General features: G+C 42.2%; 11 protein-coding genes and 1 pseudogene across 12 annotated transcripts in view; 7 read left to right on the plus strand and 5 right to left on the minus strand.

Moving 5' to 3' along the window:
* The first annotated feature begins 3,147 nt into the window (after nt 1-3,147).
* rftn2 (raftlin family member 2) lies at nt 3,148-19,194 on the plus strand. The gene is made up of 9 exons (XM_042084239.1): nt 3,148-3,789; nt 8,391-8,571; nt 12,326-12,434; nt 12,782-12,956; nt 14,457-14,675; nt 15,875-15,981; nt 16,602-16,705; nt 16,920-16,998; nt 17,310-19,194. The coding sequence occupies exons 1-9, from the start codon at nt 3,651-3,653 to the stop codon at nt 17,508-17,510; spliced, it is 1,314 nt and encodes a 437-aa protein (XP_041940173.1). The 5' UTR covers nt 3,148-3,650; the 3' UTR covers nt 17,511-19,194.
* A 425-nt stretch (nt 19,195-19,619) lies between these two features.
* On the minus strand, nt 19,620-27,600 carry mob4 (MOB family member 4, phocein). Its single transcript, XM_042084241.1, has 8 exons — nt 27,450-27,600; nt 26,371-26,433; nt 25,548-25,648; nt 25,195-25,237; nt 24,737-24,823; nt 24,476-24,555; nt 20,504-20,615; nt 19,620-20,228 (listed from the first exon to the last, which is right to left on the minus strand). Exons 1-8 carry the CDS (start codon nt 27,507-27,509, stop codon nt 20,091-20,093), a joined length of 684 nt encoding a protein of 227 aa, XP_041940175.1. The 5' UTR covers nt 27,510-27,600; the 3' UTR covers nt 19,620-20,090.
* A 945-nt stretch (nt 27,601-28,545) lies between these two features.
* Nucleotides 28,546-36,212, minus strand: dnajb11 (DnaJ heat shock protein family (Hsp40) member B11). Its single transcript, XM_042080689.1, has 10 exons — nt 36,006-36,212; nt 35,235-35,391; nt 34,221-34,318; nt 32,702-32,834; nt 31,757-31,899; nt 31,576-31,658; nt 31,300-31,357; nt 31,056-31,167; nt 30,737-30,896; nt 28,546-29,622 (listed from the first exon to the last, which is right to left on the minus strand). The coding sequence occupies exons 1-10, from the start codon at nt 36,062-36,064 to the stop codon at nt 29,558-29,560; spliced, it is 1,068 nt and encodes a 355-aa protein (XP_041936623.1). The 5' UTR covers nt 36,065-36,212; the 3' UTR covers nt 28,546-29,557.
* Nucleotides 36,213-36,388: 176 nt separating this feature from the next.
* Nucleotides 36,389-42,113, plus strand: tbccd1 (TBCC domain containing 1). Its single transcript, XM_042080675.1, has 7 exons — nt 36,389-36,626; nt 37,335-37,666; nt 38,093-38,251; nt 38,475-38,841; nt 39,161-39,347; nt 39,708-40,211; nt 40,789-42,113. The coding sequence occupies exons 2-7, from the start codon at nt 37,337-37,339 to the stop codon at nt 41,024-41,026; spliced, it is 1,785 nt and encodes a 594-aa protein (XP_041936609.1). The 5' UTR covers nt 36,389-36,626; nt 37,335-37,336; the 3' UTR covers nt 41,027-42,113.
* Nucleotides 42,114-42,890: 777 nt separating this feature from the next.
* Nucleotides 42,891-45,388, plus strand: LOC121703947 (gamma-crystallin S-like). The gene is made up of 3 exons (XM_042084423.1): nt 42,891-42,899; nt 43,887-44,136; nt 45,126-45,388. Exons 1-3 carry the CDS (start codon nt 42,891-42,893, stop codon nt 45,386-45,388), a joined length of 522 nt encoding a protein of 173 aa, XP_041940357.1.
* Nucleotides 44,307-50,699, minus strand: lcmt2 (leucine carboxyl methyltransferase 2). The gene is made up of 14 exons (XM_042084422.1): nt 50,473-50,699; nt 50,259-50,383; nt 49,995-50,076; nt 49,553-49,730; nt 49,171-49,327; nt 48,534-48,723; nt 48,232-48,339; nt 47,963-48,050; nt 47,564-47,797; nt 47,034-47,273; nt 46,815-46,912; nt 46,431-46,618; nt 46,162-46,297; nt 44,307-45,826 (listed from the first exon to the last, which is right to left on the minus strand). Exons 1-14 carry the CDS (start codon nt 50,515-50,517, stop codon nt 45,611-45,613), a joined length of 2,085 nt encoding a protein of 694 aa, XP_041940356.1. The 5' UTR covers nt 50,518-50,699; the 3' UTR covers nt 44,307-45,610.
* A 9,373-nt stretch (nt 50,700-60,072) lies between these two features.
* Nucleotides 60,073-68,271, plus strand: LOC121702886 (rho-related GTP-binding protein RhoE-like). The gene is made up of 5 exons (XM_042084225.1): nt 60,073-60,566; nt 60,718-60,805; nt 65,357-65,466; nt 66,546-66,680; nt 67,235-68,271. The coding sequence occupies exons 1-5, from the start codon at nt 60,462-60,464 to the stop codon at nt 67,472-67,474; spliced, it is 678 nt and encodes a 225-aa protein (XP_041940159.1). The 5' UTR covers nt 60,073-60,461; the 3' UTR covers nt 67,475-68,271.
* A 16,993-nt stretch (nt 68,272-85,264) lies between these two features.
* Nucleotides 85,265-90,376, minus strand: LOC121702535 (rho-related GTP-binding protein RhoE-like). Its single transcript, XM_042084201.1, has 5 exons — nt 89,959-90,376; nt 89,547-89,634; nt 87,832-87,941; nt 87,306-87,440; nt 85,265-86,852 (listed from the first exon to the last, which is right to left on the minus strand). Exons 1-5 carry the CDS (start codon nt 90,190-90,192, stop codon nt 86,604-86,606), a joined length of 816 nt encoding a protein of 271 aa, XP_041940135.1. The 5' UTR covers nt 90,193-90,376; the 3' UTR covers nt 85,265-86,603.
* A 15,052-nt stretch (nt 90,377-105,428) lies between these two features.
* Nucleotides 105,429-106,953, plus strand: LOC121688622 (annotated as a pseudogene).
* Nucleotides 106,954-122,558: 15,605 nt separating this feature from the next.
* Nucleotides 122,559-124,166, plus strand: LOC121685014 (glucose-6-phosphatase 2-like). The gene is made up of 5 exons (XM_042065246.1): nt 122,559-122,776; nt 122,938-123,047; nt 123,207-123,312; nt 123,421-123,542; nt 123,655-124,166. Exons 1-5 carry the CDS (start codon nt 122,559-122,561, stop codon nt 124,164-124,166), a joined length of 1,068 nt encoding a protein of 355 aa, XP_041921180.1.
* A 2,318-nt stretch (nt 124,167-126,484) lies between these two features.
* The window catches only part of abcb11a (ATP-binding cassette, sub-family B (MDR/TAP), member 11a), a 28,799-nt gene continuing 12,201 nt past the window's right edge, over nt 126,485-143,082 (minus strand). Inside the window, exons 2-28 of one of the 2 annotated variants that reach the window (XM_042065191.1) lie at nt 138,781-138,907; nt 137,225-137,237; nt 137,058-137,112; nt 136,515-136,756; nt 136,299-136,383; nt 136,025-136,158; nt 135,635-135,806; nt 135,240-135,364; nt 134,932-135,106; nt 134,653-134,766; nt 134,411-134,521; nt 134,196-134,321; nt 133,879-134,082; nt 133,545-133,715; nt 133,127-133,322; nt 132,953-133,028; nt 132,594-132,702; nt 132,344-132,511; nt 132,008-132,112; nt 131,675-131,836; nt 131,258-131,461; nt 130,427-130,668; nt 130,138-130,294; nt 129,178-129,375; nt 128,566-128,772; nt 128,207-128,353; nt 126,485-127,429 (exon numbers count right to left, since the gene is read on the minus strand). In XM_042065191.1, the coding sequence (XP_041921125.1) occupies nt 127,229-127,429; nt 128,207-128,353; nt 128,566-128,772; nt 129,178-129,375; nt 130,138-130,294; nt 130,427-130,668; nt 131,258-131,461; nt 131,675-131,836; nt 132,008-132,112; nt 132,344-132,511; nt 132,594-132,702; nt 132,953-133,028; nt 133,127-133,322; nt 133,545-133,715; nt 133,879-134,082; nt 134,196-134,321; nt 134,411-134,521; nt 134,653-134,766; nt 134,932-135,106; nt 135,240-135,364; nt 135,635-135,806; nt 136,025-136,158; nt 136,299-136,383; nt 136,515-136,756; nt 137,058-137,112; nt 137,225-137,229 (3,891 nt within the window). In that variant the 5' untranslated portion in view covers nt 137,230-137,237; nt 138,781-138,907 and the 3' untranslated portion in view covers nt 126,485-127,228. Of the gene's footprint in view, nt 127,430-128,206; nt 128,354-128,561; nt 128,773-129,177; nt 129,376-130,137; nt 130,295-130,426; nt 130,669-131,257; nt 131,462-131,674; nt 131,837-132,007; nt 132,113-132,343; nt 132,512-132,593; nt 132,703-132,952; nt 133,029-133,126; nt 133,323-133,544; nt 133,716-133,878; nt 134,083-134,195; nt 134,322-134,410; nt 134,522-134,652; nt 134,767-134,931; nt 135,107-135,239; nt 135,365-135,634; nt 135,807-136,024; nt 136,159-136,298; nt 136,384-136,514; nt 136,757-137,057; nt 137,113-137,224; nt 137,238-138,780; nt 138,941-143,082 lie in introns of those variants that run through there. The other variant, XM_042065199.1, reaches the window with a different exon arrangement.
* Nucleotides 142,400-143,082, plus strand: part of rdh1 (retinol dehydrogenase 1) — a 16,873-nt gene continuing 16,190 nt past the window's right edge. The window contains exon 1 of the mRNA XM_042065226.1: nt 142,400-142,409. The gene's annotated coding sequence lies outside the window, so the exon portion shown is untranslated. The remainder of the gene's footprint in view (nt 142,410-143,082) is intronic.

Genomic DNA, 143,082 nt, shown 5'->3' on the forward strand with positions numbered 1-143,082 from the left:
TTTAACAAAAACTGACCCAGAGTTAAAGTCTCTAGCTTGACAGTCAGAGCCATATATCCTCATTTTTAAAATGCTTTTTGAAGCCAGCAGGCCTATTAGCAGAGCCTTACATAACATCATTGTGGTCATTATTATTTGAAGGCCACTAGTCTTTAACCCCTCTGGACACAGGCCAAGTCTTTCTCCTTGAAAGCAACCCTTTAACCCTCCAGGTCCAACACCCTGAGCACCGTGGGTTCCCCTCCCTGCCAGCCAAAGGTGTTAGAACAAACACACAAAGAGGAGAAAGAAACAATTGCTTTACAAAAAAACAATATCTGACCTGGAGTCTCCGTTGGTGTTGACAAAAGCCAGCTGTTTCGTCAGTGGTCTATCCGGTGGGGCCAAGGATCTATGGTGACATTTTCACAATGTTTCAGTCAAAAAACCCAATAACAACATTGTTTTGCACACCCGAGACTAGCATTATGCTTAAGTATGTTTTTAAGGGTGCGTTTGTAGCTGGTTCCTGTCATGTGTTTCCAAGGGCTCAGCAGGTGGCTATTGTTTTCCTTCTATGTGTTTGACAGGTGGTACAGTTGAGGCCCTGAAAACCATGTCAGATTTCTGGCCAGTTACCATGCCACTGTGGTCTCTCACACTACAGGTTATAAATAGATCTACACATGCTGAAAGATTTTTGGAGCAGGAAAATGTTTTTTCCCCTGTCAGCTCTTCTCTCATTACCTCCATTATAGCCTTCCTTCCCTTTCTTTTCCATGTCTCTTGCTTTTCACTTCAGTGATCATGACTGCTGAGATGTTGCACCTGTCCCTCACTCCTCTGCCCAATTTTGTACAGATACATAACACTCCTATCCTCTAGTAATTGACAGATGCAGTAGTAATTCCTGGCTAATTCTTCTCTGCACTGTAGCTTGAGTGTTATTCTCTTGCTGTAAGTCGTCGCTTTGGATAAAAGCTTCTGCTAAATGAATAAATGTAAATGTACATTTCTCTTGCAGAACAGTGCACATCTACCCTTTGACCACCAATGCGTTCAATGCACTCAGTGCACATCCACCCTCTGACCACCAATGCATTCAGTGCACATCCACCCTCTGACCACCAATGCGCTCAGTGTAGCACCTACTTCATTGAAATTCAACCTCAACAATGATGCCTACCGCAATCTCTGTACTGCACCAATTTTGGGCATGTCTACACACACCCAGACAGCCACAACACTGCATAGCACATAATCAACCTCATCAATCATGACACCTGCATTTCCTGATACCTGAGTGTTTTTAACCATCATACCACCATTACACACAAACACTCTGGAGGTCTGTATATCATTAACATTTGCATCTGACAAACAACAAGCTGCCACAACACCACCATTGCTACCATTAAGTGCCTGAAAAGCACTTACTTTTAACACATGATCAATACAACCTCCCCCAGCAGTGTGATGAAAAGGGCAGAAATGAAACTGAAGCTTTTCCCAGTGACCCAACAGATGTTTGAATTTTTCCTTTGCCCTGATGGTCTGTTTGAGGTGGTTAAAATAACATGTTGGAAGTTATTTCCATTTTACCGCCAGTCAAAAAAACACCCACCAAAGTGACTCAAGTGGCTATCTTTGCCCAACTACCCACATTTGGAAACCCATTTCGACTGGGGAGGTTTTCTGTTCATTTACACCAATGTCTAGAAATAAGAGGCTGATCTCTGTCACGTACAGCAGGAAAGGCAGTGTGGATGGACACCTGGCAGGGCTCCGTACTTACAGCTTTGCAGCTGGCGCTCTGAATCTACTTCAGCTGCCTCTGGGTCTGCATTCACCATTCCTCACTCAACACATGCATCTGCTTGCTCACTACTGTGTGTGTGTGTGTGTGTCTGTGTGTGTGTGTGTATGTGAGTGTGTACTGTATATGTTTGTGTATATTGTGTGTGTGTATATGTATGTGTGTGTGTGTCTGTGTGTGTGTGTGTGTGGCTACAAGCCCACTGAGATCATGCAGTTATTTTCTTTATAGATGTAGGAAAAAGACACTGGTTACCAATAAGCCCACATGTTGTGCAGAGGTTTAATAGAAGGCAGTTTCTGTACGTCTGGATTCAGGATTCTGATGACTTCAGAATAAAAGGTTTTGGTAACAAGCTAGATGAAAAATGCCATCCTGGCATGTATTAACTGAAGCAACACATTCTAGGAACTAGAGTGCACATAAACACCTAAAGTGGTAAAGTTAGATAACCCTGTGATCTGTGAGAAATGGCCTTATACGGCTGACCAGCAGTGTAGTGACCATACCACAAACCAACACACTCTGACAATAAAGATGGCTGTCGATAATTTGTAGTTACCAAAGTACCATATTGCATCAGAGTGTGTGGATATACTTGTATGTATTGTGTATGTATGTATGTATGTATGTATGTTTGTATGTATGTATAAAGACAGTAACATTTATATCATAGAGTTGTTGGTTCCAGAGATCTAGAGCCTGTAAAATATTTTCCTGGATTGTGTTGGACTCGAGGAATACGGTTTTATTTTAAACTTCTGAGGAGGGGACAGGAAGAAGTTCAGATGGCTTTCCTTAAAAATAAAGTCATTTAATCCCACAATTTCACAGTTGTGTCACGCAGCACATCTAAGAAATAAACCCATGGGCTAACAACCTTTGATCTGGCTTAAAGTGGAAAATGCAGGCCCTATCTCATAAAGCACTTTGATCTGTAAGCTGTAATTGCTATAGTGTAACAATTTCGGGTACACTGTACTACCAGTAGCCTACTTCACAGTTTAGATAGCCTTTGCCAGCAATGACATGTTCAGGTTAAAACAGTATCTAAAGACATTGACATCAAATAGGTCCAGTTATAAAATGTTAAAACATACCAGACTAAATACACCAAATAGACTTTATTTGGCATGAACGATTTAGTGTAGCTTTTTATTTTTGCCACTATCAGGGTTTATTGATGGATTCTATAATGGTTGGAATAGTCACAAAAAATCCTGGGAAACCTATCTGCCAGCACCCTAAAGCCACCGTAAAGTAGCATTGCAGACCCAGACCAGGGGTGATGGGCACTGATGTTATTCTCCCTAAATTGCCCTCCCACGTCCCTCCCATTTCACTTCACTTCCACTGCGAGCGCCACGCTTTCCCCTCCTAGACAGCAGCCCGAATTTGGCTTCTTTTCTAACATTCGGAGGTTCCGGCTGTTGTGGGGGGAACGAAATTCGTATTTATTTCTACGACTATTCATAACCACTCAATGAAGAAGAAAGGGTCTCATAGTCTTCTTTGTAGTCAAGAGGAAATTCACAGTATAGTTCACTGGTAACTTTCCCCGTTTGGAAGCCCGCATTATCAGTTTTGAGTGGGTCGCCCTTTCTTTTCTTTACGCGCTCTCAGAAATTAGTGTTCTTTTGTCGTATTTATTTAACGTTTGGTAGGAACAACCATTTGCCTCTATCAAAGTTGTGGCAGCTGTCTGGTGTCGTGCTACTACCCCCACGGATTAAGTCGCCACAGCCAGGGATGGAGAAACTCTATCGTTAGCCTCACACAAGAGAGAAGTGTGTGTATGTGTGGCGGAGCGGGTCTCCCGGTGTTCGGCCTTCAGTGAGCTGGCTATACCGCCACAATGGGTTGCGGCTTACGGAAACTGGAGGACCCGGAGGACAGCAGCCCAGGGAAAATTTACTCCACTTTAAAACGACCGCAAGTGGAGACTAAAACTGACACAGTTTACGAGTATGTATTGCTGGACTTCAGTTTAGAAGGTATGTAGCCTACTACGAACACATGTTAAACTCGCACCAAAGTTGCCTGACCGTTGTAACAATGTAACGTTATTTTCACATGCAAAGCGCGCACACACATTTCCATTCACAATTTAGTGGATTGTCCGTCTGTCGTAGCCTTGTGACAGGCTTTCCTATCTCTGCGAACAAAAATGGGTCAGGAAGGTTTTCCCCTCGCTTGCCTGCTTTATGTGAACGTCCGCACGGAAAACGAGTTGCAGACTTGAGGACGCCTTGCTTCTACACGATATGTCTTTTCTGCTCCATCAACTCCAGACTTGCTTGACTGCTCTATTTATTTTCTAGTTTTGAATGTAAAGACAGAACCTAGTGTTCGTACCCCCCAGTAGACCATGTCCATAGTGGCCGTAAATCTCTTCATGGGCTTGACCTATTTTGAAATTAAATTATAATTTTGTATGTAGGAATAAAGCAGCTCATTCTCATTGGGTCAGCCCACTGCATGAACTGTTGCCATTGGCAGAATCCAAACCAAGAGTTTGTCATCATGTGGATAAACTAGGATTACACTTTCACGTAGTGTCAGAATGGGTGAACATGTAGGCTATGTTTCCATGGGATCTGATAATGTTTTTTTACTGTAGCAGTTGGAGCAGAGGTGAACCCATGACGCTGATTTGGTGGTGTACACTGATCTCCTTTCCACTGACACAAAAATCAAATGTTCTGTAACGGTGCTTGTGATGTACATTATGCAGATTAACTCAAATCAGTTGAAAGTGTTTTCCCCTTGCACTGCCCCTGGTGTCCTGCTGTCTTTTGGTTATTTATTGCTACTGTCTGGATACTATTTCAGCCTTTTTTTAGCTTGCTTTTTATAAGTATTATGACAGAACTGATCTTGAGAGATAATTGGTGTCCAAAATAGTTTCTCTCTCAGAATTCTACTGTATTTTTTGCAGGAAATATACCTTTTATCACACACTTCTGTCTGAGTTTTTTCTAAGACAGAAGACGATGCTTCCCAGTCAAAGTTAAATCATTTTAGACCCATCCTATCTTGTCATTTTTGTTTGGTAAATGAAGGTGAACTCAAGCCCAGTGCAGAGAGAGCGAGAGAGAGAGAGATTCCAGAGCACATGGTTCTCAGGGCATGAATCAACAGCCTTGCCAGTGTAGTCCATTACCCATTCCGTTAGAGCACCTGGGCTGCACATGTCTGATCAACATGCTTAGCATACCCTAGGGGAGTCTGTAATAAAACATAGTTCTCTTACAGATAGTCCAGATAGGAAGACTTTCATGCAGGCATTAAAGTATTAGGCCCAGCTTAGTGTGTGTTAACATGGGTATAACTTTAAGTAGTTTCTAAACTTGAGGTAGTATGATTTAAATTCAATAAGTGTATATGAGGTTGTCTGACAGAAATAGTTGGATATGTGAGTTTTTTCACAAGTCTTACATGATTAAGAATGTATAAGCAAACACTGTTGATCAGCACAGCATGCATATCAGACAGTTGAAGTCTTGGTCACTGGAAAACCATATGTTTTATGAGAGCGTTGGCCAGCCAAGATGACAGATTATAGACAGATTAGTTTTAATCACCCACCTTGGATCAGCCTGTCCACTTTTCCCTTTTGCTCTAAATCTGGGGAGTCTCAGTGGTGGACTCTGGATGCTTGGCTCTGATTCAGCATCTTAGCCACCACCGGCTCCATCTTGAAGGCAGTGGCGCTTTCTGAGCCCCCACTCAAGTAGTACTGATGCACGCCATCAATTGGAAACAGAGGCCAAAGGCAGCAGATCAAAGAGCCTAATGGCTAATGCTGCCCACATCCAATTAGCTGGGCACCCAATCTCCAGTGTTGAGGAGAGAGACCCAGGCCCTGGTGCGGCTCCCTGACACATGGAATGTGGAGAGGGAGTAAAAGAAAGGGCCAGGGGGATGTGGAGGAATGGTGGATGCTCGTTGTTTCTCCTCAGAGACCACCTCTCTTTCAGGTAGCCCACCAAACTTCACAGAGATTACCAGACTGCTTACAAGTAGTAGCCACTGAGTCAACAAAGAGATTAGTCTGACTACACAAATACAGCAACGAAAGAATTGGTAGTGCATTCAGGACTCTCTATTTTCTTTTTTATTATTATTTTACTTTCGTGTTGTACAACATGGCATAATTACTTTGGCTATCTCAAAGTGGGTCAACTCAACTGTTGGAATTGTGGCCCACCTATCTGGCGATGGAAAAATCCTCTCAGACCACATAGGGGGCATTCCAGTTCACAGTCTCACAATCTAGCATAATCTCTCTCCCTGTTAATCTAGGACCCCCGGAAATGGTGGATTAACTCAGATTATGGCAATGTTTTTATATTAAATTTTGAGGAGAATAGAAGGTCGTCACAGCCAGGCCTGATTTTTGTCCATGTCCAATCAGTTTCACTTGACTCTGAGACATTCAAAGGAAGTTCATCTGAGGACATGGACATGGACATTGACAAAGACACAGATCTGTTTAACTGATGTGATGGCATTCCAGTTAAATAGTTTTCAAGACAACTGTTTACATAGTTGTGGTCATAACCCACATGACTCGGTCTGAAGTGAGGGGTCAAGATTTTCTTTCCTTTTTTTACCTCTGTCTTTTGAAGTGTTCCTTCTTCTCTTATACAATGAAAATGTGTGTTCTTTCATACGTTCCTCTTTTTCACTCTCCAGCATTCAGAATGAATCGTCTTTCGCTCCTGCAAACTCTTTGCCCCATAAAATCCACCCCATAACATTCTTTCTCTCGCTCTCTTTTTCTCCTTTCCTTTCTCTCTCTCATTCCCCCTTTTCACCCTCTCTCTGAGAAGCCTGTTACCCCATAACCCCTCTTCCCCCAACTGTCCTTACCCCCCAACTCTTTCTTTCTCTCTCTCCATCAGTTTGCCTCATGCTCTGTCTCACTCCTGTTGATCTCTCTTTATTTACCTCCCTCCACAGATCATTCCCAACCCCTCGTTTCCTCTCCACCTCCCCCCCCCTCTCCATCTATTCCTTTTGCTCAGTGTTTTGTGCTCACTCTTTCCCTTTTCTTCCTCCCCTCTCTCTCTCATGGTAGCTGTCTTTCCCTACGCTCTCTCTTTTTTCTCTCTGTCTCTGCCCTAGCTATCTCTCCCTTTTCCCCCTGTGTGTTCTCTCTCTCTCTCTTTACCCCTCTTTCTTTTTTCCCTCACACGTAGTTGAGAACAGAGGCCTCAGTGTGTGAGCTAACGGAGGGAGGGAGGAGTGCTGTGTGTGTGTGTGTGTGCTGGACAAAAGCACAGGCCTCTCAGTGGCCCGTGTCACGTCTGAGACTGTGTGACTGAATGCCGCCACCACCACCAGGGCTGTCGCTCACACTCCCAGATTCCCCCAGGAGCCGTGGGGCAGATGCCCCAGAGACCCATCCCTGGCTCAGGTGTGGTGTGGCACACTGCTGGGTGTCATTCTGTGGCTCTCCTGTCTCAGATATCCGTGACTTACAGACCCCCCCCCTCCCCCCAATCCCCTTCCACACCCGCTGGGATTGCTGCTTGCCAAAATGTGTTGTGTGTTTTTTTTCTCCCTGCACTAATTCCAAGTTGCTGTTGTTGTTGCCAGATTCACATGAAAGTTTGCTGTGCCTGTTCGGCAAATTGTTTATGTTTAAGTGGTGTCAGACTGTGGGAATTTGCTTCTGGGAAAAGGGTTGTGAGGGACATTTGCGCAGGAATGTGTAAAGTTTTTTTTCTTTCTCTTAGAGGGTAAACATGTCCAGTTTTCTAGATTTGTGCTCGAGAGGGACTGTTTGTGAGTGTAAGTGTGTGCGTATTTGTGTGTTTGTGTGGGTGGTGAGTGTGTGCATGTTTTTATTGTGCGTTGCGGAATGTTGTGTCTAGCGTGTATGTGTTTCTTTTGGGGGGTGCGGGGTAAGGGTCTCTATATATGAACAGCAGCTCTTTGTGGCCACAGGAAGTGGTGTTGGAGGGGAGTGGGGGTTGCTTTCTGAAAACGCTTTAAAAAGGGACAAGACGTGAATGAGACATGCATTTAAACCACTCCCACACCACACGTACACATCCCACTGAAACGAAAGCACCACTCCCACTGGACTTTTGATGCAGTGAGACACAAAACACATCCAGGAGACAGCAGCTGTTCTTAAGCTGTCTCCAGTCTACATCTTTACCATAACACTGCATCACCCTGAGAAAGAAAAGGCAGCAATTCTACTTGTATTACTTGGATTGTACTTGTTTTGACCAGAGGTCTCCAACCTTTTTTTCCTCTGAGAGCTACTTTGACAAAGTAAACGTGGCTGAGAGCTACTAATGTTTTGTATCAGTCATAGTAACATTTATTCATACAGCTGATATCCACCCAAAACAGCTCAATAAGCGTTATATGCATTTCTTTTATCTCCTTCACCATCTCTCTGTGATATCTTTTGGAGAGCTTTTCAAAAACAGGTGGAAGGCTACTGGTAGCTTGCAAGCTAGGTTACCTGTTGGAGATCCCCTGACTTAGACTGTTCCAAAGCTTTTCAGATGTAATCTTTGGAATAAGGGAGGCCTTTCAATAATAACCAATACATCCTTCTTCATGCCTCCAGGCAGCCGCCCCACGGTGCAGTACCTGTCCTCCCTGTGTGAGCTGCCCCAGGCCCTGCTGCCCTACTACACCCAGGGCTACGTGCTGGCGGCGCTCCATCCCATCATCCTCTCCGTCGGCCGCACCAGGGCTCTGCCCCTCAGCCTGCTATACAGAGCCATCATGACACGGCCCAGACCAAGGTAGGTACTAGCCACCACACTACTGCATTAAGGCAGAAGGTATCTTTAAGTCAGCATTGGTCATTGGTCAGGTTATCATTAGTGCTGCCACTAACGACTAATTTTCTAACGACTAATCTTTCGACTAATTTTTCGATTAGTCGACTAATCTAAACGACTATTTTTTTTTTTTTAAATCAAGTGTTTGTTATTTCGTTGTGTCCATTTTATTTTGAACTCAACTGAAGGGGAAACGTAAAATATAGATAACTCTACTTTTGTTAGAAGCTTATTAAGTGAACTGTTCAAAAACATTATGTGTAAAAAAAAAAAAACCCATTTAAAATGCTACCATCAGATCTAATTTCAGATCTTTGATATACTTTATTTGTATGCCAGTGTTGCAATGGACATAGACAATGTTCAATGTTTGTCAAACTTCTTTGACCTGAGGGCCGATCATGGCACCTACATGAACCCACCCCCCATCAAATTATCATTATATCACATCACAATTATTATTGTTATGCTATGTTGTTATACATGCACTTCAAAGCAGCCAATGTTTAAAGTGCAAAAAGTTTGTGAAAAAAGAGGACTGCTTTACCAATGTAAAATATAATTACAATAGTTTCATTGCTTTTGCATGGTTACATGATAAATACTTCTCAAAACAACAGCAATTATATGGGTGCCATTGTTTTGGGATGTTTCCCTCATGCAAGCATCATACACTGGTAGGCAAATGGAAAGAATATTTACATGATATTTAATTATGCCACAATAGCTTTTGGCCATGTTATTCAAATTTGACTATACAATACAATGCTAGATAGTGTATTAGTCTGTGCTCTGTTTTTATGGAAGTTGCATAAATCCACATTGTTCTATTAAATGTTGTTTCATAATTAAATAGCCTTCCAATAGGTGAATCGGAGCTTTGCTATCAACGTTATCGAGTGGTTTCAGTTTCGCTCGCGCACACGCATGCATTGAATGAACGCTCATACCACCATTTAATTGTATGCCTCTATGTTTGATGACACTGATTGCAGAAACGTTTGTTTTCTTTTTCTGTCGGTCCGCGGTTCCTTGATCAATTGCGCAGCAAATTATCAGACGAAGCCCCGGGAATAATTTCACTCCACCAGCAGTGTCCACGTCGCGGCCAGAGCTCGTCCGCGGCCCAAAGTTTGAGAAACGATGGTCTAGCCAACTTTGAAAGGCGACAGGAGTTGAGGACTTAAACAAGTAGGCTACAGGCACTTTGTGCGTCTTACCACATAGGATACCTCACTTTATCTGTTGGCTTGAACGCAAAAAAATATCCTATGCATCGTGACTTATTGAACATGGGAAATAACGCGCATCTTGATTGTTGGTATCACGGGCAGCGCATATTCATTTTAACGTTTTTTTTAAAATAATGAATAAATGACACGCCGTTGCGTTGTCAACGTGAACCACTCTCTTCACTTCATTTATTGCAATTTCCACAATACTAGGCCTATATTAGTCAGAGTGTGGACTAGCGTACTAGCTTAAGGTCCCCCGCTTAACTGCCTAATAATGAATCGCGCTGAAAGCAGGCAGGCACGCAGCTTTGCTACATGCGTTTCCACTTGCGACCTTAGCAGGGTTTAAAACATGACTGCCAAAGTCTAAGTAGCCTGTTTAACATCCAAAGACAGTCGTCCTTTTCAAGAGTTAATAACATTACAGTGAGCCATTTGAGACGGGAGACCAAAATAAATAGGTGGTCAATAGTAAAACGACTCTTCGACTAAAAAAAATGCCGTCGACTAATTTTCATGGTCGATTAAGTCGACTAATCGCGGCAGCACTAGTTATCATTCAAGTCACTACCAGGGATACTGTACTCAGGCTATCATTGGTCAAGTTGTCCATAGGCCATCATTGGTTATGTTGTCCTCAGATCGTCATTGGCTCTCCTCAGGTCATTGCTGGTCTTGTTGTCCTGAGGTCATTGCTGGTAATCTCATCCTCAGGTCATTGGTCATGTAGTCCTGAAATCATCACCAGTCAGGGATCCTGGGAGGAGAATAATTCAGGGCCTAAATTTCAGCGCGGGATTGCGGGTATTGCGCATAATTTATTCAAGTCCCGCAATTCTAGCCATCATAATGGGAGGAATTCCCGCGCTGTCTGAACCGGCGTGAATGCGGGACTACTGACTGGACGGACCAACTTTTGACTTGAATTGAGCGTAGCCCCATGCAGAGACACACTCACAGAACCACTTTGCAGGTGCTTCTCTCTATCTCTCTCGCTCAGCAGGATTTGTCACCGCTGAAGTCAAATAAGTTATTGTGCTTCTACATCAACTGCTAACCAACTTGGAATGAAAACAAAATTTTAGGTAATTGTAGTGTAATTGTAGGCTATACTCTGGCCACAAAGAAAATTCTGAGAGTTGTAAGCCAAGAACTGCTATAAGATGAGGGACCTTCATAGAGCGTTTTTCCTGAAAGCACACAGGGGTGAAGTGGGATATCCCCCTCCCCTACGAGCCTTTCCCCCTGGACCCAAGACAGGGTGGTCCAGACATGCCCACCTTCTGTAGTAAATATTAAATCATGCATGTGAGTGGTCTGCATATTTAATGAGACTGCATGGGGTGGGCTCAGACAGTTTGCTGAAGAGTTGGGTGGGGAGGGGGAGGCGGTTGCCCCCTCGAGGTCATAGGTTCATACTGTAGATAAAAATGAGGGCTTCTGATTGGACAAGTCTTGCTCTTGACAACAGTAAAGGAGCCAATGAAGTTCTAGAATCCAACCAGGGTCGCTGGCCTCTCATTGGAGTTTCCATTCCTTCTCTGATGCTGTTACTACCATTATATTATTGAAAAGGGAATTCCTGGCAGCAGTTCCCACATCTAGTGCAGCCCTAGCCTTGTGTGTGCACATACACACTTCCTGTTATGCTTGGAGGGGGGAAAAGCCTTAGCTTGTGTCATGCAAAGCCATCTGAAATTTTCATGAGAAATGTCTGCAGAGTGGCCCACCAGAACCAATTGAGTATGAACCCTCCAGCTGGACAGGGGGCCTTATCCCACAGGGTCCACACATGACTTGTGACCCACCAACAAGTAAACATTGCAAAGCAAGCTCAGCACGTAAACAACAGTTTCCCTCTTTTTACTGCAATTTTCTCAAAGTAACGAGGAAACTGGGAATACCCAGACAAATCTTTGGCAAATTGGCTCTGCAGGTCAATTTCAATTGATATACGGTCTGGTGCTAACCAGGCTAGTCAATTATTGTAATTTCCCGTCTAGTAACCGAGGTTTATACATTGATTTTGCAATATTTCTTCAGCTATAAGGTTAACACATGGGGCAGGCTATACATGGGGATGCATTCCTTTTGCATTTCTGTTCTTGATATATGAGGTGGAAAGTTTTACTAGTTGGAAGCACATAAATCATTCAGACCTGTGTCTTGTGCCAATAGCACCTGTACCAATCTGATACAATAGTGGACTACCCACATAATTCGCCCATACATTAATGGTGACCACTAATTGTTTTCAGGATAAAGTACATATAACTGCTGGAAATATGCCTAATTCTGCCAATGTGTATATGACCCAATGGCCAGGCTAATATGACCCTACTCTTCAATGTTTTTTAGACAGCACATTTAGCTCTTCAGAAATACATGACTAAACAATATTGATGTTGAGGTTTTGTGCATTTTGTAAATGTATATCTGACCTTTGTGTGTGTGTGTGTGTGTGTGTGTGTGTGTTGCAGTAAGCATGCGATGCCCATGTGCCACAGTGTGCCTGTGTTGAGGGTGGAGGAGTGGCCTCTGCCCGGAGACGTCCTGACCGGCGACACTGTCAGAGCACTTATTGACAGGGTTTGTGCTATAAACTAAACTTGTTTGTGTGTGTGTGTGTGTGTGTGGGAGAGATAGATTGTGTGTGAGAAAGATAAAAAGAGATAAAGAGAGAGAAAGATATAGAGAGATGAAGAGAGAGAAAGAGTGCGATTAAGATAGAAAGAGGAGACTTTTTCTCAACTTAATCCATTGTACTCTGATTAACTATCTTGTTTTTTCCAGAAGATTCAGTACAAACAATGTACCTGTGTGTAAACCACTTGTATACTTCCCCCAGTTTAGCAGGTGTAGAACTTGTATTTATAGCAGTGAGTTTCCCTCCGACCCCAGATCTGTGAGCCCCTGTGGTCTGCTCTGCCCTCCAGGTGAACAGCAGTGCGAGAGGAGGGGTGCGCTTCGTGTGCTCGGTGATTCAGCAGGCTGGAGGTGGCAGCGGGAGCCGGATGTCCAGCCCCACGAGGGGATGCCGCTCCCCGCCACGGAGCCCCCCACGCACACTGCCTGGGGAGAGGGACCTGGAGAACGGAGGCTACAGTCCAGGTGAGACACTCCAATATGGATGAAATGATGCTGGTTTATTCATGCTTGTGACTTTTATTCAAACAAACTGTCTGAATGTTTGGCTGCTCAATCATGCAACATGTACTAATCTTCTTCTATGGAAAACAGTATTTTGATGATGGTGTGTTTTTACAATTCTGGCTAGTCATAGTGCCATAGTGCCAGTGCCTAGTCTTTCATTATGATAGTGCGGTTTTTGTTTTTTCTACCCTTGTTTCAGTCGGATTGCCAGTACAGTTCTTCACAGACAGTAGGTTGATGTACTTGCAACAAGGACACTATTTTCAGCTCTTCTTAAAACCCTGTCAGCAACATCAACAACAACAGCAATGACCGCAGGCTCCCATGTCTCTCTCTCTCTCTCTTCTTCCCTTGTCCTCTTTATCCCCCCCCCCCCCCCCATAATCCCACTCTCTTCCTCATCTCTTCCTACCCCCCTCCCCTCCTGGAGTGTCAGGTTAGCTCAGTTTAACCCTTGATTTGTGTCTCCCTAATGGGAACTGTAGTCGGTGTAGCCTAGTTGCCTCAGGGCCTTCTTTCACTGCACTGGTGGTGGTCATGTAGAGGACATGGAGTGACTTGTCAACCAGACATGCCCCTGAAACTGTTGCTAAGGAGAGTGAATATGTGTCTGTGTTGAAGTACAGGAGGCTCCTATAAGCAAAGAAATGAATCTGATCATGATGTAGTGTTTTTGATAATACTTTGAATTAATTTGTTCAGGCTATGATGGCAGTAAGCTGTTTCAGGGTATGAACCTGTAAGCAGTTGGCACAAACTTAAAGACCAAAGGACCACTAGCTTCTTATCAGAAGTTCATGCCCTCCCTTTGCCCTTAATTTGCATTCACTTCTATGCTGTGGTGTGCACAGGAAGACAGACTGACACATATATATATATATATATATGGCTTCTTGCAAGGACCCTTCCTGACAATGGTTGATATCAAGGGGGCATTATTTTTTCTAATAATGTTTTTTTTTTCCCCTCTGGCTGAGTTTCCACTTGATAGTTGATGGGAAATAAAAAAAACTGCCAAATGTTAGCAGACACTTGGCTTGGCTGTAAAAATCAGATTTACTCCCCTAAGAGTTTTAATGCACCATTATGCAAGAATTGGCAGCCCGTACCGTCACTTTCAACTTACTTCACCATCATTTTTCAACACAAAGGGTTCCTTAAAAATCTATCGGACTGCCATTAAGGTTGAAAAATGACACTAAAGTGCTGCCCAGTGTGTCAAAAAGTGATGGAAAGGGTCACTTATCTGGCCCAGTACATCAATGTTTTATAGTACAATGCTAGGTATTCTCGGCATGCAGTGACAATGACCAAGATGCCAATCTTCCCATTACCAGTCCAAATACCAACAAACTGATTTTGAAAGTAGTCATTTGAAGGTAAAAATGTTATGTATTTTTGTTTTAAGACTTAATATTTATTTAATTTCTTCCCTCTGTCTGTCTTTCTCTTGCCCAGACCTGAGGCTAATGGTGCTGTTCCACTCCTGGGCCGCTGGTTGTACCCCGCTGGACGCCCAGGGATGCTGCTACCACCAGGGGGCGCTCTCCATGCGCGTGTCCAGGAAGGGCCAGGTGGTCAGCGCCCTGGAAGCTGACTGGCTGGAGCTGACCGCTGCCTACTACCGCAAGGGCTGGTCATTGGTCGACTCGTTTGTGTACTGGGACACGCCCAAAGGTGATTATCCAATCAGTGTTAAGTCTCGACACAGAAATGAGAAATTGTGTGTGAGCCGAATGTATTATGTCTTATTTTCAGTGGCCCGAAGTTAGCACTCAGTATATGCAGTCGTTCTCTTTGTTTGTAACCTCACAGAAGTCGTATATCTCTGTCCCCTTCAACACATACATGGAAAACACACATTCCAAGTAGTGCCTCACTGGTTGAGTCACCCCAACCACATCTTCAGCAGATTAGTAGTGTGCTGTTTAGCCACGCATAGAGACTTGTGCTGGTCTTAGCTTGCACTCTTGCATAAGAGTTAAGTTTTTCTTTTTTTCCTCTTTCTTTTCCAAACAGACGTCTAGCTTCCTATCATCTTATAAAGTAGAGCATGAGCTTAACAGAAAGGAGTAGAGAGAGAAGGGGGATTAAAAACACTTTGTCCTCCGACATCTCTCGCGGATCCACATCTGCCTCTTGATCTTTTCCCCTCCATTATCTCTCCATTATCACAGATAATAACAGATTGGTGAAATCGCTCCTTATTTATACACTCCGCTCCTCACCTCCCTCCATTTTCTCTTTCTTTCTTTTTAACCCTCCAATCCTTCTTTCTCTCCCAATGGGCGACTTCCTCTTTCCCTCCTCCTCTGTCTTCACAGGGGCTATATTTAGTGCTTGCCTCTCAACCTTGCGACCTCACTTCCTGTTTCACCACAGACTGGCAGGAGCTAAATCAGACACACTCACAGACATCTGGGGCCTGTAAATGTAGAACATGGAAGAACATGCTCTAACACTTTCCACCTTAAAAAAAGACTGCCCCCATCACATGCACGCACGCGCACATACACACACACACACACACACACACACACACATATTGTGTGACTATCAGAAAGTAGTTCATTGTCACTTTATTAGGTCACCAAGTAAAGACAAATTCTAGCTTCTTGATTGAACACCTGAATTTCTCTCACTCTCTCTCTTTCACACACACACACACGCACAAACACACACACACACACACACACACACACACACACACACACACACACACACACACACACACACACACATAGGGACAACAGTTTATGTGCTGTCAGGACCTGAAATTAAACCTATGCACTGTTGTTATTATATTCTAAGCAGGTGGTTATGTCTAGTGTCCCCTTCCAGCATGTGGACTTACCTGCCGTGTTTCTCCTCCTCAGGTGAGCCTGTTCCCCGGTCTTTAGAAGGGCTATTCATATACGAGGAACGCAGCATGACCGCTCCAGCCAATGACACCATTGTGGTGGAACAGTGGACGGTGATTGAGGTGAGCTGAACTGACATATTGGTGCTTGGCATGTTGTCCAGTGCTCTGGATGTGTCGGATCCTATCGTAAACGTGTTAATTACCAACCATTTCGTTCGAAAATTCTTAAAACAACAATGTTTTTTAATACTTCAAAATAACATTTGCTAAATGAACCATACATTTTTCAGTAGCCATAGGTGTGTAGATTTGAACAAAATCTAGTTTGGTTCTTTCCGGGGCTTTTACTGCCTGAAATATCCGATTTTGTTTACCACGCTCGGAGGTTAGTGCTGGGCTGCTGGGTGCTTATTCCCAACCTTTCTCAGGCACATCAACGGTTAGCCCGAGAATTCTTGTCGGCAAATCAAAATTCCACTGGAGCTCCAAGCAGATTTGTACACGCAGCCTTACAACACTGTTTATAGCTCTTCGAGTCACGGTAAAATGTAATTTTTAGTACATAGCTAATTTAGATAAACGTATGGTGTGGGTGCTTGCATTTATTTAGGAATCCGCCGTCTTGGTTTGTATAGAAATGAATAGTAAGGGACACATTCACGCAAGAGGACGGAAACACGGGGCTGGTGGTAATCCGATAAGTGGGCGATCCGACAAGTGTCTTCTTCTGGTCCATCCAGGGCTCGAGTGTGAAGACAGACTACGGTCCGCTGCTTCACACGTTGGCTGAGTTTGGCTGGCTGCTGACCTGTGTGCTGCCCACACCTATTATACGCCATGACAGGTAGGTCACGTATAGAGACTAGTTTATAATCAGGACACAAACACACACACACACATCTACAAAATCACATATAGACCAATACATAGACACTGGACCCTTGTCTAAATCTGCACAAATCAAAGCACCTCTGACGTAAACTATACTACGTTTAGTATTTACATAATTTTTAATGAATGTTGGAAACACTAACTCTGATATTTTCCTGTTGCTATAGCGATGGGAATTTGGCCACAAAGCAAGTTGTGTTCCTGCAAAGACCAGTGAAGGGTCCCTCGGTACAGCACCAGAACCAGGTGAGCATCTGGTTAGCTCCTTATCCATAGCATGTTACTACCTCGGTATCAATACATCTCTAGACTACTTCTAAACTTCAGTTTAATCGCAGTTGCTATCTTTGGAAATGACATTATCGGTATGTTATTTTGACACAAACAACCGGAAACTCAACTTTGCTCTGGTAGCAGAAAAACCTTGGAAGAGGATGATCATATCTTTTGTGTGATCTCTCATCTCTCTTGACCTTTCTTGACCTCTCCCTTGCTCTTTCCTTCCTGCTCCTCTTCTCCTCCTTTATCTTTGGTTCTCTCTCTTTTGTCCCTCTCAGGCTGCGTCCGGGCATAGTGAGGTGTCCAGTCGGTCCGTGAGTCGTGGTGTGAGTAGCCCTCAGATGGAAGAGCTGTCGCCGTGTTCGGGGGGCATCGGTGGCTTCCCGGTGTTCGGAGGTGGCTACTCCAGTGCCCTCTCTCACCTGGAGGAGGGCGGCTTTGAACAAGACGATGGAGCGGCCGAGGTCACGTGTATGTGACCCCCCCCCCCCCCCCTGATGATGGCGGATCTGGCTGCCTGATTTCTACCATCTTCCTGATTTCTACCCTGACCCTAAATGACTTGACTGGTTGAATGCAGAAGGACACTTGTAGGTTGTGCCGTTCGGCCATGTCGTATTTTGCAAGCCAGCGTGCAGTGAAATGCCACAAAGGGGGTGGAGTACGTACCGGCCCTGGTAAAGAAATTGGGATTTGTCAAATGTGAGGTTCCTTAAAACCCTCCTAGCCAAGAGCGTATTTTAGAATCACTTCTAGCACTTTTAATTTCAAAGCCATATTTACCATTAGAAGTATTTATGCATTTTCGTGGTCATCTCAGTGAGGTTATTTTATTTTTATAGGAAAGGCCAGCATAACTAAAAACCGAGAAAAAAACTAAACAAAGCACAAGTACACAATTGTTTAATTTTAGCACCACAGTTTCACTCAGTTAAAAGCATTCGCATGCATTATCACTGACATAGTAAAAGCAGGTGTCCATTGGAAGCCAAGGAAAAAGGAGAAAATCTTACACACAACTTTATTTGCTGACAACACACCGGTGGTGGGATGCATCTTAAGAGTTTGATTCCGTCCCTTTGATTTGAGAATCTTTTTTTTACCCAACATCTTCCTGTTTTTGTGTTAATTTCACCTTTTATATTTACGTTTCCCACCACGTTGGTTTGTTCGGTTCAGTACTTCACTGTCACAAAACAGCCTGCTTCTGGCACACAGACACAGACACAGAGCAAAACAAAGGAAAAACTGATTTCTTTTGTTCATATCCTGTCAGCAGTTACAGGCAGGATGTAAACATTTATCAGGTGTGTATATCCTAAGGTGCTCCTGACGGTACTGAGAGTGTCCAGACCTCAGTCATAACACTAAACACCACCATCTTCTTTTGGAAACACTCAAGCTTCGACCGGGGATTCACAGTTCCTGCCAGGAGGTGTGTGTGTGTGTGTGTGTGTGTGTGTGTGTTTCTTTACATCTTCAGACATGTAATGGATGGTGGGACCAAGACTGAAACTACTGTAATTGTGGCAAACACTTAAAATGTTTGCAGTGTCAAAACTACACTAGCCATAGAAGATGAATGGTGCTCTCCATAAGCCAATCCACACAGCATTATCCTCAGCTTCAGTACGTGCTGTTCTGGCATCATCTTGAAAATGTAAGGTACCAATATAAACTGTTCATTGTTATAGTGACAGCAGCTGCTGTTTTCATTAGGGATTTGACATTATACCATGCCAGGAGTTCTTTATTTTGTCACATATCACACAGAAATTGTGGAGGGGTCCTATGAGATTTGTTTTTTTTTTTCTTCTAAAGCATTCTGACTTTATGGTTATATATGATGAGTGGGCTATGCCAATGGTTGAAACTATTTCAGATGACCTTCTCCTTTAGTCATGTATAGTGTCCTGTCCATTCAGGAAAACCTCTGTACGTGTTGCTTATGACCTTTGACCTTTTTAAAAATGCTTATACTAGAACCTCAAGCTGCTGTACAGGACAAGTAACCCATGAAAATATTTTAAGTCTTGTTTTATATTGACAGATTTTTTTAAGATGGTAAATGCCATCAGAATCAGTATTACAAACCTGCTGCAGTATTTCAATTTCAATATTGTAATTTCTGTAGGTGTTTATATAAAGTAAAGTAGATATTTCCCATGGGAGTCTGAGTATTCTTTGTTTTTTGATAATTGACATGATCACTGTCTTGCAGGGAGGCTACACCAGTCACGTAACCGAAGCATTCCGTTCTCGTAGCGTCTGCTGCAAGAATTAGCTTCCACTATAATCAGGGGAACTGGCTACACCATACGTGATAACAGGTCGTATGTTTGAAAAAAGTTAAGTTTTTTTTTGCGTTCCGTGAACGGAGTGCTTCAGTTGTGGACCCGGTGTAACTGGCTATTATACTGCCGACATGATAAAACCAAACAGTGGTACTGCAAGAGTGCTCTGCATCTTCTTCTGCATCACTGGAGCAAAACTGCTATCAGTGTGAATGTTTAATAGGGCTGATTATGGTGGGTGTTTCTTGTGATGCTTCTTTGTATACACGTACACTAATGATTACAAAAATCAAATTTCTGGGTACAAGTATTTTTTTTTAATTATTAAGAGACATGAAAATATCAAACTTTAGTTCATTTAAGAAAAATAAAAACAAATTGTGGGTGAGGCTTGTGTGCCTTTCCCCCACTAAATAACTTAATAATGATGGGGAGGGGGATACGGTGGGTGGGATACAACCACGCTCATGAAAAAAAAGAGAGAGAGAGGGAAAGAACCTTAAAGCTGAAGCACCCACGACACATGATTGTTAGAATAAAAGCCAAGGGGAGGACTGGGAGGGTGGTCATATATACAAGTAGCACACCAGAGTATGCATGTGTCAAGTCTAAGCTGCTCAGAAAACAACATATCCAAAAAAAAAAAAAAAAGTTTTCCTTTTTTGGAGGAGAAATGGACGTCGGAGGATATAGGAGGGAACCAGGGACGGCCTGGACAGAGCTGCAGAACACGGCGCCACTGCTGCCACCATATTGGCCGCCATCTCAGGCCTCGCTCTCCCCTGCAGCGGTGGCGGCGTTCTGCACCTCCTCCTCCAGGATGGGCACGATCAGGTTGTCCTTGGACATCAGGTTGTACTTCATGACGAAGCGGGTGAAGCGGTGGCACAGGAAGGTCTCGTTCTAGAGACAAGAAGAGTGGGAAGTGGTGATGCTGGTGGTGTGTCTAACTCACATGCATTCACAGTTTACTCATCAGAAAGGTAGATTTATTATTAGACGTTACATAAGGGATATTCATTTGGGAGTTCCTATGGACTCCCAGAGCCATCGGCATTGCCTATGTCTAGACCAGAATTTGTTCAACATTAATCAACACTGCCACCTGCTGCCTGAATGGAAAACTGCTCCTGACAAAATGAAATGCATTGCACTCATGCCTTGGAAATGGCTTTTACCTCGTATTTGTCAAATATCTGCCGGTGGTGGAAGTAAGCGTGGGAGAAAATCCTGTAGATGCGACGGCAGACTGATCCCAGTTTGGCTACGGAGGACTCCTTAATGCTGACACTGTGGAGAAAGACAGACCTAGGTTTATATCAAAACGGTCCAAGCTTAGTGCATGTAAAAAATAAAAATAATAATAATAACCTTAGGCTCCAAATTACATGCACATTCTGTGGTTTGTTATGAATTAGCACACTTCAAAGCATCCATGGCACATCAACACACCAGAATACAAATATGACTACCGGTACATTTGAATGAATACATTTTCATTGGGTAGAAAAGTACCAGAGGCACAAAATAACACTATTCACAACAGGGAAAGTAAACTTGTGAAATCATATTCTAAAAAAAACAAAGCCATTATGAATCATCAAAATACAGATGCTTTCCAGCTTAACGACCCTGTAAACCAAAAATAGTCACAGAACAGTGTCTTTAACAACGCAGGACTTTTATTTAGTTTAAAACATTTAGAAATTATCTAGAAATTTAGAATGTAGAATCAATAACAGAACGTTAGGAAACAACCATTTTGATGTACATTTGTAAAAAAAAAACGTTTGTACTCTGTCCTGTTCTGTCCAAATATCCGCTACAGTTTATCTCTGCTGTTTGGCGCATTTCTCAGATCAGAATTGAAATTGACAAAACTGCTGTTCAAACTCCGTATCATCTTATCACTTGTGCACATCATTAAAACAGTTTCTCCCCATCTTGAACAAACAGCAATGCTTTAGTACATCCAACTGATTTTGTACAAATGTCTGCTGTCTGCTTTTTACGTTTTCAATTGCTAATGTCATTGTTGGTCAAAATGCACTATACTGGTTCCATACTGAATAGTCCTACTCCATAAAACAAATTGGCCTTATTTCATCACTTGAGTCATTTCATGCAAAAGTGTGGAACTAGAGGTCATAACTATTTGCCATAGTCTGTCTAGCATATATACATATATGTGAAAATGAAAGATCAAAGTCACCGCACACTGATCACTATCAACATAGTTTTTTTTATTTGGAGCGAACAACACGCTTCACTAAGCGCTTCATCAGGTTCACCCTCATATACATATATGTGACCTGACAGACAGGAAAGTCAGGATGTATAGTGGTGCACAGCCCTTATTAATGGGTGTTTTACCGTAGATTGGTAATTTTTCATTTGCACAGTGCTGTAAAAGCCTTTGTTTTCTTTATACTGTCACAATGTCTGTCAACAGTAAAAACTTTGCAACATATCCACTGCCTTGCAATCAACCCCCTCCACACACAATAATGTGTAACTTTGTAGTTTTGAAATAGCTATGCCACATAGAAAATAGTGCTGCCTTGCGCATTGTTCATTAGAAAATACTTGTCACATTGACAAGACAAAACTGTTTCACTATCAACAAAAACAATGGCGTAGGGACTCGTCATTTTGATTGCACTAACAGTTTCAATGGTATAAATACTTTGAGACATAGACTAAGCATTTTAAGCAAGATACAAGCTTTTGCAGGTAATCCATAATGTGGTGCAGTTTGCACTAATTGTTTTGAGAGATGCACAAACTGTTGTGCAAACGTTAATGATGAGTTGAGAAATGCACACAGCGACTTAAGAAAAACTGTAACACGCAAACCAGTTAGTGCCACGCCGGCCGTCTTGTAATGCCACAATGCATCACATGTGGAACTCTATTAAATATAATGCAAATCAAAATCGTGAATAAATGACCACTGTACTCTGCTCTTAAATGCTGTGGTCAGTTCCACTGACTGAACTGAATCATTAATCCAATCATTAGCCCTTTTTACACGGACACTTTTAGTATAAGTATAAATATATATACTCTTTTGATCCCGTGAGGGAAATTTGGTCTCTGCATTCATCCCAATCAGTGAATTAGTGAAACACACTCAGCACACAGTGAACAAAAACACACAGTGAGGTGAAGCACACACTAATCCCGGCGCAGTGAGCTGCCTGCAACAACAGCTGCGCTCGGGGAGCAGTGAGGGGTTAGGTGCCTTACTCATGGGCACTTCAGCCGTGCCTACTGGTCGGGGTTCGAACTGGCAACCCTCCGGTTACAAGTCTGAAGTGCTAACCAGTAGGCCACGACTGCCTTTTAATCCGATTAGAAACGGAATAACGTCTCAATCAGAATAAAAATTCTCATATAACCACTTCAATCGGAATAAAGATGCCTGACCCGATCAGAATTTTAATCGGAATGAATAAGGTGATTTATTCCATTCTTATTGAACAGACATGTTATGGTTAATCGGACTGCCTGCTCTATCTTCTCAAGGAAAGGTAAGAAATAACGACTTTTCCAATCAAAGATTCTAAAGCGCTTGAGAGCACCTGATCAGAATAGAACGTACCTCATGTAAAGAGACAGTACGAATTTTCAATCGGAATGACAATTTAAAAAAAAAAAAAAAACTGTCCATGTAAACCCACCTATTGTTCCAACAATTATCTAAATCCACCAAATAGATGAGCTAATTAGTCAACACACCTGTGTTAAGTGCACAAAATATGCATCTAGAGCTAATCTACTGCAGAAAGCATATTTTTCACAATGCTTGTAGTTTTGGTGTTTCCAAACAAATGTCCAATTTTGGTTTTCAGGATCTTTTAAATCAGCCTGGGAACACCCAAGCATTCACAGCTGTACAATTGGGAGTGGGTCTGAAAAAGGTTCATTGACTTAATGACTTCCAGCAGAGGCATAACTAGCAAATCAATCTTAAATTGGCACATTAAGCTATTACCAAATTGTTTCAAAACTGTAGCAATCTTGTACATAAAGGTGTAAAATGCAGTTGTTTACTCAATTCCAAAGAAATACACGTCCATGCCAGTTTAGCGATTGTATTTACGTGCTTGTGTTTTAGGGACATTGGAAATGGGCTTCAATGGCTTCCTGGCCAGATGGACCTGCAGAGCAAATCCAAAATTTGCCAAAAGGTCGTATGGGTATTCCCAGGATACTTTTAAAAATTCTAACATCCCAGGAAGTTTATCTAGGATATGAAGGCATGGCAAACACTCTGAAAGTGACCCTTCTCTGTTGTCGCCTAAAACGATCCACAAATAGGTGCCGACATTGAGAGCATGGTCACTTGTCATGTACATCAGCGACAACATTTTTAACTGACAAGCATTGTATAAACAATGGATATTATTGAGCTGCACCAACAAAATAGAACCACATCGTAATCTACACGGCTGTGGTGGCAAAGTGTGATGCTAGTGTGTGCAGTTATAATTGAAAACAACGGAATCTAATGCAATCAAATATCGAAAGCAGAGTGTGCCCCACTCATCTTGGCGCCAATGTACGGAGCACTTAACCCATTTACAGAAGTGGAAAACAACAACCACCGATTTGTTCCAATGATTCACTAAACCAGCTGATTCTAATGAGCAGAACTCTTAAGCCAGCTCAGGCAGAATGCATACATATAGTAAGTATATATACTCTTTTGATCCCGTGAGGGGAATTTTGGTCTCGGCATTTATCCCAATCCGTGGATTATTGAAACACACTCAGCACACAGTGAACACACAGTGAGGTAAAGCACACACTAATCCCGGCGCAGTGAGCTGCCTGCTACAACAGCGGTGCTCGGGGAGCAGTGAGGGGTTAGGTGCCTTGCTCAAGGGCACTTGAGCCGTGCCTACTGGCCGGGGTTCGAACCGGCAACCCTCCGGTTACAAGTCCGAAGCGCTAACCAGTAGGCCACGGCTGCCCCTGGCAGAAGTTTTTCCTTTTTCAGCACAAAAAATGATTAGGTGTACTGTATGATGTTTCCACACAAATCTCTGTCAATTTTGATTTACATGGTCTTTATCATTTGTTTATTTGACTAGCAGAATCAGTATTAAGCATCTGTGATTTAAGTAAACCAGCTGTTAACTCACCGGCTAGGGAAATACTTGTTGCTGTTCAGAAGGCAGGCTGCTCCATCCAACGTGTGCCTTGTGTAGTCGATGGCTGGACACTGAAAGAGCCAAATGTTACAGAGTGCAAGCAGCAGATGGACTACTTTATAGTATATACTTCTGAGAAACAGGGAACGTTTAACAGCTTTAATAAACCACTGGAGTGGGTCTTTAAAGAGTACAAGCAACAGATGTACTCTCCTATGGACTCTGAAGTCCTGTCCTGGTCTGGCCTCTCACCTCTTTTGGGGTCTTGTGTGCTGCGCAGAGGAAGATCCACTGCTCCGTGGCAGTCATCTGGGTACATGTGTCAGGGTGACACTCACTCTGTTCAGGCAAGAGGAGGACAACAGTGTGAAGTCTTTGTACATTTTAAATGTGCACCAATATATTAAATATACACAGGAGAGATGTGACTATGCACCAATAGGAGAGATGTGAATATGCACAAATATATTAAATATACACAGGAGAGATGTAAAATTTCTTGTGGTATAGGTAGGGGATTTCACATAGCGGCCAACGTCACCCAAGCCTATTTACTGTCAAAAACAAAATCACTAACAAAGCAATCTTTGCGGACAAAAAACCCCATCACCAACAGAACAGCCTTCAAGAGCATTTCACTGGAGCGTTTAATTGAATTTGACCCACAACATTTCCAGAAGGCACAACAGTGACATAAACGTGACAGGTACCTGTAGTTTAACAGCCAGTCCATTTAGCTCCAAACAAAACTGCCTGTAATTAAAAAATAAAAAATTAAGAAGTCATTATTAGCTGCTGTCATCACAAGCTCAGAAAAAAACAACAACAAGCCATTTTTGATTGTATGAAATTGAACATTGCTAGTAGAATAATAACTCATCCAATTCTACATCAGGAACAATGTTGTACAAGGTTGCATAAAGTATAGTATTAGTAAAGTAAAGTGTATAGTAAAGTATAAAACAGAATGCATTCACTGAGAGTCTGTGAATAAGCCCAATCATGTTGACTTTAGTTGAGTAAGCCTTGGTGCTCACACAGAAGGTGTGTAGTCAGCTCTCACCTCAGGTGCTCATACTTCCACACACCCTCGTCTTGGCCCTCAGGTGGCTCCAGGATCTTATCAATGTTGGAGCAGTCAGAGCGGATGTTCTGCTGGATGTACTGGGTACAAACAAACAAATACAAATCAAGTACACAGACTCGCATTGGACACTGTGAAAGCAAAATCATCTCCAATTTTTTGAGCATGCTTTGATCATCCTGGCTGCATCCTTTGACTGCTTGACTCAATAATAATAGCAGCTGCAATTTAAACTGACTTCTGTGATTAACTCATGTGTGTGATTGTGATCCACCGTTGAAGAGTACAAAGGAGTCGGACACAATGGCATCCAATAGATAAGTAAGTATGCTGAACTACCAATTACCAGTGCACTTAATGTTAAACCCACAGAGGAGATCTTCTGGTGATAATCAGTTGCTTTGTTTTAATGCACAAACAGCTGGGGCCATGATCATACCAGTTAGCTATGCTGAATATGCTCTTGAAATTGAACTAGGAAACTACCAAAGAAAATTGAGAGCATGTTGACAGAAGATTTATGATTGGATTTTTAAAGTGTCCAAGTGATGGACTGGCACTTACAGATCACACACACACACACACACACACAGCTTTGATCTCTGAAATTCCACTTGCTTAAAACCATTCATGTTGTCATTCTGCTGCAAGTGCACGTAGCAGCTTTGAAAACTGCCATTATGAACAAGCAATTCAACAGACATGTGCAACTTGTTTCTATTCTTGGGCTGGGTGATCCTGACACAAAAAGCTATGAGACCATGAGAACGTCAATAGGGACTGTCTCCATGGCATTAATTACCTGCTGGACAGCTAACGTGCTGTCCATCTCCTCAAAGGACTCATCGGGCCAGTTGTAGAAATCCTGCCAAAGGAAGTAAGCAAGGGAGCATTGTTACACATGGACATGAATCCCCATTTACTTCTAATGCTAGTGACAAACCTGGTGACGTAAATATAATTTTCATGCACAATGATATAATTACTGGGAATGCTGGATACAAAGCTTTCATCGTAACCAGAATATTCAGTGTTTAATAGCTTCCGCGATGACAGCTGCGAATGTAACGTGAACCCAGAGTGGGTCAGCTCTGATTGAGCATGCTTGGGTTAGACTGGCTAGCAAAGTCAATCAGCTTTACCATTTTAACTAGCCTTATGGATTATGATGATGTCAAAATGCTTTACAATATCCTAGTGTCAGACTAGCATCAATGACTAGCACACATTCCGCTATTCCATACATAAAGTTATCGTATCTCTCTGACTTAAAAGCGCCAGTTTATTGATAACTTGGGTCCAACGTCAATGTTCCATAGTTAGCACACCGCTAGTTATCCCTTCTATGATAATCACATATTGTTTTTTTAAAGGACCTAGATCGTTAACGTTAGATCCTAGGCCTTGATCATAAGCAAAATCATTGCAACTTAGTCCTTGGGTTCCCAATATAAAATAATATGTTAACTCAGGCAGCGAGCAAGCGTTTGCTATTTACACTGTTGACTAACAAGATGACTAACGTTAGCTACTTAGCAGCCAGTCAGATTTAACGTTACACTTCTTTGTTGATGTTCATAAACCCATTTGCATAAAGAATATTACCCAGTTTCACTGCCTGCAAGCTAACTGAAAGCCAGACATATTATTTAGCACACATAAGTTCATCAAGGCACAATTTCGACGTTTCCTGTCTTTGCAAGCTAACTTAACTTAGCAGTCGTTAATGTTAAACGGCCCTAACTGGCTGTGAGCAACTTCTAGAGTGTGCTTACGTTGGATGGATGCTGCCACAGCTCCTTTAAATAATAACTTGGTTTTAGCTACCACTATTGAATAGTTCGTTCTTGTCTATATTGAATTCAGACAATGATAAAATACCTTCGCCTTAGTGCCTGGCCGATTCCTCCTTAGAACAGCAGTACCCTCCGCCATGACCATCTCGACAGAATTCCCGGATGCGACTGTCGATGACGCTTTCTACAGGCGGTGATGGTACTGTCAGTAAGAGAGCTGGGAGTCTACAATGATGAATTCATTCCGCTCTTCTTCTGCCAATGCCTGCCATATTGTTTAGTGTGCAGACAGTAGGTTGCAGCATTGTAAACTTGGCTAAAGAGGCGCATGCCGACATTGTTCAAGTAGGCTATTCTACATTTGCAATCTTATCTGACATATTAACAGGTTGTAAAAAGGCCTAATAGCCATATTAATGTCATTTAAATTAAGGTGTGTGTTCACTATTGAACACCTGTTGCAATCTAGGCTTCTGGAAAACTAACAGCAAGTATTAGATACGCAAAGATGAGCTAGGGCACACTGCTATGAAGATCTCTTTTTGCTATTTCACAAAGCCTATATTTATGATCATACTTCCCTTATAATGTTTTGAGGTGGCCCTACATAATGATTTGAAATGGTGAAAGAAGCTATGGACATGACCCTGTTTATCACTGGTTATTTGATTCAGATTTGAATTAAACCGTGGTCTGCCCCCTGCTGGGGGCGAAGGTAATAAAAGGTATATCCTCTTCATCAAGGAAAGTGAAACAGATTACTTTGAAAAAGCAGGCTATATCTATCTTAATGAAATTGCCTGTATTTGGATTGTTGCACCGGAAACCATTACAACAAGATAGGCTACTATAAGCACAATAAACCTTAACAGTGATCATGTGTCTCATAAAACTTCCATGAGTAGGCTACCCTTGTGAACACCCAAGATATCAGAAGACATGCAAGATAGTGTGACTCTTGCAACTTTAAAACAGCCCAGGTATATGTCATGTTAACCTCAACTGTACAACTGTATTTTCTTTTTTTGTAGTGCAGAGAAATGCCTGTTGCCCAAAAGAGAATAGCAGCAGCATACTGCAAATTATTATACAAAGCAGGATGGAAAAGCAAACAATAGAACTATGGACTTGTGTTGTTGAAATTTAGAATAACAAATTATCACCATTAGCATCCAAACAAACAAAGTTACTATAAACTTTTAATTGAATTTCTCATTTGAAAATCACCTTTCCCTTCCCACTAAAATATTCCTTTTTTTTTTTTTTAAAAACAACTTGTCACGTGGATCCCTGGTAAAGGATTCCAGGAGCACCCGAGAGAGTGCTAACCAGCCACTACAAGTAGAGGTGGACAAGATGGAGGTTTCCAGAGAATATGGAAAACATTGGGGAAGTAGACAGAGTGATGATCCTTATCCAGTCTCTGAGATTGTTAAAGTCCAGCTTCTCAGGTTTCTTCCACCCAGCACTGAGGGGGAGCAGCAAACGTTTCAAAAATGTATTCGTTGGGTCAAAACTCAAGGACTCAAAAAGCTGGGACAGTGGAATACCAACTGTAGCGAAAACTGTTAATGTGGATAAATGTGTGATTTCACCAGGCAGCGACAATATAATTATTGTGTGGAGTTCCAATCCTTCTCAATAACTTTACATTCAAAAAATGCAGGAGGATAAAACTTTGCAAGGTCCTCATACAAAATTGTTAGTCCAAAGAAAACACACAGAGATAATCCACCTTCTGCAAAAATTCATACAGAGTGCAAAGACCGACGGCTTAAAATAAACAATATGACAAGGATATGTCTGAGATGAAAAATCTCAACATCTACAGAGGGAAATTTTCATACATTATTTACAACAGGACTTTGTTTTTATGTATTGATGGTGACATTTTGGACATCACAAAATAAAATTAATATAAAGGAAAGAAAATAAATCCAATTCAATGTGGTAGGAAAACAAACATTAAAACAAACTAAAAAACAAACCCAAAGTAAAAATTAAAAAAGACACATTAAGTTAAACCATCCTGAGACCCAAAGAAAATAATAAATACACTCCGACACTTAATCCTCGGTGTGTGTTTGTATGTATGTCTGTTTTGTATGTCTGTCTGTCTGTCTGTGTCTGTGTGTGTGTGTGTTCAGAAGAGAGAGAATAGGGAAATTAGTCCAGATGCTATCTGATAAGGTGTCAGTATCCTTGTAGTCCATTGTAAACCTTCTGGAAAGGGAGCTGTTTCAACAGATGCTTCACCCCTGTACAAAGAATAAAGTAAAAAAGAAATTCAATATAAACAACAATATAAACAACACAAATGTATTTTGAGCTGTGAGAACCCAGCTAGTTCTGTCAATTCCATTCACTGGTTTAAACAGGCATAGCTGATCAAATGCCGACTGTGAATCAATCATATAAAAGTGGACACTTCTGTTACTAAAACAGGAAACATATTTTTTCTTTCTGACATCAAGACAGTCTCTGACATATCAAAACACATATAATTGTTTTCCCAATTCCCATCAATGCAAACATGTGTACAACATTGGTAAAACATGAAGAAAAACTTTACTTAAATTTACTTACAAACTTATATACCTAGCTATTTACCTTTTTCTTGAAAATGCAATCACATGTACAATTGCAATGTAGGGGTTGAAAATACATGTGTGGATAAACGAAGGTAACTTATGTAACTTTGCTTAAAGATTGTAACTTGCCTGTATTCGGATCGTTGCACCGGAAACAACAAGATAAGATTTTGAAGTATTTTTTGCCTCTATGCATGTTGGTGCACCACCACTATTTTTTACTGAATCAAAGCCTTTTGCTCCCAAAAAGGGGTATTACTGTTTTGATGACGTGACCCCCACAATAATATATGCAACTGCCTTCTCACCTTGGTTAAAGAGGCGCATGCCGACATTGTTCAAGGAGGCTATTCTACAATTGCAATCTGAAATATAAACTGTTTGCAAACTGTAATAGCCATATTAACTTAAATTAAGGTGTGTGTTCACTAGCTGAACACCTGTTGCAATTTATAGGCTTCTGGAAAACTAACAGAAAGTATTAGATACACAAGGATGAGCTACAGGGCACATTGCTATGAAGATCTCTTTTTGCTATTTTACAAAGCCTATATTTATGATCATACTTCCCTTATAATATTTTGAGGTGGCCCAACATATTGCTGCTATGGACATGACCCTGAGTTTGTCACTGTGGTTATTTGATTCAGATTCCAATCAAACCGTAAGTTTTTAAGTATTTTTTGTCTCTATGTATGTTGGTGCACCACCACTAGTTTCTATGTAATCAAAGTTTACTGTTACTGACCCCCCACAGTAATATATCCAAATGCCTTCTCACCTTCTTTCTGATTGTCATCAAGCTGTTCCTGTGGAAACGCTACATCAAAGGTCACAATTAAAGAGCCGCGGATGTTGATGTTGTCATAGTTGGGAAGTCCCTCTCCTTTCTTCCAAATTCGAGCCCCAGGCTTGGTGATCTTGTCTCTCACAATTTGGACCTTGACATATCAGAGATTTCAATGTTAAACACCAAAAAGCTACACCCACCCAAACTTATAGAGAAGGTAAAAATGTATACTGGTGGTGCCTTTAGTTACATAACATTTGACTGAGTCAGAGAAAAAAAAAGAAAAAATGGTTACAGATATCATGCATACTTTATGGCCGTCCAAGTGTGTGATGTCCATCTCAAATCCAACCAGTGCTTCCACAAGAGAGATGGTAACATTGGTGTACAAGTCATCACCTCTACGCTCAAACAATGGATGCCTGTATGGGAAGAACAATATTAGAAACATTTAGAGGGTCTGGTAATCACAGAATATATTGGTGAAACAGTTAAATTACTTTGTGGTTGTACATCAGTCAGGTCCCTCTATGTATAAAGTAAAATGTCCTTACTTCAGAACTTTGATACGAAAACGTAGGTCGCCTGGCTCTCCATCAATGTGGGGTTCACCTATATAACAGGAAATTGGTCATTCACAGAACTGCACTTTTTATTTAACATTTGATGCAGAAAAGACTTGATAAGGCAACTGCTAAACTTTCACAAATGTTTTTTTTTTTTTTTTACAGATACAGAGTCTCCTCAGACACTTTTTTTAAGGTTGTTGGTTGTCATTTGTTGGCATACCTGTTGGCTTTAAATGGCTGACAACTAAATGAATGTCTTACCTTCCCCAATGAAAGGATACTCCATTTCATCCCTAACACCTTGTTCAATCTCTACCTCCAGTGTCCTTTCCTCATTGACAAGCCTGAGAACATTAATGAAGATATTAACAAACATTATCATCCATAATCATATTTACCAGTCACATTCATAAGGTGAGAGTTAAACAAGGGGAAGACCTACTTAATGTTTGGGCACTCATCACAGACAACTTCCTGAGTCATCTGAAACCGCCCTGGTCCCAGCTGAGTGGTTCTCATTTCCTGGCGGCAGTTACACTTTCTTTTCCCTGGTGCTTCTTTGGCTACTGGCTTATTTCGCACAACCTGAGGACAACGTTTGAGACATTGAGTAATTTTATGGACAATAATATTCCGATATTAACCCAATTAAGACAATATTCTGAATAAGACGCTGCCATGTACAGTATTTTCTGCCTTAACCCGAAGATGGTTTTACGCGCACTGACAGATGAAGAATTGGTGGAAACCCCTTAAGGCGGCCTATTATAAAGCAAAAAAGCAAAACAACATTGGCTCTAATCTACTTACTTTGGGGGAGCCATGGCCTACTGGTTAGGGCTTCGGACTTGTAACCGGAGAGTTGCCGGTTCACACCCCGACCAGTAGGCACGGCTGAAGTGCCCTTGAGCAAGGCACCTAACCCCTCACTGCTCCCCGAGAGCCGCTGTTGTTGCAGGCAGCTGACTGTGCCGGGATTAGTGTGTGCTTCACCTCACTGTGTGATCACTGTGTGCTGAGTGTGTTTCACTAATTCACAGATTGGGATAAATGCAGAGACCAAATTTCCCTCACAGGATCAAAAAGGTATATACTTATACTTTAATCTGGCCAAATTCACCTATTTTGCGGTCATGAATGACATTCAGGGACAGATACCATTGAGATGTCAGGACTTAGATACTACTTCTACTACACGCCGCTGCTTTATTTAGAAGATGCTGATTAACATGTAAACGTAAACATTCCCGTTTCTGCTGCACATGGAAACAACTTATTCTGCATATGGACCGTAAGCGGAATATGGTGTGCATGGAAACAGTCATTTATAACAGCTGTTATCATTTAAATCACATCAAAAAGTATCCAACTTATCATCTCTGCTTACCTCGACAAAGTTCCCAGAATACACTTCTTCAAGGGTAACCTCAAGGTCTAGAATGATGTCATTTCCTCTTGGAATATTCCGGTCCTGTTGTTGTCTTTGTCCTCCAAACATGAACCCAAAATCACCAAAGAAACTGAAAATGTAACATCATAGAGCAATTAACTCAAAGTAAAATATAAAAAGAGAGATAAGATAATATAATTTACTTAAGGCCAACTTAAATTACTCCAATACCATAATGCAATACATGACTTCTTTTAGCAAAGTTTAAAACAAAACAAAATGTCTAAGCCATGTTTGTTGGTCTTCTTCAAGATAACTAAAACATATGTGAGAGTGCTGCACTACTGCTGTTTAGAAGACATCTTACATTGATCTTTCAGTAAGAGAGTCAGAGGTCTGTGGTTGTGTACACCATCAGTCGAAAGTTTGGACACACCTTATTTAAAGGTCTTTTTTTCTGACTATTTTTACATCGTAGGACAAAACTATTAAAGGTGCTCTAAGCAATGTTACGCTATTTCTTAGCTAACACATTTTTTGTCACATACTGTAAAGTCTCACTTTACACATTTTTTGTCTCACTGTAAAAAAAATTGTTGTCTGTCGACAGAACAGAAAAACAGCAACAAAAACAGCCTGGTCCAGCTTGGACCATGAAACATAACAAACCAGCCAATCTCCGACGAGATAAATGTTCAGGAGAGTTTAATTTACACCGGAGAGAGGGGCGAGCTTGCTCTCTGTTTTGTTTAAATGTCAACAGAAGTGACGTTACCCAACATTGCTTAGAGTACCTTTAAATACCACATGGGGTTATGTAGTAAACAACACAAAATTATATTTTAGGCTCTTCAAAGCAGACATCTTTTGCTGTGATGACTGCATTCCACTATTGAAGCTATTTTAAAAAATCTAATTCTTTGTTTTCTTCTGTTACAGAATAAATGTTTCACGTATTAGATTCTTTAAAATAGTCTCCGCTTACCGTCATGACTGTGTTCCACACTACTTGCATCGTCATAACCAGGTTCATGAAATAGTCAACTGGATAGGTTATCAATTAACACGAGTGAACAAAAAGCACCCAACAAGTACTACACATGTATACAAACTCATTCAGGACAACTCCCAGTCTCTAACTTAAGGTGGAAAGGTAAGAATGCCAAGAGTGTTAAATGCTGTCATCACAGAAAAGGTTGTCTGCTTTGAAGAGCTTAAAATATAAAACATTCTGCTTTCTTTGAAGATTTTTGTTTACTACATAACAATATGTGTTTTATTTTATAGTTTGGAGCTTTATGTTTTGTTCAACAATGTAAAAATAACCTATAAATCAGACCTATAAATGAGTACCTACCAGACCTATAAATGAGTAGGTGTGTCCAAAGTTCAGCCTGGTAGTGAGTTTTTAAGTATCCAAAATGGGGTGATTTTATATTTCTGAAAGCACTGGTTGGCTTTGGACACCTGATATGAAGTAATCACATTGCCTACTATACAAGTGCTTCCTACTGACCTAGAGAAGATATCTCCATGAGAACTGTGATGGCCCTCCTTCAGCCCCTCCTCTCCATAAGCATCATACTGTTTCCTCTTTTCTTCATCTGACAATACCTGGAATAAGCAGGTGAATCTCAATTATTTGTTTCCCTCCTTTAATGGTGCTTGTAAGAAAAACGGCACGATTAGGGGCAGTCGTGGCCTACTGGTTACTAGGGCTTCGGGCTTGTAACAGAGGGTTGCCGGTTCGATCCCCGACCAGCAGGAACGGTTGAAGTGCCCTTGGGCAAGGCACCTAACCCCTCACTGCTCCCCGAGCACCGCTGTAGTGAGGCAGCTCACTGTTCCAGGTCAGCGTGTGCTTCACCTCACTGTGTGTTTACTGTGTGCTCTGTGTGTTCACTAATTCACGGATGGGATAAATGCAGAGACCAAATTCCTTGTATACGCAAGTATACTTGGCCGAGAAACCTGATTTACATTTACATTCAACAGTACAGAGGAGAACAAGTAAACCGTATGAATAAAAAGTTATTGCAAGTTCAAATGGTACAAAGTACAAACGTTATTTTATTGTAATACAAAGTAGTTAAATTATATGAAATGTTATGTGAGGCTCTGGACGTTGATTATGGAGTTGCACTTCTCCTTTAATCAGTACATTCAACCGGAGTTTAAATAATCTGAGGTTAGTGCATAGCCTACTCTAGGTGGTTAGCTCATGCAACGAACCAATCACAATCGGCCACACTGCCTTCTAGTCCAATCAAACGCGAGTCACTTCTAACAACAATCCACATAACAAAATCTAACCCGGTAATATCAATAATATTATTGATCAATAATCAGCCATGAAACCTTCCTCGTAAGAAGAAAACATTAAGAAAAAAAGCATAGGATCCCCACGCTAAAAGAGATATGCAGTAAAACACATTTTGTACAAGGACGCATCTGTCAATGGATATGTGAATAAGAGGTCATTCCATGCCATTAAATCGACAAAGAAAGTGGGAGACAATCATAAAGATACCTCATAAGCAGCGCCGAGATCAGCAAATTTGTCCTGGGCATTTGGGTCATCTTGATTTCTGTCAGGATGAAGTTGTAGGGCCAGTTTTCTGTAGGCTTTCTTGATGTCTTTGACTGATGCAGACTTGCTGACACCCAAGATCTTATAAAAATCTCGTCTGCAAATTGGGAGATGGAGAGATAAATGACCATAATCGTGTACTCTCTTTGGCCTCTTTGGCAGTCATTGGTCCAAGCATAACTGTTAGGCTAGTTGTTGCAGTTTACAGAAGGCTAACGTTAGTTGTGACATGACCCGTCATACAGAAATCTTACAGAACATTTGGATTATATGCAAGTGAAAACACTTGACGTTACCTAACTAATATGAGGAGCACATTTATATTCGTACTACAGTGTTTTTTTGTAAATACGATGGCACCAGTCATAAGATAAAACTGGCGACACACCACGTAACGTTAATGATAGCTAGCTACTCAGTGAATATGGAACGTGGCGTTCAATCTTTGCAAGCACAATACAAATACAGTACAATCTGATGTAGGTTATATTAGCCATTGTAGTTTAAGGTAATTAATCCACTGACAAAGCACAAAGGGTTTAATATATATGTATTGAACGCAATTAAATGTAGTGAATGAAAACACATGGAGAAAGGTCTAGGCGACGTAGACCAATCACAGTAGAACATGTGTAGCTTACCACCAGGCAGCCGGTGATCGAGTTTATACATTTCAGACCTGTTAGACGAAATAACGGAATGACCACTTACCCTGCAAAGACTGCAGCAATACAATATACAAGTATACAGCAGACAATTGAAAGTTTCATTCTTGTAACAGCCGTGGGTACGCTGCTTCACTGAAATAATTCCTCAGAAATGACCGGCTTTCTGTGTCAAATCTTCTTGTCTGTCAGTACCGTCTTCCTGTTCTCTGGTAAAGTTCCGCCTTCTTTGTCTCCGGAAGAACCGCCTTAAACTTCTTAAAGTGGACGGGACACTTCTGTAAACGCTAGTGAATTGGATAATTTAATTAAAAAATGAATGAAAAATGCTTAAATGAGAATAGAAATTATTGAAGTCAATTGCGTTTTACAATTATGAGTAGTAATGCTAATTCTAGAGTGCAAATAAGTGATCTCACATGCGCGTGTCTGATAAATCAACTGGGTGCGCGTTCCCGTAGCAAATGTCCGTGCGCGCAGCACTATCTTTTGATGAATCTGAGTAACAGCGCGCCAAATGGGAAGGGAGGAAAGTTTGTAAACAGCTAACGTTGATACCGTCGGTTTTGTTAAAAAGTTATGGCTGGGTGATGAGCACCTTCTACCTCAAGAATGTGTATGTAACGTCAGTAGTGGATTTGGCGAGGGCCGACTGCTTGAAATCGAGGTAATGTTCGCATTAAATGTTAAGTTGCTGCTGGTTGCAGGTAACTTAGCTAGCAAATATGGCTAACCCTGGCAACGTTATCAGCCCCGTCATCCTCTGGGAAGTTATCGTCTCTAAAAGGTTAATAAGTTGTCATGGGAACTCAATGGCGTCCTTGTTTTTTTTTTAGCAAGTGAACTAGCTTTTTTCCCCCGTTTAAAGTCACTTATCTCTTTATAGATAGCTTGGTATTTATAACGTTAGACATCGTAGGGTGAAGTTAAACGTCTCCAGCTGGTTTTGCCTATGTATGGTGATTGACGACAGTACCAACAGTTAACGTTAACGTTGTGTGGTTAGAGCGCTTGCTTGTCATCCTATTGTTTTGACGTTAGTTGGCAGCTCAGTAGCTAACCAACGTTTAGTTATAAGCTATCAATAGCTTGCCAGTGAGCTAATTTACATCGTCGGCACCCCCCAATTTGCAGTTTCAAGCAACTTTATGGCATTTTATGTCATGTCTTGTCTGTCTCTCAAAAGTTGATTGGGTTCATGATTCCATATGGCTATCTGCAGTGTAAGCATGCCATGCATTCTCAATCACCTGTTGGAGGATCAGTTAGAAAAGACACCTAGGAGGACACAGAATCACTGTGTCCTTGGTTGATGGTTTGCAATTTCACTTCCTCTGTACCACTGCTAACCAGTTGCCCTTGTGTGCATCCTCAGCTATGGAGCTAGGAAACATCTGTGTGTGGCCAAGACTGGAGCCCTTCCTTCTAGGGGCTCTCCAGGTGGCCCCCTCCAACAAGCTGAGCATGCACTACCTGCGCAAGATGGCCGCCTATGTGCATACGCGCGATGGCTGCTACCCCAGGCTGGGCTGGTTGATGTGGCGACACATCGCCTGCGGCAAGCTGCAGCTGGTGGAGGACCTGGCCTGGCTCTACTTTGAGACCTTTGACCTCCTGGCACAGCACACGCCAGAGGAGAGGCTGGAGTGGGCAGAAGCTCTGTCCCAGTGCTCCTCCCCCAAGGAACTGGATAAGCAGAGGAGTAAGGTGAGCTGTTGCTGTCAACATGAAATACCAGGCCTGAAAAAGGGCTAAGGGTAATAGGAGGTTCGGCCAGTGAAACAACTCTATGGAGTCTCATTTCCAGGAGAAGAATGCATGTTTTGGTCTATGACGTTGGCCATTGTGCAGGATCTGTATTTTGGTCAAGTGTTGTATTCACTTTCTACCAAAGTAGGCAAGGATATTGCTTTGAGTATGCCATTTGTTTTGTTTGGTGAGCCAAATAAACTCTCTTCCTACACATATTTGGAAATCATTTGTTTGATTTACCACCTACTACAGTAACCTTTTGGACAAGGCTTCATCTTTGGCTGTTGTGTTGCACTCTACAGTCACAGCGATAAGTCAATGTGTGTGTTTGACTTTTTGAATGTTTTGTGTTTCTCTGCCATTGTGCTCGTCTTCCTGAAGCTGTCTGTGGACACCCTGCAGTTCCTGCTCTTCCTCTACATGCAGCAGCTGAACCGCGTCTCCCTGCGGACCTCTCTGATCGGCGAAGAGTGGCCAAGCCCCCGCTCACGCTCCCCCTCCTCTTCTGACCGCGAGGCCAAGTTCAACTCCCAGAATAAGGTGGAGAAACAGCCCTAAATGTTATTTTCTTTTTTTCAGCTGCCTGTAGAATTCAGCTCCAATGCTGGTCGTTCAGGGTTATTTATGGGATAGTGGCATACTAAAGTGAAGATTATATTTTACTCATTTCTAAACATCTCTTTCTATTTCTCCATTTCTCTCTCTTTCTATATCTCTCATCCATTTCCTCCTCCTCCGGTCTCCCCCCACCCCCCTCCCACAGAACTGGGATGACCAGGCGCACCTGACCTTTGTGCAGTCGCACCTGTCGGAGCTGCTGGAGCTCCTGCTGGAGCCGGGGCAGCTGAGCGGCTCGGGACAGGTGCTGCGGGACAGCCAGGTGCCCCTGGAGGCGCTGCACGGCCTCAGCCTGCTGCTGGAGGGCTCCATGAGCCGTGGACGCTCCGTCCACCCGCTCCACAGGCTGCTCTCGCGGCCCCCACTGCAGGCCCAGACCGGCTACTCCAAGCTCAGCCGCTCGTTCGGCCTGCAGCAGCTGCAGCAGTGGCTACGCCAGGCGCTCACGCTCAACCCGTTCGGCATCTCCGCCTGTCTGCGCTCGGGCAAGAAGCTGGCGTGGGCGCAGCAAGGTGCGGCGTTTTTACTTCAGGGGTTCATTTTGCACAAGGGTTTGTTCTTTTCCAGAAAAACGGAAAACATACTTGGCTGGCTGCATTTTACAAGTTTTAGTGCCACCACTGAAAAAGGGTTTCATCAGTGTGTTTTAAAATATATTTACAGGAGTCAGAGCACAGCACATGTTTTGTGAGATTCAGGGCCCTGTTTGTAGTAGTGAATTATAAAACTGAATACTGAAACTAATAGATCAAGCCATTAGATCAGGCCAACTTTGTGTGTGTGTGTGTGTACTGTACTTAACTGCATGAGTATGTGTGTTTTGCTTTGCAGTGGAGGGAGCCATCAAGAGAGCAAAGATCGCACGCAACACACACATGGCACCACCTGGCAGCAGGGTGGTCCTGATGTCTCAGATCTACAAGCAGACGCTGGCCAAGGACTCTGAGAAGCTGGCGGGGTCAAACATCAAGCTGCACCGTTGCAGCGAGGCCTTCATCTACCTGCTGTCCCCTCTCAGGTAAGGAAAGGCAGCGTTTGATTCAACACTGAGTCTGATGGTGGTGGTGTGTTGGATTAGGGCCTCTGCCAAGCTATTTCTGGTTCTCGCAGTTTAAGTTTTTAAAGATCAGAGAGTCTTTGGAGCTCAAACATAAGTATGCAGTTTAAAACACTTGGTTGTTATTCTGGATTAAAGGATGTACTGTTAGTAGAAAACCACAGCAAGAACTGCTTAGGGAAGTGGTTGTTTAATTTATGTGCCAAGCATTTGTAGTACTTCTCCAAAAGATATTTTTAAATTGAGTTGAGTTGGAACATAAACAGCATGTGTGGGGATGGTTTATCCTTAACGTTTAAAGTATCTATTCTTCTGCCGCAGGTCTGTATGTCTGGATAAGTGTCGGAACAGCACGGTGGTGCTGGGCCCGGTGGAGTGCAGCGTCCACATGCAGGGCTGCGAGAACGTCCGGCTGGTGTGCGCCACGGGCCGCCTGGCAGTGGGCTCGTCCTCGCACTGCAACATCCACCTGCTCACCCCCACCCGGCCCCTGCTCCTGCCCGGCAACGTGGCCCTCACCCTGGGGCCCTTCCACACCCACTACCCCTCCCTGGAGGATCACATGGCCAGTGCAGGCCTGGCCGTGGTGCCCAACCTCTGGGACCAGCCTCTGCTGTTGGGCGCCGAGGGCAGCTTGCTTGACGAGGGCTGCTACCGCATCCTGCCGCCGGCGGAGTTCTGCCCTTTGGTGGTGCCCTTCCAGATGGAGGGGGACACCTGCGAGGTGCCGGGGGGTCTGCCGCCCGCCTACCAGAAGGCTTTGGAGGGAAGGGAGCAGCGGGTACAGGACTGGCAGAGGACCGTGAAGGAGGCCCACCTCAACAAGTGAGTCCGCTGCCAGCAATCCGACTGACTTTTACACTTTTCGTGGAAGCTGTACAAATAACCCACAGTGTGCAGATATTAATGATAAACGATTATATCGGGAAAAGAAAAAGAAATTCCTTTGTTGTCCCTTAAATGGTGTCAATGGCTCTCAAGTGTTAGCATTTCACTGACTAATGTTATTAGATCAGTAGCAGTAGTGTAGCAGGCAGCATAGTAAAGGCCTGCACACATGGGCGCCAACATGAGGGCTTTCAAGGTTGTTGTCCAATTGTCTCCAATGCAACCCCGCACACCACCTCTACCACAACCCTTTTGCCGCCACCTTGTAGATTGCGACTCAGTTCTATTTTTGTCGGTGCCACTCAGTAAAATCCATTGTTTATTGAATGCTTGTCAGCTGAAAATTGTGTTAGCATCTCATCGACTAATGTTATTAGCTTAGTAGTACTAGTAGCTTAGTAGATGGCATAGTAGGTCTCTTTGTGTAGCTGATGGCACTGTTATAACATTGGATGAGAGTGGGTGTGAAACCCAGTCATTAATGTCCCTTGTGGCTGCTGCTGTGTGTTAACAGGGAGCAGCGGCGTCAGTTCCAGGCCCTGGTGGAGCAGAAGTTCCACGAGTGGCTCTTAGCCACTGGACAGCGTCAGGAGCTGGACAGCCTCATTCCCCCGACCGCCGCTGCCCCAGACAGTCCTGCTGGCGGCCGCACTAATGGAGACCACAGCGGCCAGAGCCTGCGGCCAAACGGGAACAAGCAGAATGGATCACTGAGGCAGGGCGCTGGAGAGAAGCCTACAACCGTGAGCTAAGAGACTAGCCGCTACAGCTAACTCAGAGCCAACCAGAGACGGAGAGGGAGAAAGAGAAAAAGACTCCTTACAAAACAAGCCCTCTCTTTCCAGGCTAGCCTGGAACATAAAACATAACCTTGCAAGCTGTACTGTATTCCTCCAGACCCAAGAGGACTGCTTTCAAACTCCGTTACGTCCGAAACAAACAGGCGTTCTGTTATTTCATGCACCTCCACGTGGCTTTGGGTTTTCTCCATGATATCTGCACAGCAGGCGCACACACATGAGTAGATACTCTAGTTTACTTACTTTAGAACCAGGGTTGCAGCTCAGCTTTTGGCAAAGAGCAGCTGAAGTATGAAAGCATTCCTCATTGTGCTATGGTCAAAGTGATTAGATAACCATATGTCTTTGAGACAGGGCCTGAGAGAATCGGTACAAAAGGAACACACAGACAGCATTCAATAGATTGTTGTGCACTTATGTGGTTCAGGTGAATAAAAGGCCATCAATTGAGCCTCAAGAGAGAGTTAATAATAATGTGCTGTCTGTCCTTAGGATCACTGCTGCACATCGCACGTTTGTTTATTTGTTCTTTTTGCCTTTATTTTTAGGGGGGGGGGGGGGGGATTTCATGAGCACAGCATGTTGTCTTAAGCAAAATTGCCAGCTCGCTTAGCAAACCACCTTCTGGGTGTACAGTACTGTTTATCTTGGGCGATAGAAGGGAACACTCAGAAGCTATTATTTGAGTTTGGGTGGTGGGGTGGGGGGAAGGGGGTGGACTGAGGCTAGTAGGTTCAAAAGATTCATCTTGTCTTTTTACTTTTCATCAGTTTGCTCACTTACGTTCAGGACGTAGTGCACTTGAAGTTTTTTGTTCTAATGTCTCTAGGCCAGTGTGTATGTGATTTGAATGTACACATCCTTAATGCTGTAGACCCTTAAAGCCCTATGATGTTTGCCTTACATTTGCAGTTGCACTATTACCTCCGCAGTGACTTGTTCTTCAATCACCATGGTTGTTGCAACATATTGTATATTTAGTTCGATAAATTTATTTTTTGTACATAACATGCCAGAATAAAAGTCATTTTTAATTTGATATCTGTGTGAGTTGTCTGTGAAGATACCAACATCTACTGTGGTCAGCTAAGATGATCTTTCTCAGGCAAGGAGCAGAATTTTTGCAGCTTGTCAGCAGACGATCTGAGCACAAAGAACTCCCATCATCCCCCAATGATCCTCAACTGCTAGACAGTTTCACCAGTCAGCATGGAGCTCAAGAATATGATGCAGTGCAGGACTGAACATTGTGATGCATCTGATGACTCCACAACTGCCCATTTCTCTAACCTCTTCATTTTTTTTATCCATTTGGTATGAAAATGTTTGAAAATGGCTGACCCAGGGAATAACCACAGCCAACTACTGGTAGAGTGCAATGAACCAGTGTATCTGGCCTCTTACAGTTGGCATTGGGCGGTGGGCTGGACCTGTGGATTGGTAGTGAGTGGGCACTATGGTGGTGCGTGGCAGAGTTGGCACATGTCGGGTGGGGGTGGGTGTAGGGGTTAGAGACGAGAGGTAGGGTGTTTCAGCAAGGGTAGGAGAGGGGGGCGTCAATAGGCGACACTCACTAGGCAACCATTATGCCGTAATCCTGCTCCACTTTTCTGGAAAACCTGAATAGCACTAGAATCACTGACTCAATTTTTGGATCTCATTTTCATGACAAAGCGGTTGGCCAGCCCTCCCCGAGGCCCTTGGTCCTGGGAGCGCAGGGGCCTGGGGTATAAAAGGCTCCGGTGCCTGTGTCCACACTCAACCAGACCTAAAACATCTCCATCTAAAACCTACCAGTGAGTGAGAGACAGCCACAATGGGCAGGGTGAGTACAGAGGTTCCTTGAGAAGGAGAATAGATCCACTTGATGACATGTTTAAGTTGCCATTGGAAGTGAGTTAATTCATCATTTAGTTCATCAACTGTAGTTCCCACAGTGTTTATAGAATTTCAGATTTATTAGTAGTTGTAACAGTAAATACTTAACTACAGTATAATTGAAATGTACTGTTTTCAACTTCAAAACCATAATGTGTAGGCTATTTATAAATAGTTAGTTTCATTGTACCATTCCACACTGTATGTATATATATACACACAGTGCAAATTATATTATTATAATGTAATGGGAATATATGGATTGTAATATGAGTATGTAAGTTGGCCAGAGGTAGCATTTGGTTGTACAGTGGCACACAGTGAGCTACAGTAGAGAAGAGCTGAAGGAATGTGCCAACGCAGGTCTGTCTAGGAAAGTGGATGTGTTAGCCCATTCCATGGCTTGTGCCAATATCCTCAACAGGTGACAGCTGGCAGGCTGGTGCCATGCCAAGGATGCCCCCATGGTCATTCACAGCGTGTCATGTTGACATCAGCTAGTAGACTTTCAGGGGCAGCCGTGGCCTACTGGTTAGCCTACTGGTTAGCGCTTCGGACTTGTAACCGGAGGGTTGCTGGTTCGAACCCCGACCAGTAGGAATGGCTGAAGTGCCCTTGAGCAAGGCACCTAACCCCTCACTGCTCCCTGAGCGCCGCTGTAGTAGCAGGCAGCTCACTGCGCCGGGATTAGTGTGTGCTTCACCTCACTGTGTGTTCACTGTGTGCTGAGTGTGTTTCACTAATTCAGGGATTGGGATAAATGCAGAGACCAAATTTCCCTCACGGGATCAAAAGAGTATATATACTTATACAATGCACATCATCAAGTGCACCAGTGTTACAGTCTTTCTGCTCACATAACAAGGCAAAGTTTGTATATTGTTGTACATTGTGAGCTGTTGTATTTCTGGCATCCCAAACCCCTCCTCTCCAGATCATCTTTTACGAGGACAAGAACTTCCAGGGTCGCCGGTATGAGTGCGACAGTGACTGCTCCGACTTCCACGCCTACCTGAACCGCTGCAACTCCATCCGGGTGGAGAGCGGGGCCTGGGTGGTGTACGAGCGCCCCAACTACATGGGCTACCAGTATGTGCTGAACCGCGGAGAGTACCCAGACTACCAGCGCTGGATGGGCCTCAACGACCGCCTCAGCTCCTGCAAGATGGTGCACTTTGTGAGTCGTACCATCCTAGAAACTCATCAGGCTTGACCTTTCGCATTAGCGCTTTGGGTGAAGCTGTTGTTATTATGCAGCAGCTGCTGTGGGTTATATACCATAGCCAGTGATGTCAGATCTCAAAAACTCATTATCTTTTGTGGGTAAGCTGCAAAAAAAACATAAACAGAGGAGTTTACGATGTGCTTTCATTTAATTGCAATGAATAGTAGTTGCGGCAAGCTGGAAAAAGCAGAACATTCGTACAGGGCAATAATTACTAATGAACTGGCAAAGCTCAATGCAGCATAGACCCCAAGGGCTCTGCCAATACATCAATAGTGCCACTCTGTTCTGCCCAGCGCAAGGACACAGTGTCGATTTGGTGGTTCATCCGCTCACATTTCCACCTCTAACGACATATAAATGTGGCTATAAATAAACAATTCAGTGAGAAAAAAAGATGTTACATTGCTGGTGCAACAAAATTAAATAAGTAAACTCAACAGATCTTTGAATAGATGTCCCAAGCAACTTACAAAACATTGCATAAAAACAGTAAAAAATAACAAGGAAAATACTGTCAAAATCCAAACAAACCGTAAACGAACAAAAAATGCCAATAAAAATCTCTTTCAGGATGTAAGATTCTGTAAAAATAGTTCATATTCTTGTTGATTTGCCCCCAGGTCAGTAGTGGCAGCTATCAATGTCATTTATGCTATAAAAATATAAAGGATATAAAGGCATAGTTTCATACCTGAGTCTTTGGTATCACTGTCATTAAAAGGGGAACAAAATACAGCAATTGGCAGCACATGGAGAATCTGTACATCTGTACATCTAAACCAATGTTATTGTTCAACAAATACAGCTAGGTACTGTACCTAAAACCACCTCACTTCCCTCTCTGATTACCATTTTATTCCTGCTACCACCACTCCACTCCTCCGCTCCTCTCCATTCCCCCTTCCCCCCATCGCACTCTCTCCTCTCGCCTGCAGACCAGCGGAGCCCAGTACAAGATCAAGTTCTACGACAAGCCCGAGTTTGCGGGCCAGGCCTACGAGGCCAGTGAGGACTGCCCATCCGTGCTGGAGCAATTCCGCCTGCGCGAGGTCCACTCCTGCAAGGTCGTGGAGGGCTTCTGGGTCTTCTACGAGCACCCCAACTTCCGCGGGCGCCAGTACTTCCTGGAGAAGGGTGACTACCGCAAGCCAGCTAATTGGGGCGCCGTCTGTGCCACCGTGCAGTCCTTCCGCCGTCTCACCGAGTGACCACAAGCCCTTTCCTCAACACTTCCCTCCAAACTATGACCAGTGCTCCAAGTGCCCCACATATCTGTGTGCCCAACGGTGCTGTACCTTAGCTTGTGACCTAGTTCATTTGGAATAAAACTCAAATTGACACACCAAACTAAAGTCTGTCTGTTTGTTTGGCTTCCTGGTTTTAAATAAGATGTACTTCTCTGTTGCAGTCTCCGACTGTAATGCTGAGTTCTAAGTTGCCATGCTCTCCCTTAGTTCTTCTGCAGCAAGTGAAGTGGTACATTCTAAGACTGCTGGACTCAGGTCCACAGTCACAGGATGGCTATTCAAGTGGGTCCCAAACGAAAAGCAGTTCCCTCCTCCGCCAATTAGTGTGACCTTTGACCTGTCCTGGTCAAGCAGCTCAGAGCAGAAGGAATGCAGCATCAGGGGCCAAGGAATGGTAGACTACAGACAGACAGAGACAAGGAAGGAATCAGATAAAAACAGAGAAAATAGAAAAATCAAGGACATTTAATGTCTACAATACATTACTGACGGTTTAAGTCTAACAGGGGGGGCACACCAAGCATGCAACTGAAGCATTCCATTCGCATACCGTCTGCTGCAACAATTATCTTCAACTATTATCAATGGAACTGGCTACACCAGACGTGATGGCGAACGTTCAAAAATACTAGACCAGTCTTCTAAATCGTTTTTACACTACGCAAACGGAGCACTTCAGTTGCGGACCCGATGTAGCCCGGTGTAATATTCAGAAACAAGAAGATGTAACTTACTGTGTCCAGATGGTACTCCACACTGGCACCTGTGCCCAGGTGGATCACTGCCACTCCAGGTACACCCTCCGTATGGAGCCAAACCCCACCCACAACAACGAGCCTCTCACCAATCACATGGGCACAGTGGGAATACCTAAAACAGACACAGGACAGTCTGTAGGGTTAGATGCTTCATTCTGCTCTTGGAGGAGAGAAAGAGGGGAAGGGTGATGTGCTGATAATCATGGGAAGATGCAGAGACTTTTTTAGATGTACAGTGGACACACCTGGGTACAACAGGAGGATGCACCTCTAATGTCTCCCAGCAGAAACCTTTAGAGGTGGGTTTTAGTAAAATGGTGTCTCCTAAAGGAATTCCTCTTCCTCCCAGACCACCGAATATGACCGCACCTTCCTGATAGGCACACGCGGCGTGCGAATGCCGAGCTTCAGGGTAGATGCCCTCCACTGGAATCTGCCAGAAGAGCCTCGGTTAGGAAACACTCTCTGAAACTTTCAACACCTACATACTACTAATACTTTAGAAAAATTGACACCAATATTAGTTTTGCTAATCAAAATCAATGTACAGTACAGTATATAGTAAGCAACAGAATGCTCAGTGTCTACATGCTAATTTGCTGACATGTCTCTGCCACTACATACTGTACCTCTGTCCAGTGCTTGGTCTCCAAATCAAGAAAGTGGACATCACCCATGACTGGCTCCACCACTGAGCGTCCTCCAAATACACATAATAATTTTTGGTCTGAAAAAAAATAAAAATATATAGAAGTCAGAAATTACTCACACTTAAATAAAGGCAAATACATACCCTTCCTCCCTTCAACGCTCTAACCAGAATGTAATTTCAGAGTCACCACCCTTACCATTATATTTTAGCAAAGTAGCAGTATGCCGCCATCTTGCTTGTGGGTGACAGCCACTGCATTCCATTTCCTCTAATGACACATTCATTGATAAAGATGATGCACTGGATTCTGTGTGTTCCCTGAGGTCATAGGTCACGCTGAGAACATCCCCAAAAGGCTTCAGCGGGGACGACCTCCCACCAAACACCAGCGATTCCCGTCCTGACACTGCAGTCATGCTGTGGTACAGCCGGGCATCTGACGGACAACAAACCCATCATGATAACAGTTCTTCTCTGCATATCTACAGAGAAAAGATTAGTTGACCACTGAGAACCAGTGGACTTGAGTATTGATTAAGAGCAACACTTCCATTTATTCCTTTTACCGGGCAGCTCTACAGGTAACATATGTCTGTATGTGGGCATTCAAGTATGTGGGTGCAGAACCGGAGACTACTTTGTAGGCCAGCATTAGTGATTTGAATTTAACGCGGGCAGCTTGTACCAGGCAGCCCTCTCCTGCTTTGGTAGCTAAGAGCTCCTCACCCCAGTCCACAGAGGTCTCCACACAGGCCCAGCTCCAGCTGACCTGGCCTCTGATAAGGACCCTGACGGCTGTTTCTCTGCCACTTCTCCCGTACCCTCCGGTCAGCATGAGGAGGCGAGGCTCCAGCAGGGCCGAGGCCATCCCCAGACCCTCCACGCACGGGTCACCCGATAGGCGACTCGCTCTCAGGGGCTCAGGCTCCAGCCGAGGACTTAGATCAGGAACTGGGGACACTGGAGAAGATCAAATCACGGTGACTATTATGTTTTCACTACCTGCTCAAGCTAGCGTTTCAGATAGAAAAATTGATAGCACCCTTAAGCTCAGCTGCTAAGTGTGACTGTGGCACTGTGCTTGCTGACACATGGGTGCTCATGGTGAGGTGAGGTTGGCAGTACCTGTGGGCGGGATGAGGAGAGCCTGGCTGGTCAAAGAGCCTTTGGAAGCAGTGAGGATGAAATAGTGAGAACACTTCTGGTGCCACTCCTGATAAGAAACAAAGAAAAGCAATCTGAGGAATCTAAGGAAACTCACAAGGGCTTTCTAACTTTATTGAATGGAATGCACGATGGGTTATAACTTGGTGAAGGGTATGTGTTTAGTTTATGAACGCTTCAGGCAGATGACAAGTGTAAAGAGAGAAAAAGCAGGCGAAGGAATATCTAACCTCATACTCATCAAATGGCTCCAGTCCCTCCACTCTGTCCCTCTCCTGCTGGGGTACGAGCCCCAGGTAGAACTGGTTCATGTCTACGCACACACACTCCTCCCAGCCCTGTGGGAGGAAACAACAGGGAAAGAATGTGTATGAGAATTCTAAGATCCATCTATAGCAGTTGATGGATGTTTCTCCAGATTCTCCAGAAACATGTGTGTCAAGATGGTCAAATAAAATCAGTGCTGATTGTCAGATACACAGGACTGAGAGAAGACGGAGCATGTTAAATGCATCAGAGTGTGTAGTCCCACCTTGCTTAAGAACCTCTGTCTCTGAGCTGCCACGCACGGATAGCTCTGTAATGCATGTAGGGCAGAGTTGAGCTTCAGGAAGTGAGCCTGCATCACTCTCCCAAAGGGGTCTAGAGGGCGGATCTGCTCGTACATCACAAACATCGACTCTGGGAGGAGCCTCGCTGCCCAGCCAATCACACCGTCTGATCTAGATGATCGGAAAGCAAAGATGACTGACTGCGCAGATGCACAGAATCAATACATCCTATATACTGTGTACATATTGCCTGTTCAAGTCACTTAGGGTACGTTCGGACTTAGCTACAAGAGAAGTTGTGCAGACCGCTTTTTTCTGTTTTTAAAAAATCTGCCATCGCTTTTGTTCCAAAAAGCAGCCGGAAGCTTCTTTTTGTGATATGCAAAGTATCCGCTTGTGACTGATCAGCTATCAAAAAAGATGTGACATAGGGTGTTTTCCCACTAGAAGTTGAAAATTTCTTAACTTTAAAAACAGCTCTAAGCTGCAGAAAAAGATGTCCACGATCGCGTTTTAAAAGAAACCAAGGATTTTTTTTGAAAACATGGCTACTCCATAGGATTATAGCAGCAGTGAAAACAGCAGTGAAAAATACAACTAGTCTGAACATAGCCTTACTCGTCCGTCTCCATGTAGGTGAGCACCACTTCAGACAGCAGCAGTGTTGGGCAACCCCACTGAAACCCTGCTCCACACAGAGCTACCTCCACCTCCTTCTCCTGACGGATGTCCAGGCCCAAAAGGCGGTACTGATCGTTAGATACATACAATGGTCCTGTGACAAACAAAGACAATCATTAACTATTATGAGTAATGGATATACAATAAATAACCAATTAACACTACTTAATGCACATTGTAAAATAACTCTAATTAACCCTACTTTATGTACACTGTAACATCTACTACACATCTATTCTCTTCGCATCTCTTTGTTATTTGTTCAGTTCATGTGGATTTGTAATGACATGTATCCTCCAAACAACTGTGTGTGACCCACCTGAGTCGTGGGACAGGAGAGGTTTCCAGTCTTTCAAGTGAGGATCAGCTCTTATCAAGGCTGCTTTTCTCTGGGCTACACCAGGAAAGTCCACTTCAAACACAGTCACTCTCTCCATGACCCCTTCGGCATGCAGTCTGAAGTACAAAGAGTCAAATCCTGCACCCAGTGACAGCATCTGAAAAGGTACATTGAGTATAGAGGGCAGTGTGTGTGTGTGTGTGTGTGTGTGTGTGTGTGTGTGTGTGTGTGTGTGTGTGTGTGTGAGTGTGTGTGTATGACAAAAAGTGAGTAAGAACAAAACAGCAAAAGGTGCATGTGTCAACTAAAAATTACATCTTTACAGTGGTCTCCAATATCCATAGAAACTATCTTAGCACAAACCTTTAACACAATAGTTACTTTCAACTGTAGTGTGCATGTTTGCAGTATTTTGAGCTACCTGTCTTCTACTGCAGTTTGATGTGGCCTGGAGAAACTGCTTGACACAATGATCCACAGCCCTCCATCTCACATAATAACCCCTGAGGGACACATACAAGGATACAAAGATTTGTCACATAGCGGTAGGCTACTTTGTAAGACATATCCACCCAGAAACAGCAACACACATACGCATTACGCACAGACCTCACTTCTTATGTCTCATTTATTTTCTATACGATGTCATAGGATGGGCAATGCCAATTCATGTTCGGTCGATCACCTGTTAATGAGAGGTGCTCGACGTGACACCTTGCATACAAACCGCCGCTGGAAGTCATCTCGGAAGTAACCATAGACTGATGCAGACACCTTGCTAACCACACTGCTGTCATTGGTTCCCTGCACCTGAACAAGGGGAGAATGGTTTTAATAGATCTTTCCGACATTAGACAAGTATTTGTAAAATATACCAACATTGACAGAATCAAACTTACAGCAGTATCCTTCCCTGATTTTCTAGTTTTGTGGCAGGCAGGCATGTCTTTTCTGCCTCAGACAGCACAAGTTAAGGGCAACAATTGACGAGCCTAGCTGAGACTTACAACAAAATAAAACCTAGATATCTAGCTAACCAATGTGTTGCATTGCCCCACCATATTGATTTAATATGCACATGGAAACAGTGAAATGAGAAAGCTACATCGGCGTGTGTTATGGTTGAACTTCATCTACGTTAGGGAGGTTATGGAGACGGATTGGTGGATACCTCACGCCGCCCTCTAGTCGTGGGGAGTAAAACTGTGCTCATCATTGACTCATCAAGATCACTCATCAGATCTTTGTTGCGGTAAACCCATGCAGAAACATGCGATATATATTTGTAGGTGCGTAAACTAGGTCATCTAATATGCCATGTCCTGAAAAATCCAGTTCTCATGCTTATTTGGGAATAAATAGTGGGAGGTTTAGCCTGGTTGCATAGACCAACAATATAGTCTATGTAGGCTAGAACATGTATTGTGAAGCATTACACATCATTGCAGTATAGTTTATTTGCTGAAAATATTAGTAATATCATGTGTAACCAGGGACATTCATTGGTGTAGCCTAACTTATTTTTTTGGACAAAACCTATTTAGACAGCAGAGGGCAGTCTTCTGCCATTGCTTATGCCTGATTTCTGCTGCTTCACCAGGAGTAGGCCTACCCTCAAAGCATAATATTAGGGAAACAGAAACAATGGGTAAATAATTAACTGCTGCCAATGACGCACTTAATGACACTGTAGTATTCCAACTATCCTCCTCATAATTGCAATTTTCAAAATCAGGATTTATGGCCTCATCGTTTCACTACTAATTGCATTGCACATCATTGAGAATCAGATTGAACTTTTGCTGGGATTTGGCATTAGTGCTAATAACCATAACATGCCAATATGTTGACATTTTGTGAACACTGACTTTACTGCCTCACTAGTTTAATGGTGATATAATGGTGATAAATGGGCTACGACAGACAGAGCAGTCCAGGGTCAAACTAAATCAAAGCCATGCTGTGGATGCCCACAGCTTGAAGCAGCACTCCCTGCCCTCTGCATATGTGTCCTCGTGTTTCAGTGGCTGCCGTAAGGGCACTTATACAAACCCTGAGACAGGGCAATCAGGGCATATCTCAGAGGCCTCTTATGGATGTGATCATGTGAACCTTAACCTGACTACTCTGTCACTGGGAGTGATCATTTGAAACTGTAAGTGAGTGACTGCACAGTAATCGTTACTTAGAGTGAAATCAACAGCGCTCTGTAGAGTCTGCTGCTGAAGCAAAGCAAGCATCTGGAATCCATCTTAATGACGACCAACGCTCATGAAACAGTCAACCTTATTTTCTGGGTATCTTAATGTTTAGTTTTCTGGAAGTAATATTATGACACACACTCACACACACACACACACACACACACACACACACACACACACACACACACACAGTTTCTGGCTGGTAGGTTACACAATTGTAAATTGTTCACTGGAATTTTTGGTCTCTGACGCTATACAACACCGAGTGAATGTGCTTTGGAATCAGTGCTGGGAACAGACTGTAGTCTGTATTCTATAGAACTGGTCTTTAGAAGTGGAGGCGCAAAGTAAATTGACAGTGACCATGCAAACAAGGCAGCACTTCCCCATGGACCCATTAATCCACTGCTCAGGTAGGCTATCAATCCAATGTCCACCGTGAACTCTCCCAGAGGGGCATGTGAAGGAGCCTCATGGCTGGGACAGGTCAGAGCTGGGTCACTGGATGTTTCCTGACAGGGGAGAGGGTGGACCACTTGTTCACCTCTGTCTGGCTCGTGTCCATCTCACACATCTCCCCATCTGTTAACGTCTCCAGTTGTCTGACGATCGGACGGACACTGCTCTTGGGCCATCTGGTGCCCTTTAGAGCTAAGGAATAAGGCCAAGTGCTATGCAATGCAGCACCTCATTATTTGCCTCGCTGTCACTGCTGCCAAAGAAAGCCACCTGCTACAGAATTTAAAGAAAATGTAACTAATGAAAAAGCCTTTAAACATATACTGTGTTTTGACATAGTATTTTGAGATTCTATGGATAGGTAACATGTTTGGCTGCATTTGGGTTATAGATAGAGTTTCATCATTAAACATGTAGCTATATTCCATGGCTGTTGTTTTAAGCTGTTGAGCATTTTCCATTTTGCATTAGACAACCACATTCATACCCTACCAGTAGAAAGTTACACATTGTATCAATATGAAAGATCTATACTGGACATTTCGTGATGCTTTTTCAAAAGGCCAAACAACTTATATGATAACCAGTTGGTTTATTATTATGATTTTATAACGACAGAATAAAACACGTTTATTACAGCATTTTTTTAAGTTTACTTTATGCTCCTTTAAGTATGCTGAACAGAATGATTAAATAACCAGGCCTTCCGGAATGGCCTTCAGTTCCTCCAATGGTGAAAGCACTTTTTTCCCTTATGGGTCACTGGAAATATGAACTAATGTAGCTCTAAAAATGAATCTGTCAAATATCCTTCCTGTTCACTAAGAAATTACCATGCTGTCCTTTGTGAGCCTTCCAGGGGTGCACTGAGAGATTTTAAGAGCATCCCACACAAGCCCTGGGGCAGAGAATTCCATTACGAAGAGACTGTCCATCAATTCAATCAATCCCACAAGACAATTCTGTGTATTTGTAGTGTTGTTACTGTTTGCCAGGGGGCTACCACTTAGTATGGACAAAGGGAGAGATGTGGCTGAAAATGCCTAAAGAAATGTCCCGATGCTCTTTTTTACTCAGTATGTTCAGTGCCAAAGCACTGGATCTCTGACAGAGTCACTTTTTCACTTAATCTAATCATCTTTCAAAACCAAAAGGTGAAATGGGGTAGGCATAGCGTGGCATATATTGTGAACGTTCAACATCTTCAAAGGCACAATGAAATATCCAAAGAAAAAAGAATTTGCAGAGGCACTTTGAGGTTGAAAAAGTATAAAAAAGCCTTTAATTTATCATGGCAAGAACTGGTTAAAAGCACATGGGCCTACGTGTTACGGCCATATGGATATTCAGATTTTAACATTAATATGTGTGTTACACATTAACCAAGTAGTCTTAAGTCTTTACATGTCACACTCTTAGTGTATACATTCATTTATACCTTTATATTTTTACATGTTTTTATATTAATGTTTAAATCTGAATATTTGCCCACAAGCTTAACACTTTACCCATCTTTCAAATTAGGGCCCTATATGTAGAAGATGTTGCTAAATACTCTATACTCCCTACAATCTGGCAGGATTCTGCCTTTAAATCTGTTATCATATTTTAATCCAGCTATTAAATCTAGGTCACCTTGTATTGAAAGCAAGAAAAATTAAGCTTGAGGTCAAATGGCCAGCACAGTGTTCATTTCCACCCTACACTGATAATTGACCCACCTCCTCCAGTAAGTCTTGAGGCTAGTGGAGAGTGTATGTGGCCATCTTGATACCCCTTTTGACCCTCCTGGCCTCCATAGTTTTGAAGCTCCCACACAAAATCAAGCAGCCAAGAATGACGACATGCCATACCCTGTGTAATATAGTCAGCCCTCAGCAATGTAGTTTTCTTCTCTGAAAAGAAAGAGAAAATGATACTTCCTCATAATGGTACCCATTGCATATCCTAGGCCTATCTGTAATTCAAGGAAAGGCTGACTGACGTCCCAACAGAGGCTTGCATGGGCGTTCAGGCACAGGAATCTCATTCCAAATGAAATCTATTCTCTGTCTATCCTCTGGTCATTTTGCTGTGCTGATGTTGTGCTGCAGATGGCTCGCCTTGCTCCACACCAAAAACGCACAGCACCAGTGCACTCCAAAATCCCCACCACAATCCCCGCTGACAGTTGGCAAAAATTAAGAGAGCCCTCAGAGGCTTTCTGATGGTGGCAGGAGTTGGTGTATTTAAAAAAGCCTTTGCTCCAGAGAGCGGAGTAAAATGTAAAATAGGAGGACTGCTCCCTGTGGGCCCCTGGCGGTATGGGGCTTCTGAAGTGGGAACTCCAGAATCTGGACATGGAGGGTATTTGGCCCTGAGGAAATCTTAGGCACATACACAAACTCTCTGGAATGCAGAATTGGAAAATCGAGGTCCTGGGCAATGAGCATTATCTTATTATGTCTGCAATTATCGCATTAACTCTGGAAGTGAATTGTGTAAATAAAATTTGGCTGTATGTGTTATAAGTGATATACTCTGTGTCCATAGTTTATTTGTTCATATTTGTCCTAACAAATACTTGCATGGACAGTCTAGTTTTAGAGTAGAATCAAAACGGACAGTGAGAAAAAAAATAATCAAACACTTATTGTAAGCCCGAGGAAAACTGGTTCCTCATTATGGAAATTGTTCTAGATTCCAATTATTTACCCATTTTATGTGGAGAGTATACCCTTCATAATTTGACACAACTAAGCATCTGGATCAAGGAAAGTGTCCTGCTGTGTTTGTGTACAGTTCCAATCCCCGGAGGAGGTGGCTTGACTTACTTATCATTGACCTGGTTTAGATTCAAAGCACCTGAAGCCACAATGAGCCTTTTCTTTGTGGGCAGAGCACTCTGAAGGCTACTGCATGCTCCTGAGATCAACTACACAGATGCACATAGTCTTAATGCTTAAGTTGTACCCTACATTTTAAAAAAAAGAACCTTGATGGCTGCCTCAGATTTTGATGTCTGGACCAGAAAAAAGTCTAAGCAATCAAAATACTCTGACATGTTGATAAGAGGTCATAATGGCAAACAGGTAGACTGAGTAGTATTTTGTGATTTATGCAAAACAGTTCTGGAGATTGTGAGAATATACTCTATTTTCACTGTGGTTAATTTACCTCACATTTGCAGAGATACAATCAGTGCATTCAAGATAATTTTCTTTTGTAAACAGGATGGCGTTGTATCTGCATTCTTTGAGAAATTACCTTTGGCACTGCGGCTGCATGATAATGTTCTCATCTGGAGCAATTCCAGCAGTAATTGAGAAAATATGTTCAATTCATCTCTCAGATATCCTGATTGGATGCTAAAACAGTGGTGGAATACAATGGTGGGAACAAAACACATGTCTGCAGTGACTGACAGACCACATTGTGTTCACATACAGGTTGTATCTTATCTCCCCTGAAACTTTGGGAACAGGTCTGACGGGACCTGCACGTCGGGATTAAATCCAAACAAAGTGTCTGATTTCACTTCCCTGCTTTTTCCATTCCTGCTTGCATGCATTACATCATTGCGCCGTGCTATAGAATGTCACTAAAAATGCTCAGGTGACAGAAATGTTTTTATCCAATTAATAAACATTTACAAAGAACACTGCTTGGTAATATAAATTCTGTGCATTTAGTACAAGACTTACTTGAATAATGTAAAACATTTTCAATATCCAATATTTTCCATTCATGAATAGGCATAAAAAGTGAAACCAAACACTGGACAAAAATGGGCAAGGGAATGCAGTGATGGCTGGGGTAGGACTGAGAGCTCAATCCTATAGTTGTTACCATGTTCAGCTGTGCAGGGGAAAGTCAGAGAAAGCTGCTTTGTACTGCAAGCTCTGTGTTTATCTTCCTCCCCACAATGCCCCCAGGAGGAAGCCAGACATGACACACGCGCTGAAGATCATGATTAGATTTAATTGAGGGTGTGAAGACAGCACGGCTCGCAGCAATTTCCACTCAAACACCAGCGAGTCTTCTCCTTCTGTCTCTCCTCTTGGGCTCTCTCTCTTTCTCACTCTCTCTCTCTCACACTCTCTTATCTATCCCCTGTTTCTTTCACTCTATTCCTCCCTCTCTCCTTCTCAGCTCTCATTCGTGCATCAGCTCACAGATTTAGAAAACTTGCTATTCAGCGTCTCAGGCCCCCAGCATGCATCTCAGCTGAGGTGGGCCCCCATGGTGTGGGCTGAGCTCCGACTCAAACGCAGATAACAAAGGCCCGGGAAGCATCGCGCGCGCGCACACACACACACACACACACACACACACACACACACACACACACACACCCCAATATACTCATAGATATACTAACAGACACACATACACCCCAACATACACACAGATATACTAACGCACACATACACACACCAATATACTCACAGATACACTAACACACAGGCATTCATACACACACACACACACACACACACACACACACACACACACACACACACACACACACACACACACATACGCTCCACCCCAGCCCTGATCTGCTGGGAATTGAACTATGCCGCTATTCTGTAGTCTTGCTAACCTGCAAAATCTAACCTGGCAGCCCCCTGTTTTTTTCTTCCCCCTTCATGAGAACTGAGCTGGAGCAACAAAGGACATCCAAGCCCCTGTTTACTTTGCACATTCCACAGCCACTGAGGTTTATTCTTGCATATTTTGGTTGCCTGATGGAGGATGGGAAAGGCTCTCTCCGATAAATAGCGGTGCCAGTATGTTATCAAACCCATATGTTTCCATGGCGCGGCATGGAGTGGTCGCCCCTGCTGTCACGTTTCAGATTTAGGCGAGCGAGGAGCAGAGCGGCGGAGCCGCTCCTCTCGTCTGAAACTCACACCAGCTGTGACCTCAGCCTCTCAAGATGTGGAAAAAACACAAACTTACACTCAAACAAATTCGTCAAAAATGAGAGACACACACACACGCACACACACACACACACACACACACACACACACACACACACACACACTTAAGGCTGGAGTTAGACCTCAGAGAGATTAAAGTCCAGCAATTCTAAACAGAACTGTGTTTTAACATGGCCTGTTTCCACACGTGGCCATTAATGCACCTACAAATTGCATGGCCAGTTTTTGAAATGATCCTTAGCAGTGCTGCTTCTCGGTGGTGGGCGCGTAAGTGAGCTATTGGCTTATGAAGCATAAATAAAGGGAGGCTGCCAGTTCTGGCTGGCCTCCAGCCCGCGAACATTCCCAGTCAGGGTTGTGCCTTTAGAGTCTTTTGTTGAGTTTCGGGAGAGAAAGATGAGAACATTTCAGCAAGAGCCTACAGCTTGATACTGTGGAGGGATTTTGTTCTAAATGATCTTTTGTGGGACGTTTGTTTCTCTTTCTCTCTCTCTCTCTCCCTCTCTCTCTCTCTCTCTCTCTCTCTTTCTGTGTGTGTGTGTGTGGGGGGGGGGGTGTCTGTGTCCATTCATAGTTTACAAAATACTGTACTAAACTACAAGAAATCCACAATGCATCAATGTAAAGAAATCCTTGAGAATTTGCCAAGGAGATGCTTTGCCAGACATGTTTTTAAAGATCAGAGTTCCTAGAATGGCGATCAACACGAGGGCCAAATACCTGCACATCTTGAGCAAGTTCATCCAGCTGTAAAAGCAACATAAAGCTGGAGCAGATGTCCGAAACCATACTCCTGAAATGCCTGGCTGGCCATTACTGCATTGGGGATAGTGATCATGAAAACAGCTGAGGCCCAAAGGACACGTGTGGGAGTATAAAACTCAAGGACAAACTCATGTCTGGATTTTTTGTTGTCACAGGTAAATTCACAGGGCAATTTCATCCTGTAAATGAAACAACATTTATACCTGATGGTGAAATGGCAGCTGCTCTTAGAAATTATCATGGGGAGTCAGATCATGCTGTGGTATACGTTTGTGTTATTGGTCACACTTGGAATTTGGCATTTGAAGTGTTCAGGATCGGCAGGAAATAGTCCGGATGGGCCTCAACAGTTTGGGAATGTGCTAAACCTTCCAACTAAACCTCTCTAAGACTGGACTGCTGGTCCTCCCAGTCAAACAAACCATACATCACAGCATCAACATCAAATACATCCATACTCCTTTGCTCTTGCTCCTACCAAGATTGCAAGAAACTTGGGTGTCATGATTGATGACCAGTTACCTTCTCTGTTGTCTCTGTCGCTCAGTTGTGCCACATCGCACTGTTCAATAAACAAAATCAATACCATACCTTACCCAACATGCAACCCCGCTCTTGGTACAGACCATTGTTATCTCTCGCCTCGACTCCTGCTATGCCTTCCTCAAGGGCCTTCCAGCTTGTGCAATGAAACCACTACAGGTGGTCCAGAACATGGCGGCACGTCTGGTTTTCAATCAGTTGAAAAGGGTGTGCGTTACCCCACCGTTCACTGAGGTCCACAGGCTACCCTTAGCCGCCCACGTCAAATTCAAGTCACTAATGCATGCTTACAAAGTGATGCTGGGTTGGCTTCCACTTACTTAAATGCTCTCATAAAGGCTTATGTTACCCCTCAGCCACTACACTCCTCCAAGGAATGTCGTCTGGCATTGCTGCCCCTACACATGTGGCAATCCAAATTGTTTTCATTTGAAGTTCCCCGATGGTGGAACGACTTACCAAGTGTTACCAGAGCAGGAGTGTCAATCTATCTTCAAGAAACTCTGGAAGATAACTTTTTCAAGTGTACCTCCTCTCTTAATACAACCCAACACACCTAAGATGCACTTACCATGAATTCCCCTTCATCTAACAACCCAACACACCTAACATGCACTTACCATGCACTTCCCTTCTTCCCTCCTTCTACTTCTTCCTTTTTCTGTTTCTAGCGCTGTCTCCTTCAGTCGAACCTCTGAATCATATGGCTAAAATTAGAGACAAATGAGAACGTTTATCCCAGAACACAGATTTATGAAAGGTTGCCTCACTCAATTCTTCCATGACAGCTTCTTATCTCCATAATAAATCTCCATCCAGAAGAGTAGTGTGGTTTACAGGAAATCTTAGAGAGCCTTCTGACATTGGCTTTCACAGCCTGTTTCTATAAATGATCTCTCCAACCACACTGTATGGGTTATTGGAGTATTGGGAAAAGCATAGCTCTATAGACCTATCACTGGCTAACCCAAATTGTGCTTATTGTCCCATTTGTAATGGCCATCATGTATTTTTTATGATTATTAAAATCGTGACAGGCAACCACCATATCTTGTTGCTGTAATCACCTGGGCCTTACATTAGTCTACAACACCTAAAATGTCTCTTTTGTGTTTCTGCACTGTAGCCTTGTTTTTATTGATTATAACATGTTCACTTATTATAATAAAAAGAAATGACAGGCTACACATGTCTATCATGTTGTTGTCACCACCTGCTTAAAGTGGTCTAATACAGCACACAGTCTATTAAAGAGACGTATGTTTTGTCTGTCTAAAGTTAGTGTGACTAGGGGTGACTTAACGTTATAGAATACTCCTTTCAAGGAGAGAGAGAGAGAGAGAGAGAGAGAGAGAGAGAGAGAGAGAGAGAGAGAGAGTGTCTACCAAGCAATACTTGAAAATCTACAGCATTCTTTGTGGGAAGGGTCTTACTATTATACATCATTGGTAATTTCCTAAAATATTGCGCAAGCTATTCCCGCATGGCCAGCCCTTCGACACCGTCAAACTCGTTCTAACCGACGATAGGCGTGTTCGCTGAAGTTCCGCAGCGACCGCCCCTCTCCCCTGTCTCCGGTGTTCAGCACAGCAGATTCAAATTGGCTGGGTGTCACAAATAGGTAGCCTTTCTCCTGGTCACTACTTTCTTGTCCTCTTTTCACACATGCTAATCACGGTGTTCACTGGTGGACGCCCATAGACCCATTGGCATCGGTTCCTCTTTAACGCTGGGAAATTATTTCTGCAACTTTAACTGCATGAATATTTAAGTGATTTTTTGGGGAGTCGGCCCGCACTACAGCAGTACCTCAGTGTGTCAGCAAGGCTCCAACTTTGTGGTACAGAGAGAATGTCAAAATGTATGAAGGTTGATGGATCGTTTGAAGAGTAACAGAGCCAGTGCGAGTGAGTTATAGAGGAATCCCTCTCACGGACGAAGTCTATCTTTGGATTAATGAAGGAGTGGATGTAGATGATTTCTTGAAGGATGGAGCATATTCACGACATGAAATGCAAAATAGTGGTCGTTGGGGATAGTCAGTGTGGAAAAACATCACTGCTGAGCGTATTTGCGAAAGACTGCTTTCCAGAGGTAAGCTCAATCACGCATTTCTATCTCTGATTATCATTAAACCATAGACAATGTTAGGCTACATCGCGAAGGATGGAGAGGTTGGAGGTCTTTGATTGGAACTATTCCCATCATCATCGAACTTATGCATTGTCTTATTTTTTTTCTTCAGGGATACGCTCCAACGGTGTTTGAAAACTACACTGCTAGTTTTGAAATCGACACTCAAAGAGTTGAATTGAGGCTTTGGGACACATCTGGTAAGATTATCAGCGCGACACACTAACACAGCCTGTTTAGTAGGTCTAGTGGGTAGCCGACAGTCTACTTGCTGCATTTTTATAGAAATACATTAATATGTCAATTAAGTTGGAAAAACACGAGATGGTTGCCTGTAGCACTGAATGTGAATGTCCGTGTTGTCCGAGCAGTTCGTTGTAGGGATCACTTCATGCTCATCTCGCTCTATCCAGTGGTTAGTCCTGAGGAATGACGCTCCAGTTCTGGAATGCTGGAAGCGCTGGCCAGGATACGAAGTCAGATAAGGTTATAGAAACCGCATGTCCATTCAGTTCCAGGCATAGGAACGCCCTGGTCAGAATGAAAGCACTGTTAAAAGATCAACGAACGGTGATTATTTTTACCTAGTAATTGCGTAATTAGAATGGCAGGATCAAGTAAGAAGTAGCCTACACATGGAAACAATATTACTGTCACTTAATACGCACTGAGGTGATGTTTGAGCGTGACAGCAAACTGTTCTCCATACCTTGTATGTGTGTGTGTGTGTGTGTGTGTGTTGCACTAGGTAATAACCTAACTTAGATCTTAAAAAAGTTTTACCCAAACTGTCAGCTCACTTAACATGATTCATGAAACCAGAACTAGTGCATCATGATGGCATTTGTCAGCTAGCCCACTCATAGCACAGCTCACGTCAGGCTCTCTGCTCTGGACCAGCATCTGGAGGCAATTACTCTCTGTGTCAGTATTCAGACCTCACATCTGTTGGCCGTGGGGTTTGCCTGAATGTTAAGGAATGGGGTGGGGTGGGGGGAGCACTAGTACCACAGTTCACAGTGTGACCTCCAGTTGATTATCATCCCCTCCAGAGACCTCACCAAAACACATAGTCTCTCCAGGATCATGTTCATAGTGCTAACATTACTGAAATAACCCACTGATAGAAGGAACATATGGGGAGTTACAGAATTTCATGAACCATGTTGCTATGGGAAATGTCCAATAAAGACATTTATTGCAAACCTTACCATAATTGATTCGGATTGAATGCCAATTCCATGTCCTCATGTCTGAGAGTAGCCTAACATAACCATTTTAAATGTGTGGTGGGCCTTATATTATCTTAATACCATACTAACATATATTATGACTGCACTAGGAAAATAAACTTCCCATGAATGAGAGATGCTGAATATCTGGATCTTACTTGATGGGCCAATAGTGGCTGTGTTTTTGGTGTTACCACCAGAGGAAACTAGGGCAGAAGGATCATCAAAACAGTTACATCTGCATTCACTTTCTAGTCAGAAGCTGACCAAGAACAAGACCACATCTAAACAAGAGGTTTGTTTACATCTCAGCCATCCAGACAACAACACAGGATGTTGCAGTCTGTGAGCATCCAGTCAATTGCTAGCATCATGACCAAGTCTGGAAGCTGCCTCTCTGTTGGGCTGATGGGTGCATACCTCTGAAGCTGTGAGAGCTTCTTTTTGCAGAATTCGCCAGATCACATGCAGCTTTCTCCTCCAAGAATAGCACTGTAACCCAATTTGCCGATAGCTCATTCGTGTTGCATGTGGCCTTTTTGTCCGCTCTGAGCTTGTGGAGCAATCAGAGGGGATTCCATGGTGCAATTTTGGAACTCAGAGATAGCTGGAGACACCCTGAGAAAATATCTCAAGGAATTCCCTCATTAGTAGTGGCTAGAGTGTGCTTGTAATTTGTCAACAGAATTTGCTTCCAGTGAGGCTAAGACTGTACTGTGTGAAATGGCGCGTTGTTATTTTACCTTCACCAACAGTATTGCAGACAAGGTTCAGATATCTTCTTTTTTTAATCTAATGTGTGCTTAAATGATCAGTGTATTACTTCTGTCCTCTTGGTTACCCATTTACCTCTATATCTGATTGTTAGGAGCAGTTGATAATTGTCAGCTCACTGTAGTTATTTCTGGTTGTAGTCTGCTGTATGCTTTTAGATGCCTTTTTAGATAGTGTTTTTCCGACTGAGGAAAAATATACCATCAGCACATTTATACTTGAGATTTCCAAGAATACAATTAAGTTTTTTGGAATAACTTTTTTGACTTAGGGCTATGACGTGTGCACTCTTGTGACAACTCGTGATTCAGTGACTTTGACATAATTGTTTTGTGACTAAAGGTTTTGGCTAAAAGACTTATTTCAAAGATACAATGACATAGCCTACAACCACTATTTTGAAAGTAGGATTTATATTGCTCTTGTTTATACAACACGTGCTTTATGGGCTGTAGATATTTAGATTATGCTACACTTAAGTGCCCCTATTGCCCTATAAATTCCTTAACCCCTGTCCCTATTCAAGCCCTGAACACGGGCAGCTAGAGGAGGTAGCTGATCACGGGACCACTACAGCTATCTATTTGAAAGCATTCATTATTTATCCCAGATATTTGGTACAGATTACCTTGTTGACTTGTCGTGGTCAAATGTTGTGTGTGTCTTGTGTGGTATATGTTTTATGCAAATTGCCCATTTGGGACAACAAAATAAATTGAAACTTGAAAGTTGAAACTACATGGCAGCAGCTATTAAGTACAGTTGTGTTATTCTCCTGTTTTGCCTTACATATGCATTGCATGTCCCTTACACAACAGAGAAAGTTAAACTATGTGGTTTTTCTTCTTTCATTTTAAAGTATTTTGGGGGTTAACATGCAGGAGAAGTTTTCATGCACACACAAGCACATTCCTCGAGTTCTCAAGTTTCACACCAGATACATATTAAAGACTTTAGCAGCCCGCACTTAAAATGGTGGTCTCAGTTCTGTTTATTTTATAAGGATTGACTCACCAGACACCAGAATATTTCATTTTTGTTTGTGTCTGTCTTTGTGGTATTACTGAGTGGAAAAAACTGTGGGAGAGGCAGCAGACCAAGGCCAATGCCAAGATCTTTACAGACTTAGGCATTCCTCTGTAAGAATTTTCATATGCAGTCAGCGTTTGAAATAATACTCCATTATTTGTTATGTTGATATATATTTGTGTGAGGTTGTTTTTCCCATGACAATTTTGATTCATCACTGTTTTCACATTGCAGATTTATTTTGGCATTGATATTGTTATTACGCATGTTTCACCTCTCAGTTGGCAAAGACATACATACTTAGTTAATCCATCTTTACTAAAAAAAGTCTGTCCTGCCTGCTTTCCAAGAATTCAGATTATTTACTTTGTACAGTAAATTACACTGGCAAGTTAATAGAGCATAGCTGTCTCCACAAAGTTTGCAAACTTGTAAACATTTGCAAATCCAGCCTCAGTTAACACTGGGCCTTCTTCTCTATAGACGGCCTCTTCTCCTCATTAATTACTGCATACTATACTGTGTACATTAGAATGATTTATAGTCTAACTCTTAACTCTAAATGAAAATGAATGACATATCTATGTCAATACCAGATATCTTTGCACGTTACCAAAGACAAAGTAACCAGAGACTTTGCTCTGTCTATGGCATGGCAGTGACAGTACAGACTGTGTTGTTAAATCATCTCAACTTTGGGCTTTGACAAAGACGTGTTATTTAGATTGTGGTGCTGCTGGACTTGTGTTGTTAAAGTAGGGCCCCTGAGCTTTCCTGCATTCCTAGTAGTGGTGTGGTTGAATCCTGTTGTATGTGCTGTTTGTCATCTGTGTCATCAGTGTTTAGAGTTTCAGGGATTAAGATTCTCAAATGCTGCCCCTATATTAATCCACATTCTTTCCTTAGTTGCCATTTTGTTTGAGCCTCTGGTCTTAAATTGGACACAAGTGTAGCACTGTCTGAAAGACGTGGTCTTTCATTACACACACTTGCTGAGGATCAGATTAATATTTTCCAAAGCACCAAGTTGAACACACTTCACATGCATTAGGCTACAGTGCACAAGGCAATTTAGCATTCAGAATCAGAATCAGCTTTGGTCTTGTAAACAAATAAGGAATTTGACTCCGGTCAATCTTCCGGTCTGCTCTCAAAGTACAACACTCACTTAACATATAAGAATAGAAAATAAAAAACATGAAGAGAGTAAAAAGAATAGAACAGTGAGAACAGAATCAATGGCTGTAGAATATGGCTATATGAGAATTAATACAGTATGTACATTTGCAAATAAATAAATACTGTATACACTATATAGGGTAATGCAATTGCCAGGGGCGGGGGGGTTGTCCCTGTCAAGGTTGGCAAGTCGTGGACAGCTCAACAGGCACAGGCAAGATGCAATATACAGTTGAAAAAGGGTGGGAATAGTACAATATCAGTAATGTAACGATAATGTGCAATAACACTATTGTAACTGTAAGGATGAAGTACACATGAAGTAGATGAGCAGAACAGTGTTGATTGACTTTGTCCAATGTAAGGGTGAGGGCTGTTACTGAGTGTTTATTGTTACAGATTTGCACTGAGTCACTGCTTGATTATGGCTAGATTTACCAAATGCGTTATATATTGATCTGTTACAGTCATAACAACATAATATGTACTATTAACAGTGCATAAACTGTAAATAAAACCTTGACCTTGTGTTTACAGGGTCACCTTACTATGACAACGTGCGCCCACTGTCCTATCCTGATGCCGATGCAGTCCTCATCTGTTTCGACATTAGCCGCCCAGAGACTTTGGACAGTGTGCCAAAAAAGGTGGGTGCCTCAGAGTTGACCTGTTAAAAGCACAGGCCATTCCACAGATCCAGCTCTTTGCATTCTGTCTTATCGCAGTTGCAGGAAGTGGAGAAACTGAATGGCATTCATGCAGAGCTTTAGTTCACTCCATAAAGGCTTGTCTTTGTGTAACAGGGTCAAGTGTCTCAGGCTGCAAAAAAGAAGAAAAAAAGCTTTTCACCAACTCGACAGCACAGAGCTGTGTGTGTGTGTGTGCATTTGCCGCTCACGTGAGATTCAAGAATGATGATTGTCCCAGTGAATGCCTTGTTTGCTGTTGCAGACACACACAGGATGCTATTGTGTATGTTTTTGTGTGCGTGCGTGCGTGCGTGCGCGCGTGTGTGTGTGTGTGTGTGTGTGTGTATGTTTTTGTGTGTATGTGTGTGTGTGTATGTTTTTGTGTGTGTGTGTGTGTGTGTGTGTGTGTGTGTGTGTGTGTATGTTTTTGTGTGTGTGTGTGTGTATGTGTGTGTGTGTGTGTGTGTGTGTGTGTGTGTGTGTGTGTATGTTTTTGTGTGTATGTGTGTGTGTGTGTGTGTGTATGTTTTTGTGTGTGTGTGTGTGTATGTTTTTGTGTGTGTGTGTGTGTGTGTATGTGTGTGTGTGTGTGTGTGTGTGTGTGTGTGTGTGTGTGTGTGTGTGTGTGTGTGTGTGTGTGTGCGTGTGTGTGTGTGCGTGCACACACAAGCACATACAGATGCCTCTTGCCTCTGATGTCATAAAAACTCATTGTTCCACTAGTAGAGAGCTGTGGACATTCATTGCAACCAGAGCCAGGATGGCACACTAGGGTGGCAATGAGCGTTTGCAATTGAGAACTTCAGTGCAGGGTCTGCTGCAAGGCCTAAGCAGAGAAATAAGCACAATGAACTAGAATTCACGGTGTTGCAAATACTTTGCCATGAGGAAACCTGCTCCTATCATGTCTGTCCTGTTTTTCAGTCCTGACATCTGGATGTGTGCCCCTGGATGTTCCTGTCATCTCTGTGCAGTAAAATGATGCGGTTTTGTGGTCATATCGTGAATGCAATCTTTGCTTCCGTTTGTATTTCCAGTGGAAGGGCGAGGTGCAGGAGTTCTGCCCCAACACGAAGATCCTGTTGGTGGGATGCAAGTCAGACCTACGCACAGACCTCTGTAATTTCGTGGGATTCTCCAATCATGTCCCGACCCCCGTGTCATATGACCAGGTGAGTCTGCGCATGCAGGGCTGGGGACATATCAATTACCCAGCCACGCTAGCCTTGTTATTCTGTATAGGAACGGTAGATAGAGATATATGTCTATTCAGAAAACTCAAGCATGACATATCTGATTGGTTCACCATTAAATTTCAGTATTCTCAGTTTACTCATCCCCATGGCAAACAAGCCCCTATAGTCACAGTAACACCACTGGTACAGCAGAGTGCTAAGATTCACCATTATCATCATGACTCTGTCTCCCAGTGACATACTGATATAGAAATTGGGACCTCATCTATAGTCTATGTCTGTATTACTTCTGATACAATACATTAGTAAATGCTTATGTAATACTCTGCTCACATAACAAGATGGACCAGAGAACTTTTTTACATTTACACACATCCTCATTACAAATGATCTAGAACCTTCTCATAATATTATTACCACTACTAGCCTACTAACATTAACAGTCTTTATATATTTCTGTAACAGCCATAGCATCTCCTTTTTTGAGGGAAGACTTGAGATCAACCCTGTTGTTTTATTTCTTCTTCCAGGGACTGAACATGGCCAAGCAGATCTCGGCTCCCTACCTGGAGTGCTCGGCCCTGCAGTCTGAGAACAGCGTGAGAGACATTTTTCACGTGGCCACTCTGGCCTGCGTCAACAAGGGCCACAAGAATGTGAAACGCCACAAGTCTTCGAGGGCCACCAGGAGGTGGCCCAGTCGACCAGAACTGGGGACCGTAGTTTCTGACCTTAACAAATCCAAAGCTAAGAGCTGCACCGTCATGTGACATGGGAAAAGAATGTACACGGTGAACGTATGACTTTCTTGGGATTATTGTTTTTAAGATGTGTGACCCCCCCCCCCCCCACTCTCTTTTGGATTTTGTATGATAAGCCATCTATCCTTAGAACGCTAATGAAGGGAAGGGACAATCTTTTGCACTTTAAATGTAATGTGGAAACACAAAAGGAAGTATTATTGGGAGAGCCGTTTACGGACTTCACCAAGACCGAAACGTTTAATGAAGACCAAGCCCTGGATGACATGCCTGGACTTGTTCCTGATCTTTTTTTTTTGTCCTCAAAATGCATCTGGTACTTGGTGTCCCCAAAGGTGCTTCATTTAGAGGTGAACCATAAAGTGTGTCTGTCTTCCTGGTACTGAGAGTGATTTAGGGCCACTAGGGTGACCTAAAGGAAGATATTAATGTAGGTACATATGATGTGCTCTCTATGTAGATTGTCAAAATAGATATAGATATGTGTGTGTGTGTGTGTGTGTGTGTGTGTGTGTGTGTGTGTGTGTGTGTGTGTGTGTGTGTGTGTGTGTGTGTGTGTGCGTGTGTGTTTTCCCTTTGGAATACACTGTGCTTTCCAGTGCTATCCAGCAGTGCAAACCACTGAGTTCCCATAAAATCATTTTCAAACCTGCATTCCTTTGTACTTAGGTGTGGTTTCAGATCCTCATGGTTTGCCTGCAAATCACAACTAATGCATTCAAAAGCCACAGTTGTCAGTGATCATTTCTCTGTGTACTTTTATAGAATAAATCAGAACAGCTACTGGCAAAGATTTCTTATTAGAATTATACCTCTTTCTTGTGTCATGGTGTATGGATGGATGAACTTTATATTATATACGAATGTTGTATAATTTTTGGTGTAACAAAAGATTCAGTAGACAAGGCCTCCCAGTGATGGGGATTCTTGATAAGTCAAGAGTTCAAAGAAGATTCTGTTTCCTTTAGATATACCATGATGAAAAGAGTACCAGTAACTACATTTATGGAACACCTCCTTGCTAGCCATAGCCTTTATTTGTAGTATTATATCCCCAAGTCAGATACATTGCAACTATGTATGGGGATTTGCGAATTGATGTGCACAGGTGAAACAGAACTGAACAGTATTTCACAGCCTAGTGAGGGAAAACCACAGCATGAAGATTCACCATTTTTCTGAACCAGCTGTTGCCCTCCGTACTCTCCAGTTAAGGCATACAAGCCACAGAGCTGCATAAGGGTGATAATGTGCTATATGTGTTTTCAGCATCCAACCTACTGTATACATGTTACAGGAAAAGTGATAAAACGATTAAAAAGTTAAAAATAAACAAATTGAAGAAAAAAGCATAGATGCAAGAGGAGTTGACCTCTTAAAAATGAATGAAGAAAATGAATGAAGGGGTACAGTAGTTGATATATTAAAAAGGAAGCATCTAACTGTGGCCATTATATGATATAAAAGTATTTTTTAACATGGGTGCACTGCAGTGGAGCCTATTTTCAGTGATTTGGGAGGGTGGTGTGTGTGCCACATCCTTTAAAAACAGGTCAACCAGGGACAAGTACCACAGGAAGCACTTCCTTAGACCTACCTCCCATCCGTTCATATTTTGGTCTAAGTGTGTCTGTTTCCTTTTTGCTGATCACACAAACCCCCCAAAAAGCGCATCTTTGTACATCTTCTGCATCTGTATTTCAACTAAAAATATATTTTATACTTTTTAAAATCTAAAACATTCCCAACTGACCGCAGAGCCTAATGGATTTGCTCTACATAGTTCCGTTTTCCACTGGATCTGTTACCATGAGTGACTGCGTGTGCACTAGCCAGCGAGGGATGATATAAATTATAACACATGTGACTGGTTATGTGTTAGTTCACATACTGACATTGAAGCTGTGCTATGTTCATCTCATCATGTATATTGGATGAGAATATATATGTGAGATAGCTATATGATTAATATGCATAACAGACAGCAGTGACTGAATCGCAGTTGTAATGATGGAAACACCATATAATTTATGGGTTTGTGAACATGACGTAGTAGACATTGATTTGTTAAGTATGCTTGTTTCACCAAAGGAAGAAAAAGTAGAGAAAATATGAATTTCTTGGTCTGTCTCTGACTTGGTGATGGTGATAATTTATGGGTTTGTGGTGTGTGCGACCCAGTTGTAAAAAAGATTCTTGGATCCCACAAAAATGAAATGACAAAAACATATCCAGACCACTTGAAGATCATGTGAAAATGGCAGTTTAGCTGTGCCATACAGAAGAGGGAGAGAAATATGAAAACAACAGCATCCTTAGAGACATGAACAATAATTAGGATGAATGCATGATACTTCTGGTACGAAATATAACAATTACTGCAAATTACTGCAAATAGTGAAATGCATTTGACTGAATGAAAGTATGATTTGCCTGTATTTTGTGACTAGTAATTCACAAGTATTGCACAAGTATTGTTAAGGCATATACCATTGCAGTATGAAATGACAACTCATATCTCTATCACTTGTTGCATTTATACAACACATAAAATGGGAGGCAAATCAGAATAGAGGCTGCTGGGCAATGATGGGCCCCTCACTACAATGATCCTTGACAATGATAAAGATAGTCATCAGTTTAGTCAGTTGTTCTCCCCACCTGTATATATCCAAATAGGATAGTAGGAGCTTATTTTTCATTCTGGCTTCATGGTAAGTAACATTTGTAACCTTGAAAATGGTGCACAAGTGAAAGCGGTCGCAGTTGGCAGTGTGCATCCATGCTGAGACTGTAATCTCTTTGCCATGTTGTCTCAACATGGAACGTCGCATATTCATCCTGACCCTGACGTGAGAGGAATTTTAATCTATCTGACAGCATTTTCATCAGGTACTGTATCATGATTATCTGGGGCTTTAAGAAGGTAAAATAATATAATATAATATAATTGATTGATATGATGCATCTATGATAAGTCTGTCAATATTGTCTAAATAAATAATTCCTTAATGATACATATAACAAGTACTAAACCATTTTTCCATTTCTGGAAGTGTTTTAGGGGATAATGGCTAGATTACTCTGAAGTTATAAACACTTGAGTGGTCATCAGCTTGGTTATTTGGATGACATAACTAAATACTAATACTATAATAGGCACAGCATGTCAAATACGAGATGTAATTGTCAGACTATTAATTTTCTCTCATGGATTCATACAACAGTAAATGGTTCATCCAGACCCACCACTGGGTTTCTCTTTGTGTATTCCCCATCCAAGAAGGTCTCATTTATCAGTTCATGGTTAAGAAGAACACTCATATTCAAAGCAAATTCTAACTGCAGGAAACTTCATGTCCTTGTATGTGGCCTGGCCTGATGATCCTGATCAGTTATTCAACACCACACCTCTCCACCCTGCACCTTTTTCTGTCCTCCTCTTGGCCAGTGTCTCAAATGCCAAACACCTCCTCCAGGTCGGCTGGCCACCCCCCACCCCCTGCACACACACACACACACACACACACACACACACACACACTACCTCAGACACACACACACAGACACACACACACTACCTCAGACACAAAGGTCAGAGTCGGTGACGCTGCCTTCTGATTAGGACGACAAGTCCTGCACCCCCATATCCAGCAGGCCCACCTTTATCTGTGCTGTCTGGGGCTCGGAGGTTACCTCCTCAGGGGGGAGATGCAGTGTTGACCTTTGACCCCAGCCTTCTGCATTATTCACCAGCTCCTGGAGAGGCGAGCAAACATTATTAGCACTCCAGTGGAGCTCACCCATCCATGATCCACAGGCAGCTCAGCAGCTCTGTATACAGGTTGAGGAAGAGGAGGATGACTCAATGATGCTTTGGTCCCAATCCTCTTTCTTTATCATGCTTTTAATAGATAGCCCTTCATCCAGCAAAGCACAGCGAAGAAGAGGAAGATGGCTTGTGCTGAAGTGTTCAGTACAATCTAGTTCCCTGTGTTTACATTTTCATCTTACTGTTTTCAGTACTGTGCCACTGTCATCTCTAGGTAATATTTAATATCACAGCAGGTGATTTGAGTTTGGTTTGGTTTTGTTCCTCAGTATAACAGGTACACACAATGATAATTATAGACAATGATGATAAGGCAATGATTATAAACACATAAAATCATAGTCACTAAGAAAGTCATTTGAAATATTCCATTGGCTGACATAAAGCCATTGGTTACGTAGCCCTAACAACTCAATGCCTGTGACACTGATATTTTTCCATGCTAGAGACCTAGATATGTCAAGTGTGCGTGCTTCTCCAAAAGGAAAAAAGAAGAGAAAAGATTCATTTCCTGGTTTGTCTCTGATTTGCTTGTCACATTGTGTCATCCTGAGGAGTTCGTTCCCCCCGAAGACGATAATCAGAGTGAAGAGCCCTGAGAATCATGACAAATACCACATGGATGGAAGTGATTGTTGGGGGCCAAGGGGCGCTGGTGATGTCATGCAACCCTTGTCCTTAAACACTGGCTGGTACTGTGTGTTTGTGGGGTGTGTGTGTGTGTGTGTGTGTGTGTGTGTGTGTGCGTGTGTGTGTGTGTGTGTGTGTGTGTGTGTGTGTGTGTGTGTGAATCTTACTAACAACACGCAGCTTACTGTAGAACCAAACCTGACTCTGTGGACAGTGGCGAATGCCATTTACAATGATTTACCATTTGTTTCAGTAAAATGAAGATTTGAATATGGTTATAGGGAAAAACTCCTTTTCACGAACAACAAAGAGATTATTTTAGGTACCAAAACACTGAACAGTTGAAGCAGTGTACGTGTGAACCACAACATCCCAGAAATCCCGGTAAACCAATTGCTCTCCGATGCCTTTAATGTATATTTAGAACTTATTTAGCCTTGTATCCTTTGAGATACTCTAAGTATAGATTTCCCAGAGGTTTCATTTGAAAAGCTTGCAGCCTGAATCTGCCCTATTTCCTCTTTTGAGGCCACAAATTTATCAACAGTCACACGGTTAAACACATGCCTGGGGTTATGCACATCATGCTGCTTCCCGGGCACGTGCAGACTCTTCAATAAACACCAGGAGATCTCTCTCTCTCTCTAAAATACTCTAAAAATGCAAAAGACGATAGTGTATAATCATACCTAAACTGTTGATCACAGAAAATCCTGTCCTATTGTAGGATAAAAGCATCAATTAATGAATTTCTCTATTAGAATAGCTTCCAATAGTGATTGAGAAGATGTATTGGCACTATTAAATTTGACTAGTGTGGTCATCAGGGAGGAATTTTTTTTTTCTATGCACCATTGTAATTGTAATGATGAGATTTTTCCTCACCCATCCAAGGTGGAACAGGAGGAAAAAAAGAGCCAAGGACACTGCTGTCCATATGCTGCTGTCTGCTCTCTGGGAGACCAAACCAGGAAATGCATCGAGAGAGAATAAACATGCACGTTCGCTTATGTAGCTGTACTCCAAGGGGGAATTAGTAAAGTCCCAGTTGCACAACTCCCAGTTATGACTGCTCTGAATCTAAAAAGATGGGATGGAACTCATTGCTTCAGTGCCGAAATGAACGGACCCAAAGCTCAGTGTTACATTTTTAATACCTGCCAGGACGAGTTCCTTTCTCCGCCACTGAGTATAAATATCACTTAAATTGCGTGTATGGAACCGACAGGAAATTAGATAGATCTTTATTATATTCAACTTGCACTTTGAACATAAAAAGTTGAAAGTATGCTGGATATCAAAGAGAGTTTTGTAAGTGCAGAATATGACTTCACTGATCATGCAGTTTGATGAGTTATTCATGAGACTGGGTGGAGAATTGGATGTCTAGTCGCGCTGCGATGGCCTAACCCTTCAGTGACCTGGAGATGGATGGGAAATAGGAAGAAGAATCGAGGGAGGAATACCCGATGCCTGTGACCCCACAAGTGAACTAAAAACTGGTTAGTGATGTTTGCATGCCAGTGACATGACATATGGATCATGTATATCTTGGCAAATACATGGAAATGCTGACATTTGGAATGTGTGTGGGTGCATGAATACATGTCAGTTGAGACACAAACACTACATACATCTGATGGAGAAGACAACGTTTAAAGGTTTGTGTACATCTCAGTGCATGTTTTTTTAAGTCCTGGCACATGAGTAATCCTGCCTGTGTTTAGGATGTCTATGTGAATACAGTTAAATAGGGAAATAGCGCAGCCATGACGGCATACTCTGACATATACTTCACAGACAGCCACAGAACAATACGCCCTGTAAAGTTGTATGCCAATTAAGATGTCTAGAGCGAGAGGGTGGGGAGGAATGGCTGCTCACTCATGCACACCCAAATGTGACCAGGCCAGGGACCGCAAGCCAGCTCGAGTTGCTTCATTTCAAAGTCTCCATTTTAAAAGGGGAATATGGAATCAGTGAAGCTGTGATATAAGAGCAGACATGGCTATGTGTTGCACAAGAGATCATTTAAAAGTTATATGACGCTGTCATTAGTTATATAAAGCTGGCATCACTGAGGAATTTCAACAGCTTTCAGTATCATCAGATGCCCTCTCATTGGATGACCTGACTTGAAGTCCAGAAGACTGAGGTAATATTAAAGTAGCCTTCTATATAGCCTGAATGAAAGGTGTCGAGAGCAGACTGAGTTCAAAGTCTAATCAGGATGGATGTTTTATTATTACTATCCACATAAACCACTGCACATGCAGCCTATGACTATTGTTACACTTTTAAATGCTTCTGTTTTCAAAAACGAAAGGTTTATACAGCTGCCATAAAAGTATTTGTTGACAGATTCTGGATTATGCCCTAATCTTACATAATCACTTAAACTTGTTAAAATGATAGTTCAATAATAATAATTATTTTATAATTTTTTATATAAATTAATAAATATAAAACATATATAAATCATTGTTTTGGCCTGACCACAAATGGTCTTTCCCAATGCATCTGTCTTTAGGACAGGAAACTATTTTCACAGCTGTAAGTGCATTTGGTTCTCTGATCATTTTGGCAATGCAGCTGAATTAGATATCATTAAATATTCACCTGCCTTCCAAAAGACAAAACGTAATTCATGATAATGTCTTATATAATTTCCCCAATAATTCAATTCCGTTGAAGTCATTTTCCCCTCCATTTCACCACTACTGAGTTCTGAATAACACCTAGTGGACCAAATAGTGCCCTTTCTGTCATTTTGAAATCAATTCTGTGGAGCTGTGAACACTGAGCTCTCACCTGTGATTCTCACTCATGGTTAAAATTGTGATAGCTGTACCCAGCAAGTCTCAGTAAGGCTCAGCATCAAAAACATATTGTATCAATTTGTTACTTACATGAACACCAACCAAATAACAGTTTCTATTTACTTTTTTATTTTTTTAAAGTGGAGCTGGATCTAAGACTAAAAACACTGTACATTGAAAGAAAAATAAACATTTCAACATTTTACATGATTAGCATGGCGGACAACTGGTTGTCAACTATGCCACCCCAGGAGTTATGGGGACCCAGGGAAGACCCACCTAACCCAACCTAATAGGTCACACAGGTTCGTTATACTTGAAATTACAAAGAATAGCACAAATCAAAACAAATAAGGACAGACATAAAAAAAATTGCAACCAGCACGGAAGCAAGACATAACAAAGCAAAACAGTCCGTTCTGACATTAACCACATGGTCCAGCAGCTAGAGGTGGTTGAAGTGGCAAAACTATAATTAAACAAAACAAAATCAGACTACGGCTCAACCCTCTATGACATAGAACACATAGCTGGCACCATGAACTACACTGACAAACATACATACATACACACATACATACATACATACATACATACATACATACATACATACATACATACATACATACATACACACACACATACATACATACACACACACAAACATACATACATACACACACATACATACATACATACATACATACATACATACATACATACATACATACATACACACACACATACATACATACACATACATACATACACACACACATACTGTACATACATACATACATACATACATACATACACACACACATACATACACATACATACATACACACACACATACTGTACATACATACATACATACATACATACATACATACATACATACATACACACACATACATACACAAACATACATATATACATACATACATACATACATACATACATACATACACACATACATACACACACACATACATACATACATACATACATACATACACACGCACATACATACACAAACATACATTGATAATCAATCCAGCTACACATGCAGATAATTAATCCAGCTACACATGCCTTTCCATCTACGAGGTAAATGTTTAAAAAGTGATAGCTAAACAATGAATAATGACATTTTCACATCTTCTCATTGCAACTCATCTCTACACGTACAGAGAGAGTATCACATTTTGAGAGAGGCACAAAACATAAATACAATATTTTATTCAGGAGCCCAGTCCAACTCACCCTCAGGCAGACGGTATGACCGCCCAACCTTTCCCAATAACACCCCAGACAAAGGACAGAGAGATGGACCTAGCCAGGCTTTATCACACCGCAGAGTTTACAGAAAGGGATCCGTCAAGTGACAAAGAGACATTTAAATAACCCCTTGGCTTGTGGTGAAATTGCCTCTGGTCTGCATATCATGCGTCCTCAATCTATTACTTTGTCAGTTTTTTGTGTGTGTAATCTTCTGACTGCTATTTGTGTCACTGTTGTTTGAAACCAGCAGCTTGGATGCAATAATACCTCCTTTCAGCCATCAATCCAAGAGGCACATTTGTTTGTATTACCTATACAATAACAGGGTATCCAATCTTGGGTCTATCCTATAGGAGTGTCCAAACTCAAATATACTGCACACCATTTAAACAGCCCAGAGAGTTGTCCTAATAGTATACACGATTGATTCTGACTATAAAGTATTCAGAACACATTTTCTGTCTCTGTGTCAAAGGCTGAGCTAATAATATGATTGGGAAGATATTCTATTATCCTACTGAGACCAAGGTGACAAAAGCTGAGGAAGTGCTGTTTCCCCCAGAACTGAGGTTTAAGCCTTCACATCGCCTTAGGAGACTTAACGCTGACCTTGTCAGATACTGTAGGATATTTGGCAGTCATTTTATGTCAGCGTTACCGTGTTAACTTCACAGTTCAAATAGCATTTCATTTGGTCACTTTGAGATGTCTCTCCGTCAGGCTTTCCGTGCACAATTTCAGATTTGTTTACGTGCTGACCTGGGATCAGTAAATCATCTGTTCCTCTTACCAATGACCTCTACTTTCTCTCTCTTCCATTTTATGTTATAGGCTACAACGAAGTGTAATCTGTCTCTGCATAACTCTTGCCATGCTAGGACATCAGCCAGGTTCAAAGGTCATGGAAAGCAGCACATGTCAGAAAATAGTTTAACACTACTTTGTCACATTGTACCCGCCCTGTTCCCCTTCTCATTCCCCTTTTTAGGAGTAAGAAACCTTGACACCTGTCTGAAAAGGACGGGAAAGATTGTGCTTTGACAACACTTGTGTCTGAGGCTTGTTGTGCATTGTTGACATCTCTTTGAAAGACTGAGGCAACCTTGACTGAATTCCTTACATTTTAATGTCTTTGTCTGAAACTTTTTTTACATGTTTATTCATTGAAGGATTGCACTTGCATGCCGCACACATTTTCCTGTCAATGAGTAAATCTTTGATTAAAACCTTATAATGTTACTACCATGAAAATATTGAAATGAATTAAATTCAGAATAGAACCAAAGAATTTGATTATATTTCCTTCATTACATGCATTCAGATTAGATTATGTAGCTAATCATGTGGCTTTGCATATTTCACCAAATGGAAAGACTTAAGTTGCTTAATCTTGTGAAAAAAATGGATGTTGTTGTTTACAAAACAGGATTAGCTGTATGTTTCACTGATCGTCATGGAGATTGGTTAAAGATTATCTGTCTCCTAGGACTCGTGTTAGCACTCTGGTTTTTAAGAGGATGAGGAGTAGTGTATTTTGATGAGAAAAAGGTTTCATTTCTGGGAGCTGTTACTTATTTATTAGAAATACAGTTAGATGGTTTGGTTTCCTTATTCTATAGATACAGTATATGTGACCTACATCCAGGGGGATGCAATACCTGTATTTGCATCATGAATACATAAATACATCATGAATGCAAAGATATCTTCCATAAGGTCTCTTCAACCATGCAACCACAATTCACCCAAACAGCATGATTCAGCTGTAACATGCTGTTCTTATACAGTTTACTAATTCATATATGTCATGACCTAAGATCAACTGGGTTTGCTTCTTGCAGTGTAGGTGTATCATTGTGTATTTTATGTACGCACAAGGGATGACAAATAACACAACAGAGACGCCTTTTTCCATCCTGTAAAATATGTTCCTGACATGAGTAATATCTGATGTATATTTAGAAAACACCTGCCACATTCTGCAAATTCACGCCCTAAGTCCCATCATGCCAGAGCTAAACATATCACATGTCATCACAGGGTCCTCAGCAAATGCCAGTGTGAGAGTTGCACTTCCTAATGCAACCACAGCTGCTGAGAAGAAGCATTAGGATCCTTTTGTCAATGCAATACGCAGTCACCAAATGTCACTTTTTACAACAACTGACATAGTTCAACTGTGTTCAGAGGGCCTATCCACATACAGTAGCCGTTACAAAAGCTCACCCTGGTATGCCGGTGGAGTGGACAGCCATTCCTCCACCCTTTCTCCGCTCAGTCAGCTATCTGTCTAAAACACACTCACCATCCACCAATGGAGTTGTAGACTGCAGGGAGCACTGAACAAGCATATGGTGCCTTCTTATTTGGCCCAGTTTGTGGGCTGCAGCATACACAATCAAAATGTGTCAAAACTGAAGATAGTGATCTTTTAGGATTCTGTGAAGAGTGGAGACAGCTCATGGTGTCTGTCCAGTCCAGCTGTCACAAATTGGGGGAAAAAATGTAATTGAATCTCTTTGGCTGTCATTCAGCTCACTTGCACAGCTGCTGCTCTCCGGGAGGGCTTAATTGGTTGAGTTTAATTAGAGTGTGAATGCTCTATGAAGTAAGTTGTCTGCATAATTGAATATGTTGTAGTCCTGGTGATGTGCTGTTGATGACGTCAGACTAAAATAATTATGTTTTATACGGGGTCCAGATATGAAAGATGTAGTTATGTTGATTGTTTTTCTTGCTAGTAATAATCACAAGATCCCATACCAATGTTTATCGTAAAATGTAAGATAACAAACTGTGACAAAACACCTGTCTGTCTAATCTAGTGCTTCCATATTTTGCTCTTTTTTCAATATCTGTGTACATGCCTATATTACATGAAAATCCAGGTTTTCATCCTCTCAAAATCATAATGTCATCATAATTGACTGAAGACAGTCCTTCATATGCAAACCATACTAGTACAATAGTAACATGATTTTAGGATCATTGTAAATTCGCTTAAAGAAAAGCAAGTCTGTTCAAAATGAACATCCCCAGCAAATTACGATTTAATGCAAATTCGGATAATTTTCATTTTCTTATTCAAATGATAAAAATTCAGATTCACAAGTTTGATACAGGTCCATCTATTGTTTTAGAGATTCATCACCCCACTGACCTCAAGATCATCATCCTGAGAGTGTCTGCACACAGCAGCTGTTGGAGGGGACGCAGCTATCTGACACTGGAGGCAGCAAAGCAGTGCTAGATCTCTGGCCCAGAGACACCACCCTGTAGCTCATGTGTCAAAGCAAAGGGTCTGGCTCCCAACAGCTCAAAGTATGTCCCTCTGAGTTCTCCTGTGCCCTTGACGGGATTGATACTGCGGCAGGCTATCTCCCCCGAATCCTGCTGGTGTGGGCCCAAAGCATCATCAGGTTGTGGGGGGCAAAGCGAAAAAGCCCCAGGCAGTTTACCACCTCTGTGGAAGAGGACAAACTTGAGAGGCGACTGTGAGGATAGAGCCCTCATCCCCCACCGCCGACCCCCAGAGAGTGTCACATCACAGACCAGTCCTTGTCACGAGGTGAGAATTGATTCACATGCATTCATTAACCAGTACAAAGTGTCTGGCAGTGATGTCCTACGGCTGTGTGACTCATTCCCTAACACTCAGCACACACACACTTTCTAAACACATCCTCGCCCTCACTTCTGAAAGCACAAAATAAAACTTAATAAAGCCAGTATAATTAGTCACCAAGTGGCTGTTTGTGTGTGATACGATGTCAACTTTATCAGTTTCTTACTGTGTACACTCTAGTACTCTAGTACACCTACAAATAATATTGATACCAGTAGTAGCAACATTCATAAGATAAGCTTAAATGCTAAAATGCTACCGTGAGCATATGATACGGATCATTACATTGTATGCATGTGCTGAAATGCACCCTCACATTGGTTCTCTTGTGTCCCTCAAGATTCAATTAACCTGGCCCTGCCCGCCCAGTATCTCTGATAAGTTTCATACTAGTCTGGCATCTGACAATATTCCAACGTTTCACTTCAAGTACGTTCCCTTGGCCACCAGGGTGAAGGGACAATCAGCAATGAGAGGGGGTGATGGTAGTTGTGAAACTGATAATGGCTGTGGTAATCAGTAATAGCAATGCCTGCAAACATAAAAAAAATTGCAGTTGGAAGAATGTGTGAATTATAGCAAAGGTTGGCCTAAATACATTGTTTCCTGAGTGCCGATGTTGTTTATTACCAGTTTGTAAAGGTTAGGTGAAGTAGGAGGTAATGTTAGGAATCCCTGATCAATGTGATTGGTTAGGCTGGACCAGTGATTTCAAAGTTAAAGCAATACCAAAGAACTTTCCCTCTGTCACACGCACGCTATTTGTTTATCCAGCACCGGCTTTGCAAATAACGATGTCCACAGACAAGGTAGAATATTTTGCGACATCAGATGCAAGTCAAATTTGTAGTTTCTTATGTCTCATTCCATCAAACTACAGATCCGCTACCCGATCTGGCAAACTTACATAGTGCGGTTATAGAGGTCCGCGAAGCGAATGCAGAATTGCCGTTCACCCTGTTACGAGTTGATGAACCACTGAAACAATTTTGGAAACATTATTTTAAGGTATAAAAAACTCTTTGGTGTTGCTTTAATGCAAAGTCTACGCCCGTTATGATGCTAGAGTTAGAAACATTTCCCAATGGTGAAAGGCAAGACTCTCTCCACGAAGTGAAACAAAATAGTGAGTCTGGAAACCAAGCTAGGATTCTATGGCAAATGCACCCCATTTGTAGACTAAAGGAAACAGCGAAGAGATGACATTTCTGTAAGACATATATGAGCCCAAAGGGATGGTAGAGCAAGAGCTAAAGGCCACGCTGTGCCCTGTCTGTGTGGCAAGGGAATCGCACACAGATGGTATTTAGGGTGGAGGAGTATGTCTACATGCTGCGTCCTGAGAAGGCCTGAGCCAGGGGAAGAATACAAAACTACATTACAGCAAGCAGGTAGAGGTTCAGCAGTTGAGAATCAACACCTTTGAATATCTTACTGACATGTCCGATATTTGGACACCAAATAATATACCGTAAAATAAATTATGTAACAGTACTTAAACTGATATGCAGTTATTAAACTGATATGCACTAAAATAATATGAAAATACTTTTTATAGAATGGTGGTTGTATGATGCTTAAAAGTGCACTTAGGCCTTCCCTGAGAAGATTCAATGAAATGACTATGTGTCTTTCCATGATGTCTTTTTCAACATTCATAAGACAACACATAATTACTACAAACAGCCATGTGGTCTGGCTCCCACCAGACGATAGACAGGTCTATTAATCAAACCAGACAAATTGACAATTTATGCAACATGGTGAGCTTGTAATTGGTTATTAGAGACAGGGGCAGCTGGTGTGAAACATAATTACTCTTTTGTATGTATGGATATGAGTCCTCTCAGAGAGGACTGAAGGTAAAGATCTGCATCACAATCCCATCAGACTCTCCCCATCTAGTCCCATAATTCCATGTCCCCTGCCGATGCTACCAACTCTCAGCGTTTTCCTCACTAGACCCCTGAGGGGCTAAACCCTGCAATGGCATCTTTCGCTTCCTTCTGCTTTGGGCACTTTTCCTTCAGATAACCTCATGTACATTTATTATCGTCAGTTCTCAAAGCCAAAGGTAGGGCATATCTTTTTGTCTCCGAGGGATCCATGTAGGCAACATATTAGTGCTTAGTGAGAATGTTTTTGGGCCATAGTATCAAGCAAGACTAAGGCAATGATCTTTATCTCATCAAATGCATCTCTCAGTCCACTGAGCTCTGATGACACAGATATTAGTTATCCCTCTATGACTCGTAAAGAGATTGCTGATTAGACATCACTAGCACTCTGCACAGCTTTCATGAAAGCACCCCATGCATCCCACTCTGTATTACTGCCACCAGTATTCTACACACAACTGTGTCCATTTTTTGAAATAGTATGCACATTTGGGGATTTGTGGGAATGTTTCCAATCAGCCATGCACATGTATGGAATACATTTGATGTGCATACAACCATAATATTTTATATCCATTAAATTCCATCTCTATAAGGTCTTTAATAGGAAATGATTTTACTTGCTAAATAGGTTAAGTAAAAATAATTATCAGGGGCTAAACAAACTATACTGTATCCATATGTTCATTAGCATACTTGATCCTGTTGGAACGTATGCCAAGTTATTGTACTGCTACTGCTACTGACAAAAAAGGCTCAATTCACATGGCAGTGCTTAAAATATACAGTTTCAGCAACATGCATGTCTGTGTACATATATCCAAATGGAATCCATGTACGTACATTTGGAATGTGGATTTGAACTTGACCTTGGTTCATCCATTACGCCTGGGGTTAAGCTCACCCTTTACAGAAAAAGGTTATCCTACTATTTTCTGTGACCTGCAGATCTGTAGTAGTGTGTATCTTTTCTCTACAGTTGCACCCAGCAGCAGCCCTGCACCTACACACATAAACATGCTCCACATAGAACAGTCATGAAGGTCAAAGAGGATGTTTTGCCATTTTTGGGAAGATGCTGGAGAAATGGAGATATCTACACATAACTATAGAGACATCTCATCCAAATACTGTATATTTTTAGGTTATTTAATAGGTTTACACAGACTGACTTACAGTTTCCATAGTGTTTGTAGTTACATTGTCTTCATGTTGTAGTTCCCAATGCATGGGTAAACTAGAAGAGAGTGGGTCCTTATTTTAATTTGTACTATATTGTTATTGTCTTATATTCAGACTTTTATTGTTGTTTTTATTACTGTATAGTAGCTCATTGTAGAGTGATTGATATAACACTATAGACACAATAACGGTATGTTTTCACTCTGTAACAGTAAGCTCACAGCTACCTAAGGCTGGACTCAAGTGTGTCCCATGTCATGATTGGAATGACAGGAAGCCCAGTGGCAGCTGACAAGAGAGGTTCCTCTGTGTGACAGCATCTCAGGTTAATTGTCCATCGGGTCACTACCCAATCAATACCTATAGGGAGTCCCTGACCCCTGAGCATGGTGACTGCTCATAATGACTGTGTTTCTTTGTGGTGGTGGAGGTGGAAATCCATGAAAGTCAAAAGGTTTATCGGAGAAGGTCGAATCCACTTTGTCTCCGGTGCTATCTTTGCATTGATGGCTACTCCATAACACTGAGACTTCACAGAATGAAGCAAGGAGTAGTTTTCCATTAACTCCAGAAAACGACAGGCCTAAGTCCAAGGAAGATTATTGTTTAGGCTGGTATGTCCAATATTTTAACCCCTCAAGAGAGAGATTTTTACTAAAAATGTACAAAACAAAGACATAGGTGATTTGATTATAATTCAAAGCGCAGAGCATGGCCCCACAGGCTATCAAGGTTTTGACTGACAGAATACATCCTTTTCAATTGGAACGCGGGGAGTCAAAAAACATCGTCATGACTTGCAAACATGCCCTGATTCATTTATGACAATATTTCAGTCCTAAAGAATGTCATTGTTTTGTTTTGTGATATAAACCCCACATTATACAACTTGCTAGTCACCATATTGAACAAGACGTAAAAGTGAGATTGTGGATAGCTCCTTCAAGGACCCGACTGTATCTGTTCAGCAATTTGCAGTTTGTCTCTAGTGACAGACTCCCCTGGGCTTGATTCTGGCACACTGCATCACAGTAATTAGGGGCCTAGCATCAGCAGTGCTTTGAGGAAAGAGGTGGGAATGCCTGTCTTCCTGTTTACATAGAAAGGCAGGACTACCGCTGTGGCCTTGAAGACACAGTCAACTAGCTCAAAGTTTGTTTAAGCGAGTTTGCTAATGATTCCGAGATATTGAAATGCGATGGGAGAATCGGCAGGTTTTCAGCTCAAATAACTCTATGGGATTAAATAATGGAGCGACCTCACATGCCAATTCCCTATTGATCTTTTGTCAAATGTTCATATCTCTGTTGAACGACAGACACATTGAGAGAATTGGCCCTCTTATTCAATCACCCCCACGCACTTATAGGAAAAACTCTTCCCACAGTCAGGCAGGGGTTGCTACCCTCTGCAGCGGCTCATTAAGCCTGCACTGTGTGCAGTCGGACGAGGGCAAGCCTGTAGTTTGCTTTGTCTGCTCCGACGGCGAGCGTTCTTTCTTAGCGAGGGGAAGTGAATGGGCTTCGGCGCTGGGAGTCCACCTCGCTCTGTGGGAGAGGAAGCCAGGACGCAGCGTTAAAGAGGCTGCCTGTCATGTGGTGGTGCAGGATTAGGGCATTATGGGGGCGAACACTAGGGGATGCTGTGCTGTCATGCACCATGTCTCACACATTCTTTATGAAAATCTTACGCAGGGCTGGGCCAGCTTCACACAACCACCCAGCATGAGAGAAGGAGGGATATAGAGAGGGGGGGGTTGAGAGAGAGCAAGAGAGAAGAGAAAGAGAGAGAGGGAGAGAAGGAGAGGGAGAGAGAGAGAGAAAGGGAGGGAGAGAAAGTGAGAAAGGGGGGGAAGAGGGAGAAAGGCAGACAGGAGAAGAGCCACAGGGAAAGAGCACCTCCCTCAGTGCATTATTTTTCCAGAGGTGACGCACTTGGAGTTTGTCAAGTGTGGTAAGCGCTGTGATAAATTGCAATCTGATATCTTTTGTTAACTTGGAGCAAATCAGGTGATCTAAATCTCAATACATCTGAATGAGCTGCAAAGGTTAGAAGGCAGACATTTGAGCTGATGGAAACAGGACAGTATGGAAAGCAGGGCTCAGTCCATCATCCATCACCCTGTCAGGTTTGGCAGGCTGGGGGGGAATATTTTCCATTTTATGGTCCATGAAGCACAGTAAGTGAGTCTGACAGTCACTGGACATTAGCGTTTAAAACTGGTCTTGATGTTTTTGCATGATGTACTGTATGTTTTTCATGGTGACCGTCCTGTTGAGGGTGTAACTAGGATCAGTGACCTTCTCAAACAGACATTTCTGTTCGGCTCCAGCTGGAAATAAGTATTGATGTACATCCCTATATTATACTAACATATGAATAACTATTACACTATTTTAAACAGAAAATATTGAAACTTGAACTGAACTTGCACTGAACTTAAAATAGTAACAGTACTTCCACTATATCTACAACATTATATTTACAAAGGCATGCCATGAAACTGTCACAAATGAATAATCAAACCAATAACCAATGACACTTTTATTGTGAATAAAACAATACACATTATTGTTACCTGTTTGGACTGAAATATGTTGACTTCCTTCCAAATACATTCAGTTGCACACTAAAAACAACCAACCAACTTGCATCCTACTCATAACCCTGAATTGTGCTTTTGTTGACTACAAAAAAGGGAAGCTTCTGAAAATGCTCTTAACAGAAATTTATTACAAACTGGCCAAAAAATACATAACATAAATAAATACTTAAAAAACAGAATCAAAGCACAGACATTCTATGGGCTGAGGTCTAACAGCTGATTTTCGTGACTTTGCTATTCCAAATGCATTTTTTTTTTTTTATCATCTCATGTCATGTAAACGCAGTGAAAAAAAATGGTATGAGGGCCCATGAATTGCCCCCAAGTTGGTGCCATATTAATAGTTTTGAGAGGTTCCAGGTCAGAGAATAATTGTAAAAACAATCCAATAGCCAGCTTCAGGTATTTCAGTTACAGTCACCAGATTCTGTCAAACATGCAGCACTGTACTGTTATGAGTTGACCCCCCCAGGATGATCTATAATAGCAGAGTGGTATGACAAAAGACATGGTGATGGCAAAAAGATAAAGGACTGATATTCTATGTAGAGGCCATACAATTTGACGATCCAAATCCATCTCCTTTTGCATAGCTGTATACTCAAGGATCTTGTGTTCAAACACAACGTCCTCTGTTCAGCATAAAACTCACACACACCTTTACTTAGGCACTGAAGTTGAGATCTGGAACAATACTATTGGTATGAGGAGTCTCAACATGCTCTAAACAGAACTTTCAAACAGAACAGTCAATATCATTTTTCAAACCACAGCGAAACATCAGGTATCGAGCTACTGTAGGAGGTTCAGGAATATCAACAACCAGCCAGGATTCTCTTTGGTATTCAATATTATGAAGATGAAAGATCTGCAAGGCAGATATTTCATGACAATGTTCTGGAAGGTTAAAAAAGAGGAGCCACCCACTTTCAGTAAGACAAACTGAACACAGTAAGACTTCAAACAGTGATGGTTTGTCACTAACTTTCTATGGAGAAGGACATGATGACTGACAAACAGACTAAATTCAGAACTGATGTCTAGTCTTCTTGTCAGAGCTCTGCAATCCAAAGCACCCTTTTCTCTGTTGCTTCTTTAAATCTTTAGTCATTAACTAGTCCTGGATGAGATGCCGAAGTGTTAAAGTCTGGAGCCTCTCCCAGGAGAGTTTTAGACACAACTAGCACATCCCAGTATCCTTCCTAAACCGTCCTCCTTTGCCCACTGGTCAGGGTTGTTGTGAACCCCATTAGGTCCACCTCCTCACATGATGGTGCAGCTTCTTGTTTTGTTTTTGCGTAAATCTGCTGGAACAGCAGGCAAGTCGGGCTGTGCGGGCATGTGGGAGATCCTCTTTGTGGCCCTGGAGGCTTTTTGGTGTTTGACTTTCTTGTGGCCCTTGTTGACGCAGGCCAGAGTGGTCACGTGAAAAATGTCTCTGACGCTGTTCTCAGACTGCAGGGCCGAGCACTCCAGGTAGGGAGCCGAGATCTGCTTGGCCATGGTTGAACCCTGAGACAAAGAGCTGTGTTAAAGGTGCTCTAAGCGATGCCACATGTTTTTTTAGGCTAAAACATTTTATGTCACTTACTGCAAACATCACCTAACCAACCGCTAGCTGCCTGTGTCCTGAATACACTGTAAAAAAACGCGATCTCTGTGGACAGCCCAGGCTCCAAAAACGGCAACAAAAACAACCTGGGCAAACCTAGCCCATAAAAGCATAACAAACAAATTACAGACGAGATGCGCGTTTAGGAGAGTTTCAATTGCACGGGAGCAGCACGGGAGGGAGGGGGAGGAAGTAGCGAGCTAGCTCTCTGTTTTGTTTGAAAGTCAACAGAAGTGACGTTACCCAGCATCGCTTAGAGCACCTTTAATGTTTGTGTTAAAGCAATTTACAATTTCACATACTGTGTAAATAATAGAAATAATAATAAATAATGCATAATAAATAATACTCACATGGTCATATGACACTGGTATCTGCTTGTGATGTGAAAGTTCTAACAATGTGGACAGATCTGTGCGAAGGTCCGACTTGCATCCAACCAGAAAAATCTGGGTGTTGGGGCAAAATTCTGTCACCTCAGGTTTCCACTAGAGAGAGTGGGAGAAAGTTAGTTTTGGATTTGCGGAACTAAAGAAGACTTGCAACCTATATCCACCTAAAGTGGTAAAGAATAAATGCCATGCTAGTTTATGACTCCTTATAACCCTAAGGTAAAGCTCACAGAGATAATGTGGTGCCGTAATGCTGTTGCGTTAACATCAATTATACTGAGATCTAAGACCACAAGGCAGACAATATAGGGACATGAAGTAAAACATGCCCACCAGTCTCTGTCTTCTGTGCCACTTCACTGAGTGCTTTAGGAGACAAGCCCAAATTTCCACCATAAACCGCAGGCCCATTACTGCACTGTGAAACTGTGTCTCTGTCAGCCTTCCCCTTGTTTATTTTAACAAGGGAAATCTGGAGAATGCTTACCTTCTTAAGGACACTGTCCAGAGTCTCTGCTTTACTGATGTCAAAACAGATGAGTACTGCATCTGAGTCCGGGTAGGAGAGGGGTCGGACATTGTCATAGTAGGCTGATCCTGCAAACACAAAATAGCATTGTTTGGATATCATGCAATGAGTGTGTTTTGAATGTGACTTTGCAGGGTGTTTAGACACTTGAGAGCTATCCAAAACTGATAATATCCAAATTCCCTTCATGGTCTACTATTTTCATTTGAACACTAAATAATACTCCTCACATCTGCACCTCTGCGTGTACATAAATGAATAATTTCACTGCCTATATAATCATTTTAGGCATTCTTCAAGTCTTTGGGCTTTTTCCCTCACATAAACTCTCTTAGTCACTCATTCCATGGGAGCTGAAGTGAGGTCATACAGGTCTCAGAATCAGAACACTCAGATCTCAGAATTATCCTACTTAAGACTTTAGTCAAAGCAATGGAAAGATAGTAATCTTAGTTTTACTTAACAAAACACAAACTCTGCATACCGAAACTATAGTGACTTCTCTAATACGGTCAGTATAAGCAGACATCAAAAGGAATGCTCTTAAAAAGAAACCACTGATGTTAAATTCAGCCTTTTAGAAAAAATATGGTTTATTTATTTACTTTAGTAAAACTAATTCCTCTGTGGTATTTATTGCTTAACTGCTCCTTGGCTCAATAAGAAAGCAGGATTTGGCTGAGTGTTCAAAGCGTCGCCACCTGCACCACTTAAATTATTAAAGTTAATGGGAGGTAGAGCCAGTGGCTGTGAGCGTTTAGTGGAGGATGCTGTGCTGCCCAATTAAAGGAAAATTCCGGTATTTAGCACTTTGAGTCCCTTTTCTGGTTTGTTTTGGATGAACTAGAGTGGTGGACACCGAAATTTTGACGATTGGTCCAGTCTCGACTTTTCTGACTCGTTTCGAATTGCCTTTGACTACTCAGAGTGGCTGCCAACAGGCATACTGTAGGCTACTCAAATATGTCCTAAAACAACCCTTGACGTTCGTTTTCAAAACTATGCAACTCACCAAGTGGTTAGTGGTGTTCGGCTTTCACTAAATTAATTTATTCAACTATAGTCCTATCTACCTCAAAAGCACTGAATATAATTTTAATGATTTAGGTTTAGGGTTATTTAGGGTTAAGCTACTTTACCACTGTTGAGCCTTCTGGAGGTGTCCTGAGGGTGCCTGCTTGATAACCCCAGTGAAATGCTCAGGAAGGCTTCTCTGTTTGTGATGTTTTTTGCCCACAAAGGCTGTTTTGTTGGTCATTTTTGTTTTTGATGTTAATTAGGCTTGGATGGTTGCTGTTTGGCCACTGTGGTAAATCCCCTACCTATAGCACAAGGAACTTAACACCTCTCCTGTGCCATATCTCTGAAATTAACAAAACATATTATGCAGCCATTGTTTCACTAATGTCGACAGGGGGTGGCATTGGACTATGAACTGGCCGGGTTAACGTTACTTTAAATACATACGTGAGCTCCGTTTTGATTGACGGCTTGATTGTAATCCTTGTCTCAATGTACGGACATGCCTTCATCGTGTCGTTGTTGGCATTATGTCTATAGACTAAGGATTTCCAGCTACCCGGGTGCCCAACTTCAGAGGGAGATGTTGATAGGGTTCCAGTCATTTAAACTGATTTGAACTGCGCCATTGAAAGAGCATGCATTTTTTTTACCTGAGGTGTCCCAAAGACTGAGCTCAATTCGTTGTCCGTCGATTTCAAAGCTGGCAGTGTAGTTCTCAAATACAGTGGGAACATAGCTCTGGACATGGAAGAAAATGTGTACAGCACGTGAATTGGCCAAGTAGGCTAACATGCACTCCAACATAATTTAATAATTGTATTATTGTACTGCCTGCCATTATTGTCTAAATTACTGTAATGTAACTTATACTGAAACAAAATCGATACAATGATGAAACACCGCAGCAATCTTTATGCCAGACACTGAAATAATGCGAATTTAAATTTAAGAACTTTTCAAAAGATATCCTCAAGGTGCATTTTATGTCTCCGAAACCCACGCATACATGCAGGATTACAGGTGTAAGATTACGTGAAGGTCAAAGAGCTTGACATAGCCTACCTCTGGAAAGCAGTCTTTTGCAAATATGTGAAGTAAAGCAGTTTTTCCACACAGGCTATCGCCGACAACCACTATCTTATATTTTACATTCTGGTTGAGATCCATGTCGGTAGCTTCATGTAGCGTCTGTGGAGCTTGGCGTCGTGAAATAGAAGTCCACTGACAAGAATATCCGGCAAATGAACGTCGCACGTGCCAAACCTCACTACGCTTGGCTGGGCAGGTGAAGCTCATACTTACGTAGTTATCCCACCATTGCGTTATTGATCGGGACGCACTCTCGAATCATGTTTACAAATACCCAGGGATAGCCTACTATTGGCTAGAGCCAATCATCTTTCACTTACTGATCTGAGAAAGGCAGCTACACTTCCTTGCTTTCTATGTGCAAATAGCACAATGGACACAATAGGAGCGCCCTCTAAAGTAGGTGGCATTCAAACTAAACAGCATGGTGGAGATAAATATGGGTTATGGGTTAAGGGAACAATTGCAATAGAAATTTCCTTGAAGTGTGAATGACTTTTCAATATATTTCAGGGGAGTGTGAGGGAATTGGCACTATGTTCATGTCCAGTGCTGTATTGATGTATGCTGTGCTGCATGTATTGTGTGTGAGCTACTGGATATTTGTCATTATCAGATGGGACAATTATTTTTAATACTTCTGAAATATGGGTGTCCCAGTCATGCATCTAGAATTGTCTGACTGTGATGCTCTTTGTGGTCAAATAGCAGACAATTAAAAGACAAAACAAACGCATATTGCAATATTGACCAGGTAAAGCCTGCACATGTTGTGATAATGTCATAGGGGAAAAAAAGATCCATATCAGTTTGAAAGTCTTTTTAAACCAAAACAATTGGACTTTCTTCAAGACCAACACTCATCGCTGGTAAAGATGGCGGGTTGATGTCACTCTGCCCTTAAGCCATTTCTTCCCAGGAAATGCATAATGAGGCCAAAATGAGAGCCATGATAATCTCTTTCATTGCCTCTGGGCCACCATAGTCAAGGTTTCGCCTGCTCTGTGACATGAGTCACTGACGTTTAGTAGACAGTGAACATTAGAAAGCAGTGTGTGTGCAAGAGCATGGTGATTAGTGTGTCATCCTAAAATACACTCAAGTCAGTGTTTTCTCACACACTCACACTTTCTGTAACCAAAGCCAGAGAGCTACAATGTGTGCATCACATAACAGATCACAAATGATCCTCAGTGCGGTGGTATGGTCACAACAGTTTAATTTCCTCCGCACTCTTTCCAGTCTATTGTATGAATGGGATAAAGCCCTTTTTATTCTCTTGCCTTTTCTCTGATGGGAAGCCCATAACCCAAAACAGAGGATGCTGACATAGGCGAACCACTTCCCTTCGGCAGATCGCGGTGCCGTGTGATTCCTCTCGACAGCTCTGTGATGTCCTTCACTCCACCCCTTAGACTGGCAAGTTATGACCTCACATGCCAGCCTCGTTATTCTTTTGTCTGAATTGCGCTTATTTTTTAAATAGCTCCACTGGTCATTCATGTGTCATATGTTGGACTACATAATTTACCAACCACATGAAAGACAGGCACTTCTCCTGTACAATGTAACAAATAAAAATGGAAACTAGACTGCAAGGTAAACAAGATGTTAATGCTGTAAACTACTGAAAATGACTCTTGCAGAATTATTTGTATTACTTACAAAAATATGTCCATCAATTCATACAACACAAAAGAATCAAACATCAAGAACCTCTCTCCTCACCTATCCCCTCCAAAACAGCTTACCTTAATACGAATCTTATTATAACACATTTAAGCACTACTGTAAGCCCCAAGAGGCCGCAGATTACACTGATTTTAGAACAGCTAAGGGACGTTGTTAGGCACGACGTGCTAGCGGAGTTTGTATTATACCGCATTCATATTCCATAGCACACGTAGGTCACAGCAGTCAGTCAAAGCTTGTCAGTCATCCAGCCCGGTCAGCAAAACAGTGCTGAACCTGGAGGCCAGCTTCAGGCAGATATTGGCTAAAAAACAAGTGCTTGTTGATTGCACCATCAGCAGCAAACACAAAGCCTGTAGTCAGATGGGAGTAATGAACCTTTGAAGGAAATCAATTACCTCAAGTCCTAGCTTCCAGCCTGCAACATTTGATAAATCACACCACATTAGCTCAGATTTACCCAGATTCCTGCATTTTCTAAAGCCTCCATTCAATTGACTTGAGGGCACCCCACAACCCCAGTACAATATTGTAAGATTTAATTACCAGTCACACAGTCAGCTCAGAATGATCCTTGCTTCAGTAGATCTACTAATGAAAATATGTCACCACTTTAGACAATGCAGGTATAGTCCTCTTTCAGATTCCTCTTCTGTTTACAGTAACAGACAGATACAGCCATACTTCACTGAATAATGAATGATGCCCCTAAACGCTCATCATCTCTTGAATGATGAAAGATGTGAGAGATTTATTCTGTCTCAATTGCTTTTGTCTGAAGTACATTTTCACTGAAACCCTCTTTTTAACTCCCCAAACCAAAGCTGATGGGAGCTCAGTTTTTTGCATGGCATGGCTGACCATTTGCGTTCAACTGAGGAAACTGTGGAGGAGGGTAAAGTAATTCAAAGTCAGCTTTATTGTCAATTTCTTCACATGTTCCAGACATACAAAGAGATCGAAATTACGTTTCTCACTATCCCACGGTGAAGACAAGACATATTTTACCAATTTAAGTCCACAGACAAACATAACATTCAAGTAAACAAAAAAGTAAGTAAATAAGTAAATAAGAGGGCACATATAATAATAAAAAAATAAGAGCAGCAAAATTTGGTTGAAATTGTGCATAGACAGTCAATAAAATACTAGTGCAAAGTCAGGCCAATAAAAGGCTTGGGTAGTTCTGTTTGACCTAAGTAAGAAAGAAAGTGGCATAGTGGTGCAAGTTATGTAAGAGCAGCAGAAGTGTTGTGTTTTCAGGACAACAACAACAAGTTGTAAAGTGTACAAGTGTGCAAGTGGAGTAGTGCAGGCGGCCATTGTGAGTCCAATGTCCAGGATGTTATGTAGCTGAGGGTGGAGGGGGGAGAGGAGGGAGAGAGTTCAGCATCCTTACAGCTTGGTGTATGAAGCTGTTGGTGAGTCTGGTAGTGCAGGAGCGCAGGCTTCTGTACCTCTTCCCAGAGGGCAGTAGATCAAACAGATTGTGAGCGGGGGGTAATTACCTCTGTTGGTTGGACAGCCAAGACAGTACAATTAATACGGTTCATGGTCTTCTGTTTCTTGCTGCACAGCAAATCAGCTTTAATTAAATGGCAACTAGAGTCGGCTTGAAGTTGAAGCTGGAGTTTGCACGCGTTGAAAATGGTCTAACTTCATTGTTTCTTTGCTTTTGGTGGCTCTCTTGCATGTGCCTTGCATTACTTAACCTGTAATATTAATACTACATTTGAAACCATTAAATCGGTGGAGGCTGGAGTATCCCACCCTGCACTAAAGATTTCATCTCACTGCTGTACGCCTAATTTCAGACAAACAAGCGAATGGATGGGTCTCCTTGAGACTTCTCATAGTTTCCTTAAAACCTGTACGTCACAGCCTTGGGCGATGCTTGATTTGTGCCCATTACTTGTCTGTCTGTGCCTACAGTGAAGAAACCACATTCTTTCTCCTCTCTGCTCACACCTTACAAAATATTTTTTTTATTTAAGAAAGTTTTGCTTTTCTGTTTTGCCTTACCCTTTTCCCAGTATGATCTCCTTTATTGATAGACCAAGATTCAGGTAGCCTGGAAATCCAGACCCACATCTAGAAAGATTTAGTTTCTGGCTATGAGTAATAAAAATGGCCCAACTCGAGGGGCGGCACCAAGCATGCATTTGAAAATATCACTGCACAAAATTGCATAACACTACGACCAATGTTTACTGACTGATTCCGGACTTCGACGTCGCAGCGCTGTCGTCATCTGTTTAGTTCACCTCTGGCGCATCTATATCAGATACACCGATGTGATTGGTGCAGCTCGGCTCCAACAGCATGGGTAATGAGTATCATTACTGATTGCCAGAGTTACTCGCTGAGCAAATTCAAATTGTGCTCTCGTGAGAACTCTGGATTTATAGGGTATGATTCAGGTGTATTCCTGCTGAACAATAGATCTGCTTTGATTTTTATCTGATTTAGTTTGTGTTGACATGTAGGTAAGCATTACCTCACATGAACGGTATGGCCTAAGTCAGCCTCTGTCGTAACATGTGTTGCAGGGCAAAGAGAGGTCAGGCTGTGTAGGTCAGGTCAACAGAGACTTTCAGCACTTTGTTCCATAAAAGCAGATGAAGTCAAATTGAACTCACACTTTCACTTACAAAAGTACAAGTTCATTATAACCCGAATGATTTTAACAAGATAGGTTAGTTAGTATACCTTAGTAGGGTAGCTAGTATATTTAGTATTATAAAATACCTTCTAAAGATAAAAACAGAATTATCACCCCATCTCCCCCTGCTTGACAATGATGTTTTTTTAAATAACATGCCAATTTCATTTGAAACACTTGTTCACTTGCGACAAGCTTGATGTATTGCTAAGCCTGTAACATGTCTGTATGAAAATTCACCCCCAGGCAATAACAGAAGATATACATCAAAATGTCATTTTCTAACATATTGCTCAAGCCTCCATTAGGCCTCTGCTTTTCAGGAGCAGTCAGCAGATCCAGCGTAGATGGATATGTATGCCCTTAACAGTGCCCTTAAAAATGCTCATCTCAACAACTTATAGAAGTAAAGCAAGTTCTGAAATGCATGACCCATAGTGTCCCAATATGTGTTTGTGTGTGTGTGTGTGTGTGATTTCTGTCAGTTTTCTGTCAGTTTTTTTCATATACATTTATATTATGCATACAGTACTTCAGGCCCCAAAACATACTGAGGGACAATAAGGGAAATGAGTACCTATGTTATAATGAGGTCATACACTGTGCTCCACACTAGACTAGGCAAGCCCAGCAGCACAGCCCTCAGAGTTTAAAAAGCAGAGGGCCCGACAGAAATAGAAGAAGCCAGTGTCATTCTCAGAGAGGTACGATTACAGCAGTGAATTCAGTGGAGCAGAGCAAATCATCAGTTGCCAGATGATATTAGGACATCTGCTTGGCTCAAGTAAAAGTACCAAAGTCAGTCGGATATAAATAAACATCATACACACGTGGCATCTCAAGCTACATGGTCATAGATAGCGCAGTGGCTATTGCAGTTCACACAAACTGTGATGGAATAACCCTTTATGCTTGCTTTTGAAACCGACAGACTACATTGATTGAATGGGCTTGTTCAGAGTGCGGAGAGGGTAGAGGAGGAAGGGCTCTTGTCAGTCTCGGTGTGACAGGAGCATGCCAATCTGCTCACAGTTGGCTGAGTTCGCCAACTTTAAAACCTATAATCAACCTTGGAGACTACAGTAGGCCTAACACATTTATAATTAACCACCAACATAATCAAAGGATGACATTTTACACGGCTTACAATATAAACATAAGTCAAGAATGAGGTTAGTTGGTTTATCTACTCCATGAGTAAAGATGCCTGTGGCATCCAGATTCTAAAGAAATTCATCTCAAAAACAATGAGAGAAACCTTGTACTTTTACTGTGTATTAGTGTTTTAATACCAGCAGCAAGAATGCATGTTCTAAACTCAATTGAACACACATGACACTGGTTAACAAACTCTTTCCACAGCTCGCTCTTGTTCTCTGCTTCTCTTCAAACATTCTCCATTAGCTACGGTAAGTGATGAACCCTCATATGTGGCCCTGTACACTCACTGCTCTGCACACAGGAGGACTTTTTTGGGCTCTGACACACAGATGAATGCGCTGGCCAGGAATGTCACCACAGCCGGGAGTGGAGCATTCCACAGCAGCATTCCAGACACAGCTGGCCAAGCATTCTCTCTCTACAAGTCATCCCTAACATCCCCGTGTGTAACGCAGCATCAACATCATATCTTTCTTTCTTTCTTTCAATTTCATACAGCGTGTACAGTATGTATGTATGTATGTATGTATGTATCCATCTATCTGTCTGTCTGTCTCATGCATTAAAATATGCCCCGCAGATTCATCATCAATAATGTTAAGGGTATATGAATATATGAGCGTTTTTCACATGCAAGCTCTTGAGGATTTGAATCCATTAGCAAATATTTTGTCCTCAGTGTTGCATGCTAGAATCTTGAACTCAGTATCTCTTGGACCTGAGTCATATATGAACTCATACAGGGTAAAATTAAGAGGAAAAAAGGAAAGAATTGTATATAGAATATGTACCTACAGTATGTAAGGGGCAGCCATGGCCTACTGGTTAGCACTTCGGACTTGTAACCGGAGGGTTGCCGGTTCGAACCCCAACCAGTAGGCACGGCTAAAGTGCCCTTGAGCAAGGCACCTAACCCCTCACTGCTCCCCGAGCTGTTGTTGCAGGCAGCGCACTGCGCCGGGATTACAGTAGTGTGTGCTTCACCACACTGTGAGTTCACTGTGTGCTGAGTGTGTTTCACTAATTCACGGATTGGGATAAATGCAGAGCACGGGATCAAAAGAGTATATTAAACTTACCTTTAGTATAAAACCCATGAGACAATAGAAGCATAGACCTCAAAACTGATCTCTCTAGTCTATGGATTCACTGTCTTCCCCTCAATCTTGCATTATATGTCAAACGTCTGTGACTAAAATGCAATATGTCATGTTGCTCTGTCTCTTCAATACTGTATGATCTTCTTTGAAATTGTGAAAGGCAGACAATGATCAGGCACTGGAAATACACTGAAAACAAAACACCACAATGCTGGCTGTGAGCTGGACATGGCAGGAAAGGAGGAGGCACTCTCCATGTGTGTGGCTAAAGAAGGCAGAACTTTCATACGCTTGGTGTTTACACTGAAAATGCTTCTATATTCGCCCATGTGTCATTCATCAACCTGAAATCCATCTCCAGTGCATGTCAGGACTGGATATTTGCAGTTCGCCATTGACTAAAAATGCACTCTCCTTTTGCCCAGTGATATTTTAGGCAATACTGACCCCCTTGAATATCCTGTTTCTGTAATGTCTGTCTGCTGCTGCATGTGAGCTTCTCAACCAGACATATGTGTGCTGTACAGACATGCATACTCAAAGCACCTGAGAGACGCTTTTCCAGACTGGCTGACTGAATGACTTATTTATTTTGGTTTTCACTTTTTAAAAACCTTTACTTTATTTTTGCTTTTTTTGTATATGTCTGGCACAAGCAATGATTAACCAAAGTGAATATCATTAAATGTGAATTTACTGTGGACGGCTTATTGGTATCGTTTTCTTTTATAGTGAAATCATGTGATATCACTGTTTCGTGCCACCCACTTTTGTCTTGGTATAATATTGCAGCCTGAAATCATTTCCATTTATTATACTGAATTAGACTCAGACAGCGCACTCTCAATTCATATACATTTGCCTTCCTCAATTACAAGAACATATGAGGCTCTGTTTAAGCATTTTTCAGCTGTGCCATAATAAATAGCCTTTAGTGCGCTTCAGATCTCCTATGTTCTTCACAGCGCGGGGTCCATTTGAGAAGTTTAAAAACATTCAAGACCTTGAGGGCAACTCTAGCCTTCATGTCTTATAGTCCAATCTGATTGTGTTTGAAAAGCCGGGTCTCACTCCCCAGGCTCTCTGAGTGAGGCTAGTGTTATTCCAACGATCCGTTATGCTCCCTACAGCTCTCCAGTGTGGCTTTAATGAGCTGGTGGAGTCACTTGCTATAAACGTTGCCCATACTCACCTGACAGGCCAGTGATGGAGGCATTCCCCCTGTAGTGTGTGCTATTGAAAGTGGATGCCTAGGTGCTCCCCAGGGTCGCCGTGTTGGGGGAACTGCAAACGGGTTGAATGTTAACTTGATGAAGACATTTGTTTCCCTGACAGAGACGTGTTATAAAGAAAACATGCAGAGCCATTTACTTGTGCACTGCTCCCGAATGAAGTGCTGAATGAGATGCATGGATTATTTTTGCTGTTCAAACATAATTGTGTATTGGTTACTCATAGACACTCTCATTATTTATTTATTTCTAATCAGATGCATTTACTATCTGTTGGGGATGGGCATTAGACTTAGAACTAGATCACACATGGTATTCTTGGCGATAATGAAATTAATACTACTGTTTTCTCAGCCACAAGTCATGTTAGCTCATTGTCTTCAGGATGGTGTGAATGCACAAAAAAAAAAAAAACTTGATGCTGACCATCATCAGCATGAACTCTTCTTCCTTGTCTCCGGTTTGAACTCCACACTCAGTCATGCTTGCAAAACAAGTCATCAACTGTATCATTAATATAGTGATATGACAAATTCTTATCATGGGAAGAAATTCTACCAGTCGATATCAATACGATATTCCTACTACCTGTATGATAGAATTCTGACTATTCTATTCTCAATCATTCCTCCCTGGTGTGCCCATGGTGGGTTACAAGTCTAAGACAGCAATTGGCCTTTGTTCTGGTTAATCCTGGTTGCTAATTTTCTGTAGTCCTTCGACCCAAACTCTAATGCTTCAACTAAATCAATCAATAGACCCTGAACCCTTTCAGGAAGCTACTATAACCATTAATTATTCATGATGGAGCATCTTAAATCACTGTTAAGTGATTTACAATGACAGACAAATAGACAATGAGAGAGATAAATTAATAATTTACAACTGAAAATTCTGACTTCTGTCTCACAGCTGTTGTGTTTTGATGAATGAAACAGGCCAGTAGCTTATTTTAATGAGCTTATTTTACATGCTGGTCTGTAAAATCAACCAAAGCACTGTTATGATGTGGGTACAGTGACTATAACATGGACCTTCCTCAACCCTCTTAAAGTCTTAAAATTGTATTAAATTTTGAAAGCTATAAAGGATGCATTCCCAGAATGACAGTTAATCAGGAAGGTGTTCTACTGTAGTCCTACTGTATAATCAACTTTTGAAGGGATCCCTAATTGTTTCAAAAATAATGTACTTGGGTTTAACTAATGTAAACTACTACAAAGTAGCCTAGGTCAAAGTGTATTCAAATCATGCTGTTCCAGTTCAGACACATGTTGTCATAGTTACTATAACGAAACATTAGGTTGAACCATTTTAATTACAAAAACCAGAAACAGACAATCTGACTTTTTACTCATACCATTTATCAATAAGTACCTAAGACAAAGTCACTCTGCATAGGCCTGTGACACAGCATGCATGCATTCTATTCCATTAACATGCTTTGAGGATTTTGTAGCAACATCTCTGCATTTTATCATTGGTGGTGAAAGAGGGGTGTTGTTTGTTTTAAAATACACAGTATTGTTTTACCTGCACTGCCCATTTGGTGTAGAACTGTGATGGGTTATAGACTTATAGACTAGACTGTTATTCAAGTTAATTTATCCTGAAATTATAAAGCATTTGTAATTGAATGTCATAAACTACTAGTCCAGTGACTGAAAATGTGACAATCTTCACATTTGAGTTACTATAGCTCCCTCTGGTGCCAAGTATGGGTGTAGGTTTAGATGGGGACGCATCAATATTTTGAGATGACAAAATTTTCCCTACCAATATTTAAGCGAATTTAAAACTTTGTGGTGTTTGGACCGATTCAGGACGAGGACCAAGTCAGGTCAACAGTAAAAGAAACACTGTAATTTGATTGGCTGAAACCGAAAGGGGGTTATCTGACACGCATGTGAGAGTGTCAAAGAATAGGCTATTTCACTTTGTGGTGGCACTGGCAGACAAGTCATCAGGGTTAATGCATAACCCAAAAAAGGCCAGTGTAAAACAGTTTAATAGGGATATACAAAGAGACATATGAAGCTTTTTCATTATGCAGACTCTAAGTAGGCAAAATAACTAGCCACACAAACTGGCAACTACAACTGGCAGCCTATACATGACCTGGCTTTCAAATACGGATTCTACTGTGGGAAATATATTAACTGGTAATAGTAGCCAGGATATTGTTCCAGCTAAAACTATGTGTGTATGCTTCCACCATGTGGCTAAATATGGGTACTTCAGCCCTCACAGTGGTTTCTGCCCAACCTCTCCCCTATCTCATCACTCCTTTCTCCCCTTTCTCTCTCCACCACTCTCTTCATCTTGCTCTCTCTCCTCTTGCTCTCTATCTCTCTCTCTCTCTCTCTCTGGTTTCTCTGTCCTGGCAACTATGGCTCATGTAGTCGGACCTCCCAGACAGGGAGTGGCCCCCCCTCCTTGATGCCCTGGTGTCACCTGGAGGGCTCTTCGGCCGAGGAATCTTGGCACTACAGGAGAGATACGAGGCCACCCAGGACGATGCAGCTGTTTCCCCGCAAAGCTCCTAATGCACCAGTGACATCTGAAATATGGAAACATGTTACAATTCCAGTGGAATCAAATTCAAAGTTTACAAAGAGAAAAGGTAAATGAGTTGAAAGGAACCTTTAAAAAGCATACAAATCTTTCAGCGGTTTCGGGTGGCGATCAGCTATGTGAATACATGGCATGCTACCACTAACATAAAAGCTCTCAGCCATGTCCATTTTGTCAAAGTAGCTCTCGGAGGAGAAAAAGTTGGAGACCCCTGCTGTACACCAACTGGCGTGTAGATGGCTGGACACGGTTTTCTGACCCGGTGTTTTTGTATGTTGGCCTCCAGAGGCCATGTCAACCAACCCCATATCCACTCATTGGATGTATAGCGCCACCTAGTTCAAAAATGAGGCATTGTAATCGCAGACCTGTGTAGGATCAGTGTAGGATCATTATGACACCCTCTGAATGCATGCCAAGTTTCGTAGAATTCCGTTCATGGGGGACCATACAATAAATAAATATATGTGTACATTTAGTGACTGTACACTATGCATGCACACACACATGCACTCATGAACACACGCAAGCACACACATAAAGATACATGCACAATGGTCAAATGGCCTTTTGAATGGGAGTCGTAGGGGCACTACTATTTTGATGCATGATCGCATTAAAATGTCTCTTTTTTAAAACAATAAGATTACCTGACCGAGCGGCCACAGTTTGTTAGATTGAAGAACTGTCTCTCAGACACTGTGATCAGCAGCACCGGAGCACCACAGGGAACTGTGCTCTCTCCAGTCCTGTTCACCCTGTACACATCTGACTTCTGCTACAATACTAAGTCATGCCACATGCAGAAGTTTTCGGATGATACTGCAATTGTGGGGTGTGTTAGGGATGGGCAGGAGGATGAATACAGAAGCCTGGTGGAGAACTTTGTGCAGTGGTGCAAACTCAACCACCTCCCACTCAACACTTCGAAGACCAAGGAGATGGTGGTGGATTTCCGCAGGTCTAAGCCCGCCCTGCTACCAGTCTCCATTGATGGGGTCAATGTGGAGGTGGTTAATACCTACAAGTATCTGTGCTTACAACTGGACAATAAACTGGACTGGTCAGCAAATACTGAAGCATTCTACAAGAAAGGGCAGAGCAGGCTGTACTTCCTGAGGAGGCTGCGGTCCTTCAATTTCTGCAGTAAGCTCCTCAGGATGTTTTACCAATCTGTTGTTGCCTCTTCTATGCTGTGGTATGCTGGGGAGGAAGCACAAAGAAGAAGGATGCTGGGCGACTAGACAGGCTAGTAAGGAAAGCTGGCTCTGTCGCGGGAGCCGAACTGGAGTGCATCACTTCAATATCAGATAAAAGGACCCTGAGCAAACTGATCAACATCTTGGACAATGAATGTCATCCACTCCACAGCACTATTAAAAAGCAAAAAACTTGATCAGCTGGAGACTTCGCTCACTGCCATGCACAACTGAAAGGCTGAGGAAGTCATTTGTCCCCAGGGCCATTGAACTGTTCAATGCTTCACTAAAGGGAAGAGGAGAGAAAGACTCAGACTGTCTGTCTGCCTCTCCACCCTCTCCACGTTTGAGTACTGACTGCCCACTACTGTTTTACTACTGTTTTACTGCTGTTCACAGCCTAATGTTTTTTACTACTGTTTTTACTGCTACACTGTTGTTCATGCTATATTAGCACACATGACCAATGGCTTCTGCTACAATACTGACTGGCTGTTACCCTATTACCTCAACCTATTCTTGCACTGACATACTTTTTTATATTACTGTACCTTGACATTATACTTTACTCTCTTATTTGTCCATATTATTTATGCTGGTCTCTAGACCTTATTATTGCACTGTTGCACTGTTGGACTACTTTTTGCACCTTCACCATGACACTCTCTTGAGCACCTTACCATGCACACAGAACTACAGGACTACTGTTGGACTACTTTTTGCACCTTCACCATGACACTCACTCTCTTGAGCACCTTACCATGCACACAGAACTACAGGCCAGCCCAGGCCCTGTCACTGCAAGCGTCTCATGCTTGATCACCCTCAAGCACACTGTGTATTTTTTAATTTAATTTATATAGTATATTTAGTATTTAGTTTTGTTAGTTTTCTTATCTTCTACTGTCTCTATTGTACAGTGGTGTTTTGTTATATGTTTTTACTTATATTTACCATTTCTGCTGTAAGTGCATGTTGTGTGTGATGTCTGTATGCTACTGAGACCTTGAATTTCCCCTTGGGGATCAATAAAGTATCTATCTATCTATCTATCTATCTATCTATCTATCTAAAAAGGCTCGACACAACATGAAACTTTTATCAAAGTATCACCAGTGTCTCTACACATGAATTCGAGCATTGAGAACACTGTTTGTGTACACAGAGTCAACTAAAAAGAAAAGTTTTGGACAACACATTTCTTGACTGGCAAGATGGCGGCACTGGTGAAACTTAGACTACTTACACTTCTTCTTAGTGTTTTAAAAATAGCAATTTTGATGCGATCATGCTTTTAAATGAAAGTTTGACTCGGGTACATTCACAAAAAGATCCTAAGTTGCATTTTGGCAAGAGTTACACTTTAACCCTGCTACTCTTCTCTCCACAGCTGGGTGGTCAAATTCAGGCATGTTTGTTCTCCCAGTGTTGACCTTGCTGATACACCACTGTCGAACTGTGTCAGCTTGGCAGGAGAATCAGAGAGCGGTCACATACCTGCGGCATCCTCGCGCTCCCTGCCCGTACTCCGAGGCCGTGGTTCTTGTACAACATTCAGGTTTTTTATTTTAGTTGATGGTTGATGCTAATCCAAAACATAACCCATAAAGGTTTGCCCAAATACCACCGTTTTCCCATGATGCATCAAGGTGGCTACAAATGAGAGGAGAGAATAAAAGCCCTGCTCCCACAGCAGGCCCAAAACCAATTGGCACTGTCTCCTGATTGCAAAGACAGGTGTACTTTTACCCAGGGGGTCAAGAGCGTGCAGATTAGCTTCGGCATGTTAGCATACGCCATTTTCAAGTATGGCGCCGCATGGAGCATTTGGAACCAGCTCCGTGCATGAAAGTCCGTGTTGGGCACAAGCTTTCATGCGCATACATATTGGTGGGCGGGTATCTATCCGGCGGCTACAGCCAAACGTTAGTGCGGGACTCCACTCGGACTCCACGTGCGTTCCCGAGCAACTTTTTGTGGCAAGCAAGGTATGTGCATTATTGCCACCCTCTGAACTGGAGGACGACACTGTTTTTACAGAATATCCAATAGAAATCAACGTTGGTCCATGTGTCATTTCCAGTTTTGGAACTTGGCGCATGGTCAGAGCCGACTGGCACTGGATCCGAGTGTTCAATATGCCGTTGACTATGAATTGGCCGGATTTACTAGCCTGGCCTCTGCCATTCACTTGTATAGAGGGCGAGACTTAAGTAACGTTGCGGTGACCAAATGACAACTTTCTGGCAATGTTGCTGCAACGTTAAGTGTTAGCTGGGAATTCATAGTGTAACCGACTTTACCCTATAATTGCGTTAGTTGTGCACTCCCCCACTCCAGTAGGGTGTAGTATGTTGTCCAGAGGTAAATCCACTGCCCCCTCCTCCTTTCCCTTCTCAACTTCTGTGCTTGAGAGCTATATAGGGCGCCCTCTTCCCCACACGGTGACATTTGATTGACTTGACGTGCAAATGAGCAATAGAAAACCGACTGGCGCAAATGAAAGCTAACAAATACTCCCGATTTTTTGCCGCCCTGGGCTGTTGACCCTTTGCCCATGAGGATCCGCCCCTGCCCACAGCAGAGGATGGTGAGCCACATGAATGTGTAGCCAAACTTAATCATGTTTGTTCTCCCAGTGTTGCTCATACATCGCTGCCAAATGCTGAACTAGTACTGTTTGCTGATGGCTTTGCTTCCAGAGACGCAGCCACAGGCAAACATGCAGTAGGTTATGCAGAAGTGTCAGCTCACGCCACACTCCTATCTGGTGGCCTCTTGCCACATAATCTGCTCCTCTTGCCAATAATCTGCTCAAGCTGAGGAGTTGGTTGCACTCACTGAAGCCTGTACATTAGCATTAAATTACTGGAAGCGATCACATTTACATGTGTTCATTTAGCAGATGCTTCTGTCCCAAACGACTTTCATATGTCAACTATATTACAAGGTTCAGCAAACAGTTATTATGTGCACATCCCACCTTCTGGCAGGTGCAGGACAAAAGAAAACTATACTCAGTTGAAAAAATATATAATGTCCGCAACACTGCTTTTGACTCCCAATTATTTAATGCACAACCGGCAACGTTTCGACCCTGCTGGGTCTTCTTTGAAACGTTGCCTGTTGTGCATTAAATAATTGGGAGTCAAAAGCAGTGTTGCGGACATTATATATTTTTTCAACTGAGTATAGTTTTCTTTTGTCCTGCACCTGCCAGAAGGTGGGATGTGCACATAATAACTGTTTGCTGAACCTTGTAATATAGTTGACATGTTTGTCAAAAGCAGTGTTGCGGACATTATATATTTTTTCAATTAACTATATTACAAGGGCCACTGTCCTCAGAGCAACTTTGGGTGTACCTTGCACCTTCAAGGTGACTCATCTTAATCAATGACAGCACTGGCATGACAGATAGCAAATAATAGTCAAATATCATGGCACATTTGGCACATCTCCAGTTCTGATAAATCGCTGTGTTTTTGCCGTTCAACACAATGTGGTCATGTGATTTGGTCACATGTCTGCAAAAGGTCAATAAAAGGCTGCTAATGAACCAGTGTCCCCAGAGAGTTCCTTCTCAACAACTCAGCCATGTATCTACGCATTGCAACACTTCTCTTTGCCCTGCACTGCCTGCTGACTGCATGCAATGGTAATTTCATCCCACTGTCTGTTGACTTCATTTGTGGGTACGTTCATCTGTTTCCTAATCCAGAGCGCATTTTCTTTCTTTCCCTGTTCAGCCCACCTGACTCAGCTCTACCTAACTACCCAGCCTGAAGTGTTTTTATTTTTTCTTGCAGCATATAATTGTTGACAAGTCTCTGGTAGCCTGGTGCAGATTGATGCAGGTATTGGACAGGTATTTGGGGTGAACAAATATGACAAAATCTACACACTGTATGGATCGTCATGGACAGAACTCGAAGGCAGACTGAAGCATGTCACTGTGGGTCCAGCAGGAATCTGGGGAGTCAGCAGTACAAACAGCATCTACAAATTGGTTGCAGCTAACTGGGTGCAAGTACCTGGTAAGACCAACTTTACCATTGATAATGTATGTATGTATGATTTCATATGGATTATTTTAACCCAACAATGCTGTCAAACTCATGTATGCATGTTTATAAAGTACATACAATAACACTGTTTGATGTCTGGAATTCTAATCCCATACACTTTTAGTCAAATTCTGCAAATTCACTGGTATGATTCCTGTATGTTTTTTACAAACCTTTTCCTTATGGGAATATGAGCAATAATAAGTTAATGTTTTGTTGTTGACCAGGGGAGTTAAAGCAGATTGATGCTGGTGGAGACCAGTCTGTGTCTGGAACCTATTTTGATGTACCCCGCTGTCTTCCAATGGACAGCACAATCGGCTATGGTAAACCAAACAGTCCTGTAGACTGGAATGGCATTGATGGCAAAGTAAAGTACTACAGCTGTGGCCCTTATAGCTGCTTGGGTGTTAACAGTTAGGATCAAATCTTTGTGAGGAAGGTAAGGTTTGAGTGGGCTGTTTGGGGAATAAATACTAAGCAAATTAAATTGATTGAATTGATTTTTCTCATCCACCTTTGTTGGATCCTCTAGGGGGTGAAATCAACTCATTGTCAGGGACTTGACTGGCAGAGTATTCCAGGATCCTTGTCTATGATTGAGGTGGGAGGTGACGGCTCTGTCTATGGAGTGAGTTCTAATGGAGACGTGTTCCGCAGGTTTGTCTCAGCCACAAAGTATTTTTTTTTTCATATTTCCATAATTATGATAAATTATTTTCGAAAACATTTTGTCATGTGGTGAAATCCATTGCAGGGATTTCATATCTGCCTCTAATCCTGAGGGTGAAGGCTGGTCCCAGATTTCCCTCTACAAAGGTGATGTGAAGCATGTGTCCTACGATACGGGTCATCTCTGGATCATCCTGAAGAATGACGCCATCTACGACTGCACTGTTTGAGCGCTGCTCTTCCACAGAGGCAGCCCTGCAGCGGGAATCCTGCAGCTTCATTACTGCAGCCCTTAATTATGTTTTACTGCGCCTTCTCCTTACGAATTGAACAGTAGGCCTAATAATTATGCTTTGCTTCTGTTAAATTATCCAGTTAATTTGTAAAAACACATCTATATTATGTAGATTGAAAACAACAGTCTTCAGGCGGACTCCGCTGCACGCCATGCCTAACAACGCCCCTTAGCTGTTGTAAAAGTCACTGGAATCTACGGCCTCTCTGGGCTTATTGCTTAATTTTGTTCAAATATATGTTATAGAGTATGTAGTTCGATCAATTTCAGTGACATAAGGTAACTAATTTATGTTCAGTGTTTGTGTAATTATAGGCCTATGTAAATGTCATGTCATATATTCTCTAATAAATTCTTCAGCTGCAGGAAAATTTGACATGCGTAAGCCTTTTCTTCAGCCTTTTTTTCATTACAGTGCTACATTTCAAATGTGTCATAGATGTTGAAATTATTAGTCACAACCTCTTTCATGTTATTATGTTCCAGCATTACACAATATGTTTTCCCACATCTCTGAGACCAGTTGGAGCAGTTTCATTTCTCTGTTGCTGAGATAGTTAATCGCCACGTATCTCGTACACCCTTTTTTAATTATTGGAGTATTGTGTGCATGAAGTTTCATCTTACATTTCATTTGGATTGCCTGAAGCTATTTGAACAATTAATTTGGATTCAGAGCCAAGACAATCATATGAAAAAAACCAAACCAAAGATCAAACTGTATATTGATAATGATGTGCTTTGTTTACTGTTACTGTTTACGTGATCACATGGAACCATTGGTTCCTGGTAATAGAGCCATACCTACCGCAAGGACAATATTAGAAGAAAGCAGAGCAAATAAATGTTGCATGCCCGAGTTTTTAAATATAATTCTTCAATCAACAATCATTTGTTATCAATAAGAGATACCATCTCTATTCTTTCTTGCTATTTGCAAGCATGGATCCAAGACACATTTAGAGAAAGTACTGTTTCGCCTTTTTAGTGAAGACAGTACAAAAGCTGACAAGTCCAGGTATTTACCGTAGGTCTATCTATGTCAATGAAAAATTACAAGTTGTACAGTAGTTCTATGTGAAATTTGCTTTGTCTAGGTGCTTTCTGTAGCCTAGGTCTTACATGTCAATGACACATCTTGGGAGGATGGAATACAATTCATTTTATTCAATACATTCTGATACCAGAAAAATGAGAAAGAAATGGCACAGATATAGTAAAACTGAAGGCTGAATCTCCTCATTTTGAAAACTTTGTTTCACATTTTGTTGTCCATTGTGTAATGATTGATTTAAATCACACAGTGATTTGACAACTTTCAATTGCTAATGTCACATTGGTCAAAATGCACTATAGGCTACTGGTTCCATGCTGAATAGTCCTACCCCATTAAACAAATAGGCCTTATTTCATCACTTGAGTCATTACATGCAAGTGTTGAATTAGCGGTCATAGTTGTCTATCATATACAGTAGGCCTACTGTGCAAAAGTCTTTCATGTTCATGGCACCTTTCATGTTTTGCTTCAGTAATGCCATATTGTTTATTTCTCACTCATTCCCAGGTGGGAATACAATGTCAGCTTGCATCATCAATGCTCTTTGTTTGAATAGAAATCGTTGGCCATGCTTTTTTCACTTTAGGTGAGCAATGAACTCTTCCAGCGGTAGCTTTTCAATGAGATATTGAATCTGTCAAAGTGTTGTCATCTCCTTCACAGCCAGTACCAACTGGTTTCAGCTTCCTCCTTGCGAGATTGGTCATTATAACACTGCAAAAACAACCAGTCAAATAGCTGCAAAAGACTGGAGCCTGAACCAGAAATTACAATTTTTTGCGTTTGCCCTATCATCGCCTATTGCTGTCCCCCTGCCCTGATTCCTGGCCTGTGCAGCATAGCAACCCACTACTTGCCCTATGACAACTCCCAATCCCCCTAGACAATTCCATTTCCTACACTGGACTATTTGAACTTTCTGACACTAGGATTCATGCATTAACATACTGCATATGTAACCATCCCACCTTTTGTAACATACACCTCAGGTGGCTTTAAACACACATGTTCTATTCTCTACATAACTAACTTATGCATTTGTCATGTATACAGACCTTACTGTTCTGTAACTGACCCTAGGCAGATGGTCAGGCCCCTGAGTCGTGGATCTGCTCGAGGTTTCTTCCTATATGTATCTCCAATTCTAGGAAGTTTTTCCTCGCCCCTGTTACCCATGGGCCTTCTCTTCTTTTCTTTTCGCTGATTGTTTAACATTCTGTAAAGCGCCATGAGACATGTGTAATGTTTTGTCAACATTTTGTACAAAAATGTTTGCTTTCTGAAGTAATTCGCCTTTTTCACGCGGCGGAACCAAACTTAGTACATGTTCCTCAGACCCCATCGGGAGGACGCTCAAGAAATTTGGTGACCTTTGACCTCTAGGGGCCTCTGTAATTGGCAAAAATGAATTTTGGCCTGTAGTTGCTGATGTGTATTATGGAAGTCAATGGCAGCCCATAGAACCATCTGGTAAAAAGGTGTACAATTTGGCACACTGATTGGGGACAATTTCACCAAGTTTCATGCCGGCACCTCGAGCGCCCTAGCGCCACCAACAGGCCAAAGTTGGATGTGTGTTCACGGACGTAACTTTTGACCCGTTGACCCTATTGTCAAAATGAGGTATCGTTAGAATCCTTGTACCAAGCCAAGTTCAACGGACCCTATGACGTCAGTTTTTGACCTCTGTGTTTAAGGGGAGGGACGGGGAGGGGCGATTGGGGGAGGGGGGAGGGGGCTGGGGTAGGGGGCGGCGACACTCAGCCCTGGTTCAGCCCCACAAAATCAGTTATGTTTTGATGTGAAACTTGACCTTGTAACTCAGCCAATCTTGGGTTGATGGCATGGAACTTGCGGTGACTGCTTAATGCTATATGCCTGATGCAACAGTATTGAGTTACATGGCAAATCTGGACAGCTGAACTGTCTGCTTGGCCCCCTCATTGCTGCTTGCAGCATGCTGTTGCATTTCTTGAGCAGTAGGTGGCAATATAATATGATGATGTACAGGGCCGTATATGGAGGTAGATAAGGCTCTGATGATACAGTTCAAACTACTTGAGTTACGAGAAAAAAAATCAGTACATTTCAGAGAGGAAAACAAAGACAGCAGCGAGTTTATCTGAAATTTGATAGTGTTTCAATGAATGAAGACAACCTCCCAGTGCATTAGGCTACTTCAAGGGTGCAACATCTACATTTGTTTGTGTCTGCTTTGCACAAGTAGCCTACATTTCAGCCATAATGCAGTGGTCGTATTTCAGCGATATGACACAAGTGGGAATGGGGTTGGTAAAGTATATTGTATCGCCACGGTTGTAGGATCTACAATTAGGTGTTAACTAATATTACTACGCTAGGTCGAAGTACTCCCAAGTGCGCCACAAATTGTAGTTCTCCTGTTTATTTGCTTGGAAAATCGATACGTTTCATGTTGTGTGACCTTACACATTTTTATCCACTACTCGTGCAACTGTATTTAAGTAGGGAAAACGTGGATGTTTTTGATTACTGCTATCTTCCTCCCTCTATGGCTACGTCTGAGCCTGCTAGCATAGCAACATGCTAACACATTCGCGCCGCGCACCAGAGCGTTTGAGTGCACGTACCGACACGGGAGAGGTATGACTCAACTCGTGAAAGTTAAGGTAAGAACATATATTACTGTTCCTTTAAGCTGCCACCTTTAAGCTTGGCGAAAAGTTGTAATACATTTCACGCAGCTTTGTGAATCACAGAAAGCGCAAATGAAGTGGCCACTTCTAAATGGGACCCACTGTAGGCTACAGTAGCCTAGCTGAAGGTCTGTGGCTAAAGCAGCCATAATGAAAGTGTTATCATTGTTTGGATACTTCACACGCACATGCTTTTTAATCGCATAGACTACAACTACCAAGCTGGAATCAAGCACATCGATTCCCCTCTCACACCCTAAACACAAACTTCAAACAAACGAACAAGCGTCTCAGTCTCATGCATATAGCCATAGGCAAAACTGTATCGTTGGTAAATCATCCATCGCACAGAATGATTTTTGTAGCACGTGCAACAAGTACAGCCCTGCCCTGGATACATCTCTCAAAGTGCGCTCTAAAACATTTGGTCTAAATGGAGATGTAGATCATCACGGGTGCGTTAATAAATCTACATTGTGACGAGTTGACACAAATGATTCACTTTGCCGAATTTTTGTAGTCAATTACGTCGTCTCAGTCCTGGTTAGCCTACTTTACTTTGAACCATGCTCTTCCTTTGAAACACCTTTGAAAATAGAGGATTGAAGTGGGTGTTTGGGAATGAACGTTAGCAGATGCTTTTTGAGACTTTTTGTGGTCTTAATGCAACATTTTAAAAAGCACTGACAGGGCCACCAAGGACTGTGAGCGAATCAACAGCAGAAAAACCTATTTAGCAAGCAGAAATGTCCCAGCCTGTTTAGGATGCTTCATAGACAGGTTATCTTTCAGGCATATTTTCCATTAGAAAACCATCGCGTTAACAAACGCGTTGTGGCTAACTCATTTAGCTCCTGTTACTATGGTCAGAAAAGAACGAGATGACAGTCGAAAGATACAATTACAATGCTGTTATCAATTTGCTTGGTAACCGCATTTATGGTTTTCTACAAATACACCAATAATTAAATTGGCCTCCATCACTCAACCAATGCTAATGGTAACATTATTTTACCTAGGTCCCAGGCTATTGATATAACTTGTATAAGATTAGCGTAGCCTACCTGCAGTAAAAACCATGACCGATAAACATTCTCAGATTTATTTCGGCTTCAAGAAGAAATGGAAATTACATTTCATGTGAAAACCATTCTACCCTTATTAGACATTCTCTGCAGTAAACTACAGTGTTGTCCTTGTATGAAGTGTCTATTGTCTTTCCAACCCACTTTAGATTTTTGTGATTGTTCATCTATTTTTATTACATTGTTGATGAATTGATATGGACCCCACCCAGTGTCTGTTTGTATGTATATGTGATAAGGTGTTAAGATCTAGACCTGATTGTAATTATCTAACTCCGCCCACGTCAGCTGGTGTTAGTCGAACAGCTGATTTATCTTACCTGTCTGAACACCTTGCCTGTAATGGATTTTGCCCTGATGAAGGCCTAGCCAAGGCCGAAACATGTTGGCAATTTTAGCATGATCAACTATGATTAAGCCTATCTATAAGGAGGGAAAGTGAAAACCAGTGCCCCAAGTGGTTGCGTTCCTATCGAAGAGCAGCTTCAATGTTAAGTCCCATAGACCTATTTTAAAAAAAATATTGTGAAGCCAAATCAGCGATGTTATCCACCAAAAATATTTTTCAGTGTCTATACAGTAATAATCTGTGTGAAACTGTGAAAATGTCAGACCCTATTTTGCCTTATTTAAGAAAATCGAAATTGCTCCTTTTGTTTCATAAACGAACTACAAAAGAAGTCACGTGACTTACCCTTCGACGTTACTCACGGTAGCATGGTTTGTTTATTAGTGCTAGCCTGGTTAGCATTGACACTTAACACTTACAGCCAGCTCTTCATGTGAGTAGAAGCACAACACCAGTTATCCAGACAAAAGGTTATCACGATTCACCACGCGGTTTACATCACGTTCCGTTATTACAAAAATATGTTAAGCCAGTTAAGCAAATTGTTGTATTGATTAGTTAGAGATTAAGCGCCCAAACATGTGACGTCACATGCAGCTGTAGTTCCTTATCACCGTGTTACGACAAAAACTCAAAACAATTCAACTGATCCTAAAAATAAGGTATGACCACTTGAAGCACTTTCTAAAAAAAAATCCCATCCACTCCACTAAACTCTAGGAACGCAATCACTAGATGGTGATGAGATTACTTTCCCTCCCTATATATTAAAGCTTTTTTAACTTTTTTTTTAAGAGTGCCTTGGACAATTTATACTTAAACATATATTTTTTCTACCAAAGAGCACCTTCACAATTACTTTAAATTACCAGTAGTATTACGCTGCAGCCCTCCAAACTCACTCCACCACTTTAGATTAACTTCCAACAAAGTTACGTCTCGCCAGAGCCGTCTGCGTCTCTGCGCCATCTGGTGGACAAACTACTACATAACGGCAATACTGGAAATGTAGTCAAATGATGATGAATATTTGGTTTTCCTTTAATCCTACTGTATTTGTAATTATGTATCGGCCGTTGTAATTGCCGATACCGATAGTATGTGCATGCCTGTGTGTGCGTGTGTATATGTATGTGTGCGTGTGTGTGTGTTTGTGCTGTCGATGTGGATGTGTGTGTGTGCATGTGTGTGTTTCTGTCTGTGTGTGTGTGTATGTGTGCGTGCATACATGTGTGTGTGTGTGTGTGTGTGTGTGTGTGTCTGTATATGTGGATGCGTGTGTCTGTGCCTGTGGATGTGAGTGTGTGTGCATGCGTGTGTGTGTGCATGTGCGTGTGTGTGTTGATGTATGTATGTGTGTTTGCGAGAAAGAGTGCGTGTGAGACAATATCCTCTTCCAGCAACCCTTCCCCCCCCCCCCCCCCCCCCTCTCTATGACCATTGTCATACCCCCAAAGAATGTCAGGTTAATCATACAAATAAAATTTGGTGCAGTTCTGAACATATTAACTGAAGATAGGGGCGATTAAAGCAGAATGATATTGTATTTTCATTTTTTACCGGGGGTGGGGGGGGGGGGGGGGGGTGCAAATCACAAATGAGTGATTATGGGCTAGGTTGATGTGGGCCCTTGAGACCAACTTACCATAAAAAATTCTTCATCCTCAGTGCCACGGTTCAGGTAGTTATTTACAGTAGGAAAAACAAAGCCATTTTTTGGGGTTTCGGGGGGAGTGGCCCCCGGGGACCAAACAATTTTTTTACGTAAAAGTCTAGTGGGGCTACATACCCACCAAATTTCATGTGTCCCGGTGTTTCGGTGTTTCGGGTATCGTTGACCAAAAATTCAGGAAGTAGATGACGGGGAAAAAAAAAAAAAATTGACAATCCCTATATGACCGCCAAACAACACAGCCAAGAAAGGCTCAAAATGGGGATTATATAAAAATTACCCTCCTGTCATTTTAGCACCTATAATGGAATTGTGAAATGTTACCTAAACAAACTAACAACATCGTCTGAACAACAAGTATTCATTCTAGGCAGGACAAACTTAAAAGGAAATCTAATGAAATAAACAGTAATATAAAGAAATAAAGATGCAACAGAATAACAAAAATAAAATTCAAAGTCAAAGAGAATCAAATCAAAGCATATATAGAAATGATATTAGTTAATAGATAAACCCTTTTGTTCATCTATGTTCAAAGGCTTCATCTGGAATGCACAATTAAAGCATACATTCATGGTATGTGAAGTATGGGAAATTAAAGGGAAACTTGGCAGGATTTCCCCCTCTGCTGGAGAAATTCTGCAATATGCTATTTCAAACTGTGGGAAAAGGTAACTATAAAGCACATGGATTTGTTTACAAGCTAGTGAATGGTTACCATAAGTTTGGCAGAACTATGTGGATGTTACAAGGTAAGAAACACGATTTAAAACGAGTTTCTTGTTTCTCACTTCTCTTTCCGGGACGATAGTCTCAATGTTGCAAGGTTGGTTTTCCCCCTTGGGGACGCTAGGCGCAGTGGGGAAAGTCACCATTTTCACCGGAACAGGTCATTTAACCATCCAAATGATTTCTAAACGGGTTTATGACGTTGAAATAGTTGCCAAGTTCCCCTTTAAGGGAGAAAACAACAAACTTTAATAATTGTTAATAGTTGCATTATCAATCCAATTTCAAACTAGTAATTTATCCAAATATAAATGTTTAATCTAAAGATGGTTTCATACATCTGTTATGACCAGCAACGCAATTTCATTTTCAGGTGAGAGATTCTTAGGCAAGCAGACCCCAGAATTTCAACCAAAATTCTGAATAGGTCCATAGGACCGACTGCATTTTAGTCTTTAAATGCATAGACCATTTCCAGAAACAAAACTGTTTCTAACGCCGAAGCTTAGGTTCACACTCAACTCCATATCTCACCACCAGAAAATATCAATTTACCTTAAGAGTGTGCCGTCAAACACGATGATGAAGATCTCTCAGCAAAACTTGAATCCAAGTAAATCCGAAGTTTTAATATCTCGGTGGAACCTCCATAACTGATATATATATTTACTACCATGTTTCTCTTAAGACTCAGTCAGGACGATGGAATATCAGGATCCAGGCTTTTATTCTTTTCAATGAGGGGCCAGTGCCCGTCAAGGGAGAGGTACATGTTTGAGTCACCCCATCATGGGTTTCACCAGTATTCTCTGACTACAATCACAAGTCTTAACCTTAAGTAAGTTACACACAAAGAGAAGAGTGACCTACTATGAATATGCAATGTAAAGGTGTGGTGGGAGGGGATGTGGCCTCTTGATACCACTAAGTCTGGTCAGCTTCTATTGTCTTTTAATTAAAACTACTCCCTTTCCTGGGAAGTTCTTCAGAGGCCCGGCCACATACTGTTTCTACAAACATTGACATTTCACACCTGGTGATAGGCAAAAGGCCTCTAGACAGGCTTTAATTGAATTCAAGGATAAACAAAGGATACTCTGAATACAGACCAAAGACACAAGAGATACACATAGATACAAAAAATCACAAATGACCATAAGAAGTACACAGTATGTACATTTACAGAAATTATTTTGATTCACAACACTTTCAATCCAGAGACCAAGGCGATTTATTCACAGTGGCCGGCAGGGGCGGACTGGGACCAAAAATTGGCCCTGGCATAGCGAGCAGCCCTCAAATCGGTCTGGCACACTAATTAAATACAAAATCTTTGCATTACCCTTAAATATGCATATATTTTCAACTGAAGCACTGAAAGTGATGTAGGCCTAATTGGTTTGCACCAAACAGCAGCACCAAAAAATTACTGAAGTCTATGTGTAAAGAGTTAAATTACCCAGATTGTCGTAGACATTAATGCAATTTATACCAGTGTCTTCCAGTAGCCTATCGTATAGGTATTATGGTATAATGGTTTAAAGGTATAATGGCTTGTGCATGAATATGACTTGACGTTTTGTAGCCTACATTTCCGTCAGTCTACAGTCTTTTAGCCCATCTTTACCATGATAATCCTTCCAAGATAGAACCCTTTCGACGCTCTACTTTGAGAGACCAACCACCACTCATGCCATCGATGTTGAATTTTGGGCGTCTGACGGACACTGACAAATCTGACCAATAATTAACGTCGATTTGACTCTTTTGCTGTCCAGGTTTGCAAATCATCCTTTAAGTTGCGCTATTTGTTATTATAATCACAACATGGCTTTACTATGTTATCATTACCATATTATTACATTATCGCAATGAATAAGTCATCATAATCATCATCGTCAGCATGGCATGTCACACATAGCCTACCTGCTCCACCACTGAGTTCTTATCATGTAGCCTCAAATAGGCTCGCACTCTCCACCACCTGCTTACTGTCCCTCTGCTCTGTAGGCTATGCTTGCTTATCTCCTCGTTCAAACGCAACAAACTTCAACATGTTGCTGACATATGCTAGCCTACTTGCAATATTGTATTTTTGAAGCTTCTAATTTGGTGTTAGTTTTGCACAATTGTAGTGTATCGTGTAGTGTAGTGTATCGTGTAGGCAACTTCGTGTATCGTGTAGGCAACTTCGATTAACTTTTGATGCGCTCACAGAATCCTGGCTCTGAGACAAAATGTGAGGGGTGGGGCCTGACAAGAGTTGTTATTGGATCAGTCCAGTGTCAATATGGTAATGTAACCAATGGGCCGCTGATTGTCCTTCCTTTGGGCCGATCGTTGGCCAAAATAATTATGTTATATAGCCTATTCTATCGGCCCAAAAGGTGTGTCGGCCCACCGGGAAAATGCCTGGTATGCCAGATGGCACCCATGGTGGCCGGGAATAGTAGCACGTCAAGGACTGCTGTATAGACACTGGCGAGCTCCCGATAGACAATCTGACATTTTCCAGTGCTGGTTCCTGCTGGATTACGAGCCTGTGTACTGGAACATGTACATGGGGCAGTGGGGGCGGCTCATTTCGGCATTGCAAAGACTCTTTTTCGGCTGAGAAGCCACTTTTATTGGCCGGGATGCAGGCAGGACGTTGAACTGCATGTTCACTGCTGTGACGCCTGCACAGCAAAGAACGCCCCACGCGACGCTCGCACGCTTGCAGCAATACGCAGTCGGGGCTCCCATGGAGTGGGTAGCTGTCGATTTCATTGGCCCACTGCCAGTCACAGAGCGGGGAAATCGCTACGTGCTCGTAGCCATGGACTATTTCACTAAGTGGCCAGAGGCGTATGCAGTGCCAGATCAGAGCGCCCAGACGACAGCGGACAGACTGGTCACTGAGATGTTCTGCCGGTTTGGGGCACCGGAAGAGCTCCACAGCGACCAAGGGCGGAATTTCGAGGCGGAGGTGTTCGCTGAGGTTTGCCAGCGCATGGGCATCCGGAAAACGAGAACGACACCTCTGCATCCACAAAGCGACGGGCTAGTGGAACGGTTTAATCGGACGCTGGCAGTCCAGCTGGCCATACTGGCCGACAGCCAACAAAAGGACTGGGACTTACACTTGCCCCTGGTGCTCTGGGCATATTGCACAGCGGTGCAAGAGTCAACGAAATGCACACCGGCAGCTCTGATGTTCGGGCGAGAGCTACGCACGCCGGTGGACTTGGTGTTCGGTTCGCCCCCAGAAGCGGAGATTGGAGGTAAGCCAGGGATGGAATACTACAAGCAGCTACGCGAGAGACTGAAGGGAGTACACAAGTTGGCCCGGCAGGCTATGGGTGAAGCTGGAATACGTCAAAAGTTGTCACAGCCAGGAGTTCCAGACCGGCGATAAAGTTTGGGTGTACTGCCCGGAGAGAAAGAAAGGCATTTCCCCGAAACTCACTAGCCAGTGGGTCGGCCCGTGCAATGTCTTAGAAAAGCTGTCTGACGTGGTCTATCTGGTGAGAATGATTAAGTGCCGGAGAGTTGTGGCTCTCCACTGTGATCGACGGGCTCCGTACTGGCCCCTGGCCTCAGCTGAGGGCCGTGGAGACTTGGACACTGACTCTGTGGAACTTGATGACAATGGAGCTGTGGCTCTAACAACGGTCACCGTGCAGCCTTCACAGGAGGTCACCGCCGCGACAGCGGGGCGCCCACAACGCCAGTGTCACGTCCCAGCCAGGCTCAAGGACTGCGTAGGGTAAGACTTGAATCAAGGGGACATGGACTAAGTCTCGGGGGGCTGTGTAATAAACTGAGCCTAGCTGGCTTATGACTGTGAAACTCCCATGATGCTGTGTGATGTGTTTATGTTGAAGTTGAAACATGCAATGTTGGGAATGTTAATGCATCAAATCAGTTGTGTGTGTTTACAGCTAGTTACAATGTTCAGAACCAGGTTTGGCTGGTGTGTGTTTTAGATACAGCCTAAAGTAGAGGTTTAGTACTGGGGCATAAGGGCCGGGTCTGGCCCGGCATTATTGTTCGTGTGTTAAAGTGTGTTAAAGAAGAATTCCGGTGTGATATTGACCTAAAGTGTGTTGAAACATGATACCGAGTGTGAACATATGTCTCATAGCCCATCTCGGCTTGTCCCCTGCACTCCAAAATCTGGCGCTAGTTAGCCGATGCTACCAACAGCTTTTTCAATGGTGAAATGAAACTTTTAGCCTAGTTTATTTTTTTCTCAGTCCGCGGTCCTATACAATTCAATCAGACGTGTGAAGCACCGGGCATCACTTAATTTCGCGGCTACGTGGACCAGTAGGTTAATTGTTGAGGCGGCCCATAGTTTGAGAAAAGCTGCAGATAATAGACAGAGAAAGCATAATGCTCTGAGAACAGTAGCCAAGGGCCTTTCTGCAGAAACAACAGTGCCTTGGTGCGCGCACCCCTGCTTTCACTTATTGACTCCCTGCATTTCTGCATTGTGACAAAAACTGTCAGTCAGACAGTGAATTTTGGTTTACTAAATTAGCATAATGCGGTAACAATTATCATTTCAATTCTACCTGAAATCTGCTCACTGCAGACGTTATAATGCAGACCCAAGCAGCAGCACAGCCTTGAAAGATGCACACTTTGAATTTGATCAGAGCGGCTCTGGGCCCACTTCCCCGATAATGACGGAGACACGCTCTTAAGAGGGTTTTCTACGATTCATCTTACGATCGTTCGTTTGGTTTTTCCGACTGTTTCCCGAACATGCTCGTAGCGTGAACGCGCATGCACTGCTCTTAAGATGCTCTTAAGGGGAGCTGTCCACGTTAATAGTTCTGAAATATCCTCTGATTTGACGGTGATGTCAGGTGACTGCACGTCACAGCTATAGGCCTACCATTTAAACTTCGGATCTACACATTAATTCACATCAATACGAAAATAGAAACACTTTGACATCTGCATGTAAGCATCCCAAGTAGGTTATATACCACACAGAGACATAAATAATTGTAATTATTTTAAGATTAGATTGTTGCACCATGCAATAATTTTTCGCGGTGCCACTTAAGAACACGTTTGAAGATAAGAAAGAAGTCGAGTAAGAAAGAGAGGAAATGTGTAGGCTTAGATTTTGATGCAGTAGGCTACAGACTAAACCACATGTTGCTTTCTCTGCTTTTTACCTCATAGGCCTAATAAAATATTCACTTAGCAAAGATAATGTCAAACTATTCTGGCAACGTCTCGTTTCATAACTTGATTGCATTTTTGTCAGCTTTTCATCACATTATTATGACCATTAAATGTAGGCTATTTTGCACGCTAAAATCTGATTCATCACAGGTAAACACAATAAAGAATGGGAACGTAAGTTGGATTATGTATTCTAAGTTGTAATTCCTCTGTATGTCCTGTTGGTGACCTCAGTGAGAAGTACTGTTAAGACGCTCTTAGCCGGTAACGAGTAGGCCTACTCTGGAGCACTCGTAGATCTACGAGTGTTTTCACGACGCTCTTAAGCTACGATGGTTTCGGGAAACAGTCGGCAAATCTTAAAACGTTCGTAAGAGGGACTTTACGATGCTCTTAGGCTTAAGATGCTTTCGGGGAAGTGGGCCCTGGTTCTTCACTGGCTTACTTGATGTGATTGGCTGGATAACCGTTCAATCAAATCAACAGACCTATTTGTGTCTCTCTGTGTATGCGTTATGGTAGATACGGTTCCAACTCTTTACGGGAGCGATTATTTCCATATTTTACTTTCATTTTAATCTGACAAAAAGTGTGGGGGATAGAATCGTGTTCCAGCAAAAGTGTGTACGTTATAACACCCACATCCCCCACACTTGCTACGCGCCTGACTATGCATTTGATTTAAATGTTCAGGCTGCCAGTCGAGGCAAAAGCCAAATGTCCAACAACAGTTGCAGACTGTATGCCTGCTCGAACCACAATAGGCTACTCGAGGGATGTGCGCTTCTATCGGAAGTTTAACTTGCATTGGCTTCTAGGGTTGCCACCTGTGTCTGACAAAAATCCTGGACATTTTGACCATCCAATCGACCTTTTTGTTTGTAAGCAACGGCGCCTTTCGCACATCTAACCCAAGATAAAAACCGTCATTCTAAGCGACAATTGAATAGCTAAAATTAGTAAGAATGGCAATTTCTAGTTATTTGTTTAGTTAATTGCTTTATTTAATAGCAGACCTTTATTATTTTGTTATATTTTCAACAGTTTTTAGTTGTGGACACCTGGGGGCAGTATTGAGAAAAAAGGGGGAATACATAATTAGGTTCTGCTTTTTTGCTTATGTGGAATAAAAACAAATAATGTCAGTGTCCAGGATTTTTATTTTTATTTTCCTGGACAGACCATGAAAATCCTGGACAATCAGGAAAATTCTGGACAGGTGGCAACCCTATTGGCTTCATTTCGTCTGCCTGCAAATGTAGCCTAGGCTTAACAAGCTGCAAATTCACACTGGGTGCAGCAAAAATCCCAGCTATTCACACGTTTCCTACATACCATGTCTACTTAATTAATAGTCATTTTCGTTGGATAGCCTATTGTGTAATAGGCCTACAACCTGTCCAAATATAGTACTTAGGGATCATTATTTGTGAAGCCTAAAGTGACACAATATTGATTCGCATGGTTTATTATCACATATGAACATCACATTAAATAACCTAGGACTTCAGAGACAGGGCAAACTTTACCACCATTCCCAAAATGTTATCCCAACCAATTCAATTAATTTGCGCTTATAACGAGGTGAAGCGCGTTCCCGAACAACTTCTTTTCCTCTGAGGGAATGTCCAATCTTTATCAACGACATACCGTTGTACCCTACGTTGTCTCCGTCTGTAACGTGGAATCTAATAGGCTAATTCTAGCTGGTGCCGGAAACGAACACTCATGAAACGCCATTTTCGTAAAGATGGCTGCGGTCAATGCTTTTTTGGCTGAAGTAGCTAGCCTAGCATGGGCCATTGAAATTAATGGAGGCGGGACTTAGTCACTCTCTCCAGTTATATACTGTATAATACCTCCATGGTTGTTACAATACATTGCCCTCTATTCTGTATAGGAGAATCTAGTGTAAAGCATGTTGTCCTATATTGTCCAGGGAAAACAGATTAAACACCCTAAACTATTATATCTTCTAAAAGCATATACCCTACATGAGATATAATACCAGTTAAGGCATGTCTTATCTTCCTCCATGCCATGCAATCCTGTATTGCATTTGCTTTTACTGTAAAACGCATTGATTTTAATATATGGCTGTAAAAGGTATAACATTCCAAACTTTTCAATGTTAACATTTAAAATCATATTCTTGTTTAATTTGTCCATCATTTGATCTCAAATTCACACCTGTAGGCTGAATAGTAATTGAGATATAGCCGTTCTAACCTCTTGACTGCCATTTTGGTGGCCATCTTGAAAATGACCCCTTTCCCAAGGTCAGATTATACTAGATTTAGCCAAACAACAGTACCAGAATCCATAAAAACCTTTTGTATCAATTTTTTCACGTTGGACCCTATATTGATCCGCCTAATGTGGGGATAACACGAGCTTATTTCATATTTGGTTAGAAGGATACTCTAAGTAAGGTAAATATGTTTTAGATTCTAAAGGACTCTCTAAAAGAAATGACTCTGTAAGTAGTCTTGCATCATTGTGCTTGCAAGAGATGCTCTTAGTCTTCACAGTCATCAAAATCATTAAACTTTGCTCAGTCTCTAGTGCTTGATTGATGCATTTTTATAATTTTTACATAGGCCTATGTAAGGTCTTATAGTCTATAGTGAAAATTATTTATATAAGGCAGAGTACCATTCATCCCATCCCAGCCCATAGTATGTATCCCATCTTAGTGAGGAAGTTGTATTAGAGAAATATTCTATAATTGGTATGTTTTTTTTTTTTTTTCATTTACAAAAGGCAGACCATTCACTTAGCTATAAAAAAAACTAAGTACAACACATGAGGCGTGTAAACTTGTTGTTCGGCAAAGGACAGACTTTCTGTTTGGACATAGAGTCCCAAGCTGGAAGGAGAGGGCTAATATTTAACCAATAAAAGGTTTTGTGGAAAAACTAATGTCCACACAATGATCATGTAGACAGGTGGATGTACTTTGCCTCAAAATGCTGAGTTTCATCTAATGTGATGCCCCCCCCCCACCCTTCCACCTCACGTATGTCAAACAGTTAAATAAACCTGCCATGCTGCTGCCAAGTATAAAATCACTCCTGCCATGGTAAAGACAGGCAACACTTGGCGTGACCATCCATGGGGCAGCGTCTGTGAGCAGGGGGGAGGCGTGTGAGCGTGTGCTAGCCTCCGATGGACTTCATCCACAGCAGTGGGGTGCAGGTCATCCAGCACCTCCAAAGCAACTACAAAGACTACCATGACTTCCTCAACTTCATGTCGTCCGTCGGCGATCCACGGAACATCTTCTCGCTTTATTTCCCACTTTGGTTCCAGCTCAGTCAGATTGTTGGGACTAAGATGATCTGGGTGGCAGTCATTGGTGACTGGCTCAACCTCATTTTCAAATGGTATGTGTTTTCTCCAAAAATACTCTTAAACTTAACAGTCTTTAATGAAGGGAAATGTGTAGGTAGAGATGGTACTGTTTAAAAGAATTGATATTCACTTTTTACATATCCTTTTCTGTTATAAACACTGTGTTATTAATTAAACAGCTGTTTAATTTCAGGATTTTGTTCGGACATCGGCCATACTGGTGGGTGCAGGAAACCCATTTCTATCAGAACCATTCTCTACCTCAGCTCGAACAGTTCCACATCACCTGTGAAACAGGACCAGGTAGTTAGACACACCAAATACTGCAACAGGTCTTACCCTTCCACGTGACTTGCTGAACTGCAACATGAGGGCTTGAATTTCCCCTTGGGGATCAATAAAGTATCTATCTATCTATCAATCTATCTATCTATCTAACATTGCAACATCTTTGTTTTGCAGGTAGCCCCTCTGGCCATGCTATGGGTTCATCGTGTGTGTGGTATGTAATGATCACTTCTGCAGTCAATTTCACAAGACCCCATAGTGACACAACCTGCCAAGAATCGCAGAGGTACGTGCATCCATTATACTATTCATGTTACCTTTTACCATAGGATAAAAAGATAGAGTTCCAACAGTGAAGTATATTTTTTCTTTTTTTTCAAATGCATAGATTTCGCCTGGTGTGGTCATTCCTCTGGATTGCATTCTGGGTCATTCAGATTAGTGTCTGTGTCTCGAGAGTATTCATTGCCACTCATTTCCCCCATCAGGTCATACTTGGGGTTTTAGCAGGTACTCTAAAACGGTCACAATCACATCAAAAAATGTGTGCTATAAAACAAATGACTTGGGAAATGAACTGTGTTCCACTGCTCTTATGTGGTGATGTGCTTTCTCCTATCAGGCATGCTCGTGGCAGAGGCGTTCGAGCACATCCCCTCCATCCACACAGCCAGTTTCAAGGTCTACCTCCAGACCAGCCTCTTCCTCTTCTCCTTCGCCCTCAGCTTCTACTTCCTGCTCAAGCTGATCCACATCGACCTGCTCTGGTCCATCTCCAAGGCCAAGAAGTGGTGCGTCAACCCTGAGTGGATCCACCTGGACACCACACCGTTTGCCGGGCTGGTGCGCAACCTGGGTGCCCTCTTCGGCCTCGGCCTGGCCATCAACTCACAGATGTTCCTGAAGAGCTGTAAGGGCAAGAACAGCTACAAGACGCGCTTCAAGCTGACCTGCGTGGCCGCCACGCTCACCACGCTGCAGCTCTACGACCTCATAAAGGTCCCCACACACACGGAGGTCCTCTTCTACACGCTGTCCTTCTGCAAGAGTGCGGTGGTGCCACTCAGCGTGGTCGCCCTTATCCCGTACTGTGTCCACCTCTTGATCGGGGACTCAGAGAAGAGATTGGACTAGGCTGGGTTAGGTGTAAATATGCTGGATGTTCAAGAGTATGAAGTCATTGTCTCATCTTGTGTTTGATTTTTTTCCCCAAAGAGTTTTTTTTGGTCAAGGAATCAGATGTTGAGATGATACACTCCATGTTGTCATACAGAGGTTGTGTACCATTTTATTGGAGTTGTTTACATATACGTTAGTCTAAGCCTTTGTTTTGTAATGAAAATAAAATGTTAACAGTAATAAGTTTCATTGTTTTATGTATTATATGTGTATGCAGAACCTATTATGGATTAGTGCTTTAGAAAAAGCACCAAGTATTTTGTAAATATTCCTGAAATGTATGATATTCTTATAAAGTTGTCTGTGTATATGAATATATATATATATATATATATATATATATATATATATATATATATATATATATATATATATATATACCAAATAAAAATCCTTGTTCAGAAGAGGCATAATTAAAGGCCTAATTAGTAAAGAATAAAGCCATTACTGAATTACTGAGTAAAAAGAAATGGATTTGTAGTAAGATTCTTACCTGCAAACACATCAGCTGCATGAAACACTTATGTATGGTGATATTTTGGAAAGAAAAAGCAATGAAAAGCATAATAGTTCTGTTATTCTTCTTCTTAACTTCCGTTTAGCCTTTCAGAGTACTTATAATAAGATGCAATTTAAATATGCAAATAAAAAAAACAGCAACCTTGTAAACACAAATAGAGTGACAATAGAGCGATCTATAGACATAACACAATTTTACCAGCACACCTTACTTGCATGTGGTCATTACATGAGTCTGTTTGGGTGTCAGAACAGCTGCTGATTAGGCTAATTTATAAACAGCAATCACACAAAACAATGGTGTAAGATAAAGTTGATGAAACTAGACAATGCTGTATCATTTCTCATTATTCTCATTTTTAATTTTATCATCACATTACTGTACATTATGCAGTCTATGCAAAATTTTGTTCATTTGCTTACATGCTTTTGAATGATATAAGCCCCTAGAGAATTATTGTTCTGGTAAGATGGCTAATTTCCATTATAAATGCCTCCATTTGATGGCATATGGCCAGAGCAGATCATGCTTTGTTTTTCTCACCCTGAAAGCAGGATCCATTAGTTATGTAATCTGTCTAAATAAATTTGGTAGGCAACCATGAATGAGATAAAATGCAGATTATATAAGAACACTCACAGTGCACTTCCACAGGTAAATGTACAGTCATCAGCCATCACTAGGAAACCACAGGAGGTCCTGTTAGACACGCTCTAAGTTCTCGCCACTTTGTTGTCCCCACCGCACTGGCTTAACCTTCAGGAGGACCTTAGTAAGAGCCACAGCGTTTCCATAAGTAACACTGAAAGTCTAGATATGTTTCACAAGATGAAAGCACGTGGCATGGCAACAGATGGTGTGAGGCAGTCAGGTCCACAGTACAGTATATACAGTACAGCTTGTGGTATATCAAGGTCTTCAGCAGTGTTGAGGTGGTGCAATTACAGTTTTTCTCAGTCGCTTTTGGTGCTTTTCTCACACCACTATTAACATTTGCACAGCAGTTAGTGCATTTCTCAAAACAATTAGTGCAAACTGCAAAACCTAGTGGATAACCTGCAAAAGCACGTCAGTTGCTCAAAATGGATAGTCCATTCCTCAAAAGCAAGTATTTATGTCAATGAAACTGCCAGTGTCATCAAAATGAGAAGTCTTCACACCATCGTTTATGAACAAGATAGTAAATGGCTTTGTCATGTTTTCATTATGGCAGTTTATTCTCTCAGTGTTTTTCCATGCAAAAAAAGAACTCGGTGACAGAACTCGGTGAGAACTCGGGTCAGAGAGAACTCGGTGAACTCGGAGAACTCGGTGACACTGCCTGAACATGCTCAAGACAGCACTATACAGTACTTGTACAGTCATTTGAAAACTACAGTATAGTTAGAAATTGCTGTAGTTAGGAGAGTAAGTGAGTACAAGACACTGAATATGTACGTTTCACATTTGTACTGTATATGCTCTTTGCAATTCTACAGCATTAGAATTTGATAACTAGTTCACCAATTTTGTATGTAATGACTCAAACAATGAAATGAAGACTATTAGTTTTATTGGGAACGACTATTCAGCATCCATAAGTATAGTTCATTTTGACTGACATGACAAAGCAACTGATACATGTCCAAAAGCATTTGCAATTTGTTCAGAGGAAGGAGAAATTGCTACTATGATGTGCACAAATGACTAAACGTTGTGGAGGTTGAACTAATAGTTATGAGAATTTTAATTCTGATCTGAGAAAAGCACCAAAGCGACTGAGAAAAACTGTAATGTAAATATCAGCTGTACAAAAGAAAACATTCTCAATGTGGCATGCTTTTTATAAACATACAACATATCTGTTTCCTGACTTATCCAACACATTTCTGCTATAATGCCTTATTAAAAACAGTATGTCTTCATTTTGTTGAGCAAAGATTTTTTATGAGGCCCTGCACTAACAATTATTAAATTTGTATTATTTGACAAAACAATTTTACCATCACACAAATGACAACTATGCATTGCAAACATCCATTCAACAACCATTACTTTTCAAAAACATGCTGTTTTTGCTCGCACAGGTATTACCTATTACATACTTATTATGTAAGTGCATGCTTTGTGTAGAGCACTCTCTAGTGGATGAGATGGTGCTATCATGACAACCCTAAAATGAGGTAAAACTCAGATCCAAAGGTTATTGTCTAGGCCTACAGTGAAGTTAATAGTAATGAAATCTATATGGCAAAGTCCTTTATAAGTACTAGAAGGCCGATGATCTGTAGTACTGATTTACTACTACTACTACTACTACTACTACTACTACTGAGTAAAATAAAATGTACAAAGCACATCTGATTCAGAGAATATAAATACATTATTCTAATAAATACTTCAACTATGTCTTCAGTCTACCCAAATGAAAAAATATACAGTATACAGCAGCTTTATAAACTCATTGCAGTGATGGCAAATGATACCGTTTTGAAAACAAATGCAATCCTCAGGTGTCTTAGCTGATGGGTGCTCCAGTGGTGACTAGTTTGTAGTATGCAGCCTTTTTGGCCATCAGCTCGTTGTGCGTGCCTTTCTCAATGACCAGCCCCTGGGACATGACGGCGATGATGTCCGCCGACTGGATGGTGGACAGCCTGTGGGCGATGACGATGCAGGTCCGGCCTCGCCTGGCCACATCTAGCGCAGCCTGCACCGTCTGTGGGAGGAAGACGAAGAGACCTCTGTCAAAATCTCTCAGGAGAGCAAAGAGTTGCACTCGTACTTACTATTCAGGAGATGTGGGAGTTAGAGGAGGAGATTTTAGAGTAGGAAGAGGACAGCATATATAGGGCTTGTATTTTGATATTCTATGGTGTAAGTTGCTTTGGGTGAAACATGGAAGTAGGGCATTTCAAGAGAGGAAGAACAGAATATGACAGCAGTGCATTATTTGTACTTGTTTGCTCATAACAAGTGATAACATCAAATAACACTCTGATATACCCGTGCAGAAAACTGATAATGACCATGCCAATGACGGCCCCCACGAGGTCTCATTCCAACAAATCCGGCCCACTACCTAATATGAGTTTGACACCCCTGTGCTAAGTGGACATAAGCATAAGCATAAACAGAGAGAATACGGAATGTATGTCTTGGAAACTATTGTGCAATGTGAGAATAAGTCTTTGATAAAGATACAGGGGAAAGCTTGAGCTGAATAATGGCAAAATGCCTCAAGTTTATGAGGCCCTGCTGGAAAGGTACCACTCACTTCACCTTAAGGAATATTCAGACACACTGGTTTAGAAGCTCAGGCACAACTCAGCAAGTATTCACCTGTCCGGACATACCTGTCTGTATATAGCTGTCTTTACATACCTGTCTGTACATACCTGTCTGTACATACCTGTCTTTACATACCTGTGAGTGCATGTGTGTGTGTGTGTGTGTGTGTGTGTGTGTGTGCATGTTAGTATATGCTGAACTGTACCTTCTCACTCTCTGTGTCTAGGGCAGAGGTGGCCTCATCCAGCAGCAGGATCTTGGGTTTCCTGACAATGGCTCTGGCGATGGCGATCCGCTGTTTCTGTCCGCGGCTCAGCTGGGAGCCATGGGCCCCAACCTGGGTCTCATATTTCTGTATGAGGGACACAGTCATAACCGTCATCCAGTAAAACACTGACACTCTGAAGGACTATGACTTTGGCTGGACAAGTTCTTAAAAGGCATGTGTCTTTCTTGAGGCTGTCAGTCTCTTTGTGATCATACAATTCCATGTAAAACTCAAAACCTCCTTTGAAGGTCTAATCTGTGAAGTGTATCCATAACGGTTTGATCTGTGCGACTCACTTTTGGCAGTGTCATCACATAATCGTGGAGAAAAGCCTTTTTGGCCGCGTCCACGATCTCCTCCATGCTGACGGCACGCGCGTTGTCTCCATAGGCGATGTTCTCTGCAATGCTGCAGTCGAATAGAACGGGCTCCTGGGACACGATGCCAATCTGAGCCCTCAGGAAAGGCACACAGATCCCACACGACGGCTGCCCATCTATGAGCTGGAAATAAGACAATGGCCAGCAGATTACTTGTGTGTGAAAAGTATATGCACAGATGTGTCACAGAGAGCAAACTGAGAAGTCAATTCATCAGGGTGAGGACAAGAAGTGTAATGTGGATTTCCATTTTGTTTTGAAACACTATTTCTCTGATTTAGTCATTTTTTTGTAGTGGTGTGTCCTTTTTAATGCTCCAAAACTCAAAATACCACTTAACACAGCTTTTCTTTGAGGTGTGCCTGCAGAAGAGCAGAACCATTTAAAACTATGTAAATATTATGCCTGCCCAGGGCGTTAGGTGATCAAAGCACCAAGAACTGTTTGAAAAACTCACGACAATGAGTAGCACAGCAATAATGTAATTTGCTTATCTGAAACATGAGACAAAGGGAGTTCATGTCGTACCACTTTTCCCTCATCAGGGTCGTAGAATCTCTGCAGCAGCTGCACGCTGGTGCTCTTCCCACAGCCGCTGCTGCCCACGAAGGCCAGCGTCTCGCCGGGCTTGACCGACACCTCCAGCCCCCTCAGCACCTGAACGTCCGGCCGGCTCGGGTATGTAAACCTGCAGTCCACAAACTCCACTTTTCCTTTGAAATTATCCTGCCATGTAGAGAAAGGTGGATTATGGACTCATATCTTAAACTTGTTATACTTTATGCCATTTATTTTGTAGGTGGGGGGGGGGGGCCTTTCATAATCCTGCTTCTTTGAGAATGTTCATCCAGGGAGGGGCGCTGTGGCGCAACATGCTACAGCAGCACCATGTACGGTTTCAAGTGCCCATGGGGACCCAGGTTAAAATCCGACCTGCGGTCATTTCCTGATCCCACCCCAGCTCTCTCTCCCACTTACTTCCTGTCTCCCTTCACTGTCCTATGTAAATAAAGGCAAAAGTCCCAAAAAATATGTTTTTAAAAAAAGAGAATGTTTGTCAGGGATCTTATATGTTGGAATGTGTCCCTGCGCAGGCATATTCTCATATGTGAGGTATTGAGTGAATATTTAAAAAAAAACTGAGGGGATGTTGTCTATTTTTTTTTGGGGGGGGGGGGGGGCTTTTATGCCTTTAATGCGACAGGATAGTGGAGAGTGACAGGAAGTGAGTGGGAGAGAGAGTCGGGGTGGGATCCGGAAAGGACCACGGGGCGGGAATCGAACCCGGGTTGTCGGCGTACGGTGCAGGTGCCCCATCCAGTTGCGCCACTGCTGGGGTAAGGGGGGGGATGTTGTCTATGTTGCCAGCCAGTTGCGCCACTGCTGGGGTAAGGGGGGGGGGGGGGGTGTTGTCTATGTTCCCAGCCAGTTGCGCCACTGCTGGGGTAAGGGGGGGGGGATGTTGTCTATGTTGCCTTTCTCTCTCACCCAAGTCTGTCCCTCTGCTGGGTTCGCGATGATCTTTGGGACTCTGTCAAAGAGGGTGAAGAGCTGGGCTGCGGCAATCTTTGCTTTGGCATAGTCTGGGGTGAAAGACGACGCCTTCCCCAATGCAGTTCCACAGGTCACAACTGCTGCAACGACTCTAAAAACACACACACACACACACACACACACACACACGCATATTTTGTGTCCGTATAGGTTTCAGGGTTTTCAGTGTTGAAACTGAGCACAGTCAAATGCATGACATCAGTATCTTTTGAAATAAACGAACCTGAACACCATCATGTAATGAAGCCCTTCCTGGCTGACCAGGTAGCCACCATATCTGAAGGAGGCTGCGTAAGCCATGAAGATGACACACTGGGAAAAGGCGAAGCACACACCATACACGTGGGCCTTCTTCTTGGCCGACGTGTACGGGGCCTCCAGCTGCTGCTCATACAGCTCCACAAACTGACCCTCTTTGGCCAGGCCTGCGATGGTCCTGATGTTGGCTATCGCCTCACTGGACACCTGCAAGGACACAGATTAATTCACCATCTGCAGCAAATATGAATGGAGGATAATGGATAATGGACCTTGAATTTCCCCTGGGGATCAATAAAGTATCTATCTATCTATCTATCTATCTATCTATCTATCTAATGGATAATGGATAAGCAGGAGCTTCACAAGGGGCAGTATCTTTCATATAGAGCAAACATCTCCAGGTTGGACTGATGAATCGTGGTCAAGGTTAGTTGCAAAAAAAAAAACAGGCAAATAAAAGGTAGGATGTTGTCATGTTCACATTCTTAAAGGTAAATATTATGGCAAAGGGTTGTTGATATTTGAACTCTATAGTCTATTAAATTGAACTCCTGAAGCTATGTGTTGATTGGCTGGCTCATTGGTTTATGGGTCAGTACAAGCCACTATGTTTGTTGTGCATTTACGGAGCCGGTACTGTGTGCATACACCAGAGTTTTCTAAACAGCACACATTAAACGGACAGTGAGGGGTCCATGAAAGAGCAGTACAATGAATTTGACCCAAAGTGGATGGCAATAGCAGACTGCATCTTTAAAACTAAATGCAAAACCACTTGATACTGTAAACACACCTGTCCTGCATCCTCCATGGCCTTCTTGTCTTCGTTGGCAAAGCCAGTGAGCATCTTGGCCTGGAAAAGTCCAGACAGGCCGATGAAAGGCAGGAAACAGATGACCACCAGGCTCAGCTTCCAGCTGAAGTAGAAGGCAATGATGATGGACGCGCCGATGTTGGTGAGCGAGTTCACGATCATGCCGATCTGTGACCCCGTCGCCTGCATGGACAAGACCAGACAGGTCAGAGGAGCTGGAGAAATAGTCAAATCCTTAACCGTATAGTCAAATCTCCTCATAAGTAAACAAAAGTTGAGTCACTTGATACCAAAAATCCACATGGACAAAATAACTCAATGACCCAAATGGTCTGACACATTAAAAATACGCCACAGCCACCTTTCATGGCTCACTGTCGGAGCACGTCCACTTACCCCTTGCACCATGGAGGCGTCAGTGGCCAGTCTAGTGGTCAGTGCCCCGGGGCTGTTCCTCCGGTCATCAAACCAGCCAATGTCCTGCCTCAGGATGGCTTGGAAGCCCATCTTCCTCAGCCTGCGCGTCAGCAGCTCTCCAGACTTGGCAAAGGAGTAACCCTTCCCCACAGACCACAGGACCACACATAAGCAACCTCTAAATGGTTCAAGTGCACTGGCAGTGGGCAACTGAGGACTTGAGGGTGTCTTAGTTTAGCACACCTCAGCAAAATGGTGGTTCTTAATATATATTTACATTGAATGTAGATGCATTGATAGCTGGAAACTCACCTGTAAAAACTGTGAGATGAAACTTGTCACTGCCACAATGACAAACAGCACACATATTCCATGAATTTGCTTCCTCTGTTCATCCAGGTCAGTGATGCCAAACGTCTTCACATCAACAGGACAAGACAAGATACAAGATGTTGGAACACCATGAACATTAAAAAGTGTTGCCACAGACACAGACAGTTGCTTAGGGGAAACTAAATCATAGGATATAACTACTCATATTTTCAATGAATCAATTCAAATCAATGAATCCATTCAATGAGTCAATTCAAATCAATGAGTCAATTTCTATTATACTTGGTTGTAATGAAACACCACATCATGTCTCACCCCTAGGACCTGGCTGAAGAGAAGAGCATAGATGGGGTTGACTGAGCCATTGATGCCCGCTCCGAGAGAACCCATCAGCAGGTAGGGCCACTCCGAGCGGTTGTACCTCAGGATGCGAGTTATCGGTGCCGGCTCAACATGTTGCTTTGGGTCAGTGCTCTCATCTGTCTGCAGATTCAGATGAATATGAAGCCTCACACTGGACTCATGAGTAACACTGTGTGACTGAAAACAGAGAGGCTTAGTTTACCTCGGGGATGTCAGGGTTGTCTCTGTCTTTGTCAATCCGGAGTTGACCAGATATGGCATCAGGGATATAGTCTTCTGACCGCTGAGACCGTGATCGCAAGCGCAGAGATCTTCAAAAGGCAAGGCAAGGACGTACTACATTAAATCACCGCTTCATGCACATTTAGTTGTCAAAAAGCTATTTAGTTCCTTCATAAGACCCATTCAGAAGTTTAAGAAGCAAACTACTTACTGTATAATATAATATAAACCAAACTTGTGATGTCGGTACAGTGTATCTTTATGTCATGACATATTCTAGTGAAATCGGGATTTTATAGCAAGAATTCTGTTCACTGTTTATTAGGCACAATGCATTACCTTGAACTGGTATGGCTTCCTCTACTAAGGGTTCTCTCCCTCCCAAGAGCTACCTCTGTTCTCTCACTTTCAGATGCTGAAATCACAAATTCATTACCTTAGGACAAGAAAAATATACAGATGAAACCTGCCCTCTGTTCTAAGCCCAGTGTCTGTGCTGATGCTCTAACTCACGGTTCCTCACTGTGACCGGCTCCTGTCCCTGGTTCTGCAGGGTGACCAGGGTGAAGTACACACCCTTCCTCTCCATGAGGTCGGCATGAACGCCTCGCTCCTCAGCTCGCCCGTGCTCAAAGCCGACGATCACGTCAGCGTTTCGGATGGTGGAGAGCCGATGGGCGATGGTGATGGTGGTTCTACCCATGCGGGCCTGAAAGCAACATTCAGGAGAGTGCATTGTTGGCACAGATCAAAGTGCACTAGAACACAGGAGTTCAATCATTGAAATATGAATGATATTTAATTATAATATTTAAATAATTATTTTGGTCATTGTACATTTTGTTTGCGTGGGAGATGTCCCAGATATAATGGTGGGTCAGGTGCAGCCGTAATTGAACATATGGGAATGATAATATTACACTAAACTCACCTTGTCCAGAGCCTCTTGGACCACAGCTTCACTCTCGTTGTCCAGGGCAGAAGTGGCCATGTCCAGGAGCAGGATGCGGGGGTTCCTGACCAGAGCTCTAGCGATGGCAATCCTCTGCTTCTGACCTCCACTCATCTGTCCACCACCCTCGCCCACCAGAGTCTCAAATTTCTAAATCCGCATGAACAAAATATTGCCATTTATTAACTACATGTGCTACCTTAACGGCATGTATTTCAATATGGATTCTGTCATCATTATGTTCCAATATATCTTCTATTTCAGTATTTTGTGTCCGTCTGAGGTAAGGTTAGATTCAGCACTGGTTATGTACCTGAGGGAGCTCCATGATGAAGTTATATGCATTGGCCTGTTTGGTGGCCTGGATTATGTCCTCCATGGTGACTCCAGGCCTCCCGTAGCGAATGTTATCCATGATGGTGGTGGCAAAGAGCACAGGCTCCTGCTCTACAATGCCAATCAGAGACCGCAGCCACTGGATGTTCAGAGTCCTGATATCATGGCCATCCAGGGTCACCTAAGGTGGACATGAACCAAGGGCACTTCCTTTAGCCAAATGCCTAATTCAGAATTGATGCAACAGATATCTATAACAGAGTAGATATTTATACCATGTTCTGAGGGCATTACCATTCCTTTCAGGGGGTTGTAAAATCTCTGAATGAGCTGGACTGTGGTGCTTTTTCCTGAACCACTGGGGCCGACAAAAGCTGTGGTCTCCCCTGCTTTTATCACCATGCTCAAGTCATTTAGGATCTAAATAACAGAAAAGCAGGATTGCTTTAAACACACTTTTAAAAAGGACAACTTGTAAGGGAAGTCATTTAAAAACAAACCAAACGCACCTTCACATCTGGCCGCGAGGGGTAGTTGAAGTCAACGTTGTGGAATTCGATGTCTCCTTTAACCCGCTCTAATTTGTGCCCTTCCTCCGAGAGACAATCGATCTCTGGCTCCTGAGGAGAAAAGGAGAGGTTGGGTGCCATTGTGAAGGATGGTGATTAATTATTTACAAGGGCTCATTGATTTCCTGACAGCACTGACAAAAACATCCCGCAGGGTGTGTTTCTGCGACTGCAGCTCTCACCCTGTCGATAGTGTCGAATATGTTTTTGGCTGCAGCCCGCCCTGATGCAAAAGCCTCCAGGCACGGCGATGCCAGACCCAGATTCATAGCAGCCATGAGGATGCCAAAGAACACCTGTGGAGACATGAGATACGTTGCATTATACTGGGCATATGACGCATTCCGACCAACCATGCAGTACGTGAGCGTCACTGTCTGCCGTTGCACACGTACAGCGGATTTTAAAGTTGCTCAACAAAAATGCCCAAAAGGTACAAAAACACAGTGTTTTCAACACACCTGGATGAGATCACCAGGTGATAGTTCTTTGGTGTCGATGACTAACTTGGAGCCGTACCAGAAGGCCAGGGCATAGCAGAGGAAGATTATGCACCAGAGGTAACCCTGGAACACACCGATGATGGTGCCCTTCTTCACCCCCCACGTTTGCGCCTCCTCAAGGTTCTGGTCATACCTGAGAAAACAGATGCTATCCATGATGCTTTGAGGTCAAAAGCCATGCTGACCCAACACTTCATGTTCAGACAGGAATGTTTCCGTATGTCAGGACTTGAACACAGATAGTTTAGTGTAGCTTTGCACAGCACCTCTCAGCTTCCTTCTCCTCCCCTCCAAAGGCTGCAACGGTCCTTATGGAATAGAGCACCTCGTCTGCCACAGCTCCAGCTTTGGCGTAGGCTTTCAGCTCCCTGCCTGTTAGCCTAGCTACAGCCTTCATATCAAAACACAATCAAAACCTTGCAGATACCCATCAACTCAAGCTGTTGAAATCATAATAGGGCCAACTGCTTTCAGCAGTTTCAACATGAACTGTGAGTAAGTTGTGCAGAGCCTGCCCCTGGGGCAATGATTTCTCATTTCATCTTGAGTCACTTCTGAGCATAATTGCTTTACTACATCTACTGGTCTGGGTGAGTGGTTGTGTCACTGTTGAGTCTAGCCACACTAAATAAAATTCACTGTAAATATTTCTTAATCTTACCATGGCCATTAGTCCAGCTCCCAGGCCAACGAGTGGACTCACTGAAAGGACCACAAGTGTCAGCTTCCAACCACCGATGAAACCCACGGTGAAGCCAAAGATGAAGGTAGAGATCCTCTCAATAAAGATGGACACCTGGTCTGCAATGGCATTGTTGATTTTATTTATGTCACTGGAACACAGGAAAAAAGAAAAGATTTAAAAGTTTTGAACATATTGTGAGCAATACAAAAACAATCCAGACAGATAGAATTAGCATGATTGAATGCATATCAAGATATTACAAGGCGTTTCTACATAACTGCAAGACTACAAAATGTACCCATGTATTAAAATGTACACATAATCAGTTAACCCAACCACACTGACTGAGAGTTCTGTAGAACTTACTCAGATATCCTTGTGTTTAATTCTCCTACAGAATTGCAGTCAAACCAACCGATTTCCATCCGCATGATTTTACGGAAATAAGTCTTCCTTATTCTTTGAATCTGTCTTGCAGCTGCAGAAACCCAGAGGGCAATCTGCAATCAAAGGTTAATGGGTGGATGATCTACCCTCAACAAAGACTTGTTATTCCAGAATGTACAAGGATATTATTGACCATAAATGTCTTTAGCAGAGTCAGTCATCACAGCAATGGAGTCGTTGTTTGGTTACTTACTTGAAAATAACTGACAATAAGGACGCCCACTCCAATACCAACAAAGTAATATGCAAAAAGTGTCATGTTAGATTCAATGTCCACCCTGTGTAAAAACAACGTAATTGGTTAACTGGCATTCCAAACTTAAAATGATGTGACCTAAAAATATGGTCAGCAATGTCTCATCACATCCAAAGACACAACCCACATCTGATAGTAAGACATATTACATACCCACAGAGAACAGTAGTGTTCTCAGTTGTCTGATATATAGACCCATTGACCCAGGAGATGGTATTGTTGATGCAAGTCTTGTTGGGGTCTCTCAGCACCTGCATCTCCAGCTCGTAGGACACAAACGTGTCGGTCATCATGCCATAGACCAGCAACATGAGGGGCGAAGCAGCGCCGTGGATCAGCGCACACACACCCCCCACCACCATCATCAGGGTGTCCTGCCAGGTGGCAAACCGGAACTACAAGAGACATCACTGGATTTAGACTCACTGGAATCATGTGGTAGGCCTGTAGTGTAATTATGAAGCATCTGAAGATGCAAGCCTGAATACCACAGTGCAAACAATCTTGTTGTGTTAAAAACGCTTAACATCATCCTAGAGTTTTAACGATTTGGAATAGTGATTGTACAAGTAAAGTTTGGCATAGCATATCAGCATCAAATCAAATCCCATACAGCCACAAATCCCACAGTTAGCAGAAGTCATTTGTATATGTCAGGGTGCATATGTGTTAAAAAAAAAAAAAAAAGATTGTTACCAGTTGAAAAAATCCGACTCCTAAAACTCTCTCCTCTTTCTTCTCCTTCTCTTTCCTGGAAATAAAAAATGAAGCACTGTAGTTGGTCTTGGGTGATACCATTCATTCTATATTCACAGGTTTAACATACTGTATGTTTAACATGAAAAATAATGAACTGTACATACCCCATTATGAAGCCTGTGAATGAAAGTAAAAACAGCAAAAAAAAAAACCCATCAAGTGACAAGCCAGTTTTGCATATATCATGTCAATTCAGAAGAATTGAAGAGACAATTTTGGGACTATTTGAGTTTTGCATTATTTGTGTTTATATGTTTTGGTTCAACATGACCTGCATGACCTGCTGGATGGTCCAATCATGACCCACGCTCAGTGCTGCTTGGCAGACACTTTTTTCCAGGCATTTCAGATATCCCAGGTATGTCATTGAGCTCATGCTACCATCCCTAATGAGGTCACCAAGGCCAGGAAAACAGCCCCACAACTTCACACCCCCACCACCATCATAGGTATCAGGAGGCATACGGTTCTTTCTAGCGTAGTCATCGCTCTATGTACACCAAACCCACCTTGAGTGTTTGTTGGCAAAAAGCTCAATTTCATCTGACCGTAGAACATAATTCCAGGCAAAGTCCCAAAAATGTAGCAACTACAGCCATTTACATTTGAAGTTGTATGACAAGACAGACTTTTTCCTGGTATGCCTTTTAAATAATATATTAATATGGAGGTTAATAGTTAACATAATAATAGGATAATTATTATAGATATTAAAATGAAAAAGAGTTGCATTCAGATAAATATTCAGTTTGTATTGTATCAGGATATCTTGTGGGTTCAGCCATTCACAGATGAAATAGAATTAAAATTGTATAAGATAACTGCACCTTTCAATAGTTTGTATAAAGGCTGGACACAATGTAAATTGTTATGTATTGTTAAGTATTGACTACAATCAATCAAACCTAGATGAAAAGTAACATTTGTCCTCAGAAGTTAGTTTAAAAATATATCATGTATAATTATGATTAGCCTGTGCTACTGCGAAGGCCATGCTGTTACTAGAAGTCAAATGAGGTAAACCAGTCTCTCCAGATATTCCAGCTTCAATTTGGGTTCAACATACATCGTTCTTCAATATGGAACTACACTAGAGAAATGTGACAGAACTGGAACCACACATTTTTGTTCAAACAATGAGCTGGGAGTTTGAACTATAGAACAATAACAGTTTGAACTATTGGACCATGTACAACATTACTTGTTGAGCTGCAATCTTGTAATCTGATGGCAAAATTGATTAGACTTCAGTGGTGTGAACACATCAAAAACATCAGTTAAACTATTTGAATATTCTAATTCTTCACATCAAGAAAAAAACCTTCACAATGACACTATAGTGGAATTCAAGTCTATTGAATAGTTAGACAGTAAAGTGTAATTGCATGTGCACAGGTCAGATTTAAGAATATATCATCATAATATCAATTCTGGTAGTTTCTCAAATACTGTTATAAACTGTTATATATACTGTTAACCATGTTCATGAAAGACCGTCTACAACTATCATGTGCTTATACAATCCATTATGCAATCTTGTCTCAAATAAATTTCATGAAATAAATGATAACAGCAATTATTCTCAAACTGTAAAAGGCTATAAATACACACATGCATGTTTACAAATTAATAAACATTCAGATAGAAGCACCAACTGTACCTTTAAGTCGTTCGCCTGTGGGCTTCCTTCAGGTGTTTGGTCAGTATCAGTGACAGAGCAGCTCGTCCACAGGAAACTCCAATCTCTGGACCTGTGCACTCACTCCACTATCTCCCCTTCTATTAGGCTGATAAGAGTCAATGTTACGCCTTGGCCTTGTTCAGTGTAAAAGCGGTGAAGGTGAAGGTACGCTCCCTGGAGCAGCAGTGGACGGGCTCCACCAACTAGGGGTGGTTTATGTAAAATGAATGTAGAATGTAGCCATGTGATATGTGTTATGAGTCTAACCAGATTAGATGGATAAAATGAGGCTGATGTTATCACGTTGAAATCAACTTACTCATCAGAAAATGACTGTCCTAAATGAATAAACTGAAGGCCCAGCCATATATTTTCACTGGACTGACTGGCTTATTCCTCTCAAAGCTCAGAAAAACTAAACATAAACTAAGACTTTATGGATTTTTTTAAACTTTGAATGAAATAGTTGTAATGATTTTGTGATGATTCACCTGTGAATACTGATTTATCTAAACAGTAAATACATGGGATGCTCCATATATGCTGTATCCTGACACTCTGTTTGAACAGTAATCAAATGTTCTGTATATCGCTGATTATCACTGATAATAACTAGATGTACCGCATAGCGGTACAAAATATGACAGCCGCTCAGTCCTGCACATCCGTTCCGCGAAAATAAATCACACTTCAATTTGTCTCCATATTTTACTCCATCCCCCACTCTTGAAACTTTTGTGTATGCCTGAGTGTGTGTATGCGGCTGCACAGAAAGTAGCCTACTGGTGCTGAAAAGGTGAATAGATCGTAGAATAGCCAAAGAAGATGTAGCATTGCTATAAAACCTTTAAAATCTCTAAACAATCACAAGTAGGGCAGTTCATCACAGTTCATCCATTGCAACTGGATTGATGAAAGGTCACTTACACCTGTAGGCTACATTGTATTTGGGAAAAGCAAAAGGTATCAGCATAATGTTATTTATTTATTTATTTATAAACAAAAATATCTCTGTCAGTTCCATGCCGTTTTCAACAGCTATCAAAAACAAAGGTCATTTTTGGATGGATGGATTTTTTGTGAATGTTTCTTCTTCTACATAAGATTTTAGTCATCTTTAGTTCATGTATACTTTATTGTCAATGCACAAATTAAGTAACAGTAGTCTGAAACGTTATTGTTAATGCACAAATTAAGTAATAGTAGTCTGAAACGAAATGCTGTTTTACATCTAACCAGTGGTGCAAATAACTGACATGTCCAAATGGGCCTTGATTAAATGCGTCGCTAGACTGTTCATACACATTTTAACGGGCCAAAGTTGAAGAGCTGTTGTCCGTTATTGTTCGTGCAAATATAGGCTGATTCATGTTCCCTTGCATTGTGTAACTGAGGTCCATGGCTAGTCTGGCTTTCACCAGACCGAGCTCAATCTTTTAAGAAATCAAAAAATAAATAGCGGGCAGATCAGGCTGGGTTCACCCAGCCTAGTCCATAGGCACCCGATATTGTTTAATTTTCCGATTGAGATATCCACGCTCTGGCTATTCTAAATGCAAAAATGCATCAGGGAGTTATGACAAAACTATAACTAACAAACTAGATCCTAATAGAAAGCTGTTAGCTTCCCTAAGCTACAGGTAGGCTTATAAGGTAGGCCTATTTACAACATAAATTGTCAATAGTCTATGCTGGCGACACAAATAAAATCTCATTTGGAAACCAATGGCTTACGCCTTACAGTATCAAGCGGACTTAAACTGCCATATCGTGGCGAAAAGTTGTAATAAAATTCACACAGCTCCATGAGTCAAGGAAAGCGCGAATGAAGTAGCCACTTCTAAATGGGACCCACTACACAGTAGCTTAAGGTGTGTTGCTAAAGCAGCCATAATGAAATGAAGGAGTCATTGTTTGGATACTTCACACACGTGCTTTTTAATTTCACAGACTACAACTACCAAGCTGGAATCAAAGCACATCGATTCCCCTCTCACACCCTGCACGCACTTAAAACAAAATAAACAGGCGTCTCAGTCTCACGCATATAGGCAAAACTGTATCAGACCGGTAGCCTAGAAATCTAGACGCACCCTAGCGGCGGCAAATTAATTTGCTCAGCCTGTACGTCTAGTAGCAAACCATAGGAATTTGTATTGGCTAACACCGTGGATGTTATCCAATCACAGCGCTCTATTTTGTTAGAATCTTAAGGCAGGCTTAACAGGATAACGACAGTCCTGCGACGGTGAACAACAAGGAAGGTGGCTATGGCGAACGAAGAGCGGTTGTTTGAATTGGCGTTGGCGTCAACTTTGGAGGAGTTGGACTTGTGCTTTTCTTTGAAAGTTGAGCAACACAATGCACTTAAGTCATTCCTTTCGAAGAAGGATGTATTTGCCGTTTTGCCGACCGGATACGGATATGGTCCTAGCGCTGGCCTATTGCATGCCTAGGCAGTTTGAAAGACAATTCTCTGCCCGCCCCTTGGATTAAGCGAGGTGAATGGCTCGATTCCAGACTATACATTTCAATGATATAGGATGGCCCGCCAGGCTATCAGACCGGTGTAACGTTGGTAAATCTTCCATTGCACAGAATGATTTTTGTAGCACGTGCAACAAAAGACAGTCGAAAGATAGGGGCGATTAAAGCAGAATAATATTGCATTTTCATTTTTTACCGGGGGGGTGCAAATCAGAAATGAGTGATTATGGGCCAGGTTGATGTGGGCCCTTGAGACCAACATACCATAAAAGATTCTTCATCCTCAGTACCACGGTTCAGGTAGTTATTTAGGAAAAACTGCTTTTTTTGCGGTTCGGGGGGCCCAGCACGGGGGGGTGGGTGGGGTGGCCCCCGGGGACAAAACAAAATTTTTCCGTAAAAGTCTAGTGGGGCTACATACCCACCAAATTTCATGTGCCCCGGTGGTTCGGTGTCCCGGGTATCGTTGACCAAAAATTCAGGAAGTAGATGACGGGGAAAAAAAAAAAAAAAACTTTGACAATCCCTATATGACCGCTTCGCTAGCTTCGCTAGCGGCGGTCATAATAACTACAATCAGGTTGATTTGGTTTCATTAATGAGTATTCAAATGCACCAGGCCTACACTGTATTCAAGGGGAGAAGTATTCAAATGCACCAGGCCTACACTGTATTCAAGGGAAGAAACATACATGGCACCCTGAAGTGTTGCTCCATTATTACTGCTTTGGTGTTTCCAGCGACGTAGACTAAAGACCAGACCTAAAGATCAGACCTAATCTGACACATTATGCCTCACAAATTCTTGTGCAGGCCATAGTTTTCCAAACTGGATAATTGCAATGCATTGTTAGCTCAACTGTCCTATCTGTTTGTGTAGTGAGTGAGACCATTACAGATGATTCAAAATGCAGCAGACCATCTTGTCTTGAATCAGCCAAAGATGACATAACTAACTTTGCTGTTAGTTACTCTGCATTGGCTTCCTATAGCAGTTAGAATTAAGTACAAATCCCTCACTCTGGCCAAAAGGACACTGAATCTGCACCTTGCTATTTCAATTCCATGATCCAGCTCTACGTCCCGTCGCCCACTGTGTTCCTCTGATGAGCGTCTGCTGTGTCGACCATCCATTAACGCTAAGAGGTCACAGTCAAGACTCTTTTCTTCAGTGACTTCAGACAAAGCTTGTTTGCTTGTTGGTGGAATGAGTTAGCTAATGTTCTCAAAAAATGTTTAAAGACTCATATGTTCACCTTGCACTTAATTGATTCTGTTACAGATATATGGTTTGTATATTTATGGCTTCAAAATGAAAAGTCATTATTTTCATTTTTGAAATTTTATATTGATATAATTTTTGATATTGCTGTTATTATTACTATTATTATTATTATTATTATGCTTAATGAAGGTTTTTTGAGTTTATTTGAAACTACTAACTACTACTATTCTGTATTTATTCATAGGCCTACCTCAAGTCATGTTGGGACAAAAGCATGTAACAAATACCATAAACATAAACTATTTTCTCGAACTTGTTTTTGCTTTTCTGTGACGAGGTTTAGCTTAGACTTACAAAAAGCAGGTTAGAGACCATGGGAAAATGTTGACTCATTTTAACTTAGCCTTATGTGAAATTTACATCATCATGACATTTACAACATCTTAGAAATTATCAATGATGTGCTATAAAAGAAGTACAATGACCAAGAGGCCATTAGTCTGGTACATTTCTTATCAGTGGCACACTTTTTATGAACATATTTACATGTAAGGAACTGCTTGAAAATT

This window comes from Alosa sapidissima, chromosome 2, assembly GCF_018492685.1.
Source record: "Alosa sapidissima isolate fAloSap1 chromosome 2, fAloSap1.pri, whole genome shotgun sequence".
In the NCBI taxonomy this organism is placed as follows: domain Eukaryota; kingdom Metazoa; phylum Chordata; class Actinopteri; order Clupeiformes; family Clupeidae; genus Alosa; species Alosa sapidissima.

Bases quoted from the DNA above. Each gene is read 5' to 3' on its own strand.
- rftn2 (XM_042084239.1), top strand. From the start codon at position 3,651: ATGGGTTGCGGCTTACGGAAACTGGAGGACCCGGAGGACAGCAGCCCA. The intron at 8,572-12,325 runs GTAGGTACTAGC...TGTGTGTTGCAG, and splicing joins ATGACACGGCCCAGACCAAG to TAAGCATGCGATGCCCATGT. The intron at 12,435-12,781 runs GTTTGTGCTATA...TCTGCCCTCCAG, and splicing joins TCAGAGCACTTATTGACAGG to GTGAACAGCAGTGCGAGAGG.
- mob4 (XM_042084241.1), bottom strand. From the start codon at position 27,509: ATGGTCATGGCGGAGGGTACTGCTGTTCTAAGGAGGAATCGGCCAGGC. The intron at 26,434-27,449 runs GTATTTTATCAT...TTCCTTTGGCAG, and splicing joins GGCCAGGCACTAAGGCGAAG to GATTTCTACAACTGGCCCGA. The intron at 20,616-24,475 runs GTGAGTTAACAG...CTTTCTCCACAG, and splicing joins AACAAGTATTTCCCTAGCCG to TGTCAGCATTAAGGAGTCCT.
- dnajb11 (XM_042080689.1), bottom strand. From the start codon at position 36,064: ATGAAACTTTCAATTGTCTGCTGTATACTTGTATATTGTATTGCTGCA. The intron at 31,358-31,575 runs GTAAGACATTCA...CCTGTTATATAG, and splicing joins GTATCCTTTCATTGGGGAAG to GTGAACCCCACATTGATGGA. The intron at 30,897-31,055 runs GTATGCATGATA...TGATATGTCAAG, and splicing joins CACACTTGGACGGCCATAAA to GTCCAAATTGTGAGAGACAA.
- tbccd1 (XM_042080675.1), top strand. From the start codon at position 37,337: ATGGAGCTAGGAAACATCTGTGTGTGGCCAAGACTGGAGCCCTTCCTT. The intron at 38,252-38,474 runs GTGGAGAAACAG...CCCCTCCCACAG, and splicing joins AGTTCAACTCCCAGAATAAG to AACTGGGATGACCAGGCGCA. The intron at 40,212-40,788 runs GTGAGTCCGCTG...GTGTGTTAACAG, and splicing joins AAGGAGGCCCACCTCAACAA to GGAGCAGCGGCGTCAGTTCC.
- LOC121703947 (XM_042084423.1), top strand. The intron at 44,137-45,125 runs GTACCATCCTAG...AGACCAGCGGAG, and splicing joins GATGGTGCACTTTGTGAGTC to CCCAGTACAAGATCAAGTTC.
- lcmt2 (XM_042084422.1), bottom strand. From the start codon at position 50,517: ATGCCTGCCTGCCACAAAACTAGAAAATCAGGGAAGGATACTGCT. The intron at 50,077-50,258 runs GTGATCGACCGA...TGTGTCCCTCAG, and splicing joins CGAGCACCTCTCATTAACAG to GGGTTATTATGTGAGATGGA. The intron at 46,619-46,814 runs GTACAGTATGTA...CTCTTCTGGCAG, and splicing joins AGACCAAGCACTGGACAGAG to ATTCCAGTGGAGGGCATCTA.
- LOC121702886 (XM_042084225.1), top strand. From the start codon at position 60,462: ATGGAGCATATTCACGACATGAAATGCAAAATAGTGGTCGTTGGGGAT. The intron at 60,806-65,356 runs GTAAGATTATCA...TTGTGTTTACAG, and splicing joins GAGGCTTTGGGACACATCTG to GGTCACCTTACTATGACAAC. The intron at 66,681-67,234 runs GTGAGTCTGCGC...TTCTTCTTCCAG, and splicing joins CCCCCGTGTCATATGACCAG to GGACTGAACATGGCCAAGCA.
- LOC121702535 (XM_042084201.1), bottom strand. From the start codon at position 90,192: ATGAGCTTCACCTGCCCAGCCAAGCGTAGTGAGGTTTGGCACGTGCGA. The intron at 89,635-89,958 runs GTAGGCTATGTC...TTCCATGTCCAG, and splicing joins CAAAAGACTGCTTTCCAGAG to AGCTATGTTCCCACTGTATT. The intron at 86,853-87,305 runs GTGAGTATTATT...TCTTTGTCTCAG, and splicing joins TACCAGTGTCATATGACCAT to GGTTCAACCATGGCCAAGCA.
- LOC121685014 (XM_042065246.1), top strand. From the start codon at position 122,559: ATGGACTTCATCCACAGCAGTGGGGTGCAGGTCATCCAGCACCTCCAA. The intron at 122,777-122,937 runs GTATGTGTTTTC...GTTTAATTTCAG, and splicing joins CTCAACCTCATTTTCAAATG to GATTTTGTTCGGACATCGGC. The intron at 123,543-123,654 runs GTACTCTAAAAC...TTCTCCTATCAG, and splicing joins CATACTTGGGGTTTTAGCAG to GCATGCTCGTGGCAGAGGCG.